General features: G+C 44.0%; 1 protein-coding gene across 1 annotated transcript; it reads left to right on the top strand.

The window, feature by feature from the left end:
* Positions 1 to 30,928: 30,928 nt before the first annotated feature.
* On the top strand, positions 30,929 to 138,091 carry ITGB2 (integrin subunit beta 2). Its single transcript, XM_040357419.1, has 16 exons — positions 30,929 to 31,304; positions 55,755 to 55,815; positions 72,776 to 72,864; positions 78,431 to 78,614; positions 81,380 to 81,550; positions 81,856 to 82,097; positions 85,240 to 85,395; positions 88,622 to 88,717; positions 88,882 to 88,971; positions 91,077 to 91,217; positions 97,853 to 98,037; positions 111,795 to 112,039; positions 116,335 to 116,548; positions 121,147 to 121,355; positions 125,539 to 125,705; positions 137,494 to 138,091. Exons 2-16 carry the CDS (start codon positions 55,758 to 55,760, stop codon positions 137,560 to 137,562), a joined length of 2,316 nt encoding a protein of 771 aa, XP_040213353.1. The 5' UTR covers positions 30,929 to 31,304; positions 55,755 to 55,757; the 3' UTR covers positions 137,563 to 138,091.
* The last annotated feature ends 6,088 nt before the right edge of the window (positions 138,092 to 144,179 follow it).

The following is a 144,179-nucleotide window of genomic DNA, read 5'->3' as shown; positions in this document are numbered from 1 at the left end:
GGACGTCCACCTGAGCAAAATCTCCTTTCTAGCATAAAAGAGGACATACGAAATAAGCATCCTGGTGTAACGAGGTCGCTGATCATCGTCCTGAATGCCCAACAGGGCCAGTTCAGGCGATATTGGAAGAGACAACTGCAAACGAACGTTGATACATTCGAAAACTGCAGCCCAGTACCCAGCCAAGGAGGGGCAAGACCAAAACATATGCAGGTAGGTGCCATCTGCGGAATGGCACCTGGGGCATTCCTGGGATCTCTGTGGGTAGATCCTGTGCAGCCGGAACGGCGTGTAATATACCCGGTGAATAAACTTAGTGTGTGTATGCTTGTCCCTAGAGGAAATCATCAGTCTAGAGCCAGTCTCGAAGCATTCCTCCCAGGCCTCCCTATCTAAACTAGGGATGTCAGTCTGCCACCTCCCCCACAGGGCCTCAATCCTAGGCGAATCCACCCCAAGGAGGGCAAAGTACAAAGTAGATAGGGTCTTTTTAAGGGACTCCTGCGCTAGAAGTGTCTCGATAGCGTCTGCTTTCAGTCTTATGGGGAGAGGGAACTGCGCCCTTGCGGCGTGCCTTAGCTGAAAGTATCTGTATTAAAACACCTTATGGTACATTTTGGGATGTACTACTCTTTCTGTTTGTTCTCCTTTCTTTATCTTTTATCTCTCTCTATCCTAATTTCTTGTTTTTTTCCCCCCACCCCTCTCTCTAGCTGTCTTACTTGTTCTCGTATTCTTTCTCTCCCTTTGTCTTTGTTCCTCCCCCTCTTTTCCTCTTCCTTCCATGTATTCTCTATTTTTCTTTCTCGTACATCACGGGACACAGAGCGGCATATTCATTACTAGTGGGTTATATGGAGTACCTTCAGGTGATGGACACTGGCAATCTCAAACAGGAAGTGCCCCTCCCTATATAACCCCCTCCCATAGGAGGAGTACCTCAGTTTTTTCGCCAGTGTCTTAGGTGTTGGTGCATGTTGAGGCTGTGCCTGTAGTAGTCCTTGGGACCAGGGCCAGCTGACCGGATCCGTCCAAGGTGCTTCATAGCCAAAGTGGACGGTACCCGGGCCCCAATTCGTGGATGGGGTTTTGCCTATAATGCCTCTCCTTGGAGGGCTGGACCCTGGGTTCCAGGTCTGGTTTCTAACCTAGAGAATACCTGTTGCCAGTGGTGCTGTATAGGTCCAGGTTGTGGTGTTCTTTTAAGACCCCAGTTCCTGAAGGTCTATGACCATACCCACGGTGAAGGGTGAAGATTGGGCTTCTTGCAGAGCAATACCCTGCGGCGTGGAAAGGTAAGCAGGGGGCCTACGGAACTTGGTTTGTCAGTAGGCTTCCTACAGGGGATTCTTGGGCAGCCTATTTATGCCTCTGTGCATGGGCAAAGGAGAACCACAAAGTTTTCAAACGGGATGGCTCAAAACACCCAGGTATAGTTCCCCTGGCTGGGCTAGTAGGCTGCTGCTGCTTCTGTCACAAGGAGGGCCTTTTTTTGGGCAGGGTGTTCCACAGAGAAGGAACCATACCATTAGGGAGACAGTTTAAAGCTTCCCTTTTACCTGTGTCTGCTGCTCCAGCGTCTAAGGTCCTGGTGTCTCCTCTCCACATGGCTTCCTGCTTCCCCTAGCGGCATTTGACGCGCGCGCGCGTGCGCGCGCTTTTACTTATCTGTGCGCGCGCTTGCGGCGACGCCGCGGGGAGGGGGCGGTTGACGCCGGACGGCTCCTCCCCCCTGCACACAGGGAGGATAAATCCTGGAGGGCTGTTCAGTCTGTAAAGGCTGTGAGGGGACACGGAGCAGCGATGCTGGCTACAGCATAGGAAGGTTTGACAGAGCTTTCTGGCACAGTGACACCCGGTGGCAGTTGTGGGAAGTACACCTTACTAAGGAGCCTCTGGCTTAAAAGTTTGCATTCAAGCCTGTGTACTAAGCAGCGCCTTTGAGCACTTAGGGTGCTCACCTAGCCCAGCATTAGGGGGTCAATACCAGACAAAAAAAAAAATAAGATTTTTTCTGGTTGAAGCCCTTGGGGCTCAGTATTGATTTTCCCTTTTTTATAGGTTATGGGAGGTTTGGAGTCCCTCTAACATTACCCTATCCTATTGTTTCACATTTATTTGATTATATGTGTATTTTCTCCAGCTATTACAGTCAGTTGTATACTAGCGGAGTGCCTCAGAATTTGTATATTATGGCTCCTAAGGGTGCAGGTAGCGCTAAGAACGCTAAAACGGTTAAAAAACCAAAAGTTTCTCCATCGGGCTCTGAGGATATCCTAAATCCAGCGGCCCCTACTACTCCGGAATGCCCGGAAGTTGTTGTCCTAGGTGAGCCATCAGGGTTGCTAGGTGCTATGGCTGGCCCTACTCAACCAGCTCCTTCCTATGTAACGGAAGAGATGTTAGCCTCCACCTTGGGTGGATTGGAAAGGAGGATGGCCGCTCTAATTACGGCATCTTTGGCAGGGAAGAAGCGGGTTAGATCCCCCGTCTCCCAGGTCTGAGTCTCTGGATGAGGATATCCTCTCCGTCTGACGAATTGGAGGATCAAGGAGACCAGACAGAGGGAGGTCAGGATCACCTTGACCATTTAGGTTCTGAGGATTCTACAATAGAGGAACCTTTTTTTCAGCTTCTCACGCAGAAAGACTGTGGGTTCAGTCCCTAACGGATATGGTGCGGTTGGCTTTTAAGATACCTGTGCCTCAGCCTCTGGCCTCCGCGGTATCCTCATTGGGCTCCCTGAAAGCGCCCCAAGCCAATTTGGTATTCCCGGTACATCCTTTGTTAAAGGACCTGATTTTTCAGGACTGGGCTAAGCCAGACAGGTAACCCTTAGAGGAAGAGTTTTCAAAGAGATGGGCTGTCCCTACTGTGGACGCAGCCATCTCATGTGTGAACAGATCTTTAACTTGTCCTGTAGAAAACTTGCAGGTGTTTAGGGATCCGGTTGATAAACGCTTGGAAACATTACTTAAGGCCTCCCTTACTTCAGCAGGGGCGATAGTTCAGCCCGCTGTGGCTGCTATTGGAGTGGCCCAAGCATTATCAGATAAGACTAGGCAAATGCTTAAACTTATCCCTGCCCAGCAGGCAGAGGAATTTGGATATACCCAGGGCTATACGCTTTACGGTGGATGCTATCAAGGACTCCATCCAGCAGGCGTCACGTTTATCCTTATTTCTAATCCATATGAGAAGGCTCTTATGGTTGAAGAATTGGGACGCTGAGCCCCCGTGCAAAAAACTCCTGGTAGGGTTCCCTTCCATGGAGGACGTCTCTTCGGAGAAGACTTGGATAGATATATTCAGACTATATCAAGCGGCAAAAGCACTCTCTTGCCAGTCAAGAAGAGGGCCCGCATTTAGGCGCCAGCCCTCCCCGGGGCAGGGGCCCTCTAATACCAAACAGTATCGACGGCCTCCTGCAAGATCAGGCATTAACAATAAGCCGCAGGGCCAAGCCACTGGAGGCAAGAAGCAGTGGTACCACAAGCCTGCGAAGCCAGCCCCCAAGTCGGCCCTATGAAGGGGCGCCCCCACCCACGATGGTGGGGGGAAGGCTGCGTCTCTTTGCAGAGGTTTGGGAGGCCACCATTCCCGACTGCTGGGTACGGTCTTCCGTGACCACGGGCTACAAGCTAGAATTTCTAAAATTCCCTCCTCCTCATTACCAGGAGTCAAGAGTACCAGGCGACCCTGTGAAAGGAGCCGCATTGATGGCGGCATTGAATCATCTGCTATGCCAGAAGGTGATAGTAGAAGTACCAGTCCGGGAACAGGGATTGGGGTTCTACTCCAACCTGTTTATCATCCCAAAGCCCAACGGCGATGTCAGGCCAATTTTGGACTTAAAGGGAGTAAATGCGTATCTAAAGGTCCGCTCATTCCGGATGGAAACTATTCGGTCAGCTGTCGCCGTGCTCCAGAAGGACGACTACATGGCGTCCATAGACATAAAGGATGCTTACCTTCATGTGCCAATTTTTCAGCCACATCAAGTATTTCTATGCTTCTCGGTGGCTCAGCGTCATTTCCAATTTGTGGCGCTCCCCTTCGGGTTGGCTACGGCCCCCCGGGTATTCACGAAGGTCCTAGCCCCAATCCTAGCCAATCTAAGGATCCAGGGGGTCACGGTCCTGGCTTACCTGGACGACCTCTTGGTCGTAGACCATTCGTCTCCTGGCCTGGAAAGAGCAGTGGCCCTCACGGTTCAGTACCTCGAGAGGTTCGGCTGGGTCCTAAATCGAGACAAGTCAGCATTCCTGCCCACAAGGCAGCTGGATTATCTCGGCATGAGATTGGATACAGAACAACAGAGGGTGTTTCTACCCCTATTAAAGGCCATCAAAGAGCTAATACAAATGGTTCTAAGCAAGAGAAGGCCAACTGTTCGCCTATGTATGCGGCTACTAGGCAAGATGGTGGCCACATTCGAGGCGGTTCCGTATGCTCAGAGCCACACTCGCATCCTGCAGGCAGCCATCCTGTCAGCCTGGAGCAAGAGGCCTCAGGCCTTAGAAATTCCTTGGCCACTCTCACCAAGAGTGCGGCAAAGTCTAGCTTGGTGGTTAAACCCTCAGAATATCCTGAAGGGAAAGACTTTCAGTCCTGTGACCTGGAAGATAGTAACCACAGACGCCAGCCTGATGGGCTGGGGAGAAATTTTGGATGGTTGCACTCGCCAGGGCTCTTGGGCAGCGGCAGAGAAGCAGTTGCCCATCAATATCTTGGAGCTCAGAGCTGCTCGACTAGCCCTCAGGGCTTGGACGTCCAAACTACAAGGGTTCCCGGTGAAAATACAATCGGACAATGCCACGGCGGTGGCATATATATAAATCACCAAGGGGGAACCAAGAGTCAAGCCGCTCAGAAAGAAGTGAGCTTGATTTTCTTGTGGGCAGAAGCCCATGTGCCCTGCATATCGGCTATATTCATTCCCGGAGTCGACAACCTACAGGCGGACTTCTTAAGTCGCCAGACTCTGTTGCCGGGGGAGTGGTCTCTGCATCCACAGGTCTTTCAGACACTCTGCCAGAAATGGGGAGTGCCGGACGTGGATATCATGGCATCAAGACTGAACAAGAAGCTAGACAGGTTCATGTCCCGCACAAGGGATCCCAGGGCCTGCGGAACCGATGCGTTAGTTTGCCCTTGGCATCAGTTCAAACTTCTTTATGCATTTTCCCCGCTCCAGTTACTACCCCGCCTGCTGCGCAGGATCAGGGTGGAGCACATACCAGTCTTCCTGGTAGCTCCAGCATGGCCCAGAAGGACATGGTATTCACTAATCCTAAGGATGGTAGTGGGAGATCCTTGGACTCTTCCTCTACGGCCAGTACTGCTATCGCAAGGTCCGATCCTCCACCCTGCCTTACGGCATCTAAATTTGACGGCCTGGAAGCTGAATCCCTGATTCTCAGGGGTAGAGGTCTGTCTCAGAAAGTAATCTCTACCCTAGTCAGAGCCAGGAAACCGGTCTCTAGGGTGATTTATTACAGGGTCTGGAAGGCCTATGTAGGCTGGTGTGAGTCCAAGTTATGGCTTTCTCGTAAGTTTACCATTGATAGAGTATTAAGTTTTCTCCAGCTAGGAGTGGGTAGAGGACTGGCATTAAGCACAATCAAAGGACAGATTTCAGCTTTGTCAGTATGGTTTCAGCGGCCGCTGGCCACCCACTCGCTGGTTAAGACCTTCATTCAAGGGGTCTTACGTATTAATCCTCCAGTTAAATCCCCGCTTTGTCCGTGGGATTTAAATCTTGTTCTGTCAGGTTTACAGAAACAACCTTTTGAGCCGTTGGCTGAAATTCCTTTGGTTTTACTGACAAGGAAGTTAGTATTTTTGGTCGCCATAGTTTCCGCCAGAAGAGTATCGGAACTGGCAGCCTTATCCTGTAAGGAACCATATCTTATTTTACATAAGGACAAGGTCGTTATCCGCCCTCATCCTTCCTTCCTACCAAAGGTTATATCCAGTTTTCATCTAAACCAGGATTTGGTATTACCATCCTTCTTTCCTAAACCTACTTCAAGAAAGGAAGGGTTGCTGCATACCTTGGATATTGTCAGGGCCATGAAGGCCTATCTTAAAGCTACAGAGAAGATCCGGAAAACAGATGTGTTGTTCATTTTACCGGATGGGCCCAAGAAGGGGCAGGCAACTGCAAAATCCACCATCTCGAGGTGAATTAAACAGTTAATCACTCAGGCCTACGGCTTGAAGGGGTTGCCTCCTCCGTTATCATTAAAGGCTCATTCTACTAGGGCCATGGGCGCCTCCTGGGCAGCACACCACCAGATCTCTATGGCTCAAGTTTGCAAGGCGGCAACCTGGTCTTCTGTCCACACGTTTACAAGGTTCTACCAGTTGGACGTAAGAAGGAATACTGATGCAGCCTTTGGGCAGGCAGTGCTGCGGGCTGCAGTTTAAGACCCTCGGATTCCGGGGGCTCCCTTTTGAGTAAAATTTAAAATTTAAATTTATTTTTCTCAACTAAGTTGGATTTATTATGATTTGAGTATATCTCTAAATTAAATCCTTTTGTCTTGGGAAGATGTCTCCCTCCCCTCATTGTAAGCATTGCTTTGGGACATCCCACTAGTAATGAATATGCCGCTCTGTGTCCCGTGATGTACGAGAAAGAAAAAGGGATTTTTAATACAGCTTACCTGTAAAATCATTTTCTTGGAGTACATCACGGGACACAGAGCTCCCACCCCTCTTATAGGGACCATTTTGGGAGGCATACTGCTTGCTACAAAACTGAGGTACTCCTCCTATGGGAGGGGGTTATATAGGGAGGGGCACTTCCTGTTTGAGATTGCCAGTGTCCATCACCTGAAGGTACTCCATATAACCCACTAGTAATGAATATGCCGCTCTGTGTCCCGTGATGTACTCCAAGAAAAGGATTTTACAGGTAAGCTGTATTAAAAATCCCTTTTTTTTCTTCTATCACTCCTTGGTTGGGGGGGTCGGGAGAGTTGGGATGAGTGGCAATGCTGGGGGGAGTTCTGATCAGCCAACTTAGGTGCTCTTGATCAAGGTCATCTGCTGATCTGCGAAATGTAGTTGCCATTAGAAGTCCCCACTGTAATAACAGGTAGTGTTACTCACTGTGTCTCCGACTTGGTGGTGACACCTATGCCGAAATCTGGAAATAGGTTCTCCTCCAGCCCCTCCCTCTTCACATTCCTCACCAGTCAGCTTACCTTTAGTCTCTGCCCCCCCCCAGCCATGCCGTGAACTGAATGGGTGGCTACGAAGAAGCTGAGTGGGCAGCCAAGGGGTCCAGGAACAGCCCAGATGGGTGGCCACAGGCTCCAGGGACAGCCCTGCTGGGCGGCTGCAAAAAGCCTGGGAGAGCAGTGTGGGCTTCAGGAACAGCCCAGGATTTGGTGACCCCTGGCAAATCATCATTCGACCCCCGAGGGGGTCCCGACCCCCAGGTTGAGAATCATTGCTCTATGCGTTTCGCTATTTGCGTCATCAGGAAGCTTCCTGATTTAATATCCATTGAGGGTATATTTGCACACTGTGCACATAGTTCCAATACATCACCGGATTTAATTTAATATATTTCACAGCATAAATATTTATTAATTTTTTTTTGAGTGAATCAGCGCAGTAAAAAATGTTGGTACATATTTTCTTACTTCCTTTTCGAGGTATACATAGTACGGCAGAAGATTGTTAATATCAACTCTTTCTTGCGCCAGTGACATTTATATTATAGTGCTTTTTTATAGCACTTTTCGCTGTGAATATGACAATGGTCCCAAGAATGTGTCAAAGTGTCCGATGTGTCCGCCATAATGTCGCAGTCACGAAAAAATCGCCGCCATTACTAGGAAAAAAAATATTATTAAGAAAAATGACATAAAACTATTCCCTATTTTGTAAACGCTATACATTTTGCGCAAACCAATCGATAAACGCTTATTGCGATTGTTTTTTTACCAAAAATAGATAGAAGAATACGTATCGGCCTAAACTGAGGAACATTTTTTTTTTTTTATATCTTTTTTTGGCGAAATTTATTATGGCAAAAAGTAAAAAATATTGAATTTTTTTCAAAATTGACGCTCTATTTTTGTTTATAGCGCAAAAAATAAAAACTGCAGAGGTGATCAAATACCACCAAAAGAAAGCTCTATTTGTGGGAAAAAAAGGATGCCAATTTTGTTTGGGAGCCACGTCGCACGACCGCGCAATTGTCAGTTAAAGCGACGCAGTGCCGAATCGCAAAAAAAGGGGCAAGGTCCTTAACCTGCATAATGGTCCGGGTCTTAAGTGGTTAATGTCTGAAGATTAATCCACATTCGGACCACTTTTTAGAGAGCATTTGGCTGGCGTTGAGGAGGTGTTGTATCGTCAAATCACTGCCTGCTTTAACCATTAGTGCCCCAGAACCATGACAGAGGGTATACTGTGAAGTTTAGGCTGTTGCGTATTCTTCTACATATTTTTGGTAAAACAAATCACAATAAGCTTTTATTGATTGGTTTAGCGTCTACAAAATAGGGGATAGTTTTATGGTATTTTTATTAATAATTTTTTTTAGTAATGTCGGCGATCAGTGATTTTTATCGTGAATGCAACATTATGGCAGACACATCTGACACTTTTGGCCCTATTTTGGGACCATTCACATTTATACAGTGATCAGTGATATATAAAATGCACTGATTACTGTGTAAATGTGACTGGCATTGAAGGTGTTAACCAGTAGGGGGTGGGGAAGGGGTTAAGTGTGTCCTAGTGATGTGTTCTAACTGTAGGGGGGATGGGCTACAAGTGACACGACATTGATCACCACTCCCGATCGCAGGGAGCAGAATGGGGGAAATGCTTGTTTACAATAGCATTTCCCCGTTCTTCCTCTCATTGAGACAATCGCGGGACTCCCGGCGGACATCGAGTCCACGGGACCCGCAGTCAGACTCATGGAGCTCGCAGCTCACTCACTGACTCCTGTCCTGAGTTCTTCTTGAAAGATTTACCCGGACCGTGTGGACCAACTGCTCCTCCAGCTCCTGTTCCAGGACACCTCTCCAGGACCGTGTAAGGCCGCGTACACACGGTCGGTCCATCCGATGAGAACGGTCCGAAGGACCGTTTTCATCGGTTAACTGATGAAGCGGACTGATGGTCTGATGTGCCTACACACCATCAGTTAAAAAAACGATCGAGTCCAACGCGTTGACGTAAAACACAACGACGTGCAGAGAAAAATTAAGTTCAATGCTTCCAAGCATGCGTCGACTTGATTCTGAGCATGCGCGGGTTTTGAACCGATGCTTTTGCGCACTAACCATCGGTTTTGACCTATCGGTTAGGCGTCCATCGGTTCAATTTTTAAGCAAGTTCTCTTTTTTTGGACCGAAGGACAACTGACCGATAGGGCCCACACACGGTCGGTTTGGACCGATAAAAAAGAACTTCAGTCCGTTTTCATCGGTTTTGTCCGATCGTGTGTACAGGGCCTAAGAAGAGGCACCCTCCCCGCTCCCGATCTCCTCCGCCGAATCCACACCCCTGCCAGATGGGGGTGTCTCTCCAGCACGCAGTCTAGCACTCCATCTTTCAACTCAACGAGCCGACAACTCCCCCCCAGCAGGCTGACTGTGATTATATGTAGGAGGCCTGCCCCCTGCCAATCCTAGTTGGGGATTGGTCAGGGCTCCTCACATGTACTCCATGCCACTCCAACTCTCTGCCCTGCCCCTCTTCCAGAACATTCTCACTGAAAGCAGGGGAGGCGCCCAAGAGCTGAAGCACATGTCAGCCACACCCACTACTACACTAACCATTCCCTGCCCCCAGATCAAAAACAAACAGGCCTAGCTCGCAGCATTAAGCCTGTTTAAATTTACCTGCACTGACAGAATCTTAAACACTACACACCTAGCACCTACCTGTGGTAGAGGGTGCTACATATTTTTTTTTTTTTGTATTGCTTAACCACTTGTTTAATGGGTCCTTTCACCTATTTCCTGCCCAGGCCTATTTTCAGCTTTCATCGCTGTCACTTTTTGAATGACAATTGCGCGGTCCTGCTACACTGTACCCAAATTAAAATGTTATCATTTTTTCACACAAATTGAGCTTTCTTTTGGTGGTATTTAATCACTACTTGGGGTTTCAATTTTTTTGCTAAACAAACAAAAAAAAAATGTTTTCATTGTTTGGTCTAAAATTTTGCACAGGTAAGTTTTCTCCTTCACTGATGTTCCTAGGCTGCACTGATAAGGCAGCGCTAAAGAGCACTGATGAGGTGGCACTGATGAGGCTTCACTGATGGGCACAGATAGGTGGTACTGATGGGCACTGATATTCAACACTAAAGGGCACCGATCGGTGGCACTGATGGCCACTAATAGGCACTAATAGGTGGCACTGATGATGGTGCTGATGATGAGGCACTAATTGGCAACACTGGTGGGCACTTATAGGTTGCACTGGTGGGCATTGATAGGTCGCACTGGTGGGCACTGCTTAGCAGCAGTGGGTGTGGAGCTAAGAATATGCTTCAGGGAAGACATTGCTGTACTCCGTGGGCTGGTAAGTACGTGTTTCTAAAAAGTCAGCAGCTACAGTATTTATAGCTGCTGACTTTTATTTTTTAGGGAAATTAGGAAAGTTCCTCTTTGACGTTCTAAATTTGCTGGAAAAAAACGAAACAAAAAACATTCATCATCAGTGCACGATAATAAGTCATCACAATTTTGAACAAATGTTGAAATATCTTACCATACATTTCAGGACTTCTGGACCAATGATTTGATGAGGCACAACTCACCTTGTATAACTCACCCTTTATACCGGTATATAAAAATAACATAAATATGTACAAGCATGCATACTGTTAAACTCCTAAACAGCAATAAGGTTCTTTAAACTCGCAGTCATGTGTTGACTTTGACAGCCGTTGGCTTACAGAAGATCTCGGCTTCAATCATGAATGGAAGTTCCTGCAGGATACAACGTGCATCAACACACTTCATATATCACACAGAAAGCAACTGTCTTTATCCACCAATGAGCACATCTGCACTGACACCCCGTGTCCTGCAGGGACGTCCGTTCATCACTGACACGAATAGAGAGCTCATGATGATTGTCAAAGTTGATTTAAAATCTTCAAGCAGCCTAAGGGATGGAACTTAGTGATTCCACAACTACATACCGTGTACTGACAGATGAATGAAAGTCTCATACAACTTTCTTTCATTACTTTCATTCTTTTGAAATACATAGCCAGATTCAGAAAGACTTAGGCTGGCGTATCAGTAGATACGCCAGCCTAAGTCTGAATCTGCGCCGACGCTAATTTAAGCGTATTCTGGTAACCAGATACGCTTAAATTAGGCTCAGATACGAGCGGCGTAAGTGTCTTACACCGTCGTATCCTAAAGTGTACTTTTTAGGCTGACGGCATGGTGGCGCTTCCATTGCGGTCGGCCTAGAATATGTAAATGAGTAGATACGCCGATTCACGAACGTACGCTTGCCCGACGCAGAAAAGATACGCCGTTTACGTAACGCACTTTCAGGCCTAAAGTTATTCCATCAAACAGCTGGAATAGTAATGTTAAGTATGGCCGTCGTTCCCGTGTCGAAATTTGAAAATTTTACGTCGTTTGCGTAAGTCGTCCGTGAATAGGGATTTACGTCATTTACGTCCACGTCGAAACCAATAGGACCGTGCGGCGTACTTTGCCGCAATGCACACTGGGATATGTACACGGACGGCGCATGCGCCGTTCGTAACATACGTCAATCACGTCAGGTCAACCTCCATTAACATAAAACACGCCCCCTCAGCTGAATTTGAATTAGCCGCCCTTACGCCTGCCCGATTTAAGCTACGCCGCCGTAACTTAGCAGGCAAGTACTTTGTGAATCATGTACTTGCCTCGCTAACTTACAGCGGCGTAGTGTAAACACGATACACTACGCCGCCGCAAAGTTAGGGCGGTCTTTGTGAATCTAGCTAACAGATTTTACAATTAGGCAATGGGCTCAGTTTACAAAAGCTCAGCAAGAGAATTTTCCCTTAGTTTACTGAATGTAGTTAAAGGGTCACTAAAGGAATTTTTTTTTTACCTTACTGCAGTCCTGGTTTCATGTCCTCATTGTTAATTTTTGCTTTGATGTTGCTGTAAATCCTCTATGTTCTGGACACTTCCTGGTAGTCTGTTTCCTGATCACCACAGTACTGGGAGATTTCTCACTGTGGTGAGGGTGACTAATCAAGGAGGTGTTATTACTGGCCCAGATTCAAAGAGATCTGCGCTATATTTGCGGAGGCGCAGGGCAACGATTTTGCCCTGCGCCCACGCAAATATTTTGCGCTGCCCTCGATTCATGGAGCAGTAGCTCCGTAAATTGCGAGGGCGCGCCGGCAAAATTGCCCGGCGTAAGCGCGCGCAATGTAAATGATCCCGCCGGGGGCGGGAATCATTTAAATTAGGCGCGCTTCCGCACCGAGCGTAGAGCGCATGCTCCGTCGGGAAACTTTCCCGACGTGCATTGCGGCAAATGACGTCGCAAGGATGTCATTTGCTTCAAAGTGAGCGTGAATGGCGTCCAGCGCCATTCACGAATCACTTACGCAAACGACGTGAAATTCAAATTTCACGTCGCGGGAACGGTGGCTATACTTTAGCATTGGCTGCCCCTACTATTAGAAGGGGCAGCCTTACGCTAAAGATGCCGTACGGAAACTCCGTACCTTGCGTACGCAGGGCCCGCGCAACATTGTGAATCGGCGTAAGTATGCAATTTGCATACTATACGCTGACCACAATGGGACCGCCCCCTAGCGGTCAACGCAAGAATGCAGCCTAAAATCTGCGTGGCATAAGAGCCTTATGCCACGCAGATTTTAGGCTGCAGTCGGCGTAACGAGTTCTCTGAATCAGGAGAACTCGTAACGCCGGTGCAAGTCAGCAATTGCGCTGCGTAACCTATGGTTACGCAGGCGCAATTGCTTACTGAATCTGGGCCACTGTGTGTAAAACTAAACTGGATTGGTGCTGAGGAGTTTTAGACAAAGTATCACTGCCCTCTATTGGCTCACTGCCCTCTATTGGCTCTCTGTACATCAGAGAACCAGGAAACAACAGCAAAAACTAAACTAAACTGCAGGCACATTATATGATAGAATTTAATCTATTTTTAATCATTTTTAAAAGGAATCAGTTAACTATTATGTCTCTATACCCTGTAAACAGTCATTTCAGCTAAAAAAAAAAAATCCTTTAGTGACCCTTTAAGCTCTGTTGACTTCAATGTATATTTTTTTATTTTTCTTGCATGTGATATGGTATTCTTTGTAAAATGAATTTTCACATTTACTAAGCTACGTGAACATTCCCTGGCAAAGTGAACAACCTACCTGCCTTTCGTAAATTAACCCCAGTGTGTGTTTAGCATGTTTTATTGCCAACAAAAAAATAATATTTTGTAGGAAGAAAAGTCAAAAAGTATTGGCTGAGTAAAAAAATCCATTGTATTACCCAATGATTAGCTCTTTCATAAGGTGAATTTTTCCCCCACCCCTCCCGCCTTTTAGTCTCTATTTGGCATTTACGTAGAAGGAGAAGCTTCTCTTTCATCATTACTGGCTTAATACTGATTTCCTCTTTTCTACGTTCCTCTTTTTTTTTTTTCTGCAGGACTGGAAGTTGGATAGAAAATTGGTCTAACGACTAGTTAAGTCCTCAAAGTGAATGTCTGAACTCAACTCTGCCATAAGGTATGTACTTTTTTTTTCTTAAAATAATAATTTTCCAAACTTACAATATGAACAATAACCGTGTTTTTGTGAAATCTGATATTGGTACATAATAGAGCAAACATGTCAGAATTCAGTATCAGCTTTAAAATTGTACAAATGTAATTGATGAAATTCTACTATGTTTATTATTATTTAGGTACTTATATAGCACTGTCAATTTACGCAGCGCTTTACATATGCAATGTACATTCACATCGGTCCCTACCCTCAAGAAGCTTACAATCTAAGGTCCCTAACTCACATTCATATACTAGGGCCAATTTTAGACAGAAGCCAATTAACCTACCAGCACGTCTTTGAAGTGTGGGAGGAAACCTGGGTACCTGGAGGAAACCCATGCAGGTACAGGGAGAACATGCAAACTCCAGGCAGGTAGTGTTGTGGTTGGGATTCGAACCAGCGATCCTTTTTTTACTGCTAAGTGAGAGTGCTATCCAACTACACCACTGTGCTTCCCGTATGTTGAAATATTGGGGCGGATTCAGATACATTGGTGTATCTTTTCGCGCGGCGTAACGTATCTCAGATACGTTACCTTGCCGTAATTTAGGGCGCAAGTTCCATATTCAGAAAGAACTTGCGCCCTATGTTACGGCGGCGTAACGTATGTGGTCCGGCGTAAGCCCGCGTAATTCAAATGTGGATGTTGTGGGCCTGTTTTATTCAAATTTACTGTGACTCCACGTATTTGATGTATTTTACGAACGGCGCATGAAAAAATCCCAGTGCGCATGCTCGAAATTCCGCCGCAAATCGTCATTGTATTTGACGTGAACGTAAATTACGTCCAGCCCTATTCCCGAACGACTTACGCAAACGATGTAAAATTTTCAAAACTCGACGCTGGAACGACGTCCATACTTAACATAGGATACGCCTCATATAGCAGGGGTAACTAACTATACGCCGGAAAAAGCCTAACGTAAACAACATAAAAAAATGTGCCGGGCAAACGTACGTTTCTAAATCGGCAGATCTACCTAATTTGCATATTCAACGCGTAAATATACGGAAGTGCCACCTAGCGGCCAGCCTAAAATTGCAACTAAGATACGACGGCGTAAGAGACTTACGCTGGTCGGATCTTAGTCAAATCTATGCGTAACTGATTCTATGAATCAGGCGCATAGATACGACGCCGCACACTGGAGATACGCCGTTGTATCTCTTACCTGAATCTACCCCATTTTTTTTTATTACAAATTAAAGGCTAGATCCATATAAACCTAATATTAACTTTGTTTTATGGAGATAAACACTTGGGGCCAGATTCTGAGAGAACTTACGCTGACGTATCTGTTGATACGCCGCATAAGTTCTAGGATGCGCCGTCGTATCTATGCGCCGTATTCTTGAAACCATATACGCCTGAATTCTGGCTCCATCCGACCGATGTAAGTCTCCTACGCCGTCGTATCTTGGGTGCATATTTACGCTGGCCGCTAGGGGCGCTTCTATTGATTTACGCGTTGAATATATAAATGACCTAGATACGCCGATTCACGAACATACTTGCGCCCATCGCAGTAAGCTACGCCGTTTACGTAAGACGTACGTCCGGCGTAAAGTTATCCCTCATAAAGCAGGGGTAAGTCATGTTAGGGTATGGACGTCAGAACAGCCGTCGGATTTTACGTTGTTTGCGTAAGTCGTACGTGAATGGGGCTGGGCGTAGGTTATGTTCAGGTCGAAAGCATTGAGTCAACGTATCTTAGGGAGTATATACAACGTGATTCTGAGCATGCGCGCACATGCACCGTTCGTTCGGGAATTCATTTACATGGGGTCACGGCTATTTTTAATACAACACGCCCACTACCTTCCTAATTTGAATTAGGCGGGCTTACGTTGGCCCATTTAAGCTACGCCGACGTAACTTAGGGAGCAAGTGCTTTGTGAATACTGCTCTTGCCTCTCTATGTTACGTCGGCGTAGCGCATATTAGATGCGCTACGCCCGCACAAAAATACGCTGCTGTCTCTGAATCTGGCCCTTGGTTTCTAGTATCTACCCAAAACTCTGGCAGTTGGATTTCTAGTAAGGCTGAATACAATTGCATGGGGCATGACTTGGAATATTAGGATGGAATTCTTGCCACTGGAATCCCAGTAGGTAGTAATTGAATCAGCTTAGTGGAGTACACTCTGCACGGAAATAACTGTTTTTGGTGGTGTAATGCCTCTCCATATTTTCCTCGCTCTATTATAGAGAGCGATTTTGACAATTGCGCGGTCGTGCGACGTGGCTCCCAAACAAAATTGACGTCATTTTTCTCCACAAATAGAGCTTTATTTTGGTGGTAATTGATTACCTCTGCGGTTTTTATTTTTGGTGCTATAAACAAAAAAAGAGCAACAATTTAAAAAATATATATATATTTTTTACTTTTTGCTTTTTATTTTTAATAAATATTCCCAAAAAAGATATAAAAAAAAATATATTTTTTCCTCAGTTTACACAGGCATCTCCCTATTCTGCAGCTCTGTAACACAATCGCGGGACACCGATGGACATGGAGTCTGCGCCCGCATTCTGCCGACGTACATGTACTGGCGGTGGTCAGCAAGTGGTTAAAGTGAATGTAAACGATCACCTTGTAAAGAACCCATTCAGTTTAAAATAAAAATGAAAGGCAAAACATTTGTGTATAGATATAAAAAAAAAGGTTAAATACCTTTTTCCACTTTTTTTATAAGTGATCGCATTCCCTCTGTTCCCTCTATTCTCAGCTGTATAAAAGCTGGGGGGAAGAAAAACAGCAGCACACTGAGCTTCCCAGTGAATGGCTGTGCAGCTGGGGCATGTCAGGACAAGTCTGCTCATTGGAGGAGAGCAGACGGATTTCTAGTTTATTCAAGGTCTGTACTGTTGACAGTCCCTGCCACGCCACTTCCCCTAATGCATTTCACCCAAGTAGGACTTGTAGAGATTATCGTGAAATGCGTTAGCGGGGCATGCATGGCAGGAAATGTCAGCGGTACAGACCTTGAATAAACCGGATCTTAAGGAAAGGTTTCATTAGTGTGCAGCCTTTTTTGTCAAAATCTGCTTTGGATAGATGCATAGTTCGAAGCGATACTATAAGCATAGGCGTGCACACAGGGTGTGCCAGGTGTGCCTGGGCACACCCTAATCACCCCATGTGAATTAGAATTATCCAGGGGTGGCACCAGGTGGGTGGTTGGGGATGCCGGTGGCCAGTGTAAATGCCCCGATTATATTAAAGGCTAGGTTCAACTGTAGGAACACATTAAACCTATACCTAGGATGTAAGGTAATATTCGCCCAATCAACTGTCTCCTACCATCAGAGTCTCCTCCCTGTGACAGCAGGTGGCATTCATGTGTGTTTGAGCTTTGGGGTGCACACCCTAATGCAATAGGCTGCGCACACCTATGACTATAAGTGTGTTTTTAAGTGATATATTAAAATTATTTTTGAAAGTTTATAAACTTGTATAGTGGTGTTTAATTTAATGATATAATTATATGTATATAATATTTATTTTACAAGTTAACATTAATTGCAACTATGATCTTTAACCACTTCCATACCAGGCACTTACGCCCCTTCCTGCCCAAGCCAATGTTCAGCTTTCTGCGCTGTCGCTGTTTAAATGACAATTGCGCGGTCATGCTACACTGTACCCAAACAGAATTTTTATCATTTTGTTCCCACAAATAGAGATTTATTTTGGTGGTATTTGATCGCCTCTGGGGTTTTTATGTTTTGCTGTACAAATGTAGCGCCCCCTTACTGTCAGTAATGGACGCTATTTAAATTTAGAGGGGGGATGAGAGAATTACATTGCTCTCATCCATGTTAATTGTATAAATTGTGTTTCGGGCTGGGCTGCCTGTGGTCCCATTTTTTTGTTCTGGGGATGTGTTGTCATCCTTGGGCGGCAGATGGCGCCAGAGGGGTTCCAGAACAGAGCCGCCTTTCCTCAGCAGCCAATCAGAGGAGTTTTTCCCTCGCTGGGCATGCTGGGAGAGGGTATATCTGGCACGGACGCCATTTGGTCCGGGTCTTCTACCCAGGTCTTCTACCCGAAGCGGGTTCCGGGTGCGGCACCCACCTTTAGGATGTGCGCACGTCACAGGCCCCACCACTATGGTCTACCAGGCCGGGGTCACGTGCTATGAGGAGTTCCTGACTCTGGGCTCGGATAGCCCGGAGCAACGTGTGCTGCAGAGGGGCCCCAGCGACTTACTGGGCCCCCACTTCTATTGAGAAGATCCCAAGCTGGGTGCTGTTCGGTGGGGGATCGGTCTGAGGAGAGCCCGGAGGCAGGTGATGCAACAGGGCTTGAACGAACCACCGGGGATCTGGGCACCGGATACTGAGAGGTCACATTCAAGCTGTCAGTCGGTGACCCAAAGACATACTGGGAGGATTCGCTCTACCGTTCTAACTTCCAAGCACTAGGCCTGTGGCAGAGGTCTCATCTGGACATCCAAATTTAAATTAGAGCCAAGTCTGTGGCAGAGACTTGTTTCTCCCAGAAGCTTTAAGAGGCGCTCTGGCTGCCAGGCCTGTGAGAGGGGTCTGTCCAGAGGCACTTCACCCACTCTGGCTGGAGTGGCGACGCATGCAACTACTATTGCTAAAAGGGCAGGACTGCCTTTATTATCCATAGTCTGATACTGTGAAGTTGCTCTACCTTCACCAACCTATCCTGTCTACTTCAAGTTACATGTTGGTCGTGTTTGACCGAGGAAAATAAAGCATTGAAAACGTCAACCAACGGTCCTGGACATTCTGTTATTGCTCTCAACACCACCATCACCCCTAGACACAGAACAGAGGTAACTTAAACACGTCGATCCCAAATCTAACCAGGGCTCCTCCGGGGGTAGTGCTACACAAATAAAAAAAAAGTTTCTTTTTTTTCTGTTATAAAATTTTGTAAAGTTTTCTCCTTCACTGATGGTCACTGATAAGGCGGCACTGACGATGGGCACTGATATGCGGCATTGATGGGCACTGGTAGGCAACACTGTTGGGTGGCACTGATGTGCAGCACTGATGGGCATTGATAGGCGGCACTGATGGGCACTCATAGGTGGGCACTATTTGGCACTGACAGGCGACACTGATGGGCACTGAAAGGCTGCAATGGTGGGTACTTATGGGTGGCATTGATAGGCACTGATGGGCGGCACTGATGGGCACTAATACGCATCAATACATGGCACTGATGGGCACTAATGGGCACTGACATACATGCGGCACTGATATTCAGCACTGATGGGTATCCCTGGTGCCACTGGCACTGGCAGGGATTTTAAATGGGCACTGGTTGGCAGCTGCCTGGGCATTGATTGGCAGCTGCCTTGGCACCGATTGGCATTCCCTGGTGGTCTAGGGGGCATACCTGGTGGTCCAGTGTGGATGCCCATCCCTGGTGGTCCTGGGCGGCATGCTGGTGGTCCTGTGCAGTGATCCGAGGGGGGGCTGCGCTGATAAACTATCAGCACAAACCCCCCCTGTCAGGAGAGCAGCCGATCGGCTCACCCCTACTCGCTTCTATCAGACACCTGTGAGGAAAAGTCGATCTGCGGCTTTTCCTGTTTACATTGTGAGCAGCCGGGATTGGACAAGGCTGTTCACGTGGTAAAGAGCCTCCGCCGGAGGCTCTTAACCGAGATCAGTGTAGCGGTGTGTCAGACTGATACACCACATCACCGATCGCCACGATGCGTGCCCCCCCAGACAAGCGGCGGCTGTTATCCTGCAGGACGTCAATAGAAGTCCAGTAAGGATAATGTAACCACTTCCCGGACGTCAATTCTATTGACCGGGCGGGAAGTGGTTAAGCTGACCATACACGCAAAGAAATTCAACCCTGTTGGCAACCCCCCACCCAACATCCTTGATTGAAAAATCTAAGGAGCTGGGCAGAAAATTGTAGGCCAATCAGATGCAGCCTCTGTTCAAGTACTGTATAGTGTGAATAGTGGAATCTGTTCCCTACAGGCTGAACAAAAAAAATCTTTCAGTGTATGGCCAGCTTTAGTTTGCAAACAAACAATCTCTGGCTTTCTGACAAGAAACACAAAAATGAAAAAGTCCATTAAAGCCTGGGATAAAGAGCCATAGGGACACTGGAGTTCACTTTAAAACAATTATTACATGCTTAACAGCATGGATAAAAAAGCCTGGGTATGAATGTTTAGTTAATTAGCATACCTCCAGTTGCTTGAAAAAAAAAACTGGGGGGGGCCATAGATTATGCTGGATCGACTTGGGTATAATCAGCCTGCTCATAGATGGATCGAATCTCGACCGGTCCCTGCGGAAAATTCGATTTATCTATGGCTGGCTGTACTGATACCTGCAACTTTGTCATGGTCTAATGCGGGGTCTCCAAACTTCCTAAACAAAGGGCCACTTTTCTGTTGTTCAGACCTCAGGGGGCCGGACTGTGGCCAGTGGGAGCAGAAAATGTCCTGGCTTCAATAGGAGGAATAGTGACCCATATTCAGTATTGGGGAAGGAGCAGTGTCCCATCATTGGTATCAGTAGGAGGAATAGTGTCCCATCATTGGTATCAGTAGGAGGAATAGTGTCCCATCATTGGTATCAGTAGGAGGAATAGTGTCCCATCATTGGTATCAGTAGGAGGAATAGAGTCCCATCATTGGTATCAGTAGGAGGAATAGTGTCCCATCATTGGTATCAGTAGGAGGAATAGTGTCCCATCAATGGTATCAGTAGGAGGAATAGTGTCCCATCATTGGTATCAGTAGGAGGAATAGTGCCCCAAGGGCCGGATAAAGGCACATTTTTTCTGCCACTGATACCAACAATGGAGCACTATTTCTCCTCCTACTGACCACAAGCGATATGTAATTTTTTTTTTTTGCTCTCGCTGACTACCAAGCTTGAGGTATCGTTTGCTTTCAATGATGCTGGGCTATTTTCTACTCCCACTGGCCACAATCCAGCCCACTGGAGGACAAAGTCTGAAGAACAGTGAACAGGCCATTTGATTAGAAAGTTTGGAGACTCCTGTTCTATTGAATCAGATGATGTACCCTATGAAAAAGTTATTTATAGTCGTTTCCATGATAATTTATTAACTCTGTATTTCTTCATTATTGGAAAATGTACAACAGAAGTAACCAAAGCATCCAACCAGGGCCTGTTTTTATTTTATCACTGGTCTGGAGCCTTTCTGTAAAGATGTTTATAGGAAACCACTCTAAACCTGCTTATTAGGGATAAAAATACATGTCCAATTACATGGCAGAGAAGTTCACCTCATTTCTCCTGCTTCCTATTTGCACAGTTCTACTTTTCCTAATGAGAATTACAGCCTTAAAGAGGAAGTAAACCCTGATGGGTTTTACTTCCTCTTTATTTCCCTGCAAATGTAAAGTATAGTTAATGGGCTACTTACCTGAAACCGAAGCCTGCGGGAGCGGCCAGTCAGGGCATGACCTCCTTTAGAAACATATAGCTAGATTCAGGTAGGGGCGCGCAACTATAAGGTGGCGTAGCCTAGCGTGTTTACACTACGCCGCCTTAAGTCAGAGAGGCAAGTACTTGCCTCCTAACTTAGGGCGGCGTAGCGTAAATACGGCGGGCGCAAGCGCGCCTAATTCAAATTCAGCTGAGGGGGCGTGTTTTATGTTAATATGCTTTGACCCGACGTGAGTGACGTTTTTCCTAAACTGCACATGCGCCGGGCGCCTACATTTCCCAGTGTGCATTGCGGCTACGTCCGCCGCACGGGCCTATTAATTTCAACGTGGACGTAAACGACGTAAATCCCTATTCACGGATGACTTACGCAAACAACGTAAAAATTTCGAATTTCGACGCGGGAACGGCGGCCATACTTAACATTACTATTCCATCTATTTGATGGAATAACTTTAGGCCTGTAATGTGTTACGTAAACAGCGTAAATGTACTGCGGCGGCCGGGCGTACGTTCGTGAATAGGCGTATCTACTGATTTACATATTCTACGCCGACCGTAATGGAAGCGCCACCTAGCGGCCAGCCTCAATATTGCAACCTAAGATAGGACGGCGCAAGTCGTCGTATCTTAGATATGTTTAAGCGTATCTCTGTTTGAGAATACACTTAAACATAGGTCGGCGCAGATTCTGAGTTAGGTCGGCGTATCTACTGATACGCCGACCTAACTCTGACTGAATCTGGCTAATAGACATCGGTGCATGTCTCTATTGTAAATATTTCCTAAACCGTGGAGGTTGAGGAGATTTTTCCAGAACCTACAGGTAAGCCTTAACCTAGGCTTACCTGTAGGTAAAAGTGGTTGTACAGGTTGTACAACCACTTTAACCCTATTATATTGCACCAGGTAAATTAAAGTAAGCAAGTTAAAAGTTTACCCAAAAGTTTACCCAAATGCTTGTTTACAAACGGATACCTGGTTTTGATTGCCACAGTGATCTGAGCCGGAAGTTTGGCCCCCCTTCTTCACCTGCAGACCTCTGGGATATATCACAGGTCCAAGAAGAGCTACAGAAACATTCACAAGGCGCAGCACATTTTTTTTTCTCAGTTTAGGCCGATATGTATTCTTCTTCATATTTTTGGTAATAAAAATCACCAAAAGCAATAAGCGTATATTGATTGGTTTGCGCAAAAGTTATAGGCCCGGATTCACAAAGCACTAAGGCCCCATACACACCATAGAATCTATCCGCAGATAAATCCCATCAAATGGGTTTCTGCGGATAGATTCTATGGTGTGTACACTCCGTGGGATATTTATCCGCAGAGAAATCTCCCCTGGGATGGATTTCCAGCAGATGGATATTTGCTGACATGCACAACAAATCCATCTGCTGGAATCCATTCCAACGGATGGATCCGCTCGTCTGTACAGACTTACCGGATCCATCCGTCTAAAGGGATTCCCCGCACGCGCCGTAATGATTTGACGCATGCGTGGAATTCCTTATATGACAGCGTCGCGCCCGTCGCCGCGTCATAATAGCGGCGACGGCGCGACACGTCATCGGCAGAGGATTTCAGCGCGGATTTCAATGCGATGGTGTGTACACGCCATCGCATAGAAATCCTCTGAAATCCTCGAGAGGATTTATCCGCGGATACGGTCCGCTGGACCGTATCTGCGGATAAATCCTCTCGTGTGTATGGGGCCTTACGCCGACGTATCTCGAGATACGCCGCGTAGGTGTAAATATGTGCCGTCGTATCTGTGCGCCTTGCCCACAAAACTAGATACGCCTGAAAATAGGCTTCCTAGGACTGACGTAACTTGCCTACGCCATCGTATCGTGGGCGCATATTTACGCTGGGCGCATTTGCCGCTCCCATTGATTTTCTATGCACATATGCAAATGAGGGAGATACGCTGATTCACGAACGTACTTGCGCCGGCGCATAATATACCCCTTCTGCGTAAGTCGTACGTCCGTCGTAAAGTTATTCCCCATATATGAGGCGCAACTCATGCTAAGGTATGGACCAGGGAACACAGCCGTCGTATTTTACGTCATTTACGTAGTACGTGAATAGGGCTGGGAGTAGGTTACGTTCACGTCGTAGGCAGTGATCCGTCAAATCTTAGGGAGTATTTCCGACGTGATTCTGAGCATGCGCACTGGGATGCGTCCATGAGACGGCGCATGCGCCGTTCGTTATTCGTATCTTTATGGCGCTCGGCCCATCATTTGCATTGTTCACGCCCACTTCCACTTACGACGACATACGCTTTCATAACCCAGTGTAGATTCAGAAGCAAGTGGGAGCAAGTGCTTTGTGAATACTGTGCTTGCCTCTCTGCGCTGCGTCGGCGTAGCGTATATTCGATACGCTACGCCGGCATAAATATGCACCGATGTATGTGAATCCGGGCCATAGCGTCTATAAACTATGGGGATTAATGGCATTTTTATGGCATTTTTATTATTATATATTTTTTTACTAGTAATGGCGGTGATCTGCAATTTCTATCAGGACTGCGACATTATGGCGGCATTGGCGGACAGATCAGACACTTTTGACAAATTTTTTGGACCATTGACATTATACAGCGATCAGTCCATTAAAAATGCACCGATTACTGTGTAAATGTCACTGGCAAGGAAGGTGTTAACACTAGGGGGCGATCAAGGGGTTAACTGTGTTCCCTCGTGTGTGTTACAACTGTAGGGGGATGGGAGTGACTAGAGGATATGACATATCATTGTTCCTGGCTAGTACTAGGAACACACGGGATTTTTATGTGGTTACACACACGCGTCTCTGTTCTGGCTCTCGTGCCCACGATCCTGGGAACAACCTGACCTGACGCAGTATAATGACAGCAGCTGGTCGGCAATCGGCTAAAAGCATTTGTTTTTCTGGGGGAGCCTGGAACTCCTCTTTAACTTGTTTCAATCTCTATAGTTATATTCTTATAAGGCCCCGTACACACGAGAGGATCCATCCGCTGGAATTGATCCGCGGACCGGCTCCAGCGGATAGATCCCCTGGTGTGTACAATCCGGCGGATCTGTTTCCGCGGATTTTTATCCCCTGGGATGGATTTCAAGCGGATAAAAATTTGAAGACATGCTTTAAAATCTATCCGCTTGAATCCATCCCAACGGATTGATCCGCTGGTCTGTACAGACTCACCGGATCAATCCGTCCGAATGAATCCCCCGCATGCGTCGTAATGATTTGACGCATGCGTGGAATTCCTTATATGACAGCGTCGCGCACGTCGCCGCGTCATCATCGCGGCGACAGCGCGACACGTCATCGCGATGGGATTTCGGCGCGGATTTAGATCCGATGGTGAGTACACTCCATCGGATCAAAATCCTCGCAAATCCTGGAGAGGATTTATCCGCGGAAACGGTCCAGTGGACCGTATCCGCGGATAAATCCTCTCGTGTGTACTAGGCCTTACATGTTCATAGTTTTATCTTAGTATAAAAAGAAAGCAGTGGTAGCTATTAGAATACTTGGATTCAAACTGATTGATATCCATAGTTAAAAATAGATAAATCTTAAAGCTGAACTCTTTGAACTTTTTTTTAAACTATCATTTATCCAGCCTGGTTGAATCTAATTCTTCAGATCTCACATCTGGAGGGCTGTTGGGGATGCAAAAATTCACTGTAGTCACCTGGGCTACATACAGTCAGCACTGTTTTTTTCTAAGTTCTACTCCAGTGACTTGCAGTCTGTATAATAAATACAGGGGGCTGCTCGCTCAGCTCATCTGTTATTCAGAGATATCTTCTTTTTTTTTTCAATTAATACAAGGTGTCCTTTGATTGGTCAAGGTGGAGATTGTGACATCATCTGTCCCTGATACCTGCTTGTACCGTCCTCATAGGCTTCCTATTTTTCTTATTAGTATTCTGTAATCCCCTGCGGAGGCGGACATTTAAGGGAACTAAAGCATTGTGAACCACTCAGGTCCTTCTTTTATTGTTAAGTGTATTTAAACTAACTCTGTACAGTAGCATTAAGTGACTGTCAAATTAAAAAAAAAAAAAATTTATTCGGTAAACAGCAGGCAAGCATGAAAAAATACCATCTGATCTGACAGCAATTGCTCTAAGGTCTGCTGTGAACTGTCAAAAGACAGCATTTTTTGTAGTGTTGTCAGACTCGTCCAATGTTTTTTGCTAAACTACTCAACCACTCCCACTCTCATATCTCTACAACATAAACATAAAGCAGTGGTTCTCAACCTTACTAGTGCCGTGACCTCTTGATAAAATTTCCCAAGTGGTGGGCACCCCTAAGGCCTCGTACACACGACCAAACATGTCTGCTGAAACTGGTCCGCGGACCAGTTTCCGCGGACATGTTCGGTCGTGTGTAGGGCCGACCGGACCGGATTCCCGGTCTAGCGGACAGGTTTCCAGCGGACAAATGTTTCTTAGCATGCTAAGAAACATGTCCGCTGGAACCATGTCCGTTGGACATGTCCGATGGTCAGTACGACTCATCGGACATGTCCGCTCGGCCGAAATCCCTCGCATGCGTCGAAGTGATTCGACGCATGCATGGAAGCATTGAACTTCCGGGGTCGCGTACGTCGCCGTATCATCGTCGCCGCCACGTCGCTGCAACGTCGCCGCCACGTCACTGCGTATTCTGTCCGCGGGGAATTTGGTCTGATGGTGTGTACAGCCATCAGACCAAATGATCCCAGCGGACATGTCCTATGAAAACGGACCGCGGACCGTTTTCATCGGACAGGTCCGGTCGTTTGTACGCGGCCTTACAGTAAAATTATTTTCGTAGCGTGGCGCTCCGTGAGTACCCTCCACTCGTAAAGTATTAAAACCTCATATGGTACATTTTTGGATGTTCCACTCTTTCTCTTTGTTCTCTTTTCTTTCCCTTGTATCACTCTCTATCTCTCAAACTGACATAAAGGATAATCATTCTGAAGTCCAAGATAAGAACTAGTAGGGCTTTTTGTAATAACACAACAGGTATGCAGAGGATACAGAATAGCTATGAATTTCTGACAAGATGAAAAGGTTGTTGTTTTTTTGCACTTCACACAGTGAAAAATCTGTAAATTAAAGGTTGTAAAGGTTTGTTTTTAATTTTCTAAATATGTTCCTGTGGTTGTAAACCCTCCAAACCAAGTTTTACTTACAGGTAAGCCTAGATTAAGCTTACCTGTAGGTGTTTGCAATATCTCCTAAACGTACACGGTTTAGGAGATATTTGCCAACAAGAATGCACCGTTGTCTACGGCGCATTTGCACCATAAATAACGGCGCAGGCGCACTGAGCATGCCGGATTTCTGAATGGGACCATGCCGTTCCCGAGCGCATGGCCAGTCACAGAGCCGGAGCAGCGATACCGGAAGGCACTCGTAGAAGAGATGGCGGCAGAGGGAAACGAGGAGCGCTTCGGGGGCTTCGATCTCAGGTAAGTCATTCATAATGAGCTAGTATGTTAGCCCAGAACATGGGGGCAAGCTTACTAAGGAGAAACAGTAAGTGAGAAATTTAGGCAAAGGAAAAAAAAACATTTAGAAGGGAAATCGAAGGAAAAGGTAAGTGAACCAACAATGCACTATCTTAAAGGAACCTATTTAGAAAGTAAAAAAACAAATCTTTACAACCCCTTTAATTGGAGGAAAAAGGAGAAAGTTAATTGTTGGGGTTTGCATACACTTTAAGGGTACGTTCACACTGAATGCAGATTTGAAATTGTGTTAGATCAGCTGAACTTGCATGGATTTCAAACCTTCATTTGAGGGCGAGCTTGGGGTAGATTTGAAAGACAACTGTGCGGGTTCATGCACAAATGTCTATACAAATTGCCCCCAAAGTTGCCAAAAGTAGTGCAGGAACTACTTTTGGAAATTGTTGAGGCACCGCAAAGTGGATGTCCCACCGATTGCCGGCAAAAGGATGCGATTTGGCATGCAATTTGACATGTCAAATTGCGTCGATGTGAACGGGGGCTTCAAGGTGGGGAGCATAAGGATCACTTCAGTGTGCAGTTCAACCAACTGATTGAATAATAATTAAAAAAAAAACACTAATGTTTGGGCTACTTTATACTGCCCGGAATAGGTGGCTAGATCACAAGGCTGGCTGAGCAAAATTTCAGGCTACTTTGGCAAGTAGCACAGTTAAAATCTTTATTTATTAGCTGTTTGTTTGCAGTTGTTGGGCAATTAGGCACTTTGTAATTAAACATCAGCTTGGTTGTTTACACCCCCCATCCCAGCTTGTGCACATCTCTATTGGCTTGTTAGCTTTCCATCAAATGGTTGGGCGAGTAGGAAGATAAAGTAGCTTGTTTTGCCCCAACTCAGGTATCCTAGTATTAGCACAATAATGAGTCCTGTTTTTTGAGGCTCTTCCCAGATAGCAAGGATAACTTGCCACAAATTTGTGGCGGTGTTGAATTGTAAATCTGTTATTTTGCTGCACATTTTGACTGGCAAGTTGTACACTGCAGAACACAAGTTCCAGTTGACACTTTTCCAATTTGTAACAAATTTGTTGGTAAGTCTCTAGCAAGAGCAAAGTTGTAGTGGTGTCAGGAAAGGTTCCCTCCGCTGGTGCTATTTATTACCTGGCTCGCAGTACTGCGTCTCACCAGCAGGCGTCTCCTGACAGTTCCAAACTGTCGGGAGAACTTCTTCCTGCTGGTGTTATATCACCCTTGGGATGCAGTACCAGTCTCCACCAGCGGATGGACCCTGACAGTATGGAGCATACGGCCCTTCCTGCCCTCAGGTGTGACCTAAACTTAATTGCCACACTTTTATATACCCAGTGAGTTCAAGCATACCTCGCCCTGGTATCTTTCTACTAAACCTGATCCTGAGCCTGCTATCCGGACCCTGAGCCTGCTATCCGGACCCTGAGCCTGCTATCCCGACCCTGAGCCTGCTATCTCTATCCTGGACTTGCCCTTCCTGTATTCCCCTTTGCCTTGGATCCCTGCTTTTCAGCACACCCATCCATCTTATGACCTCCCTGTGTATGACCTTGGCCTGGCTTGTTTACTATTACGATATCTCCCCTTGACTTGTATATACGGTTTGTTGTTATTTGTGCACTGGTTGTCTTCACCTTATAAATAAACACCCTTTTATTTCACTACATACATTGTTGGTCTCCTTTGTGTAGTCACACAGTACTGGTCTACCTGATTCCTTGACAAGTGGCGAGTCTACAGCAAGAACTCTGCAAGTCACAGTGACCTCTGTGGTGGGATGACTATTGCACAACATAACTAAACCAGAACTTGCAGCAGAATGTTTGCAAAGAAAGTTGATCTGGAGTCATGACTTTCTGCAATAGTGCACCAAACTTGTGAAGCCTGGCAAGACTAGCAATAGCTTAGTCATTAAGTCATTATTAAACTTGTAGCACAATTGCTTACTATCTGGTTTGAGGTATAGCATATTACAGAGGGCGGTGTCTCAAGTGCATGGATATGGAGGTCAGTCAACCCACATCCCTAAATACATATATAAAGACCCCCCCCCCCCCCCCGAAGAGTGTGATTCCTCAGGTGGTACTTTGATTTGAGTGACTGTTTAACCCCAGAAAAAGTTATGTATCAAAAGGTTCTTCTTAGACGTTTTATTTAAAAAAGTAAGAAACGGCTGCTACTAAATATACAAAACACATCCAAGTGAATGCAGGCACAAATGGGAAAGGAGACAAGCGCAAATAACAGATAACATATGATAAATAATAGTTGCAATATAGGACCCGACTCTGTCTGTAAGGTAAAACAGAAACCCAACGTTTTGAGGTTATCTGTATTGATGGAACCTCTTCTTCAGGGGTGGAATATTGCACTAAGACGACAACGGCATCTGTATTCAGTGGAAAGAGAGAGAAATAGGAGAGCAGACAACAGAAAACAAAGAACAAATATAAGAGCATGCCCACTGATCAATGTTAATAATGCGTAAATAATTATATATATATAGATCACTGTCCATGTTTGTACAATACTAACCGTCAGCGCATGTATGTGCGTATTCATTGGACGTAAGTAGCAAATTAATTAAAAAGGCATAAAGATTCTAGTTGAATTTGTGGACAAAGCTAACTTTTAGCCTGGGGTAGGACCAGCAGGGGGCGGCAACCCAAACCCAGATGGTGTATAGCCCAGTCAACACTGATTCACAAAGGGCGTGGGAAATGTCCAAAACCTCTGTGCACAATATAAATGCAGCCAAGTTGCATATATGGTATATATATGTGGATAACCCCCTGGCAGTAAGCGTGTCTAAATACAAAGAGAATAATATATAATAGGAATCTTTCCAGTTATTAGAAAGAGGGGGAACATTATCAAGGTAAATATCTGAGAGACCTACCTAGGATAGTATTACTGTCCCTCTTGAGCCACACTATAAAATAGCCGAAGTGGACCAGTTGGTATAGAGCTTCTAAGTTCCTAAGGGTTAAGATCCCAGGTGTATTCCTATAGAGAAAAGATTTAAGCCTTGTACACACGACCAAGAAACTCGACGGGTGAAACACATCGTTTTCCTCGTCGAGTTCCTTGTTAGGCTGTCGAGGAACTCGACAAGCCAATTTTCTCCATTCCCGTCAAGGAAATAGAGAACTTGCTCTCTTTTTGGCTCGTCGAGTTTCTCGACAGTTTCCTCAACGAAAATGTACACACGACTGGTTTCCTCGGCAAAATAATATCTCCCAGCAAGTTTCTTGCTGGTTTTTGCCGAGAAACTCGGTCGTGTGTACGAGGCTTAAGACCTTTCTTAGGGCATATCCATGGATCCACCAAAATGTATAGGAAGACAGGTAGTGGCTGAAAAGTCTGAAGAAAGTCCAGACTTGCTGCACTTCTAACAAGGTATAGCGTACAGCCTTATCTCCATGACATCATCCACTTTAATTGATTTTACCATTTTTGGCCAATTTATAGTAGTGAAAGGTTTCATATCAACTTGTCCTAAACTTGTCCTAATGTTTACTAAACTATTATTTTACATGCATTTTAAACTCTGTTTTAGGCAGGCCATACATAAATCAATTTTATTTCCTTCAACCTGAAGGGACGACAATTGCTTGATTCCCCCATCAACACAGTCAGTATTGATGGGGAAATCCCTCCTGCAGAGCTATTGTATTATGACAGCAGGACGTTTCCCAGCCATCAGAATACAATTATCATTGCTTGTGGCTATGGCGAGATTGCAAGAAAGAAAATCCGACAGACTGGTTGTACTGAAGTCAAATCGATAGATCGACTACAGTACAACCAGCCTGCATAGATGGATCAAAATTCAGCTGGTTCCTGCTGAACTGGCTGAATTTTGATCTGTCTATGGCCTGCTTTGGATACGCCTGCCATTTATGTGAATTGCGTATAGTGTCCTTTTCAAACGTAACAGTTTTTTTATGGGTTTACTGAAAAGTCAGCTGCGTGTGAGAAAGTTTTGCTTCCCATTATAACACTTCTAGTTCTAAATTTAGTTCTATGCTAACATTATATATGGATTTTTTTTTTTTCTAAGCAGAAAGAATTTAGCAAAATAGGCTGTTTTAAAGATTTTAGAACTGGTATTTAGGAGCTAACAACCACTTCCCTTTTAGAGCTGATAATAGAGCGTGTGTTCAGTTCTGTGGAATTAAGAGGTTTATCACATATCGACATTACACTCTGGTGACTTATTCTTCATTGTGGAATTTTACTTGTCTTCCTGTAAGTGTGCCAGAGAATTTCAGTATTTCTCTGAGAGTTGGGGGGTGGTTATGCGTCGTACTATGTAGTATTTTAAACACATTTTGAAACTGCCAAGTTTTTTTGTGGTGCTTTTTTTTTTTTTTTGACAAAAGAGGCACACCTCTGTCACCGCTCTGTCACCAGAGGAAATCAAAAAGAGGAAGATTTACATACGGCTCTGTCAGACATTTTTTTACAAGGACGTTTCTTTGTTTGCTGCAGAAAAAAGTTTAAATAATGTATTCAAAATGAATTAACAAGGACTTGCATCACATGGGATACTGACAAATCAAAGGTAAGATTAAATCATATGTAAACTAGTTTAGCAAGGATATATCACTGTTCATAAATGATGACAGGGTAGTTTTGGTTGCTTTGGGTTTCTGCGTGTATTAATTGTTTAGTTTTTTTTTTGTTTTTTTGGATATTCAGACCCCAAATAGACAGAATTACTTTCAAATTATGATTTCTTAATGATAGCCTTATTAATAATAATACATCTGTCAGTATGTCATGGTCATAATTGTTCTGTTTTCTTGCTTGAATGCTTTAAAAATATATTTTGAATTTAAAAAGGCATCAGAGTCTTTATCAAGTAACTACATATCAGTTAGTATAACTTGTATGTTGGTAAAAATACTAGAGAGTTTGATTAGAAAAAAAGAGCTCATAGAAGAGTTCCCGCTACAGTAAAACCTTGGATTGGGAGCATAATTCGTTCCGGAAGCATGCTTGTAATCCAATGCACTTGTATATCAAAGCGAATTTCCCCATAGGAAATAATGGAAACTCAAATGATTCATTCCACAACCATTTATTCATAGGTACTTCAGTTTATAGTTCATATAAAAAAAATGATAGCAATGTGACAGGTTGTGTAACCATAAAATGTCCATCCACAAATGGAATTCACCACAAGGGGATTAGACGCAAAATCCAGAGGGAGTTACAGAGTATATAAGAGAAGAGAGGCGCCTCTAAGTGTAGCAATATGGTCACATTTATTGAAGATACAACATGTAGCAACTCACATGGTTGATGGTTAAAAAAGGCACATGGCACAGGCATCTGGGGTAAAGCTGTCCACATATAAACCATCCCCTGTACCACCATTTTCAGTCTGCAATCGTGACTGCGAAGACTACCCTGCAGTAGAGCGATATGAAAATGAGGCTTGAACCGCTCGTGGAGAGCAGCGTGGAAGGGACATTGATTGCAGTGTGGAGGATGGTCTATGTGGATCCCTTTACCCCTGATGCCTGCAAACTTAGATGTGCCTGTTTTAATCATCAACCATGTGAGTTGGTAAATGTTGTACCTTCATTAAATGTAACCATATTGCTACACTTAGAGGTGCCTCTCTTCTATTTTATACTCAGTTGTGACGTGACACTGCTCTTATATCAAGACATCGCTTGTATATCAAGTCCATTTTTATTTAAAAAATAAGCTTGTCTTGCAAAACGCTCTAAAACCAAGTTACTTTCAAACCAAAGTGTTACTGTACAAAACAGTATTTTAAGCAATAGTCAACATGGATTCACGAAAGACAAAGATTGGCAAACAGATCTGATTTCTTTTTAGGAGGAAATAAGCAAAAACTTACGCCAATAACATACATTTTTCCATGCTACAATGTGCAAACGCCCCCTACAATCTAACTACAAATAAATCTCAAATGATTTAAATAGGTAAGTGTAAATAAATAAATAAAATAATATATTTAAAAATACACAAAAAAAATTATCAACAATTCATTTCATTAACCACTTAAGGACCGCCTAACGCCGATATACATCGGCAGAATGGCACGGCTGGGCACAGCCACGTACAGGTACGTCGCCTTTAGGAGCCCAGCCGTGGCACGCGCGTCATTAGTAGTAAAAAAAAAAAAAAATTATTAATAAAAATGCTATAAAACTATCCCCTATTTCGTAAATGCTATACATTTTGCACAAACCAATCGATAAACGCTTATTGTGATTTTTTTTTTACCAAAAATAGGTAGAAGAATACGTATCGGCCTAAACTGAGAACATTTTTTATTTTTTTATATCTTTTTTGGGGATATTTATTCGCTCTATTTGATTAGCGTAAAAAATAAAAACCGCAGAGGTGATCAAATACCACCAAAAGAAAGCTCTATTTGTGGGAAAAAAAGGACACCAATTTTGTTTGGGAGCCACGTCGCATGACCACGCAATTGTCAGTTAAAGCGACGCAGTGCCAAAACGTAAAAACTGGCCAAGTCCTTTACCTGCATAATGGTCCGGGTCTTAAGTAGTTAATTAGTTAATTCTTCTGGGTATTCACTTTTTGCATTTTGCAGATTTGCACTACAGTCCATTTAACATGGTTTCCTATGCAACACGTTCTGTAGTGCAAAACCTGCAAAATGCAAAAAGCACTAAAAATGCATAGATATGAATCAAGCCTAAGAAGAGGCCAATAGCGTTTTGCAGCAGTATAGTGGCACTGCTTCCGCTGACTAGATATTCAAAGTTCACAGCTCCCAGCAAAATGTCGGTCATATAAAAATAACTTATATGACTGACATCTCGCTGGAAGCTGTGGACTCGATGGGATCGTACAGTCACCAAGATCAGATTTTTATTAACTTTTTTTCATGGACTGATGTTTATGATTTTTTATGATATATATTATTATTATTATATTATTATACAGGATTTATATAGCGCCAACAGTTTGCGCAGCGCTTTACATCAGGGAAGACAGTACAGTCAGAATACAAATCAATACAGGAGGGATCAGAGGGCCCTGCTCGTTATAGCTTAGGCCTCATTTCCACTGGCGTTTTTACAGCCACGTTCCTTAGCGCTTTTTACAGCTTAAAAACGCCTGTCCATGTTATTCTATGGCTTCATTCCCACATAGGCGTTTTTGAGCTGCAAGTGGCATAGACGTTTTTGAGCTGTAAAAAAAACGTGGGACCAGGGCGTTCTGAAGCTCCAGAGTAGAGCTGTAAAAACGCCAGACGTTAAACGCTAAAAAATGCGCAAAAACGCTCAAAAACGCGACCGCGGCATTTTTTTTTTTTTTTTTTTTTTTACGAAATAAACATGGACAGGCGTTTTTAAGCTGTAAAAAAGGCTAACAACAGTGGCTGTAAAAACGCCAGTGGAAATGAAGCCTCACAATCTAGAAGGCATTTATTCACATTTTGTGCTGTGTGTTTTTTATCTGATGGTCATGCCTATATTGTTTTAAGCACTATAGTCAGATACAAACATATATATATATATATATATATATATATATATATATATATATATATATATATATATATATATATATATATAAATATATATATATTGTGAGATTGGGGGGATCAGACTCCAAGGGTAGATGCGTTTTTCAGTGAGACGCCAATCCAATACTGAGTTTTTAAGGGCTGGTAGCCCACTTTTATTTAAAAGTAAAGTTCAAAGGAAACAAAAGTAGCCCTTGCAGGGGGTTTTCATCATTCCTGTATCTTGGAAATACATCAACAATTCAGCCTCCCGGCTTTCACATTTGCCATCCGGCTGTTCAGGCCTTTAGCTTAGGCCCCAAGTTCTGCTCCTCAGAACTACCAGCTTCTTAGGCCCCGTACACACGACCGAGTTTCTCGGCAGAATTCAGCCAGAAACTCGTTCAGAGCTGAATTCTGCTGAGAAACCGACGAGTTCCTCGTCGAGCCAAATAGAGAACATGTTTTCTATTTCCTCGTTGTTCAATGAGGAAAGTTGGCTCGCCGAGATCCTCGGCGGCTTCACACAGAACTCGACGAGCAAAACGATGAGTTTTGCCCGTCGAGTTCCTCGGACGTGTGTACGGGGCCTAAGACATAAGCACACGTCTAGCTTACGTCCTGCTGCAGCTAAGCACACACCTAGCTTATCTCTTGCTGCTCCAACAGTAATCACCTCTGCCTCCTGCAGAGATGCATCCACTCTGTCTTCTCTCACAGAGCTTTTGGGAGTCACCTGACTCCTTAGCACAGACCTCCTGTCTGTGGGGTGGGGCCCTGAATGCTGCTCAGATCAGCCTTTAAAAACCCAAAACACAGCTGACCAATTAACATGTGTTTCTTTACAGAATCTGGCGTAAAGCAGCCATTTCTCCCACAGCACAGGGTCCCATCCTCACAATATATATATATATATATATATATATATATATATATAATTTTATAAAAATCCATATATATACAGCATCTCACAAAAGTGAGTACACCCCTCACATTTTTGTAAATATTTTATTATATCTTTTAATGTGACAAACACTGAAGAAATGACACATTGCTACAATTGTTATTATTTAGGTACTTATATAGCGCTGTCAAGTTACGCAGCACTTTACATGTACAATGTACATTCACATCAGTCCCTACCCTAAAGGAGCTTACGATCTAAGGTCCCTAACTCACATTCATATACTAGGGCCAATTTAGGCAGAAGCCAATTAACCTACCAGCATGTCTTTGGAGTGTAGGAGGAAACCGGAGCACCCAGAGGAAACCCACGCAGGCACAGGGAGAACATGCAAACTCCAGGCAGGTAGTGTCGTGGTCGGGATTCGAACCAGCAACCCTTTTTACTGCTAGGTGAAAGTGCTACCCACTACACTACTGTGCTACAATGTAAAGTAGTGAGTGTACATCTTGTATAACAGTGTAAATTTGCTGTCCCCTCAAAATAACTCAACACACAGCCTATAATGTCTAAACCGCTGGCAACAAAAGTGAGTACACCCCTAATGCCTTGTACACACGAGCGGAATTTCTGACGGAAAAAGTCAGACAGAAGTTTTTCATCGGATATTCCGTCCATGTGTATGCCCAGTCGGACTTTTTCCATCGTAAATTTAGACGGAATTAGATACAAAATGTTCTCAATTTTTCAGATGAAAAAAAAATTCTATCGGAATTTCCGTTCATCTGGATGCAATTCCGACAGACGAAAAACCATGCATGCTCAGAATAAAGTTGACGGAAGCATTGAACTTCATTTTTGTCGGCTCATTGTAGTGTTGTACGTCACCACGTTCTTGACGGTCGGAATTTGGTGTGACCGTGTGTATGCAAGACAGGTTGAGCGGAATTCCATCGGAAAAAACGTCTGAGTTTATTCAGATGGGAAAACGTGAAAATGTCCAAATTGGGCCCAAAGTGTCAATTTTTTGTGTGGCCACTATTATTTTCCAGCACTATCTTAACCTTCTTGGGCATGGAGTTCACCAGAGCTTCCTGGGTTTCCATTGGAGTCCTCTTTCACTCCTCCATGATGACATTACTGAGCTGGTGGATGTTAGAGACTTTATACTCCTTCACCTTCCGTTTGAGGATGCCTCACAGATGCTCTGGAGACACGCTTGATGGATCGAAATTCGTCCAGTGCCTGCTGAATCTATGGGCAGGCTGGTTGTACTGAAGTCAATCTATTACTGCCGCTGGCTATAGCAGTGGTCGTATTCTGACAGTGGGAAAACCTCCTGTCAAAATACAATAGCACAGCAGGAAAGGTTCCCTCATCAACAATTACACTGTGTTGATGGGGGAATATAGCAATTTTCTTTCCTTCAACACACAGTTGAAGGAAAGAAAATTGCATAATGTATGGCCAGCCTGAGACAAAGGAGTAGCTGTGGCTGTGGTATATTTGGGCTTTACAAAAGCATTTGACACAGTTCCCCACACATAGCTAATGTGCAACTTAGTCTACAGGCTTAGAAAATTATTTTAGATTATTAGATAGAAAATACCTAAAGGGAGGCTAAAATACCATATTTAGGGAGTAGTGGTTAATGATTCATATTCTGAATGGTCTAAGGTTATTTGTTGTGTACCCAAGGTTCAGCGTTGGGGACCCTTTTCTTTTAATTTCCCACCCCTATATGACGTCCTTGACTTTCAGGGGGATATCTGAATGATACCTGCAGCTACCTTGTTTTCATCCGGCGGTTCTGTGCACCATAAGGCCCCGTACACACGAGGGGATCTCTGCTGGAAACGGTCCGCCTGACCGTTTCCAGCGGAGATTCCTCCTCCGGATTTGGATCCGATGGCTTGTACTCGCCATCGGATCAAAATCCACGCCGAATTCATCCGCGGTGACGTGTCGCGCCGTCGCCGCGGTGATGACGCGGCGACGTGCGCGACGCTGGAATGTAAGTACTTCCACGCATGCGTCGAATCATTACGATGCATGCGAGGGAGGGGAGCGGACGGATTGATCCGGTGAGTCTGTACAGACCACCGGATCAATCCGCTGGACCCGATTCAAGCGGATACATTTCTTAGCATGCTAAGAAATTTATATCCACTTGAAATCGATCGGCCCGAGAAATCTCCGCGGATAAATATCCGCTAGGCCGTACAGACGACCGGATTTATCCGCTGGAACTGATCCGCGGATCAATCCCAGCGGATAGATCCGGTCGTGTGTACGGGGCCTAAGAATGATCATATCAGCAGTTCCGCCACTTGATCGTTCTTACGGGAGGGGACTCCCCCGCCGCCATCTGGTGCTTATCCGGGCTTTCCAGTGCCATCGGGGACCCGGAGAAAGAATCGGCCGCCACCGGATGATGACCATAGAGATTTACCAGTCATCTCTATGACTGTCGGAGGCCCAAGCGTGACGTTATGGCGTCATGTCCAGGCTGCGGATGTAAACAAAGCTGTGATGGCGGCTTTCAGCATGAGATCGGTGAGTTTTTTTTCCGATCTCATGCTTTCCGGCCTGGAAGAGAGATGTGGGGTCTTATTGACGCCGCAAATCTCCAAAAGAGGACCTGTCACGATAGATTCCTATTGCAAGGGATGTTTACATTCCTTGTAATAGGAATAAAAGGGATAAAAATGTAAAAATAAAAAAATAAAGTTTTTTTTTTCCATATAGCGTATGGCCAGCATTAGTCGCTGTTTGATCTGCAACTGCCATATTGCTGCACGCCAGCCATTTATTTGATGGTTTGACCGTTTGGTTCAGAGCATCCTTGCATGCCTTAAAGAAAAGTAGAGGTTTACAAAAAAAAGTACATACTTACCTAGATGGCTGCAGCATCGATCCAATGGTGCAGCTGTCCCCTGCCGACTCTATACCGAGAACTGAGTGATCAAAGACCACTGATCGCTCAGTTCTCGGTCTTTGGTGACTGTTATTCATTGGCCCTTGCACTGCCCCTCCAGTGCTCACTTGAGAGCTGAGCTGTGGAGGGGGTGGGACTTGCTCAGACTCTCAGTGACATGTTGAGAGGCTGAGCCAGCTGTCGGTTAGGCATCTGGGTGGATCCCGACATTATTGTATCCCTGCAGAGCCTGGACCATCTCTGTGATGCCAGCAGGCAGCGGGGCCATAGCCTGCTGTCCTGTGAATCTGGGAAACAGAAGTGCAAAACCAGATGCACTCTTGTAATCCCCAGTGGGAGTAGGGCCAAAAAAGCTTTGCCCATACTTCTTTAAACATAATTTTTTTAAAACAATTAAATCTTTGGGTTTAGTTCCGCTTTAACTGTTTCGGGAAACAGTTCATTTGATAGGTTTAGTTCCGCTACAAACAGTTTATGCATGGCTAATGTCCACCCTGTGTGGTTCCAGGTTTGAACTCAGAAATCTTTAGAAATTTGTCTAGGGTTCAACTTTGCTATAAGGTAAAGATTTATGTTTATACAAGTAAAGATACTGTATCTTTTAAAATCAACAGAATATCTTCTTGTAGTACAAGATAAGAGTAGATTCTCTGTGGTGTGTACTTGGATACAGTCAACAGATAATGTAGTTAATCTACCCATGTGATGATCTGATTCAGAGTGAAATTAGCTGAACAGTATTTTAGTACATTTCACAAAGTGATTTTAAGAGGCACAATAATAATTGGTTAGTTCCTAGTCTATGGGAAAATCCATTCCTCCAAAAATATGCCCTCAGCAGCTGCAGGTGGGACAGGAGAGGAGGGAAAAGGGCAGCACTGCAGGGAAAAGGGGCACAAAGGGGTCCCAGACAGCAGGGGGAAGGGGGTGCAGATACTAGAACCGATCAGCCTGCAGTGCAGCCAGAGGAAGTAAAGAAAAGTAGAAGTGCAGTACTTCACAAAAGTCACAAGTGTCAGCAATAAGGCAGTACTGCTGGCCCTGGACCCCCCTTTTGAACTGATGAGGCCTGGGCCCAGTACAGTAGGGCTGGCTGTACTGCCTTATCAGTGGCCCTGGGGAGGAGATTGTCTCCCCTTTTCATCATGAAGCCACCATTTTTGGATCTTGGAGTAGTAAGATACAGCCCAACCAACTATGAGGATCAGACACCATTATCTTCCCAATAGAATAAATCTGGCATCTAAATCTGCCTATACTTCTCTTCCTGATCTTTCATAGGTTTTCCCATTTCTTGTCATTACTTGTGCATGCTGCATATCTGTGTTACTGAACGTCCCTCTCCAACTGTGCTGTTGTGCAAGGATTACCAGAGGCATTTATGAATCAAATTTGGCCTTATGTACAGTTTTTGCAACCCTACAGGGCACTATTAACCACTTACTTACTGGGTACTGGGCACATATACCCCCTTCCTGCCCAGGCGAAATTTCAGCTTTCGGCACCGTCACGCTTTAAATGAAAATTGCGTGGTCGTGCGACGTGGCTCCCAAACAAAATTGACGTCCTTTTTTCCCACAAATAGAGCTTTCTTTTAGTGGAATTTGATCACCTCTGTGGTTTTTATTTTTTGCGCTATAAACAAAAAAAGAGCGACAATTTCGAAAAAAAAACAATATTTTTTACTTTTTGCTATAATAAATATCCAAATTTTTAAAAAAAAAAATGTTTTCTCAGTTTAGACCGATACGCATTCTTCTACATATTTTGGGGGGAAAAAATCGCAATAAGCGTATAGTGATTGGTTTGCGCAAAAGTTATAGCGTCTACAAAATAGGGGATAGAATTCTGACATTTTTTTTATTTTTATTTTTTTACTAGTAATGGCAGCAATCTGCGATTTTTGTCAGGACTGCGATATTATGGCAGACACATCGGACACTTTTGACACATTTTTAGGACCATTCACCTTTATACAGCGAACAGTGCTATAACTGAACACTGATTACTGTATAAATGTGACTGGCAAGGAAGGGGTCAACACTATGGGGCGAGTAAGGGGTTAAATGTGTTCCCTACTAACTGTGGGGGGAGGGGTCTGACTGGGGGAGGTGACCGATCTGTGTCCCTATGTACAAGGGACACAGCATCGGTCTCCTCTCCCTGACAGGACGTGGATCTCTGTGTTTACACACAGAGATTCACCTCCCTGCTCTGTCACTGCCGATCGCGGGTACCTGGTGGACATTGCGGCCACCAGGCATGCGCATCGGTATCTCAGTGATGCACGCGCGCACCCCCCTGTGGCCGGAGGGGGGTGCGAAGAGGTTGAATAGTCTACTGTGGTGTTGGTAACTGGTCAGAATTATAAACAGGTATAATAAAACTTTTTAGTTATTGGCTACTTTTGAATAAAGATAGGGTTCGTTGGGACCCCAGAAGCCCAAGGAAGCCAGGGGGGGTAAATGGGGGCTGGTGGACTATATCGGTACTAGGTAAATCAATTATGCAGAAGAATATAGTAAAGGTAAAAAAGTTTCAATTTATTAAAAGTAACATAAGGGAATTGAGGAGTACACAGTATTTTAAAATTACAACAGTAGTAATGTAAAACAGTTAGATTATACGACCAGCCAACACATCATAGAGGTGGTATACAGCCCTAGTTTGCGGGCAGCGATGAAGCGGAGGGGGTCATATAGATCCCGATCGTGATCAGATGTCCATTTCTCCCCCTTGCTGTGAGTGACAGGTGATTTTCTTATGTCATGCAGGAGTGTGAGAGAGACATTCTGTGTACTTCACATCTCCCCTCCTTTCTTCTCCAGCTCTCCCTGGATTGGCTGCTCCACACCTCAGCATGATTGGGCATGCTGAAGGCATGTGCTGACTTTCCTGGGTTTTGACTGGATGTTTGGAATCATGGGGCATAATCCACAAAACCAGCAGATATTTAATGTAAGAAATATCGATACCTGGCCAAGGGGAGTGTAAAGGTGGGTGGGGAGTATACTGACATCAAGACTCCACCCACGAGCTCCAGACAACAGACCTGCCCATAGAATCTGCAGTTTTCCAGGTCTCATAACAGACAGAGAGGAGACATTTGACAGGTAAGGATATATGCAGGAGGCATGTATATCCTTATATAAAACCACTATGGTAGTAGTTTAGAAAGGATGAGAGTGGGTTTACATCCACTTTTATGCTAAAAAACCTTCTGGGTGCAGCTTCCCCCTTACCTGAGCCCCATCTTGGTCCAGCGATGTGCATGTGAACAGCGGTTTAATCAAAGCCAGTGAGCCAATGAGGAGAAAGGCGGGGGGTGGGGCAAAGCCACAATCTGTGTGTGAGTGGACAATGTGAATTCACAGGCGTGTGGCACTGTAGCTTAAGAGGCTTGCTATTGGGGGCACTTGGCAGGGGGGAAGAGTCAGGGCCGCTGCCAGGGGGACCCAAAAAGAAAAGGATCAGGGCTGTTCTATGCAAAATCTTTGCACAGAGCAGGTAAGTATGCCATGTTTGTTATTCGGGGGAAAAAAATACAACCTATAAGATGCAGGTTTATAACAAATATGTAGGTAGCGCCCCCTTACTTTCAGTATGGGCACTACGCTAAAGTTAGTGGGGAATGGGAGAGTTATTTTGCTCCCATTCACAATTTGTTAAATTATGGGCTGCTGTCATGCCTGAACTATCCTGTAGGTCAGTCTGCGCTCCAGGGGTGTTGTTTCCACCCCTGGGCGACAGGTGGCGCTAGAGGGGTTCTGGCAGAGCCACTTCTCCCCAGCAGCCAATTGGAGGAGTTTTTCCCTCGTGGGGCATGCTGGGGAGGGGTATATCTGTGGCAGACGCCATTTTTGTTGGTTCTTCCCGCGGGTTTCAGGTGCGGCATCCACCTTTAGGGTGTGCGCATCCAACGGACCCCGGCGATGGCCTTCCAGGCCGGGGTCGCATGCTACGCGGAGCTCCATATGGCAGAGAGGGGCCCCAGTGACTTACTGGGTCCCCCGCTTTACTGAGAAGATCCCAGGCTGGGTGCCGCTCGATTGGGGGGTCGGCTTGAGGAGAACCCGGAGGCAGGTTGTCCAACAGAGCTTGAACGAACCATCGGGGATCTGGTGACCAGAATGCCGACAGGTACTCTTTGCTGTCATCCGGTGACCTATGTTCAATCTACTGGGAGGATTCGCTCAATTCGTTCATTTAGCTCGTTTAAGTAATTGGCCTGTGGCAGAGGCCCTAGAGCCAGGTCTGTGGCAGAGGCCTGTTCCTCCCAGCAATTTAAAGTGACGCTTTGGCTGCCAGGCTTGTGGCAGGAGTCTGTCCGGGGGCACTTCACCCACTATGGCTAGAGTGCCGACGAACTGTGACTTCTATTATTGCGTTGCTGAGAGCAGGATTGCTCTGTTCAAATCCAGGCCTGATACCGCAAGTTCTCTATCGCTTCATCAACCTTTTCCTTCCTACTGCATGTTGTTGTTGGCTATTTTGGGCCTGAAATAAAGCATTTGAAAACCTTTCTTCATGTACTGGACATTCGCTCACTACTTTATTCATCAGCTACACCCCTAGACAACATTGAGGTAACTTAATATGCCGATCCCAACAACAAACCAGCGGCTCCTGCGGGGGTAGCGCTACATGTAATATAATATGTATATAAAGATGATGGGGTAGATTCACATAGACTTACGACGGGCGTATCAGTAGATACGCTGTCGTAAGTCCGAATCCCCGCCGTCGCAACTTTAAGCGTATGCTCAAACTGATATACGCTTAAATGTTGCTAAGATACGACCGGCGTAAGTCTCCTACACCATCGTATCTTAACTGCATATTTACGCTGGCCGCTAGGGGCGTGTACGCCGTAATTTACGTTCACATCGAAAGCATGATGATTTGCCAACGTCATTTGGAGCATGCGCACTGGGATAGGTCCACTGACGGCGCATGCGCCGTTCATTAAAAACGTCAAATACGTGGGGTCACTAGTATTTTACATAGAACACGCCCCAACCAGCCTATTTTGAATTAGGCGGGCTTACGCCGGCCCAGTTTCAGCGCACGTTCTTTGTGAATACAGGACTTGCTGCTCAAACTTACGGCGGCGTAGTGTATCTGAGATACGCTACGCTGGCCTAATTCTACCTGAATCTAGCCCGATGTGCTGTTCTGATCCCTTTGAGTGCTCAATTATAATCCAGCTCAATTATAATCCATGTACCCTCCTTTTTTTTAATGGTGCAAAGGTTCTACTCTTATGCCCCGTACACACGATCAGAAATTCCGACAGCAAAAGTCCGATGTGAGCTTTTGAACGCAAATTCCAACCGTGTGTATGCTCCATCAGACTTTTCCTGTCGGAAAAAAAGATTGAGAGCTGGTTCTCAAATTTCTCGAAGGAGAAAATTCCTATCGGAAAATCCAATCGTCTGTAGCAATTCCGACACGCAAAATTCCAACGCATGCTTGCAAACAATTCGACGCATGCTCAGAAGCATTGAACTTAATTTTATTGGCTCGTCGTAGTGTTGTATGTCACCGCGTTCTTGATAGACGAAAGTTCAGAGAACTTTTGTGTGACCGTGTGTATGCAAGCCATGCTTGAGCAGAATTCCATCGGAAAAACCTTGGTGAAAATCCAATCGTGTATACGTGGAAATAGAGTTCTTGTGGCTTGAAACACATAAAACTAATTGTGTATCAATGGAGTGAGACATTGGTGAGGTTTGCTTGGCAACCCTCCTGTCTTAACAGAGCACTTAGCTGGTAGTAGTAGGGTGATGTGACTGAGTGCCCATTAAAGGGTTAATTTAATGAGTATTAGGCTGACAGACATAAACCTGTGGTAAAAAATCCATGTATGAATCAACTACCATCATGCACCAGGATGAAGCAAAGGGTCCATTAGTAGAAATGTCCTGCAGAGCCAAATGCTCCTATTCATGTGAATACAGAGAGAAAAAGAGATGATAGACATTGACAGATACTGGCGGCACAGCCTCTCCCAGGAGGATAAAGAGTGATCAAGGAAAGTTTTATAACCTGCTCAATTAATTTGTTTCCACCAATATTTACTGGAAGAGTCCTTCCATAGACATGAGACCTGAGGCATACATGAAAAGAGTAGCATTACCCAAGTCATTCAAAAACAGGCCCAACATATGTTTTACTTTTACTTTTTTTTCAATCTTTAAACAAAAATTATATTATTATGAGGATCACATTATGTTTTCTAAGTTCCCCATAAACAATAATCATTTATCACTTAAAAAATATTTAAACAAATCCATATGTCAGGTTTAAAGTTCTCTGTGGATTGGGATGTTTTGGAGATGGCAGTTATCTTTGCATAAATTCAGGACTACCAGATGACTGAGAGATGTGTTTTTTTCTGGTTTCGGAGGATGAGGTCCCTCTCTGCTTTGCACTTTATGATTGATCCGCCACACTTTCTTCCTCCAAACTCATGCAGCGCAAAAGCACCAGCGCCAGTAGCAGCAGCAATAGCCATATACAATTTAATGAACACAACGAACATTGTTTTTCAGACAAATTGATAAATTAAGACTTGGGCACTGAACTTAAGACATAGATGGTAAGTGCATATCATGGATTCTCTCTGGTCACAGGACTGTGTCATTACTCCACTGATTACAAGGTCTACAAACGTAACCATTGTCCTGAACTCTCCCTTTGCCTTCCAGGTACTTGCTACCCTGCGCTGAATTATCCTGTCTATAAGAGCTATCAATCCATAAAGTAGCATTGACACTACTAAACATACAAAGAAATGTAGAGTTAAAAAAGATCAGTCCAGAAAATGTAAATTTGTTATCAACCTTTCACAAATTAGACTGTATACCACCACCCCTGCCTTGTACTGCATATATACTTTTTTTTATTGTAGATGTTGAACAACCTCCTAGCTCTGCTATTTTGATTAAAGGGTCACTTTTTTTTTAGCTAAAATGGCTTCCTTTACCTTACTGCAGTACTGGTTTCATGTCCTCATTGTTCGTTTTTGCTTTGAAGTAGCTGTAATTCTGCTGTGATCTCCACACTTCCTGGTTGCCTGTTTCCTTATAACCATGGTACTGGGAGCTTTCTCACGGTGGTCTAAGCTGTCATTACTGTGTGTCTAAAACTCCTCAGAACCAATCAGATTCATTTTAAAAACAAAACACTGCCCTGGATTTGTTTGTTTTTGTTCTGTGAGTCTTCCCGACTCAACTCTCACCCGGAACTTCATGTATGTACCTTTAAAGCCGAAAGTGAAACTAGAGGCACATTATATGATAGATTAAATTCAATTTTTAATCATTTTTAAAAGGAATCAGTTAACTTTTATGTCTTGATACCCAATAAACAGTCATTTCAGCAAAAAACATTTTTTCCTTTAGTGACCCTTTAATTAATGCTGATTCACTTAAATAATAAGAATAACATTGGTTTTGCGTTATTTATCATAATTTTTTATGTCCAAAAGCTACTGCTAGTGTTACCCCTATGCTGCAGCTACCCTAGCCTCACTTCTGGGTCTTTACTTACAGTGGTATTCAGTAAAATAAATACCATGAATGCCTTAGTTGGTCCCTCCCCTAAGAAAGGAAATTGACAAGAAAGTTGTCATTTCAGAGAACATAATTTCTGTGAATTATTCTTAGGCATGACATATGTGTGAATTCAGTACTCATTTCTGGTTTACAAGAGTGAAAAAATAACTGATAAAAGCCCAAGATAAAGTACCATAGTTTGTGAATGCAAAGGAAAGGGTGTCAGTCTAACCAGAAAAACTGTTTTTGTTAGATGCTGGAGTTACACCACCTGACAATTTTATATACCACTAGAGATATTAGGTATTGGAACCAAAATTGCTTTTTTATCAGCCATGTCCATTTAAATAGAAGAACAAAGAAAGAGCAGAAGACAGTGGTCAGTAATAGAACAACATTTTAATTGAAAAAAAAAAAAAAAAAAGGTTATTTTTCTGACCACCATCCTGCACTCATTTTATTGTTCTTTCATTACCTGTGCAAGTTGGATCGTCTCTTAAGATCCATTTCCTGTGATGCTGTGGATGGTGTCATGTGTGCTGTTAGCAAATTCTTTATTTCCAGTATCTGACTTTATAAAGAAATATGGAACATGCAGTAGAAAGCCAAGTTTACATAATAACATAGTAACATTCTACACTTTGTAAAAAAAAAAAACGCATACAATGTATGCATCAAAAGGTGTAGAGAGAACCAATCAAGTAGATCCAACTACAGTATGGGAAATCTAAAAGACATCCAGCAACATAGGCATATTGGCAAACCATTACCACTCTAGATCATACTGAACAATATGAATGCTGAGGATACAAAAAGTTTTACCCCCCCCCCCCCCATACCAAGTAAGAAGAGGAAATGGACTAGAAGCGGAGAGAGAGGGGTTAGAAAGATGTGTTTGGGGGGGGGGCTAGGTAGGGATGTGGGAAGGGGGTGGAAGGGAAGAAGAAAATGTACACTAGAGGAGGAGCGGAGAGGCTTATTACCTCACTGGGCGCAGGAGCTAAGAAGGTCCTTACCCTCACCGGAGAAGAGGAACATGTTCCAATGGATCCAAGTACTAGAGTATGCCTCATGTTTATTTTGAGTGGATAGTACCATGTTATCCATATTGTTCAGCTCCTCGACTTTTGTAAGCCATTGTGAAATGGAAGGAAGGTGGGAGACCCTCCAATGCTGCGCAGTGCTCAATTTAGAGGCGTAGAATCAATTTTTTTGTATGTTTTCTTGGGAATGTCTGAGACATGTAAAAGATAGATCACAGGATCTTCCTGGGAGTTTGTAATCAGTAAATTATTGTGAGATACCACGCACATTTTTCTAGAAGTGTTCCAATTTTGGGCAGGACCAGAAGATGTGCAATAAAATCCCCCTCCCCTCCTGACATCTCCAGCAGCAATCTGACACAGTGGGGTAGTATTTGTGGAGTACAGTCGGTGTACGATACCACCTAGTGAGGATTTTAAAGTTGTTTTCTTGAATCCTCATACAGATGGACGATTTTAATGCAAAGCTAAAAATTCACTTATGTTGGGCTGAAGAAAAAGTTCTAGGATAATTTCCCATTTCCAAATGAAGGGTTGAACATACTGTAGTCATCAGGTGGGGCTATCAGCAGGGAGTACATCTGAGAGAGGGTATGTGGGAGAGGACCTGTCTTGACACAGAGTTTCTCAAAGGCCGCCAACGAACACTGGAAGTTATCTGGAGATGAGACATGTGCACTTTTTGACTGAAGACTTTCCTTCTCTTATTGTATGTATATACAGTCCTGGTCACTAACTGATAAACTAGTCCCTTTTTGGAACTTTTTGCAGAGACTCTTTTTTATGGACTCTTTTACCTTAACCTCGTACACACGATCAGTCCATCCGATGAAAACGGTCTGAAGGACCGTTGTCATCGGTTAACCGATGAAGCTGACTGATGGTCCGTCGCGCCTACACACCATCGGTTAAAAAAACGATCGTGTCAGAACGCGGTGATGTAAAACACAACGACGTGCTGAAAAAAACTAAGTTCAATGCTTCCAAGCATGCGTCGACTTGATTCTGAGCGTGGATTTTTAACCGATGGTTGTGCCTACTAACGATCGGTTTTGACCTATCGGTTAGGAATCCATCGGTTAAACTTAAAGCAAGTTGGCTTTTTTTTAACCGACGATTAAATAACCTATGGGGCCCACACACGATCGGTTTTGACTGATGAAAACGGTCCATCAGACCGTTGTCCTCTGGTTAACCTATCGTGTGTACGAGGCCGTAATATATACAGTATAGATACAACTGTGGTTTTTACACACATATATATCATCACTTCCTTTTTTCCATATGAGCTTATTGGGGTATGATTACTGGTTAATTTTTAGCGCTACAATTTTATACATGTTTTTTAATGTCCATTTAAATAACACTCTCGCTCTTGTTGTTTTTAAATATAATATACAAAATGCAATAGAAGATGCTGTAACAGTGGACAGAATGCTGAAAAACTTCCAGGTAGACAAGGCAGATAGTTGGGAATTATGGCAAGGCTTTTGGACCACTCTATACATATTGCATAAGGAGCCACAGTCTGAATCAGCCCCCACCTATAACTAAAATACTAGTTTAGGGTGAACCGATTTTTGCTAATTTCTATGCAAACCTCAGGCAAAATGAAGTACAGTAAAATATGGCTAAAAGAACATCTGTGATCAATCGGGCCATTACCAAATCTATCTAAATAATGCTTGGATTTTGGTGAGGTCTTTCCCTTGCTGAATCTGATGGCTCCTGTTAAATAGGCAAAGTAGTTCCCTGTTGTTTTTTAAAAATGGGTCAGTGCTATTGTGGACACAAATCTGTTCACTCTATGTAACAGAAAAAAGAAAAATACCGCGCTTTAACATTTAAATTGACTAGCTAAGCTGCAACATAACAGTGTCATACAAACACAAATCACATAAGAAACAGGGAGAATGTTGCGCTATTAATAAAAACTAAACTAGACAAACAGTTGATAATAAAAAGATATTGAGAATGTTGTGGATGCAAAGAAAACCCCTAAATGAAAGAGGAATAAAAACAATGACTGGCAAAAAGAGTCTTTGTATCAATCAACGATCGTTACAAGCAAGTTCTTCAGTAATGAATAGACTGTTGAAAACATAGACGATAACCAACACCACTAGGTAAAAAAGTGGAGGCTTACCAAATGGCAAGCAATAACCAGCTTGCGGCTGCAAACCCCAGCCAGGGCCTTTTGATGATCCTCGTAGGGGGATGACAAGGGGGTAGATGTTGAAGCTTCCCACTCCAAGAGCCACAAGATCACGGCGTGTCACACACAAAAAGAAGGAATTCAATGGTGAAGTACAGCAGGACCAGTGTGTACAAGTTATTCGTGACTCAAGGGACCACCACCACCAGAACACCCTAATTTTAAAAGGCTTACCAGAACGTAGGCAATATAAACATGTGGCTAAACCCCTAGCCAGGGCCTTTAGGATCCTCTCGCAGTGATATATCCTACAGGTCCTCCGGTATGTAAAGGTCAGTGGGTGCATGGAAAAAACGATAATGCCCACATAGTGAAGTATGCAAGTTGAGGGGTTTATTTAAAAAAATAGTACACTTACAGGTTTAAAAGCAGGATAATAGATAGAAGCCGGCCGGCTCTAACAATCGCCCGTCCACACGGAACGAAGAAAACGTCTTGCGTCAGCACGCTACCTTCCCGACGCACGTTTCGTCACAAGTTGACGTCATCAAGGGGCACGGGAAGGTAGCGTGCTGACGCAAGACGTTTTCTTCGTTCCGTGTGGACGGGCGATTGTTAGAGCCGGCCGGCTTCTATCTATTATCCTGCTTTTAAACCTGTAAGTGTACTATTTTTTTAAATAAACCCCTCAACTTGCATACTTCACTATGTGGGCATTATCGTTTTTTCCATGCACCCACTGACCTTTACATACCGGAGGACCTGTAGGATATATCACTGCGAGAGGATCCTAAAGGCCCTGGCTAGGGGTTTAGCCACATGTTTATATTGCCTACGTTCTGGTAAGCCTTTTAAAATTAGGGTGTTCTGGTGGTGGTGGTCCCTTGAGTCACGAATAACTTGTACACACTGGTCCTGCTGTACTTCACCATTGAATTCCTTCTTTTTGTGTGTGACACGCCGTGATCTTGTGGCTCTTGGAGTGGGAAGCTTCAACATCTACCCCCTTGTCATCCCCCTACGAGGATCATCAAAAGGCCCTGGCTGGGGTTTGCAGCCGCAAGCTGGTTATTGCTTGCCATTTGGTAAGCCTCCACTTTTTTACCTAGTGGTGTTGGTTATCGTCTATGTTTTCAACAGTCTATTCATTACTGAAGAACTTGCTTGTAACGATCGTTGATTGATACAAAGACTCTTTTTGCCAGTCATTGTTTTTATTCCTCTTTCATTTAGGGGTTTTCTTTGCATCCACAACATTCTCAATATCTTTTTATTATCAACTGTTTGTCTAGTTTAGTTTTTATTAATAGCGCAACATTCTCCCTGTTCACTCTATGGTTTGGTCAATACAACAGAACACAGAGAAGAGAGATAACGGACATGAAAATCAGATAACTTAGAGGAAAAATGTTGTGATGCGTAATCATATCAGATCAGATTTTCATCATACAAACTATGGTGTTTCCCTACAAGAGCAGAAAACAACGCAGTATCTTTTTTTACAGGGATCTGTACTAAGCCAAGATAAAGCATATGCCAAGATATTTAGGCAATCCAAGATTTTTACTTCAAAATAAAAATAACTGAAGTGTACAAATCAAGTAAAAACAGCTTAGGAAAAAATACAATATCATTCCCATATATTACCGTAATGAATGAATTGTACTCACACATCCTTTGAATTTCGTCAATTTGGCCTTGAATGGCTTCTAAAATGGAAATAATCTTAACTATTTCACAAGCAGCACACATTTTCTCAACTGGGGTCCTTTGAGCAAAGAAAATTGAAAATTTTACACCAACATAGCAATCACTTCTACACTGTCTGCCAATGGCATGGGCCACCACAATTTTTACTTTCTGCATTTCTTTTTTGTTATTTATATTGATTTTTTTTCTAGATTTTTAGTAAAATAAATTTCATTTTATAAAGGGGGAAAGGGGGGGGGGGGGGTTAATATTCATAAGAAGAAAGAGAGGGTGCCCCAGCCTAGTACATTATCCCAATAACCATTTATTTGTAAAATAAAGCATGTATCTACCTACAATAGATAAACGAGACAAAGCTCATTAAAGTGGAGGTTCATCCTATAAAAAAATTCTAACATTGCATCCAGCATCGTGCTGCATATAAAATGTCACTGACCTTTATTTTTTTTTCCCCCTGTAGATATCGTTTAGTCGTGGAATTCACCGCGGCTTCCGGGTAGGGAAATCCCGCGGGAGTGGGCGTTCCTATTGAGATGCCAATCAATTGGCATGCTAAACGACGGCACACACAGCGCGTCACGACTTCCCAAAAGAAGCTTGGCTCTATTCGGCGCCTGCGCACCAGCACCGAATAGAGCCGAGCTGACCCGAGCTTCTTTCGGGAAGTCGTGACGCGCTGTGTGCGCCGTCGTTTAGCATGCCAATTGATTGGCATGTCAATAGGAACGCCCACTCCCGCGGGATTCCCTACCCGGAAGCCGCGGTGAATTCCAAGGCTAAACGATATCTACGGGGAAAAAAAAATAAAGGTCAGTGACATTTTATATGCAGCACGGTGCTGGATACAGTGTTAGAAATTTTTTATAGGGTGAACCTCCACTTTAAGGTTATATAGAGTGGTTCTGTCCGCTCTGCATGCTCTTAGGGCTTGGGAGGACATTCATTAAATCCAAGTGGCTTATATGTTTTAAGGGTAATACCCTCTTCCTCAGAGCCTTGAAACACATAGGCCGGTTGGATCTAGGCGATGTCCCAAGCCCTGGGAGCATGCAGAGTGGACAGAAAAACTCTATTACCTTGATGAGCTTTGTCTGTTTTATCTTCTGTAAGTAGATACATGCTTATTTTTATTTTTTTACAAATAAATGGTTATTGGGATAATACGCTAGGCTGGTGCTCCCTCCCTTTCTTGTTTTTTCCAGTATGTGTTTGGGACCACCCCCCAGTCCTGAGAGGGCAGCAAGGCATTATGCCATTATGCCCTTACATTTACATCCAAGACATGGATGTGTAGGAAGATTTGGTGTTAGACCACCAAGACTTACAAGTTATTGATCATACTAATAGGCTGTAAGTATACAAAAATTGATTAGGGGTTCATAGAGACCTGAAAATTATTTCAAGGGTTCCTCTGGGGTAAAAAGGTTATGAGAGGCTGGTTTAAACTAACTTGTGTATTGCTGTAATTATAACATCTTCAAAAGAATGTGGCTGGCCTGGAACCCGGTATTATAGTTAAAAGAGCCTGGTTGATCACACAATGTGCATGTAGGCTTGATCCATCCTGTAATTAAAAAAACACACAGGTTTTAAAACTTGCTCCTCACAGCATAATTCTGTCACAAAAGGAAGAGATGTTGAAGACTGAAAAAAGTTATGAAATGTTTCTGAAAATGTGTGCCTCTGTTTAAACTCCAGGGTGACAGCTAAGGATTTGCAGACATCTTGCACCCTAGCATCAGTGTTAAGGTTTCTACAATATTAATATGTAGTGACAATACAACAATAGCGTATTGTAATATTACTTTGAAAAAAGAAAGTAATGGTTGGTGGGTGTGTTCTGCTAGATCTTATGCCACATCCAGTGATAGATTGCAAAAAGGAAATTCCCCTACGTGGACTTGAAAGCATAGATCTAGAAAATGTGTTTGACACACTGATGCCGCGTACACACAACCATTTTTTATGATGTGAAAAATTCCTTTTTTTTTTTTAATGTCATTAAAAACGATTGTGTGTGGGCTCCATAGCATTTTTCATGACGTGAAAAATGGGCATTAAAAATTTAGAACGTGCTCTATTTCTTCGTGTCGTTTTTTATGTCTTGAAAAACGGTCGTGTATAGGCTTTAACTACGTGAAAAAAAAAAACACAAACCAGGAAGCAACTGAAGAAATCTAAAAAAAAAAAAAAAAAAAGTTTAAAGTAGAACTATAGGAACAGGACAAATAGAGAGGCTACAGCCTTGTACACACGATCGGATATCTGATGGAATCTAATCCGAAGGATTTTTTCGTTGGCTATCCGATGAAGCTAACTTTCATCAGTCTTGCCTACACACCATCTGTCAAAAATCCGACCGTGCCAAAATGCGTTGACGTAAAACACTACGATGTGCTGAGAAAAATTAAGTTCAATGCTTCCGAGCGTCGACTTGATTCTGAGCATGCGTGGATTTTTGACCGATGGATTTCCACACAGACGAACGTTTTTTTCTATAGTTTTCTATTTTTTTTCACAGATGGAAAACAAACCAATGGGGCCCACGCACGATCAGTTTGTCCGATGAAAACAGTCCATCAGTCTGTTTTCATCAGACAAACCCATCGTGTGTACAGGGCTTGAGTCTCCTGCACAGACCGCGATAAAAAACTTACAGGGTTCTAATCCCTCTCCACTTTATCCAAAACTAAAAAAAATAAAATGTTTGCCTTTAGTTATACTTTAAAACAAGTAACTATAATATACCTTCCTATCTATTTACTAGTGCTAGCAGTATACGGATTACAATAGTTAATGCTGATTTAGAGAGATTAGTTCTACTACGTACAGTCACCAGAACGCAATTTTTTGCAATAGTTGGCACCATCAGCCCTATCCACCATACAATAATAAATGTTAATTGCAACATTTACCTATATTCATTGCCTCTTAAGCCTCATACACACGATAGGTTAACCAGAGGACAATGGTCTGAAGGACCGTTGTCCTAGGTTAACCGATGAAGCTGACTGATGGTCCATCACGCCTACACACCATAGGTTAAATAACCGATCGTGTCAGAACGCGGTGACGTAAAACACAACGACGTGCTGAAAAAAACGAAAGTTCATTGCTTCCAAGCATGCGTCGACTTGATTCTGAGCATGCGTGGATTTTTTTAGGAATCCATAGGTTAATTTTAAAGCAAGTTGTCTTTTTTTTAACCTATGGGGCCCACACACGATCGGTTTTGTTAATTGCTAGCTGCTGACAACACCACCAGTTTCTATCTATGAAGGTTCTCATTTATATGGTAAAGTAATTAGACTCACTTAGCTAATCTAGTTCTGTAATGTTGGAAAAAAAAAAACAGAACAAATACAGTTGAATATGACCAACTACTTCTAGCTATGCCACTAGTTTTTATTTTGCTTTGCCTTAGTTAAAAATGCAATATACAGTACAGTTGTACAACTGCACAGCCTGGTGGACATATGGGGGAACTGTGATGCTAGTAGGATTTCCTAATTTATTCTGATAATTGTTTTTAGAAAACTATAACCTTTCTAGGCACAGCTGCAGTGCCTTAAAAAAAATATTCATACCCCCTTAAAAATTTCCTACATTATGTCATGTTACAACCAAAAACGTAAATGTATTTTATTGGGATTTTATGTGATAGACCAACACAAAGAGACACATAATTGTGAAGTGGAAGGAAAATGATAAATGGATTTCAACATTTTTTACAAATAAATATGTGAAAAGTGTGGTGTGCATTTGTATTCAGCCCCCCCATTACTCAGATACCCCTAATTACATTCTAGTGGAACCAATTGCCTTCAGAAGTCACCTAATTAGTAATTAGAGTCCACTTGTGTGTAATTTAATCTCAGTATAAATACAGCTAATCTCTGAAGCCCTCAGAGGTGTGTTAGAGAACCTTAGGGAACAAACAGCATCATAAAGGCCAAGGAACATGCCAGACAAGTCAGGGATAAAGTTGTGGATTTAGGTTATAAAAAACATCCCAACCTTTGAACATCTCACAGAGCACTGTTCAATCCATCATCCGAAAATGGAAAGCGTATGGCACAACTGCAAACCTACCAAGACATGGCCGTCCACCTAAACCCATAATAACCCAGGAGGAGCTGCAGAGATCCACAGCTCAGGTGGGGGAATCTGTCCACAGGACAACTATTAGTGGTGCACTCCACAAATTTGAACTTTATGGAAGAGTGGCAAGAAGAAAGCCATTGTTTAAAGAAAGCCATAAGAAGTCCCTTTTTCAGTTTGCCATGTGGGGGACACAGCAAAGATGTGTAAGAAGGTGCTCTGGTCAGATGAGACCAAAATTTAACTTTTTGGCCTAAAAGCAAAACGCTATGTGTGGTGGAAAACTAACACTGCACATCACACTGAACACACCATCCCCACCGTGAAACATGGTGGTGGCAGCATCATGTTGTGGGGATGCTTTTCTTCAGTAGGGACAGGGAAGATGGTCAAAGTTTATGGGAAGATGAGTGGAGCCAAATACAGGGAAATCTTAGAAGAAAACCTGTTAGAGTCTGCAAAAGACTTGAGACTGGGGCAGAGGTTCACCTTCCAGCAGGACAACGAACCTAAACTTACAGCCAGAGCTACAATGGAATGGTTTAGATCAAAGCATATTCATTTGTTAGAATGGTCCAGTCAAAGTCTAGACCTAAATCCAATTGAGAATCCGTGGCAAGACTTGAAAATTTCTGTTCACAGACGCTTTCCATCCAATCTGACAGAGCTTGAGCTATTTTGCAAAGAAGAATGGGCGAAAATGTCACTCTCTAGATGTGCAAAGCTGGTAGAGACCTCCCAAAAAAGACTTGCAGCTGTAATTGCAGTGAAAGGTGGTTCTATAAAGTATTGACTTCAGATATTGATTTGTAAAAAATGTTGAAAACTATTAATCATTTTCCTTCCACTTTTATGTGCCACTTTGTCTTGGTCTATCACATAAAATCCCAATAAAATACATTTACGTTTTTGGATGTAACATGAAACAATTTGGAAAATATCAAGGGGGTATGAATACTTTTTCAAAGAACTGTATCTCTGTACCTACACACCAGTTCTGCCTTAGGCAGCTCTCTAACGCTTGTTTTCTTTTCAGTGTCAATGCATGGCAATCATTTGCATAATCCATGTATTTCTTTTTTTAGGAAATGTCTTTGCCCTTGATTTTTCTGTTGTTGCACTTCCAACTTATCTTTTCTGGTGTTGGTGAGTAAATATTGTATTCTTTTTATTTATTTTTTGTGTCGTCCACATTTTTTCAGCTGAATGTTACACTTCAGGGCCAGTTCACACCATGCCCACACATGAATCACTCAGGAATGTGCTGTGCTTTCCTGTGTGACTCACACTGCATGCAAAATGCACTCCAATTTTGATCTGCAGTGGGTGTCAATACAAAGTAAACGAGACCCCAAATGCGGGTTGCAAATTTTTTGATTGCAGTGTATTTAAAAAAATAGTGCATACAGTGCAGTGCGATTTTAGCCCATTCAAAATGAATGGACTGAAATTGAACTGAACAGAACTGCATTGCACAGGAATGTACAGCATGTTCTTGTGCGATTCACATGCGGCATGGTGTGAACTAGCCCTTATAGAAGACCACTATATCTGTATGGTAACATTTAGGGTGCACTCACACTGGGCATAGTTAAACAGAACTGTGCCCAAGTTTTATTGTCTCCCTTACCCACCTCAACGTTTCTGCACTCACACTGGGCTATGAGCAAGTGTTCCCAAGAACACTTACTGTACATCATCACCTCTGCCATCCAGACCATGGCGATCCCTGCTTCTGTGCTTAGTGATTTATGGAGAGTTCTGGAACACCTCTTCCGCCCTGGTTCACACTGGGCTGCGGGAGTGAAGCCGTGCGAGTTCAGCTGAACTCGCACGATTTCACTCCCGCTGGCAGTCCCGATTTCGGCCGCGATTTAAGAGACATCTGTGCAGGTTTCTGCACAGATGTCAATGTAAATCGCGGCCCGAAATCGCAAAAAGTAGTACAGGACCTACTTTTTGAAATCGGTGCAGCGCCGCAGATGCGGCGTCGCACCAATTAGGACAGTGTCATTGCCGACAATTGGCGGCATTTGAGATGCGATTTCACATGTGAAATCGCATCTCAAATCGAAAGAAATCGTACCCAGTGTGAACCTGGGCTCCAAGTGGTTCTGGGCATGGTACATCTAAAGTGGTTGTAAACCCTTACATATACCCACTGAAGTGTTTAGCCTCAGGTAATACACAGAGATGAAACAGATCATTCTATATAAGTTGTACCTGTTTATCTGCAACACTGTCTCCTCTACAGCCTTTAAAGTACAGAATTTACACAGAATTTTTTAGCTCCAGGAAGTAGGAGGTGGAGATCTAATTTCACGCATAGCACAGCATAGGGCAGGGAGCAGAGTGTAATCTAAGACCTGAGTGGAGGGAATAGACACCCCCCCCCCTTCTACACAGTCTCATAGCGAAGCATGCATAGCTGAGGCTGTCAATCACCTGTTGTGTGCTGGAGGAGGTGCGGGGACAACTCCTAGGATTGCCCGGTGTTGACTGTCAGAAGTGGCTTATGCAAATAACAGAATAATGAGACAGCAGACATAAACTATACTGTACTAAGGGCCGGATTCACAGCTGAGATACGACGGAGTATCTCAGATACTCCGTCGTATCTCTCAGAGTATCTATGCGACTGATTCATAGAATCAGTTACGCATAGATATCCCTAAGATCCGACAGGTGTAATTGTTTTACACTGTCGGATCTTAGGATGCAATACCGCGGCCGCCGCTGGGGGGAGTTTGCGTCGTAAACCAGCGTCGGGTATGCAAATTAGCAGTTACGGCGATCCACAACGGTTTTTCGCGTTCGCTACGTCGCCGCTACTCTAGTTTCCCGTCGCAATTTTAGTCGTCGTTTGACCTGCCCTAACTTTACACAGCAATCGTATTGCTGTATAAAGTATGGCCGTCGTTCCCGCGTCGAAATGTAAAAATTAACGTCGTTTGCGTAACACGTCCGGGAATACGGAAGTACGTTACGCGCGTCGCCGCTCTAAAAAATGACGTCACTTCGCGCAAAGCACGGCGGGACTTACGAAACGGAGCATGCGCATTAGGTCCGGCGCGGGAGCGCGCCTAATTTAAATGGCACACGCCCATTTAAATTACGCGGGCTTACGCCGGAGGCCGCCGGCGTAGTTTTCATCCCAAGTGCTTTGTGAATCAGGCACTTGCGATGAAAACTTGCGGCGGAGTAACTTATCTACGATACGTTACGCCGCCGCTAGTCTACGTGAATCTGGCCCTAGGTTCTTAGGTTCAAGTCAAGTACACACTTTGGAAGGATATGCTGTGTTCATCTTTCATTCCAGAGGTTTACAACCACTTCATTTGTTCACTGGCATGGTTTGGAGTACTCGCACTATACAATTTACCAAAGCAAGACATTTAACTATTAAAATGAATGTTCTGTAATGAATGTAAAGCTGAATTGGCTATATGGCATCTCAAAGTGTTCCCCATGTGAATGATGGGTCATATAATGTTAATTTAGACTGACACGGAAAAAATGTGGCTTAAAATGGTTGTAAACCCTAGCAAAAAAAAAAAAAACCTGCAAGACAAAGGCGTAGTATGCTCATTATGAATTACTTACCTTACATCGCCCTCCCAGCGGTCCTCGTACCCCCTTTTATCCGGCGACATCTCTGCCGGGGGTTACTTCTGGATATCGCGGCTCTGGCGCTGTAATTGGCCGGAGCCGCGATGATGTCACTCCCGTGCATGCATGCGGGAGCCGCCGATAACGGCACACTCACGGAAGCAACGGCACATGCCGTTGCTTCAGTTTGCTTTAGTGCGCATGTGCTGATGACATTGGCACATGCAGGGGACCGGGGATATCGCCTAAACCAGGGGTACCCAACCATTGGCCTGCGGAGCCCTCTGATGTGGCCCACGACCTCCTGCTCTGGGATAGAATAGAATAAAATACTGTTATTAAAGGTCAGTTTATTACTAAAATCACAGGGGGTAATCCACAAAAGGGATACGCCGGCGTATCTACTGATACGCCGTCGTATCCCTGTTTCTATCTATGGAACTGATCCACAGAATCCGTTTACCATAGATAGGCAGAAGATCCGACATGTGTAATTGAATTACACTGTCGGATCTTAAGGATGCAATTCTAGGCCGGCCGCTAGGTGGCGAGGCCATTGCGGCCGGCCTAGAATATGCAAATGAACACTTACGGCGATCCACGAACGTTCCGACGGGCCCGTCGCGCTAAATCTACGTCGTTTACGTCGAGTTACGCCGCGTAAAACTAGGGCTGAGCCCTAGTTCTCTTAAGCCATGTTAAGTATGGCCGTCGTTCCCGCGTCGAAATTTAAATTCTACGTAGTTTGCGTAAGACGTTCGTGAATGGCGCTGGACACCATTTACGTCTAAGCAAATGACGTCGGAGCGACGTCAGTTAGCGCAATGCACGTCGGGTAAGTTACCCGACGGAGCATGCGCAGTACGTCCGGCGCAGGAGCGCGCCTAATTTAACTGGGACTCGCCCCATTAGATTCGGCACGCCTTGCGCCGGACACATTTAAGTTACACCGCCGCAAATTTCAAGGTAAGTGCTTTGTGGATCGGGCACTTAGGGAGAAATTTTGCGGCGGTGTAACTTAAATCGGAAGTTGCGCCCGATATTTGTGGATTTGGCCCACAGTGTATATATGGGTATATCTGTTCTGCAGTGGTTACTGGACTGCTTTCAAATTAATCCACAGATGCAGAGCAGCGCACCTGCGGGTTACCTGCACTGAGCCATAGACTTCTGTTATTACCTGCAGGTAAGGTGAGCTTTCTGAAAGTGCACCACACCTGCAGAATATAATAGAAGTCTATTGCAAAGTGCAGAAAAGCCAAAGGTACATTGCATTGCACCTGCTGTGCGGGTAAACCACAGCCCATCAGTGTGAAAGCAGCCCGACCCAATTGGACCCTCCATTCACCTCTAAGGAGTGGCAGATGTAAATCGACTTGTCTTTCTACCTCCAATCTGATCCGGCTGTGTCCATGTCTGCTCTGCATATGCAGCGGGGCCATGGACCTGCCATCCGCCCGCTCCGCTGATTGTGGCCCGTGACCGGTTACCAAGTCGCTTAAGTGGCCCTCGCACTTCAAAAGGTTGGGCACCCCTGGCCTTAACCATTCAGGTTTAGGAGATATCTAGGGTAGCTACAGGTAAGCCTTATTTTTTAAGGCTTGCCACCTGACAGGGAAATGCTTAGTTGAAGCAAAGAATTTGGACCCTGTGTCCAGCTTTTATACATTAGGATTTTGAGAATTTTGGTTGCTGGGGATGTTCCTTTTTTTAGAATCAGCTTTCAAGCTGTCATCAGGAAGATATGGGACCACTGAGAGCAATAGAAAATGTCTGCATTTTAAATTATAATCGTTTTCTGCTGTTAGGGGCAGGAATATGGTTCTTCTAAAATGTAAAGTTTTGCTGTGTGCAATAGCATTTAAATTAAAAGGAGTCACACTTTGAAGTGCTGTTGGAACTTGGTTGTTTTGTATTACCGTAAAGTATTTAGCCATTGGCAGATCTGGCTTTCAGCCTATTCTTGTGTCTTCTACTTGTCTTTCTCTGCCAATACCTGCTTTTCTGTTTGAAAAATGGGATATCTAAATTTGTGGCAAATTAGACTCAAACTGCCAAACACTTAATGAATGTCAACAAATTATTCATAGCATAAAATAAGCTCCTGAGTTTTATGTTGGTTCATAGAAGGAAGCAGGGCCGTCTTTACCGCAGGGCAAATGGGGTAGGTGCCCTGGGCCCTGTCACTGTTGGGGGCCCAAAGCAACCCCCTCAAAAAAAAAAAAATGGCAACCCCCCTTTTTTTTATTTTTTTTTAAATAAAAAAAAAAATTATATATTTTTATTAAAGGGACAATTTTTTAATATATTTTTATTTTATTTTTTATTAAAGGTCTGGGGGTCCCCAGGGGCCCATAGTTCCCCAGGGCCCCGGATGACAACCCCCCTTTTTTTATAAAAAAATATCTTTATATATATATATATATATATATATATATATATATATATATATATATATATATATATATATATATATATATATAAATGTTTATTATTATTATTATAGGACCCAGATGTCCCCAGGGCCCCGGATGGCAACCCCCCTTTTTTTTTATAAAAAACAATTGTTTTATATATTTTATTTCTTTTTTTTCTTATATATATATATATATATATATATATATATATATATATATATATATATATATATATATATATTATTAAAGGGCTCAGAGGTCCCCATGTGGCAAACACCCTTTATCTTTTTTATAAATGTTTATTTTTTTATTTTTGTTTATATATTTTTTTTATTTTTTTTTTATTTAAGGGCCCAGAGGTCCCCATGGCCCTGATGGCAACCCACCCCTTTTTTTTTTATAAATGTTTCTTTATATATATTTTTTATTAAAGGGCCCAGAGGTCCCGGATGGCAACCCCCTTTTTTTTGTAATTTATTTTTATTAAAAAAAAAATATTAAAGGGCCCAGAGGTCCCCAGGGCCCCAGATGGCAACCCCCTTTTTAAAATATATTTTTTATATATATTTTTTATTTATTTTTTTCTTTTTATTAAAGGGCCCAGAGGTTCCCAGGGCCCCGGATGGCTACACCCCTTTTTTATATATATTTTTCTTTATTTCTTTCTTTATTTCTTTTTTTGTAAAGGGCCCCCCCCGCTTCTAAATTTGCGGCAGCCCCCCCCTGCTTCTCAATTTCAGGCAGCAGCACCCCCCATCCCGGTTCTCTGCTCCAGGGGGCCCATGCCTGAAGCTGTGTAAGTGGCCCCATAATTCCTGATGGCGGCCCTGCCTCCCGTTAAGCCCCTGTGCTGCCCACAAATCAGGCTGAAAATCATCAGCGGCACGCAGCCAGTGACAGTACTGCTTCCCTTCCCAGTGTTTTAAAATGTACAGCACTGGCTTCCCTTTAGACGCACACTTCTCCCTTCCTGCCACTGGGTGCTGCTTGTATATAAAAGTGAATTAGAATGTGATTTTATAACATCCCCAGTTTGCTCTTCCTGAGGCTGACTTCTTCATGTCCTGCTCCTCAAGGTATGTCACTGTTTGCTAATCTATATTGTAAATTGAAGTTTTCTGTAGAGTGTGCCCAAAGTCTTTATAATATTTGATGATTCACTGCAGGTCTGGTCAGTGTTTTAAAAAGTTCCTCTATTTTACACATGGCATGGCATGGGGTCACAGCACCGTCTGTCCATTCTGCTTTAGCACCATGGGACCCCATGCCATGCCATGTGTAAAATAGAGGAACTCTTTAAATCACAGACCAGACCTGCAGTCCAGGCTGAGTAAAGCCTCAGAGTACATGACATTACTGTCTGTATTTAACTGCTTGATGGGCTTATTTTGGGCCTGGCTGGTTCACATGTATGTGTTTTGGCGGCCCACATTTGCGCAGGCACAGCAGCCCATTCATTTGAATGGGCCGCCATGCCTGCGTTTCCTGCAAAGAAAAGCGCATGCCTCATGTAATAGGCTGCGCACACGGCACGCCTATGCCCATCAAGCACTGAAATACAGCACTGTCTGTCCATTCTGCTGTCTGCTGTGACTTATCTGCAGTTCCCGCACTGTCAAACTTGCTGCATTTTTAGATGTTTAGGTCACGCTTTTAAAAACACAGTGCGTTTGTGTGTGCAAGAACTGCAGGTAAGTAGCATGGTGCAAAAGCAGAATGGATTTCAAGGCAACTGTATTTTTAAAATGCTGAATGCACCTTTTTTCTGCAGGAAACAAAGGCATGGCAGCCCATTCAAATCAATGGGCTGCTGTACCTGCACAAATGAGGACCGCCAAAACATACATGTGAACCAGACAGGCCCAAAATAAGCTGGAGGGGGGCCCAAAAAAAATGTTTGCCCTGGGCCCAAACCATATTAAAGACGGCCCTGGAAGGAAGGCAATATAAGTTTATGACAAAAGCAGGCGTGCCTTGCCAAGCCAGTACAAGCTTAGAAGTACAGTAAATTTTACAGTGAATTTTGTCTAGCGCTGGTTAGGTAATGCATATGTAATCATCTCTGCATAGTGCTACACCTCCAGTATTCTTAGAGACATTCTTTATGACAGATTTTGCTGTAGTGCCCTATTATATGAATTTTTAATTTATTACCTAGCTATGTAATTAAGTTTGGATAACGTGAAGCTATACACTGTGATTCCTTTAGTTAGGGTATAAATATAGCTGCTGCTATTTCACAACAGCTGCAGAAACTACCTACTATATCTGAAATACTATTTTTTTTATATTTAATTGTGGATTTAATTGTGGATGTAATGCCGCGTACACACGATAATTTTTCGGCATGAAAAAAAACAACGTTTTTAAAAACGTCATTTAAAATGATCGTGTGTGGGCTGCACATCGTTTTTCGGCTTCTGAAAAACGAAAACATTTTTTTTGAACATGCTGCATTTTTTAACGTCGTTTTAAAAAATGTCGTTTTTCGGGTTGTAAAAGATGATCGTGTGTGGGCTAAAACAACGTTTTAAACCCGCGCATGCTCAGTAGCAAGTTATGAGACGGGAGTGCTCGTTCAGGTAAAACTACCATTCATAATGGAGTAAGCACATTCATCACGCTGTAACAGACAGAAAAGCGCGAATCGTCTTTTACTAACACGGAATCAGCTAAAGCAGCCCAAAGGCGAATAGAACTTCCCCTTTAGAGTGCCGTCGTACGTGTTGTACGTTACCACACTTTTTTCATCATTTTTTAAAAACGATGGTGTGTGGGCAACGTAGTTTTTAATGATGAAGTTGGAAAAACTTAGTTTTTTGGACATGCTGAAAAACAAAGTTTTTTTTCATGCCGAAAAATGATCGTGTGTACGCGGCATTATGCCGCGTACAGACGGTCGTTTTTTGTGATGAAAAAAACGACGTTTTAAAAAACGTCATTTAAAATGATCGTGTGTGGGCAAAACGTCGTTTTATGTCTTCAAAAAAACGACCAAAAAAAAATTCGAACATGCTCGAATTTTTTGTGTCGTTTTTCAAAACGTCGTTTTTGTTTCACAGAAATTGACCGTGTGTAGCAAAAAACGACGTATAAAACGACGTTTTTAAACCCGCGCATGCCCAGAAGTTAGTTATGAAGTGAGCTTCAATGGAAAAAAGTGGTGAAACGTAACCTCGCTTTGCTAGAGCATTGTGAAAAAACGATGGTGTGTAGGCAACATCGTTTTTGAAAATGATGTTTCAAAAACGTCGTTTTATTTCATGATTTAAAACGTCGTTTTTTATCATCACAAAAAACGACCGTCTGTATGCGGCATTAGGCTTGTAAATGCTACAACTTTTTAAAATCAACTTAACAAACATGTTATCCTTACAGCCTTGATCCACCTCTTCTAGGGTTCTCCACTGGCGCTCCTGTCACCCACACCGAGTGGTGCCCCCTCCTTCTTAACTGGCTGTAATTGCCAGTAGCAGGAGATGTTGTCTCTGAGCCATTAAAGACGGAGGAAGCCAAAAGAGCTGCTGCTCTTGTGCACATCACTGGATGGACATTGAAGGGGGGGGGAGCTTGGAGGGAAGTTGCATGCAGAAGGCTTTTAACCTTAATCCAGAGAATGCTTTTACTCAGCACCTTCCCAACAGAGTTGCCAATCCCTCACAAAAGAACATGTTAAAATTATCAATGCCTATAATAGGCATTGATATAATGCCTATAAAGTAATCTGCTTGGCTTTATAAGGAAAAAGTCAAAACAGTGTGACAAAATAGTGTTGCTCACGAATATTCGCATTGCGAATATTCGTTACGAATATGGCATATTCGAATATTCGCGAATAACTCGAATTTCGCGGCCAATATTCGCTATTCCGAATATTCGAATTTTTTCAAATTTATTTTTAAAACAGATCACATCCTATCGACGTCTAAAAGCATTGCTGGTATGATTAGAGACCCTGGGCCGAGTAGCTAAGCTGAGGCGATCCTTTTATGTTGCCGAATATTCGCAATCGCGAATATTCGATTTCCGAATATTCGCGAATACTTTCTCCGCCCTTCTTTTGCATCAGAGCCAATCAGAGTTCTCCTACCACAGTTGTCAAAATCTCGCAATCAATTTCGCATTCGCATTAGCGAAATTTCGATAAAATATCACCAATATTCGATTTCCGAATATTCGCGAATACCTTCTCCGCCCTTCTTTTGCATCAGAGCCAATCAGAGTTGTCAAAATCTCGCAATCAATTTCGCATTCGCATTAGCGAAATTTCGATAAAATATCACCAATATTCGATTTCCGAATATTCGCGAATACTTTCTCCGCCCTTCTTTTGCATCAGAGCCAATCAGAGTTGTCAAAATCTCGCAATCAATTTCGCATTCGCATTAGCGAAATTTCGATAAAATATCACCAATATTCGATTTCCGAATATTCGCGAATACTTTCTCCGCCCTTCTTTTGCATCAGAGCCAATCAGAGTTCTCCTACCACAGTTGTCAAAATTTCGCAATCAATTTCGCATTCGCATTAGCGAAATTTCGCAAAAATTTTTTTTTTATAAAATATCACGAATATTCGATTTTAGCGAATATTTCACGAATATTCGGCTATATATTCGTGATATATCGCGAAATCGAATATGGCGTATTCCGCTCAACACTATGACAAAATGTGAGCATGAAGAGGATTATGAAAGACTTGAGGAACCCTAGGACTGAGAAAAAAACAAGTCCAATGGCGCATGTAATAGTGGTCATGGTCAGGTTGCACAGTGGTAGTGACTTAAACGGGAATGATTAAACAGAATCTGAGCTTAGTCCCCGTATATACTCTACACATATTCCACAGTGCTTGTACCAACAAAGTACTCCTTATTACTTTATCACAACTGAGGCCGCGTACACACGACCGGTCCATCCGATGAGAATGGTCCGACGGACCGTTTTCATCGGTTCACCGCTGAAGCAGACTGATGGTCTGATGTGAGTACACACCATCAGTTCAAAAACCGATCGGGTCAGAATGCGGTGACGTAAAACACACAACGTGCTGAAAAAAAGAAGTTCAATGCTTCCAAGCATGCGTCCACTTGATTCTGAGCATGCGCGGGTTTTGAACCGATGCTTTTGTGTACTAACAATCGGTTTTGACCGATGGTCAGCTGTCCATCGGTTCGATTTTAAAGCAAGTTCTAAAACTTTGGTCTGAAGGACAAAAGTCTGATGGGCCGTACACACGGTCGGTTTGGACCGATGAAACTGGACTTCGGTCCGTTTTCATCGGTTTGGTCGTGTGTGCGCGGCCTGACAGTCTCATAGACACACATAAACATCAGGACAAAGGATCATTTAATACAAAAATTACATATATAAAGTGAAGGAGTTAGGATTTTACATTTGTTTATCAAAACAAATATTTTTTACTAAAAATACACAAAAATTATTGTAAGCAGACACAAACACAAAATTGTGTCTAAATTCCTAGTAAACATAAAATCTAAACATATATTGAGTTAATAATTAACAAATAGTTGTAAGTTTTAAATTGCACCTTTTTTGTACAACGGTGAAAAACTAAGGCGTATATAAATAAGTAATGTAGTATAACAATCTGAAGGTTATAATTTTTTACTTACAGCTTTACTTACAGCTTTTCAGAAAGACCAACCCACACACACACACACACACAAACCATATGTTTTTTGAAAATACATGACCCGTAGAACAAAAAAAGGTGCTCCTGATATTTAAGGCCCGTAGTAGTTGCCCAGATGTTTATCAAATCAGCTTGGGTTTGCTCTGGGTACTCCGGTTTCCTCCCACACGCCAAAGACACGCTGCTAGGTTAATTGACCCTAGTATCTATGAATGTAAATTAAGGACCTTAGAATGTAAGCTCCTTGAGGGCAAGACTGATGTACATGTACAATGTATGCATACTGTAGCGCTGCAGAAAGTGTATCATGATGGCCACACAAAATAGTGACACTTTGGGCCAAATTTTGACATTTTCAGTTATGGGTGTACTCGCTTTTGTTGCCAGTGGTTTAGACATTAATGGCTGTGTGTTGAGTTATTTTGAGGGGACAGCAAATTTACACTGTTATACAAGCTGTACACTCATTACTTTACATTGTAGCAAAGTGTAATTTCTTCAGTGTTGTCACATGAAAAGATATAATAAAATATTTACAAAAATGTGAGGGGTGTACTCACTGTAAGCTTACTAAAAAAAATACTTTGAATTTCTAAGGACTGCATATCCCATAGTACCTTAGTGTATGCAAGCAGTAATTCCTGTACTGACTCCACCTTCTGAAACTCCTCTCAGCACCTCTGTAGTTTAGAAGGCAGGCTCTGTAAAATGTGTGACACAGCTCTACCTACACACAGGACATAGTAAATAGGTATCACAGATTTAAAATGGTTGTAAAGGCTTATTTTATTTTTTTACCTTTGTGTATACTACGCATGAAGGTAAAAAACCTTCTGTGTTCAGCAGCACCCCCTAATACCTTCCTGAGCCCATCTTGATCCAGTGATGTGCACGAGAACAGTGGTTCTACCGAGTCTCTTCTTTCTCAGTGGCTGAGACAGCAGCAGGAGCCATTGGCTCTGCCTACTGTCAATCACAGCCAGTGAGCCAATGAGGAGTAAGTGGAGGCGGGGCTGACCCGCGCTCCATGTGTGAATGGACACAGCTTGGGAGCGAGCCTGCTCAGGTGCCCCCATAGCAAGCTGCTTGCTATGGGGGCACTCGGCAAGAGGGAGGGTCCAGGATGTTATGTACAACGTACCTGGTAGCCAGAGCCTAGGCGCAGGAGAAGGCCTCTCTTACAACTCCGGCTCGCGAGCCGCTGGGATTGGAACAGCGGGCTCAGGAGCGCAGCGGGGTAGGAGTGCCGGAGTAGCGTGGTGGTAGATGCAGGATGCTGATCCCTTCTGGATTGGTGAACTGGAGACCACTGGAGCGGAGGAAGTGGGTCAGCGACCCCAGCTGAAGGTGCAGGTACAGCGGCAGCAGGCTGATAAGGTAAGCCGGTTAGCAGATAACAGGGAATAACAGAGTCAGACAAGCCGGGTGGCAACGGGTAATCAGGTAACAGGTTCAGAAGGCTGGAGCGTAGTCACAGGTACAGGCAGGAGGGTCTGGCAACGGTGGAGCAACCAGAGGAGCAGGGTCAATGGTAAGCCAAAGATCAGGGGTGGGAGAGATACGGATGGTCAGACAAGCAGGGTCAGAAGGATAACAGGCAATCAGGTTCAGATACAGGTTATAACTCATAAGCTACAGATCAGACAGCAATGTGCTGGAGGAGCTAGTGGGCTTTTAAAGGTGATTTTTTCGCCAAGCCGCATTAGCGTGCACGCTCGCTCTCCCGACGCACACATACCCGTTGTGCACGCACCGTTGGCGCATGCGCGCGCACAATTACAGGCAAGCTCTGTTGTCTTAACCGAATGGTGGCACTCCGGGATTGAGAGGTAATTCCCTGACACAGGAGATCTGATGGGGGACCTGAGAGAAAGAAGTGCGGGGCTGTTCTGTGCAAAACTACTGCACAGAGCAGGTAAGTAAAACATGTTTGTTATTTAAAAAAAAAATCTGTTACATATTGGTATAGGAAATTTACCACCCAGCTCCAAATCCGTAAATTATCCACCTACTGTTAGCTGCTAAGCTGAACATCACAAGATTATGGTGTACATTCTCACCTCCTACTATTGCTAATACCATCCTAGACCTGATTCTTCAATGTGACATGGAGCAACTAATCGCTCGCAAGAATTTACAATTGAAACACTTTTCGCCTATATGGTCTTCATTACTTTCCCACCCTATGTGTACTGTAACCGAATGTTGTTTATATGTCTCATCTCTCCCTCCATGATGTTATGCTTCCTAATGACAGTGCCTTATTTTCTCACGGCTCTCTTCCTACCTTCTTCTTTCCTTTGTTCTTTCCCTTTTTTTTATTTTTTTTATTTATAAACAGGGAAAAGGGGGGTCCACGGGAACCTCCGCGGCATTACAGTCATCTGCAAGATAAGTAGGATAAAACAAAACAACAAAAGGCAGAACACAGAATTAAAGACGGGGCAGTGTATACATTACAGAGCAACATTATCCTTCACAACAACGGGATCATTTAGCCAACCATCTGTATAGGGACATAATTGCTCGCCTCATGGCGTCAAGGTCACCTCTTCCAGTTTTTCCCTTCGTCTGCTCGTGGTTCTCAACACGCACCTCCAATGTCTTACCAACCGCCAGGGTCCCATGGTCCCGTCTCCCTTACTTTCCATATTTGCGTAGGAAATAGGAGTATAAAGAGAAAGGTGTAGACAAAGATAGAGAGCGAGCACTCTCTCAGAGTGTATAGATAGAGAGAGAGAGGAGGAAAAGAGGAGTAAAGGTAAACGGGGGAGCGGGAGGGGGTGGGGGGGTTAGGTATTGTGGGGGGGGTCGTGAACATGGACAGCGCGTCTCGTTCGCTATCATCAGGGCCATCACTAATGCGCCTCCGCCTAAGGCTCCTGTGGAGAACCTGTTACAGACGAAATCAAAAGAGTTCAGGTCGAGGCGTTCTCACCTCTTAGGGCAATACCTTCCTCGGAGTAGGAGAAGATATTCCAGATACGCCAGGTGTTTGTGTAGGCTTCTTGCCTATCCTGACTCGTAAGGATAAGATCCTCCATCTTATTGATCTCGTCTATTCTCCGCAGCCACATGGCTATAGTCGGCGGGAGAGGCGATTTCCAGCGGACTGGAATGCAGGCCTTGGCAGCGTCTAACAGATGACGAACAATTGATTTCTTGTACACCCGCGTTGGGGCGTCAGTCGCGTGGAGAAGGAAGAATGCTGGATCATTCGGGATCTCACGGTCTGAGAACTGCTGCGTAATCCGTCGCACCTCGCTCCAGAAGTGTTGGAGGCGTGGGCAGGACCAAAAGACGTGCAACAGTGTGCCCTTTTCTTCCATGCAACGCCAACATCTGTCCGATGTCGCAGGGAAGATTTTGTGTAGCAGGTCTGGGGTTCTATACCACCCGGTTAAGATCTTGTAATTAGTCTCATGTACTCTGGTGCATATAGAAGACTTATGTGTATGAGACAGAATTTTTTCTCTTTTCTTTTCGGAGAATGTACAGTTAAGCGCACGTTCCCAATCCGCAAAGCATGGGAGGCGGTAATCTTCTTTCGGCAAAATCACCTGTTCGTGTGCAAGGGACAGTGCATGTGGCAGGATCCCCGTCTCAGTGCACCACTCCTCTAGTATCGTGAGAGGTTGATCCGTCGCGGGGTGGGGGGGTGTCAGGGTCCCCAGGAAGTGGCATAGCTGCTCAGCCCGTTCCCTTTTATTTCATTCCTTTCTCCTGGTTTCCTTCTTCTACCCCATCCCAGCCCAGCTCAATAACTCCATCCTCTAACTCGCCCCCTACCCCACACCTCCTATACCCCCCCCCACACTCTATCTGCTCCCTCCTATCCCAAATATTGATCTTGATGTTTTTACAATTTGGTCCCAATGCGTTTCAGCAAGACCTATGTTGTACTTACGTAATCTAGCCTTGCAATCCAGTTACTATGTTATATTATTGTTACTTTTGGTCTGCATGGGACCCAACTACCTCTTGCTTACTCTCTGTTCATACTTTAAAATTTAACAAAGACCTATTGAACATTAAAAAATAAATACAAAAATCTTGTTTGATTATTAGGAGTAGACTAGAAATATCTGAAATACAATGTGGAAAGGAGTACATGATTTTACATTTTGACCACAGATACGCTTAAAGTGGGATATAAAAAATTTGAGTTGGTCAAAGGCAAAATAACCGATCTCACACTATAGGAGGACATTGTTAGGATTAAGTTCACCTGCTGGTGGCACTATCCTGCTCTGGGCTGTTTGCTGCAGTTCCAGTGTCCACCAGCAGGTGTCTCCCAGGACCCAGCAGGCTATTGTAATCGGGCTAATTAGTGTTCAGCTGCCTGGGGGCTACTTAAGGCTTCTCCTCCCTTCCCCCGGTGTATCACAATTTTAGTCCCTGCCTTGCTGCATATCCTGTCCAGTCTGCACCCCTGTGCCTTGCTCCTGTCTTCCTCTGTTCTGTCCCCAGCCGTTACCCCCCCCCCCCCAATCCTTGCAACCCTTGTCCCTAGCTTGGTTTGTATATGTATGTATTTAGTCATACCTCCCAACTTTCTGAGATGGGAATGAGGGACACCTATCAGCAAAAGTATGTAGGCATAGGACACACTCCTTGCCACACCCCCTTAACCAGTTAAGCCCCGGACCAATATGCAGCCTAAAGACCCAAGGTGTTTTTTACAGTTCGGGACTGCGTCGCTTTAACAGACAATTGCGCGGTCGTGCGACGTGGCTCCCAAACAAAATTGGCGTCCTTTTTCCCCCACAAATAGAGCTTTCTTTTGGTGGTATTTGATCACATCTGCGGTTTTTAGTTTTTGCGCTATAAACAAAAATAGAGCGACAATTTTGAAAAAAATGCAATATTTTTACTTTTTGCTGTAATAAATATCCCCCAAAAACATATATAAAAACATTTTTTTTCCTCAGTTTAGGCCGATACGTATTCTTCTACCTATTTTTAGTAAAAAAAATCGCAATAAGCGTTTATCGATTGGTTTGCGCAAAATTTATAGCGTTTACAAAATAGGGGATAGTTTTATTGCATTTTTATTAATTTTTTTTTTTTTTACTACTAATGGCGGCGATCAGCAATTTTTTTCGTGACTGCGACATTATGGCGGACACTTAGGACAATTTTGACACATTTTTGGGACCATTGTCATTTTCACAGCAAAAAATGCATTTAAATTGCATTCTTTATTGTGAAAATGACAGTTGCAGTTTGGGAGTTAACCACAGGTGGCGCTGTAGGAGTTAGGGTGCACCTAGTATGTGTTTACAACTGTAGGGGGGTGTGGCTGTAGGAATGACGTCATCGATCGTGTCTTCCCTATAAAGGGAATGACGCGATCGATGCGCCGACACAGTGAAGCACGGGGAAGCCGTGTTTACACACGGCTCTCCCCGTTCTTCAGCTCCGGGGAGCGATCGCGACGGAGCGGCTATAAACAAATAGCCGCGCCGTGGTCCCGGATCGCTCCCCGAGCGGACCCGACCTCCGCATGTAGCAGGGGGGGGGTCCCGATCGGACCCCCCACCCGCTAATAGGCGAGGACGTACATGTACGCCCATGTGCCTGTACGTGCCATATTGTGGACGTATATGTACATGCGGGGGTCGGGAACTGGTTAAAAGAGAATTGTACAAAAAAAATAAGATTGGTTAAACCCACAAGTGCTTTTTTTTACCACTACTATTCCTTTATATTGGCTTTTGGAATTTACAAATGCAACCATTTAGAAACCAGATGAAAGGTTTAGCTCTGGGAAACACTTTTTGATAGATAAAAAGTGAATTTTATATACATCTATATAGATCAGACAAAAATGAAGGACAAATGAGGAGAATGAGGGACAGAGGGACATTTCTTCAAATCAGGGACAGTCACTCGAAATCACGGACAGTCCCTCAACATCAGGGACAGTTGGGAGGTATGATTTAGTTGTTCAGGTTTAACAGCTCTTGTTAGCAGGGTTTTTGGTTCTCTTTGGGGTAGTTCATGTTTACCGGGTGCTGTGTTTGCTGTGTTCATTGTTTGCTATTTCTCACTGTAAATACATTTCACTTTAATATATATATATATATATATATATATATATATATATATATATATATATATATATATATATATATATATATATATATATATATATATATATATATATATCCTTTGTTTGGTCTCAGTTCCCTTGTGTAGCTATGTGTCTGGTCACCTTAGACGCTGATTCTGACAAACATCTAGATTCATGTTAAAGGAAAAAATACATTTGGAAAGTGTATGGTTTTTAGAAAGCAAAGTACCACCAGATCTTGTATTTTTTATTGAATTACATTATTCTCTCAAGTCTCCATATATAGAAAGTGTATACCCGTTAATGAGTCTATAAAAACTAATGCTTATGCATTGACTTTGTGTTCTAGCCCATGCACAAGTATGCACTAAGACTAGAGCAAACAACTGCCAGGAATGTATCCAATCTGGTGCGCACTGCGCTTGGTGTAAGAAGCTGGTGAGTAAACATTTCAAATGACTCTCTTTTAGTTAATAGATGCCTCTTTTTAAAGCAGGATTCAGTAAATGGAGTTCCTTGTTATGATAATGTGTTGATTATCTATATGCAGGGGCGGACTGACCATTGAGTCAATCGGGCACTGCCCGAGGGCCCCATGCCACTAGGGGGCCCCATCAGGGTTGCCAGGCTCAGTAAAACCAGGGACAGTATGTAAAAATCTGTGTTTTTTTTAGATCTGTCCCTGATATGTCCGAAACTGACATGCTTTTAATGTGAAGATCCCAAGATTTTAGCTGCCCTGCCTCTGCACTACCTCCTGGCGTGGTGGCCATCTGTAAGCCAGAGGGGCCCCATAATCTTCTATTGCCCAGGGGCCCCATAATCTTCTATTGCCCGGGGGCCCCATAATCTTCTATTGCCGGGGGGCCCCATGAGTTGTCAGTCCGCCCCTGTCTATATGCGAATTAAAATGCTAATATTCCTATGGTAAGGGGAACTAATAACCGGAATTATGCAAAAATTGGCTAAAATTGTTATTATGCAGAAATGATTTATGAACAATTATTTGCCCTTTTATTTAGCGTGATTTATCTTTACAGACCCCTGCCCCCTCACACCAGCTTGAGTTTCAGGGGTCAAAAGTAACCTGAAAGTGTTCTGTTAATAACCTGACCATCCACTGTGTTTCCCAGCCCCTAAAATGCACAACACCATCAAATAACAAAACAATTACAGGACTTTTTAATTTGACATTGTTATACACTGGAGCTAGAAGACAGTGTGAAGTTGGTCAGTTGAAAGGTCAGCAGCAGGCAGACTTCAGATGACCCACTTTGAGCACAAAAAAACCCCCCAACTATAAATAACCATACAGTAAATAACTTAAAAGTGAAGTATGGGATTAGAAAAAAATAAACAATCGCACTTACATAGATGGCTAAAGCATTAATCCCAGCTGTAGCTGCCCCCTGCCGCCTCTAAGACCGAGTACTGAGCGATCAAACACCGCTGATTGCTTAGCTCTTGGTCTTCAGCCTGCAGAGAGCCAGTAAAAATCAATCACAGGTTCTCTGCTCTGGCCCTCCAGCACTCATTGGAGTTCTGGGCTGTGAAGGGGGCAGGAGTAGCTGGCTCGGGCTCTCAGTGGTTCGTTGAGAGGCTGAGCCAGCTGCCTATGGTTGGGATCTTTTCAGAGCATGGACTGGCCTGTGACATCAACCTAACTGCACTCCTGTGAGCCATAGAGGTATAGCCAAAAAGTATACCTTTCACTACACATCTCCTGATGGGTTTTACTTCCTCTTTTTCTCGCAGCAAAGCCTGCAAATGAAAAGCATAATGGGCTAGTATGCATCACATACTAGCCCATTATGTGCCACTTACCTGCAAAAGAATCCAGCGATGTCCCCAGTGTAGGCAGCGTCCATCTTCTGGCCCCTTTTCCTTCCGGGCCACGGACTCCAGATCTCTGATTCCCCCGGAGCCGCATGACGTCAGTCCCGCGCATGCGCATGGGAGCTGTGATTAACAGCACAGGCTAGGGAAAAAACAGCACTTAGTTTAGTTTCTTCCCCGCGCATGCACCGTTGGGATTTTTGGCGGACTACAAGTGAAATATCTCCTAAACAGCGCACGTTTAGGAGATATTTCCACTACCAATAGGTAAGCCTTATTCTAAGCTTACCTATAGGTAGAAGTCCAAAAAGTGTGCTTACAACCACTATAAGGAAGCTTAAGGCTGGGTTCACACTACGGTTTTCCCGTCCGTCAGCCGCATACGATTTATATGAAAAACCGTATGCGGCTGAAACGGACGGGAACGTATGGAACCGCACACATGTGCGTTTTCCATTGACATTAATGTTAAAGGAAAACGTATGCGTTTGCCATACTGTTTTAAAAACGACCTCAAAACCGTGGTTCAACATGGTTTTGCGTACGTTTAAAAAACGTTTTGCTAGCAAATCGTACGCACCCAGAAGCATCTGAGTGCATACGATTTGCAATGCATTCTCTATCTATACGTTTTCCCGTCCGGGCCCGTACGTTTTCAATACTGAAATCGTATGCGGCTGACGGACGGGAAAACCGTAGTGTGAACCCAGCCTTACACAGTACCATTGATTTAAACATATTTTCATATTTATACCCCCAAAACAGAACATTTTTCAATAGCATATTTAATGTGATTGTTACAAAAGCTATACATTTTATTAACAGTCTGCGATTAAGGCTATTAACCACTTTAGCCCCGAAAGAATTTACACCCTTCCTGACCAGAGCATTTTTTGTGATTCGGCACTGCGTCGCTTTAGTTGACATTTGCGCAGTCGTGCGACGTTATATCCAAACAAAATTGACGTCCTTTGGCATAGTGTATCTTTGGCGGCGTGATGGCGCGCCATTCAAATCTCTGTGATGGGGGCGTGTTTTATGTAAATACGTTGTGACCCGACGTAAACAACGTTTTTTTTTAACGGCGCATGCACTGGTATCCCAGTGCGCATGTTCGAAATTAACCCGGAACAAGCCAATGCTTCCGACGGTGACGTCATTCTACGCAAATCCCTATTCGCGAACGACTTACGCAAACGACGTAAAAATTTCAAATTTCTACGCGTGAACGAAAAAAGCCGGACGCAAACGACGTAAAAAAATGCGCCGGCCGGACGTACGTTCGTGGATCGCCGTAACTAGCTAATTTGCATACTCAACGCGGAATTCGACGGAAACGCCACCTAGCGGCCGTCGAAAAATTGCAGCTTAGATCCGACGGCGTACTAAGACATACGCCTGTCGGATCTAGCCGAGATGCCGTTGTATCTTGTTTTGAAGATGCAAAACAAAGATACGACGCGCAAAATTTGAAATTATGCGGCATATCAAGAGATACGCCGGCGTAATACTTTTGTGGATCTGCCCCTATATGTTTTTTCTTTTTTGCGCCAATAAATATCCCCAAAAAATATATATAAAAAAATGTTTTTCCTCAGTTTAGGCCGATATATATTCTTCTACATATTTTTGGAAAATGAAAAATCGCAATAAGCGTATATTGATTGGTTTACACAAAAGTTAAAGCTTCTACAGAATAGGGGATTGATTTATGGCATTTTTATTAATATTATTTTTTTACTAGTAATGGTGGCGATCTGTGATATTTATCGTGACTGCGACATTATGGCGGGCACATCTGACACTTTTGACACTATTTTGGGACCATATCAATCAATGCTATAAATAGCCACTGATAACTGTATAAATAACACTGGCAGGGAAGGGTTTTTTTTATGATGTCACAATGTATAGTATAAGATTTCCTATCATCTGTGCCCAGTCTTGCCACAAAGAGTTAATCCAGCTCTGAGCAATCCTCTTATTTTTTCAGAGAGATAAATGGACAAAGAGGAGAAAACTTTTGTCCGTTCTTCCCACTTGCTGTGAATGACAGGTTATTTACATATGTCATGCACTAGCCTGAGACAGGCATTATTTTTTAATTCCCACCCCCACACCTTTTCTGAAGTCATGTGGTTACTTTCCTAGATTTTGACAGGATGTTAGTGATCATAGCAGAATTCAGTGTAAGGAATACACAGGAAAAAATGCATGTTGCCAAAGGGAGTGTAGAGGTGGGCAGGGAGTCTACTGACATCACGACTCTTCCCACCAAGCTCCAGACAACAGACAGAATCTGCAGTTTTTCAGGTCTCATAACAGACAGAGGGGAGACATTTGACAGGTAAGGATACATGCAGGAGGCATTTATATCCCTATTGATCACCACTATGGCAGTAGTTTCAAAAGGATGAGAGTGAGTTTGCATCCACTTTTAGTGTGTCCTAGGGAGTGATTCTAACTGTGGGGGGGATGGGCTACTACTGACATGACAGTGATCACTGCTCCCAATGACAGGGAGCAGTAGATCCCTGTCATGTCACTAGGTAGAACAGGGAAATGCCTTGTTTACATAGGCATCACGCTGTTCTGCATCTGTCTCATGATCGCAGGCCGCCAGCCTTGAGTTTGAGTGACCCGCTGTTGCACAGTGAAAGAACAAGTAGGGAAAGAAAATGTGGCTGTGGTGTAAAGGCTAGAAGAATGTGGCTGTGGTGGGAGATGTGGCTGTAGTAGGAGGGGAAGAAGATGTGGCTGTGGTGAAAGGAGGGGAGAACAATATGGCTGTGATGGGATGGGGGGCAATAATGTAGACGTGGTGGGGGAGGTGAGAAGATGTGACTGGTGAAAGAGGGATGAAGAATGTGGCTGTGCGTGTGGGGAGACAATGTGGCTGTGGTGGGAGAAGGAAAATAATATTGCTGTGGTGGGAGAGGGTAGAAGACTGTGGTGGAAGAGGGGAGAAAATGTGGCTGTGGTGGGAGAGAAAATGTGGCTGTTTGAGAGGCGGAGTTATGTGGCTTTTTTTGGCAGAGGGGAAAAAAATGTGCTTGTGGTGGGGAGAAGGGGAAGAAAGAAGATTTGGCTATGGTGGGAAAGAGGTAGTAATGTGTGTTTTTCTGGAAGAGGGGAGAGGAATGTAGCTTTGGTGGGAGGGGGGCTAGAAGAATGTGACTGGGGGGTGGAGAATGTGACAGGGGTGGGAGGGGGATAGAAGAATGTGACTGGGGGTGAAGAGTTTGGCAGGGGTTGGGGGGGGTAGAAGAACGTGACTGGGGGTGAAGAGTTTGGCAGGGGTTGGGGAGGGGGGCTAGAAGAATGTGACTGGGGGGTGGAGAATGTGACAGGGGTGGGAGGGGGATAGAAGAATGTGACTGGGGGTGAAGAGTTTGGCAGGGGTTGGGGGGGTAGAAGAACGTGACTGGGGGTGAAGAGTTTGGCAGGGGTTGGGGAGGGGGGCTAGAAGAATGTGACTGGGGGGTGGAGAATGTGACAGGGGTGGGAGGGGGATAGAAGAATGTGATTGGGGGTGGAGAATGTGACAGGGGTGGGAGGGGGATAGAAGAATGTGACTGGGGGTGAAGAGTTTGGCAGGGGTTGGGGGAGGGGGGCTAGAAGAATGTGACTGGGGGGTGGAGAATGTGACAGGGGTGGGAGGGGGATAGAAGAATGTGATTGGGGGTGGAGAATGTGACAGGGGTGGGAGGGGGATAGAAGAATGTGATTGGGGGTGGAGAATGTGACAGGGGTGGGAGGGGGATAGAAGAATGTGACTGGGGGTGAAGAGTTTGGCAGGGGTTGGGGAGGGGGGCTAGAAGAACGTGGCTGGGAATGAAGAATGTTGCTGGTGGGGTTGGAGAAAAATGTGGCTGTGGTGAGGAGAATAATGAGGGAAGGGGGGAGAGAGGAATGTGGTTGGGGGAAAATTGTAAATTGCCTTTCAATACAGATTTTCATTAAAATGCAACACTTTCAGAGAAACACGTGTGTGTGTGTATATATATATATATATATATATATATATATATATATATATATATATATATATATATATATATATATATATATATATATATATATATGTGTGTTTTAGTGGAAAATAGTTGCTGTAAGAATTAACTTTTATTACTAAGTTATATTTTACCTGTATTATTTTTATGTTTAGAATTTCACCACTGCAGGCGAGCCAGACTCTGCCCGATGCGACACCGTAAATGTACTAGTTGGGCGGGGCTGTAATGAGACAGATATCACCAATCCTCAAAGTACAGTATTACCTGAACGCTCCCAACCAAAAGATGATAGCGTGCAGCTGACACCAGGGCGGATCAGGCTGCAGTTGCGACCAGGTAAGACTGCATCACACAAAGTAGAGCACAATTTTAATGTGCCTTGGGTAAAACTGTCCTTTCCTATGCTGGGGACTACTTAGCCATGAGCATATTTTTAGGGTTCAGCTGGAGCTGCCTGATTTTCTATTTAGTGTCGGGAATGACACTTTTCAAATGTGAGTGTGGATTTGTGTATGTTAATGTCTTTTTTTTTTTTATAAATAGTTTTATGCAATTAGGATTGTTCTTTTTTGTTTCCACTTGCATTTGGGGAGAATCGCTCTTCGAAGTAATACCATAGTGGTGAACTAATTGAGAAAGACTTGACCCAGTGATTAGGAGGGTCAGCATTTCTGGTGAGTCATCTAGTTTGCATGGTGGAGGGTCACGTCACGTGTGGAGTTTTTTTCACTCTGAATATGCACCAAGAAAATTTTAGTGATATAAGGAAATTTCATCTTTGATTTTTGTGGCAGTTTATTGCACATGACACTTTAAAAGCACTGGGCACCTTGGTTAACAGCTGAACATTATTTGGATGAATACATTTTTTTGTATTTTTTCGTAGCCTTCATCCACGGCCTACACCGCAGCTCCTCCGGTCCTAATGGAGCAACCTGCTCCTCTTCAGACAGCCACTCCTCCCTGCCCGCGCTCTTCACCCGCTCCATGAAGCTCTGGATGAGTGACTGCATGACTGAAGCTCTTGTGCACGCTGAGAGGCCAGCTGACACCCTTTTATAGCCTCTCAGCAGCCTTCCTGGAATGTTCCTCGGGATCCAATTGTACTATCCATGTTCCCCTATTACCATATTTAAAGGGCCAGAACACTGACTACCACCAAACCTATTACCCTAATAAAACCCTGAGTACCATCCCAGCCTGGGGAAGGGGGGTGGCCACAATCCCAAGGAAGTGGGCCCAAAGTTTTGTGCCCACTTTGGCCATGGGATTTTCTTTTACTTTCATTTTAGGATATAATGATAAACGGGATTAATAGAGCAGTTGAATCTCCCTAACGGGGGCACAGGCAGAATTCAAAACTGTTGTAATCTCTCTCCACTCTACCCAAAACTATAAAAGGTTTTGCCTTTAGTTGTACTTTCATCCCGCAACAACATGGACGCCCCCGCCCATTCTGGGTTAATCCATCACCCTCAGCACCAAAGTCAAAAGTCTCGGAGTCATCTTCGACACCTACATGACAATGGATGCACAATTAGGGTCAGTAGTCAGCGGATCGCACCATCTGCTGCGCCTTCTATGCAGACTCACTCCCTTTATCCCAAAACAAGACATAGCAGTCGTGGTGGGGACACTTATCAACTCCAGACTTGACTATGCAAATGCCTTCTATCTTGGACTCCCAAAATACCAAATCACTTGTCTGCAAGTCGTTCAAAATATGGCCGCTCGACTTGTGACTGGGAAAAAAACATGGGAATCAATCTCACCTTCGTTGAGATCCCTTCATTGGTTGCCCGTAAAAGACAGAATCACTTTCAAAGCACTCTGTCTAATACATAAGTGTATTCTGGGAAATGCCCCCCAATATCTATGCGAGAAACTAAAAGCTCACAACACCAATCGCATTCTGCGATCCACTAACCAAAATCTACTCCAGATACCCAAAGCCAGATACAAGTCCAAAGGAGAACGAAGATTTGCGGTCCAAGGACCCAGACTATTGAACGCTCTACCAACCACCATTCGATTGGAGGTAAACCACCTGGCCTTCAGGAGAAAGATCAAGACCCATCTCTTCTGAGGTCCCAGGGAATGGATACCAAGCGCCCAGAGGCGATTCAGTTTGCATGTGTTGCGCTATATAAGTTTCTCACTCACTCAAAGTAGACCTGTCACTGAAAAAGTGAAAAGCTGACAGCACTGAGCAGAATACCTTGTTATAGTCCTAGGCAGGTCTGCTGCGCCCCCTAGTCTAGGTTATCTCTCTGGTGGAGAAAGACTCACAATGCAGAAAGTTGACCTCATAACCCTCAGGTTTTAAAGATTGGATCTTATTGGCACACATAATGGCATGTAAAATTCCTTTGCGACCTCTAGGGATTTTTCATTTACTTTTGCTGGCAGAACTGTTTTATATTGGCTTGCACAGGAAGAAACTAGGAACTTGCACCTCCAGGAACCTTACTGCTAGCCTTGAGGAGGCAGAAGTGCAAACCAGAAATATGTGTACATTGCATCTGGTAACATTCCCTGTTCTCTCTGCAAACCTGGAAGTAGGTGGACTGGCTCCTCCCATATTTCTTAGGCCCTACTTTTTCCATGTTTGGGCCTCCTTAGCCTATCACCTTCAAGTTTTGCTTGGTGGCTCATTCCCTGTGCTTTCAGGAAGACAAGTTTCTTAAACAAAAATGTACAGTGTTTTTTAGATCAACGTGAAAAAGAGATTATGTGCATACTGAATCTTAACATTATAAGGTCATATTTTAAAATGTTTTTTTTTTGTCAAACTTGGCCATTGGGGTCAATAGGAAGCAAAATGCTTGGCTCGCAGTTGCAGTGTTGAATTTAAATACAAAAACCCCTTGGCATTAAAAAAGAAGAAAGCACACATCTAGGAGGTGGCAGGCTTGCCTCCTGAACCCATTGTAGCTGCTGCTATATCCACATGTGAAAGAGCCCTTAAAGTGTACTATATTATTATTGACTGCTTTATGAGAAGAAGTATCTGATCAACATGCACACAGTGTAAAGCCACTGAATTGGGCAAACCCCGTGATTTTTTTTATATCTAAATCGTTTTTTTCTATTATTATCAGGCAAAACTGGTGAATTTGAAGTGAAATTTAGACGGGCAGAAGGCTATCCTGTGGATTTATACTATCTTATGGACCTTTCCTTTTCCATGATTGATGACCTTATAAATGTAAAATCACTTGGAGATAATCTGCTTAATGCCTTAAATAAAATAACAAAGTCTGCCCGAATAGGTAAGAGTTGTGTATGTATTGATTTTTTCTTCTGCATATACTGTATATCAGGTCTCCTAACAGTCACGCTTTAACTGTGGCAGCCCCAATATTAAGGTTTATCAATGGCTTGCTAAAATAGGGCTAAATGTGGGTTGGGGCTTATATAAGCGGGTATTGTGGTATATGACCTTGTTTATGATTGGAAAATATGCTATATGTGACCACTTTAGAGTCAAATGATGTAGCCTTGCTGTATTTATAAGTCTGACCTTTTAATATGTTTTTTCCATTACTTCTGCATATAACTTACTGTTCTTCCTCAGGTTTTGGTTCCTTTGTGGATAAAACTGTACTGCCATTTGTGAGCACACATCCAGAACAGCTAAAGAACCCTTGCCCAGATAAAACTATAGCTTGCCAACCTCCCTTTTCCTTCAAACATATCCTCACTCTTACCCCTGATGGAGATAAGTTTAAAAAGCAGGTTGGAGAGCAGTCCATTTCTGGAAATCTGGATTCACCAGAAGGAGGTCTAGACGCCATGATGCAAGTGGCAGTTTGTGGGGTGAGTAAAATCTGCTATCACAGTTCAGTCAAACATAAAAGCCTGCAAAAATTCAAACTCAATCATGGGTTGTAGCTTTCTTAATATGTAATATATTTAAATGTGGTCGCTAGCGCTACCAAGTGAATAGGATATATGAATGAATACAATAAAAACAAAATAAAATAGAATAATGTTAACCACTTGCTTACTGGGCACATATACCCCCTTCCTTCCCAAGCGAAATTTCATCTTTCGGCATTGTCACGATTTGAATGACAATTGCATGGTCGTGCGACGTGGCTCCCAAACAAAATTGACATCCTTTTTTTTCCCCACAAATAGAGCTTTCTTTTGGTGGTATTTGATCACCTGTGCGGTTTTTATTTTTTGCGCTATAAACAAAAGTATAGCGACAATTTTGAAATAATAAATATCCCATTTAGGCCGATACGTATTCTTCTACATATTTTGGTTAAAAAAAAAAAATCGCAATAAGCGTATAGTGATTGGTTTTGAGCAAACGTTCTAACACCTACAAAATAGGGGATAGAATTATTACTTTTTTTTAATAATTTTTTATTTTTTTACTAGTAATGGCGGCGATCTGCGATTTTTGTCAACGACTGCAATATTACGGCGGACACATCGGACACTTTTGACACATTTTTGGGACCATTAAAATTTATACAGCGAACGGTGCTATAAAAATGCACTGATTACTATATAAATGTGACTGGCAGGGAAGGGGTTAACACTAGGGGCATCAAGGGGTTAAATATGTAGCCTGGGAGTGATTCTAACTGTGGGGGGAGGGGATTGACTGGGGGAGGTGACCGATGGTTGTCCCTATGTACAAGGGACACACCATTGGTCTTCTCTCCCTAACAGGACGTGGAGCTCTGTGTTTACACACAGAGCTCCACGTCCCTGGCTCTGTGACTGCCGATCGCGGGTGCCTGGCGGACATCGCGGCTGCCAGGCACGCGCATCGACACCTGTGTGACGTGGTGGGCGCGCGCGCCCCCCCAGTGGAGCGCTGTCGGAGGCTGTATATTGACGGCCTCCCGACCGATCAGAGCCACCTTGCGGCCGTAAATAGTCGGCTGCAGGATGGGAAGTGGTTAAATAAGGCGGAAAACGCTGCTATATCTAAAAGTGCATATGTGCACAAAAAAAATTGTAAAAACAAATGATAAGCGCGACTTCCTAAGTGAAAGTGAAAGTCTGGCAAAAATACCAGACAAATTAAAATGATAGGGTATGTTTCCAAACAATTCCAAGTCCAAAAGAAAACACAAATAGTCCTTCTAAATGATGTGAAATAAGTGTCACAGTTCTGTAATGTATCAAGACAATTCTTCTCTAGATGACCCTCCTAATGGTTAATGCTCACAGAGCGCTCACCTCACACCAGAGTACACTGAGCCTCTGAAATCTCCCAAACATCCAAGGGAACCACGGCTAGCCGTCTCCCATCCATCCGCAGCTCGAATGTGGCTCCCCAATGGCGATGGTAGTGTCCAAGATAACAGACGTGGGCAAGTCTCCCAATTTGTGAATTAGAGAATAAACAAAAGGCCTGTCACATACCTGAACAGACAGGAACCGTTCAGCAGACTGGACTGGAACTAGATACAGACAGGAAACGTTCAGCAGACTGGACTGGAACTAGGAACAAACAGGAACTGATCAGCAGACTGGATGGTCAGACAGACCGGGTCGGTTATCAGGTGAATAGCGAGGTACAGAGGTGCAGACAGGAGAATAGTCAGAACAGGCCAAGGATCAGGTGCAGGCGGATGGCTGGAAAAGTCACAGGTAAGCCGGGGTCTTTCACAGGTTAAGTCACAGATCAGGTTTCAGGTACACAAACGCTGTAGAGCAGACAGCGGGGATGGTATGTGACAGGCCGGCTTAAATAACAGAGGTGTGCATGCACGGTTGCAGCCACGATCGGGAACCCCAGAGTCTGAGGCTCCTGTTTCTGGCGGGATCTTTATGACAAGGCCTCTCATAGTGTAAAAACGTTAAATAATAAAGATTTATTTAAAGACCAATTTGGCTCGCGTGTTGTAGACACTTCCAGTGTCACTTCCGGTTTTACGATAGAACATCCGGCCCTTATGCGTTACGTCACACCAGGTGACGAAGTTTCAGTACTGTGACACTTATTTCACATCATTTAGAAGGACTATTTCTGTTTTCTTTTGGACTTGGAATTGTTTGGACACATACCTTATCACGTTAGTTTCACTTTCACGTAGGAGGTCACGCTTATCATTATTTGTTTTTACCTTGTTAATATGTAGCTTGAATTTCCATGAATGGAGGCCATACAGCCAGCATCATGTAGCAAGAGGAAGCACAGTGCAGTGTCTTTAATATCTGGCTGCTAGAGGCTTTATAAGATTCAGTTTAATGGTAAATTATATGGATTTTTATGCTTTCAGCACTTAAATATTTCCTAAACTGCGTTTTACTGAACAGACAGAACTTTTAAACAATATTACAGTAGACCAGTAAATAGAGAAGGACACCACTCTCCTTGCCAGCCAGTGTGACACAGAAGTGTGGAGCGACCTCAGCCTACATGTCTCCACCAAGAAACCATGCCCCCCCCAACGTGATTAACGCTTGCCACTGGGGTTTAGTTATAGGGAGGGCGAGTATATCGGCACACCAGGACCCCTTTACTTTTGTGGATCACAAGAGCAGAGTGTCTAGCTTTGAGAGACACTCCAAGTTCATATTGAGGTTGCATTAAACTAGACCAATATCATTTCATGGAAGTTACAAGCAGGCAATTGTGGTTGATATTGTAGGGCTAACTGTTAAAGACCTGAAAGAGGGCTTTCACCAAAAACAATCATGTATTTGTTGATGAAAGTCAGCGAGACAGAATGCATTTAAAATCATACTTACCTTAATTTATTGCTATTAGATCCATTAATCTCACGGTCCTTTGGTGAACTCCTTTGCATTGCTACCCCTATTTTCCTGTTATTTATGAATATCAGGGTTTTATTCCCTTTTGCAGTCTGCAGAACTGACTTTAAATTTTAGCAGCAAGATGAGGAAATCACTCATTAGACAAGATGTTAACTTTGGGACAATCTCAAAATAGCATTTGTAAATGAATGTCCCAATTGTATTTTCACAGGATAAGATTGGGTGGAGGAATGTCACCAGGCTACTGGTGTATGCTACAGATGATGGATTTCATATTGCTGGAGATGGTAAACTTGCAGCTATTCTAACCCCAAATGATGGAACATGTCACCTGGATAACAATAGTTATGAGAAGAGTACTGAGTTTGTAAGTTTTTATTTTATTCTTTAGATATATTCAGTGGCCAAAAATAACTGATACAGGTTATAACCCACCCTTACTCAATCAAAAATGGGGGAAAAAAACAAATTGTTTGCCTTTATTTACATTTTAACCTCCCTGGCGGTATGATTCTTTCAGATTTTTGGTGCTGAAAGTGATACCATTATTTTGCATGGAAATTTGGCGTTTTATATTGTAGCCCTGTAATTCTTAGGAATAACTCACTTAAATCTGTCCAAACAAGAGTCTAGTAGACACCCCGGGTATGATAAAGATTGAAACACAAAATCATAATATAATAAAGAACTATAAATAATTATAACAAATAATAATGTAATTATAATAAAAATTATCCAATAATGTAATCAAATAAAAAACACTGATTTTTATAATATAAAACTGCATGCAGGGCACTGGACAGACCACTAGGGACAAAGGGGATGTGTCATTATTTTATACAGTACTGTAATCTGTAAGATTACAGTATACTGTATCTATACTGTGTTTTTCATTTTTTGAATTTGGCGCCAAACTCCGTCCCCGTGCGTCACGGTGCTCCGCAAATGGCAGCCACCAGGTAAGTAACTTCCCCTGTATCCTGCAATGCGATCCTGAGATTGGCTCTGGGTTACCGCCTTTGGTATGAAAAATTCAACCCCAAGCCAGACTCGGGAATACCGCCAAGGAGGTTAAAGTGATTTAAAAGGCAATTTTTTTATTAAAACAAAAAATAAGTTATACTTACAGTAACTGCCCTGGTATTGCACAGAGCAGACCCTTACCTCCTCTTCTAGAGTCCCACGCTGCCGCTCTCCATTCCTTCTTATGCCCCCATAAAAAGACATATGCTATAGGGACACCCATGTATAGTGCTCCTGAGCCGAGCTGTGTGCAGCCATAGACACACAGTGTGACTTGGTCATGCCCCCTACCCCCCAGCTCCCTCCTCGCAGGATCTGGCTGACAGCAGTGGGAGCTGTAGGTTGTTGTGACACCAGGAAATTAAGGGAGATGAGCTGAAGACGGGACAGTTTTTTATTACTAGTAATGGAGGCACTGCGACATTGCAGGGGACAGATTGGACACTTTTTTGAGACCATTGACATTTATACAGCGATCAGAGCAAAAAATTGCCACTGATGACTGAACAAATGTCACTGACAGGGAAGGGGTTAACACTAGGGTCTGATCAAGGGGTTAAGTGTTCTCCAGGGAAGTGTGCAGCTATAGACACACAGTGTGGCTTGGCCATGCTCCCTCCTCACATGATCTGGCTGACAGCAGACACCTCTGGCAACGCACATGCCCCCTAGAGCTTTTAAAGGGGCTAGCATACACTTACGGCAATTCGCGCTGCTGTGCCCACCTGCCGCAGTATAATGACGGCGGCTGGTCAGCAAACGGTTAAAGTGGTTGTAAACCTCAGATATGAAATATGAGCAAAGCATATCCCTCTATAGTGTGTGCTTGTCTCAATTAGGAGCACTAGATGTCACTTTTGTCTGCTACTTCGTTCCTCTGCTATCAGCATGAATAATATCTGACAAGTTTTCCTGACACCAAGAGAAAAATGGTGACATGAGAGGGACCTCCAGCTGATTGACAGCCTCAGCTCTGTTCCTGTGTGCTGTGTGGAGGCTGGTGTGTGTCTTCCCTCCAATCGGCTCTTAGAGATCTCCTTACTAAGCTCTGCAAAGTGTAACTTCAGCTCTCTGACCCCTTTTTTTGTGACAACGCTGACAAGCTTTCAAATTCAGCACTTTGAACGGATTTAGAGAAGACTGCAGATAGACAGATGCAACTTCTGTAGGAGGATTTGTTTCATCTCTGTGCATCACCCGAGGCCACATCACTGGGTATATGTAACGGTTTACTTAATGTGTTCTTTAACCACTTCCCTACTGCACGCCGTCATATGACATTGTTGATTTTGTGCAGGGATATCTGAATGATGCCTGCAGCTACAGGCATCATTCAGATATCATTCTTTCCAGCCGGCGATTCTGAGCACCATAAGAATGATCATAGTGGCAGTTCCACTGCTTGATTGTTCTTATAGGCGACAGGAGGGGACACCCCCCTCCCGCCGCCATCAGGTGCTTCTCCGGGCTCTTCCGTGCCATTGGGGACCCAGAGAAAGAATCGTCCAGCGCCGGATGACAATCATAGACACCTCTGGTGACCAGATGGGCACCAGTCATCTCTATGACCGTCGGAGGCCCAGGCGCAATATTATGACTGAGGTAAACAGTGCTGACCCCCAAAAGAAAATATACTGTGATCATACAATAGTTACCTGATGATACACTGTGATCATACAATAGTTACATGATGATACATGTAGTAGTAGTGTCAGGCAGCCTGCGGCTGGGGGGATGGTAGTAGTGCCATGCCGCCGGAGGGTGGTTGTTTGCCGCCCCCTAAGGCTGCATTCACATCTGAGCGACAGCCGCGTTCGCGTGTAGCGGCGTATTTTGCCGCGAGTACAAAACTTTCACTTTTTTTTTTTTTTTTCTCAAAGTCTTCCCATTGCTGTCAATGGGAAAACGCCTATGTCGCCTGAAAAAAAGGGTCCGGGACTTTTTTTCAGGCGACAGGCGTTCGGTGTCTATGAGATGTGAACCATCTCCATAGACAGCAATGGGAATTCTCCCCTCGAGCGACAGAAGCGTCCGGCGTCGGGCGTTTTGTCGCTCAGGTGTGAATGGGGTCTAAAAGAAAAACTCACCAGCTGCCACTTGATCACACATGCTTTACTTTATGTGTGATGTGTGTTAACGCACTCACAACAATGCGTGCTATATGTGCAACTGCCCATGTGGTGTACTGCAGGCTGATAATAGTGCAAGTATTTTTTGCTGTGCACTGAGGCAGTGTATGGAATTGTATGCATACGTGTTAGGAGGCCCTTAAGGATGTACAGTATGTGATAATATTTTTCTAATCAGAACTCGGTTGTATTCCTTGTGAAAATTGTCCCATCCATGGGCAACCATGGTTTCCATGGGGAACCATCTTAATTAGTAATGTGGGCACCAGTTCATTTGCCACCAGTATATTTTTGCACTGTGTTAGCACCTGGTAGAAACATGTAAACACTGGTATTTAAATTGTTTTAAAGCAAATACATTTAGCTGACTGTGTGATTTACTTAATTTTTGTTAACATATTTAATAAACGTATTTTAAACTGTTTTTGTACTTTGTAACAGGATTACCCTTCAGTTGGACAGCTAGCCCAGATGCTTTCGAGGAATAACATACAGGTTGTGTTTGCAGTCACTTCCAATATGGTTAAAACATATGAGGTAAGGGACATGTGATAAATGAACATGGCTAAACTGAACATAGCTGCACAACTTCAGCTGCCACAATTGTGGGTCACAGAGGCTGTGCAAATGCATTTGCCTGCATCATAATACGCAGCGCAGACATCTTTTTTTTACTCCTATTTCCCTGTGTTTTTTTATAGGCTCTCAGTAGGCTAATTCCCAAATCGGTGGTTGGTATACTATCTCCTGATTCAAGTAATGTTATCCAGCTAATTACAGAGGCTTACCAGGTAAAATGCCTATTTCTATAAATGAGACGTGCATGTGAAGTCTGCAGGGCTTTAATTTGCTCAGCTTCAGATATGTATTCCAAAATATATATGCAAAGTTTACCTTTGCTTGGCAGATCTATTCAGTTGTGGATGGTAAATCACGACACACACTGATAAACTTATTTGATCAGATTGTTAGTATAACATATTTTTCATGTTTTTTTTGTGGCCAGAAATTAAGATGACAGCAACATTTTTACTGGTCTGCAATCATTAAAAATACATTTTGACATTGCACTTGCTTATATTACTGTTGATGTTCTTGCTGTAAAACCAAATGTCACCCTGCATCCAGCATTGTTATTAGAACAATGATGAAAAGCTGAATTAGAGACGATATTAATTAATAAAATCATGAGCAAGCCTCTTGATATAGTTTTTTTTTCTGAAGTGGTTTTAAAAAAAAAAAAAAGAACCTGGAGAGAGGGCAATTTAAACAATTTAAACATAAAAAATAAATAACAGGAGCTGTGACTGTCCACCACAGTTCACATGTATCCAGCAGTTAACTATGGTTAGGGACAGATGAGTCCTGGATGCAATCTGTATCAATGTCTGGTCATTTGTCCTCTAACCACAGGTAACCACTTGATGTGCGGACACATGAGAACAGTGGCGGACAGCCATGACTCCTGTGAGCCTGCCTTTGCTTTGAACAGGCAACAGCTGTTTGCGCACACCCATAGCTCCCAAATGTCCTGATTTTGAGGGACTGTCCCTGATTTGGAGCAATGTCCCTCTATCCGTCTTTCCCCCTCATTTGTCCCTCATTTTGGTCTGATATATAAAGTTGTATATAAAATTCACTTTTTAGCTATCAAAAAGTGTTTTTCAGTGCTAAACATTTCCTCCAAATTATAAATCGCTGCATTTGTAAATGGTAAAAGGCAATATAAAGGAATAGTAGTGTTTAAAAAAAAGTCCCTTGTGGATTTAATTAACCTTTTTTTTGGTTAATTATTCTTTAAGGGGGTGTGGCAGGGGGTGTGTCCTATGCCTACATACATTTGCTAGTAGGTGTCCCTCATTCCCATTTCAAAATGTTGGGAGGTATGCACACCTGTGATTCCCGCTGCAGGTATCTGCTGTTTGGCTTATTTGCTAATGTGAATGAGGCCTTAGAAGTTTGATTAAAAATAACAACAGTAATCTAACTTTCTGTAAAAAATAAAATAAAGTAATCTAAAATCATAAAAAAAAAAACTGTACTGTATATACAGGGCTAGATTCAGGTAGATTTGCGTATTGTTATGGCGGCGCAGCGTATCGTATTTACGCTACGCCGCCGTAAGTCAGAGAGGCAAGTGCTGTATTCACAAAGCACTTGCCTCCTAAGTTACGGCGGCGTAGCGTAAATGGGGCCGGCGTAAGCACGCCTAATTCAAATGAGGATGAGGGGGCGTGTTTTATATTAATTATTGGTGACCCGACGTGATTGACGTTTTTCCCTGAACGACCCATGCACCGCAAGGACGTTATTGGTTTCGACGTGAACATAAATTACGTCCAGCCCCATTCACGGACGAGTTACGCAAACGACGTAAAATTTTCAAATTTCGATGCGGGAACGACGGCCATACTTAACATTGCGTACGCCTCCTAATAGCAGGAGTAACCTTACGCCAGAAAAGCCTAATGTAAACGACATAAAAAAATTGGGCCGGGCGTACGTACGCTTGGGAATCGGCGTATCTACCTAATTGGCATATTCCTCGCGTAAATCGACGGAAGCGCCACCTAGCGGCCAGCGTAAAATTGCAACTAAGATACGACGGCGTAAGAGACTTACGCCAGTCGGATCTTAGTCAAATCTATGCGTAACTGCATAATTCTAAGAATCAGGCGCATAGATATGATGGCACAAATCAGAGATACGACGGCGTATCTGGAGATACGCCGTCGTATCTCCTTACTGAATCTAGCCCATAGGGTTTGCCTATAGGTGTTAGCAGCAGAACAATAACAAGATAATAAAAACATGAAGCGCAGTTAGGGCCAAGTATATTAGTGTAGATTTTATATAGTAATTCTTTAATGAATAACCTGTGTTCAATTTAATGCAGAATTTGTCATCTGAAGTTATTCTGGATCATGGAGTCACACCTGACTCCTTGGATATTTTGTATGATTCACATTGCTCCAATGGTGTCACCAATAAAGACCAATTGAAAGGAGAATGCAGCAATGTCAAGATCAATGAGGAGGTAAGCAATAAGCAATAGATCCTATCGAAAACAAGGTAAAGAATTTGTAAATATACACTTGTTTTCAACATTTCTTTAAAGGGGTTGTAAAGGTTTGTCTTTTATTTTCTAAATTGGTTCCTTTAAGCTTGTGCATTGTTGGTTCACTTACCTTTTCCTTCCATTTCCCTTCTAAATGTTTTTCTTTGTTTGAATTTCTCACTTCCTGTTTCTCCTCAGTAAGCTTTCCACCATCATCCGAGTGGTGGAAAGTCATTTAGAACAGCTTACTGAACACCTTACTGAGGAGGAACAGGAAGTGAGAGATTCAGAAAAAGAAAACAAAGAAAAAAAACATTTAGAAGGGAAATCGAAGGAAAGGGTAAGTGAACCAACAATGCACTAGCTTAAAGTAACCTATTTATAAAAATTTTTTTTTTTAAAGTCAATAGCTACAAACACTGTAGCTGCTGACTTTTAATAAGCACACTTACCTGTCCAGGGTGCCCGCAATGTCGGCCTGTCCGAGGACGATCCGTCCATCGGATCTCGGTGCCGCCATTCGAAGTAAGGGAAACAGGCAGTGGAGCCTTGCGTTTCCTACTGCGCATGCGCGAGTCGTGCAACGCTTTGTGAATGGACACACACAGGTCCCAGAAGCTAATGCAAGAGGAGAAGAATGAAGACTACCGCGGAATAGGAAGTGGCAGATTAGGACGATCTGCCTAGCAACAGCCATTTCTGGTAAGTATTTTTTGTAGCCTTTTTGTCAATTTTTTTTTTTAGGGTAGACCTCCGCTTTAATAACGACATCAAACTTTACTTGTACTATTTTGTTCCACTATATGTTAGGCTGGCCATACATTATACAATTTTCTTATTCGATTTCCTTTAGATTTACCTTCAGTTATGTTTTTAAAAGCAGGCTACACATTATACAATTTCCTTTAAATCTACTTCATGTATGTAATTCAGGGGCCTGCCTGTTTGCATACAATTTGAAAGTGTTTAGGTTTGACCTCATATTATATGGTTTTGGCAGTGGAGGCTGGTGCTCCATTTTTTTTTTGGGGGAGGGGTGGTGGGTTTCACCGAACAACCGACCGATGGAATGGGGGGGTGGGGTGGCGGGTGTTTGCCACCCCCCCTCACTCGCTCGTTCATCCACCCACCAGCCCCACACTTACTCTATCTAGGTCACAGGCAGCTTTGGCTCCTTCCTGCGTCTCCTCCTCTTCTGCGGCTTCACCCTGCGTCTCCTCCTCCTTGACAACCAATGTGATCGCTTCTCCTATCGGCACAAAGATCTGCGCCCCGAGCCCACACTTTTTTTTTTAAGCCAATTAGAGCATTACACTTATTGCGATTTTTTTTACCAAAAACATGTAGAAGAATACATATCGGCGTAAACTGCGAAAGAAATTAGTTTTTTATATATTTTTGGGGATATTTATTATAGCAAATAGTAAAAAATATTGCTTTTTTTTTCAAAATTGTCGCTCTCTTTTTGTTTATTGAGCAAAAAATAAAAACCGTAGAGGTGATCAAATACCACCAAAAGAAAGCCGTATTTGTGGGAAAAAAAGGACATCAATTTTGTTTGGATACCACGTCGCACGAACGCGCAATTGTGAGTTAAACCAATGCAGTGCCGAATCGCAAAAAGTGCTCTGGTCAGGAAGGGGGTAAATTCTTCCGTGGTTAAAGTGATACTAAACACACAGGGGCAGATTCACAGACAAATGGACAGGCGCAGCGTATCAGAGATACGCTACGCCGCCGTACCTTACCTGGCGTGCCTTCAAATCCACAAAGATTTCGCGCCGTAAGTTACGGCGGCGTAGTGTATTTCTGGCGGGGGAATTCAAATTGGCGGGTAGGGGGCGGGCGTCCCCGCGCCGAATGAACTGCGCATGCGTTGTCCAGAAATTTCCCGCCGTGCTTTGCGCGAAATGACGTTGCGACAACGTCATTTTTTGAACTTAGACGTGAGTTACGTCCATCCCTATTCACAGACGACTTACGCAAAAAAAAAAAATTAAAATTTAGACGTGGGAATGACGGCCATACTTTAACATGGCAAGTCTATCTATACGCCGCAAAATACCAGCTTTAACTATACGCCGGAAAAAGCCGAATACAGACGACGTTAGAAAATGCGACGGCCGCGCGTACGTTCGTGGATCGTCGTAAATCCCTAATTTGCATACCTGATGCGGAAAATGACGCAAACTCCACCCAGCGGGCGCCGAAGTATTGCACCTGCGATCCGAAGGCGTACGAAGCCGTACGCCTGTCGGATCGAACCCAGAAGCCGTCGTATCTTGGTTTGAGGATTCAAACTAAAGATACGACGTGGGAAATTTGAAAGTACGCCGGCGTATCAGTAGATACGCCGGCGTACTTGCTCTGTGAATCTGGCCCACACTGTTTAATTTACTTTGTCCCTTTCTATTTCTTTGTGGATGATGGCACTGTAATAATTTTAATGGAAAAAAAAAAACCCTAGTACCTTTTTTCCAATTAATATACAGCTGTCACATGACCCAGCTCATTCCTAGCCTATCTGCAGGAAGACATAAGCAGTAGGTGCTTCTAGTCCTCTGCTACTCATCACATGTTCAAAATAAAAAATACAAATAAAACAGCCTTTGGCCTTACAGAGCAAAAATAAATAGTTAATATCAGTAAACTGTTTTTAATTGTCAGACAAATATATATTTGAAATCAAATCTTTATTATTTTTGTCTATTGATGTATAAGGGGATTTCTGCCAGTAACAGTGTCACACTCCTCCAGTCTGTGTCTTAGAATAAGACAGAGGTGAAGCCTCCGTCAATCTACATATAATATCCCCCCCCCTCCCTATTGTGTTTAGCTCGTTAGTGGGCATGGAGGAGGAGGGAAGATGTTTATATGCCACATGTGTTACTTTATAGTCACATGGGCTGCTCAGATGTGAAAGGGAGGAAATGCTCAGCATAGAAACTCACTGAAAACTGAGCAGTGCTGCCAGCACTGCTCTGAAAAATCCCTAGCTGAATTGGGGACATGGAAAGAAGGGGGAGATAGAGAACAGTTGGAACAAACTGTTTTTTTTTTGCAGAATACAGTGAGTGAGTATAAAAAGCATGTAAAATAATGTTAATTAAGTCAACAAAATTAAAGTGTAAGTCCTCCCTAACACTAAAATTAATGCATCTACAGACATCAATCATCTAACACTAACCTATCTAAACCCTGTAAAGAAGAAATCAGTATAAATACCTTTTTTGAAGCCGTTCTGATGTGGTCTCCAGCGGCAGAAGCTCTGCAGAAGACACAGCCAACAATGGCTGTGAAATGAATGGGGAGTGACGTCACCCATAGAGTTACGATAGGGCTTCCGTTGTCGACTGTGTTCTCTGCACCCACCCCGAAAACAAAGCCGCCGCTGACAGCTAAGCGTGGGATCGTGTTGGATCGGCTTCAAAAAAAATATGTATACTGATTTCTTCTTTACAGGGCTAGATAGGTTTGTGTTAGATTGTGGATGCAGGGATTTTAGTGTTAAGATGGACTTCTACTTTAACATTATTCATATGACTTTTTTTGTTGTTTATTTTTTACAGTTTATTTATTACAACTCAAATAATTAAAAAATGTCTGTTAACCTTAAAGCCAGAAAAAAAAGCTATGGAAAAGTGCTGTAAAAATCTGGTGTTCTGCACCTCTTAGGCCTCGTACACACGAGGGGATCTCCGCTGAGATTCCTCCTCCGGATTTGGATCCGATGGCTTGTACTGAGTACAAGCCATCGGATCAAAATCCGCGCGGAAGTCATCCGCGGTGACGTGTCGCGCCGTCGCCGCGATGATGACGCCGCGACGTGCTCGACGCTGGAAGGTAAGTACTTCCACGCATGCGTCGAATCATTACGACGCATGCGAGGGAGGGGAGCGGACGGATTGATCCGGTGAGTCTGTACAGACCACCGGATCAATCCGCTGGACCCGATTCAAGCGGATAAATTTATTAGCATGCTAAGAAATTTATATCTGCTTGAAATCGATCCGGCCGAGAAATCTCCGCGGATAAATATCCGCTAGGCCGTACAGACGACCGGATTTATCCGCTGGAACTGATCCGCGGATCAATTCCAGCGGATAGATCCGGTGGTGTGTACGAGGCGTAAGCTATCTTCACATTATATGTATTCACATGTCTCTCTTCAGTTGATCATTGTGTCCAAACACCATGTAATTACAAATTTTAATACATTTGTAAAAAAATTCAAATTAAAACTATTTTTAATTGTGAATCCCAAACCCCTTTATTTCAGCAGAGACTAGATTGATGTAAACAAATGTATTAATCAGTGTATGGGTCCATGAACACGCTAAGCATTCCTAAACATCTGTACAAAAATGTTCCATGTGGGTGTTTTTTTCTGACAAAAGAACTGGCGTTTTTTAAGACCGTTAATGTTTACAGACCTTAGATTCATGTATAATTTGTACTTTTTATATGTAACCATATTTGCTCATTTATTGAGGTAACGTTTTTGGGTTTGATATTTTTTTCTGAACAGGTGTTAAACTGTCTCTGTTATTTTACCTACTCAGGAGTAATTGCAGTGAAATACAGAGGCCCTTCTAGTGGTTAATCTACAAATCTCAGTTTTATACAATAACAGAAATATGGAACAGCAAGCATGTAAGTGTGAATGCCACATACAGTGCCTTGCGAAAGTATTCGGCCCCCTTGAACTTTGCGAACTTTTGCCACATTTCAGGCTTCAAACATAAAGATATAAAACTGTAATTTTTTTTGAAGAATCAACAACAAGTGGGACACAATCATGAAGTGGAAAGAAATGTATTGGATATTTCAAACTTAAAAAAAAATGAAAAATTGGGCGTGCAAAATGATTCAGCCCCTTTACTTTCAGTGCAGCAAACTCTCTCCAGAAGTTCAGTGAGGATCTCTGAATGATCCAATGTTGACCGAAATGACTAATGATGATAAATAAAATCCACCTGTGAGTAATCAAGTCTCCGTATAAATGCACCTGCACTGTGATAGTCTCAGAGGTCCGTTTAAAGCGCAGAGAGCATCATGAAGAACAAGGAACACACCAGGCAGGTCCGAGATACTGTTGTGGAGAAGTTTAAAGCCGGATTTGGATACAAAAAGATTTCCCAAGCTTTAAACATCCCAAGGAGCACTGTGCAAGCGATAATATTGAAATGGAAGGCGTATCAGACCACTGCAAATCTACGAAGACCTGGCCGTCCCTCTAAACTTTCAGCTCATACAAGGAGAAGACTGATCAGAGATGCAGCCAAGAGGCCCATGATCACTCTGGATGAACTGCAGAGATCTACAGCTGAGGTGGGAGACTCTGTCCATAGGACAACAATCAGTCGTATACTGCACAAATCTGGCCTTTATGGAAGAGTGGCAAGAAGAAAGACATTTCTTAAAGATATCCATAAAAAGTGTCGTTTAAAGTTTGCCACCTGGGAGACGAAGGTGCTCTGGTCAGATGAAACCAAAATCGAACTTTTTGGTAACAATGCAAAACGTTATGTTTGGTGTAAAAGCAACACAGCTCATCACCCTGAACACACCAACCCCACTGTCAAACATGGTGGTGGCAGCATCATGGTTTGGGCCTGCTTTTCTTCAGCAGGGACAGGGAAGATGGTTAAAATTGATGGGAAGATGGATGGAGCCAAATACAGGACCATTCTGGAAGAAAACCTGATGGAGTCTGCAAAAGACCTGAGACTGGGACGGAGATTTGTCTTCCAACAAGACAATGATCCAAAACATAAAGAAAAATCTACAATGGAATGGTTCACAAATAAACATATCCAGGTGTTAGAATGGCCAAGTCAAAGTCCAGACCTGAATCCAATCGCGAATCTGTGGAAAGAACTGAAAACTGCTGTTCACAAACTCTCTCCATCCAACCTCACTGAGCTCGAGCGGTTTTGCAAGGAGGAATGGGCAAAAATTTCAGTCTCTCGATGTGCAAAATTGATAGAGACATACCCCAAGCGACTTACAGCTGTAATTGCAGAAAAAGGTGGCGCTACAAAGTATTAACTTAAGGGGGCTGAAAAATGTTGCACGCCCAATTTTTCCGTTTTTTCTTTTTTTTTAAAGTTTGAAATATCCAATAAATTTCGTTCCACTTCATGATTGTGTCCTACTTGTTGTTGATTCTTCAAAAAAAAAATTACAGTTTTATATTTTTATGTTTGAAGCCTGAAATGTGGCAAAAGGTCGCAAAGTTCAAGGGGGCCGAATACTTTCGCAAGGCACTGTAAACGGTACTTGAGGGTAACTTCTGCATTAGCAACAGAAAAACTATTGTCAGGTATAAGAACTAGAGGTGCCTGCAGGTTCTTTAAGTTGCCCCCCTCCTCCACTAGGCCCCAGTACTGGGCTGTTATGACAAACATAGCTCTGACACTTCCTGATAGCGTTTAAGCTTTCCGCCTCCTTTCTATCCTCGTAACATTTCTGTGGGCCCATCACTACGATGAGCTAGTTTACCAGCCAAGAAAAATTGCAGGAGGGAGGCCACATTTTAGGTGCCAAGCAGGATCAAATATAGGTAATTTTTCTACAACTGTGTAATAAGATTTTGTTTTTGTTTTATTTAGATCACATTCAAAGTTAAAGTCACAGCAAAAAAGTGCCTTCCAAATCAAACTCTCTCAATTCGCGCGCTGGGATTTACAGACAAAGTGGAAGTTGCTATCATGACTGCATGTGACTGTATATGCAAAGATGAAGTAGAGAGTGAGGCCTGCAACTCTAATGGGCATATTGAATGTGGAATCTGCAGGTAAATAAATGTTACATAATGGGGCTAATTTCTGAAAACGAAAGGAAAGTAGCATGGACATTTCAGCAGCATTAGTTAGTGACAGCCATGCTGTGTCTTTGAGCAACTGTTGGTAAACTGTTAGCCCCCTATTTTAAGGATACGTAAACAAGATTTCAATCCTAACTTATTCCACAGTCCCTACTTAAAGCGGATGTGCCACGGGGAAAAAATATTAAAAGCCAGCAGCTACAAATACTGCAGCTGCTGACTTTTAATATTAGGACACTTACCTGTCCTGGAGTCCAGCGCTGATCGCAGCAGAGCACGAGCGATCGCTCGTCTCTCTGCTGCTCCCCCCTCCATCCACGCTGAGGGAACCAGGAAGTGAAGCGCTGCGGCTTCACTGCCCGGTTCCCTACGGCGCATGCGCGAGTCGCGCTGCGGCTGCCGATTGGCTCACACGCTGTGTGCTGGGAGCCGAGTGTTCCCAGCACACAACGGGCGACAGACGGGAAGTCAGAAAAACCCGTCTTTCGCCCGTAGCGTGTGGCCGGAAGTGGGTGCAAATACCTGTCTTTAGACAGGTGTCTGCACCCCCCTCCCCCCTGAAAGGTGTCAAATGTGACACCGGAGGGGGGGAGGGTTCCGAACAGCGGGACTCCACTTTAGGGTGGAGAACCGCTTTAATCTGATAGGGAAACCCCAGAACTCAAGAGGTTTCAGTAACATGTTGACTGCTGAAGCCACATTTAACAAAGATGTATTTAACCACTTCAATACTATGCACTTTCACCCCTTCCTGTCCAGGACAGTTTTCAGCTTTTTGAGCTTTCAGCGTTGTCGCAATTTGAATGACAATGTCTTGCAACATTGTACCCAAACTAAATTTTTATCATTTTCTTCCCACAAATAGAGCTTTCTTTTGCTGGTATTTGATCACCTCTGCGGTTTTAATTTTTTGCTAAACAAACTAAAAAATTCCAACATTTTTGAAAAAAAAAAAAGTTTTTCTTTGTTTTTGTTATTAAATGTTGCTTTCTCCTTCACTGACAATCACGGATAAGTCAGCACTAATGGACACTGATGAGTTGGCACTGATGAGTTGGCACTGATATGTAGAATTGATTGGCACTGATATGTAGCACTGATAGGTGGCACTGATATGCAGCAATAATGGGCACTGACAGGCGGCACTGATGGGCACTGATAGGCGGCACTGATAAGCGGCACTGATTGGCACTGACAGAAGGCATTGATGCACACTAATAGATGGAACCGATGGGTAGCACTGATTGGGCAGGTACTGGACAGGTGTTAATGCTGGGCACTGAATGGCACTGTGATGGACACTGATTGGCACTATGGTGGGCACTGATTTGCACTGTGGTGGGCACTGATTGGCACTTTATTGGGCACTGAGAGGGGGTTATGATGGGGCACAGACTGGGCACCGATTGGCAGCTGATTGGTACAATTGATGGGGGCTGTGCTGATGATCAGAACAGACCCCCCTCTCTGACAGGGAGAGCCGATTGGCCATTTACGCGCACTTCCTGGTTCACGCTGTGATCAGCTATGATTGATCACAGCCGATCACGTGGTGAGAAGCCTCTGTCAGAGGCTTCTTACCATGATCGGAGGTGCGGTGTGTCAGACTGACACGCCGCACTCACGATCACCGCGCTGCACGCCCCCACGGGCCCACGCCGGCATGTTATACAGGAGAAAAATATAAATCGCGCTACTTCGACCACCCTTCTTGGTCAACACAAACGTATGCAAGTGGGTGATCTATAATAATATGGGTGAAAGGCTGGCTGTTATGTCAAAAATGACCGTGATGGCCACTAGGGTGCAACATGCAGCCACCTTAAAATCCCTCAACAGTCATGTGATGGTAATTTGCAAAAAGACAAAAACAAGGAGCAAAAAACAAAAACAAAAAGCACTTGGGTCACAAAACATCAGCTAGATATGGGTTTTGGCTCTGAATGCGTTAATAAACAGTCCAAAATGTTGACAATGAATAGTCCATTAGATAGCAAGTAATGAGTCAAACACCCGTGCATTTGTGCCACAGTACGAATTGGTTATAAACGTGTCCAAAAGAAAAAGAGTGACATCTCCTCCACCACACTTATAGGTTGGCCTCTTAACGAATTCCCACGATCCCTTATGACAGGGGATCAGAAACAGCATATAATAGGTCCAAATCTCGCAGTTTCGGATGTGTAGTCCTGATGGATCTCGTTTTTCCAAAAAATTCCAACAGCATCAATGCCCACCATGTAAAAAATAGTAGTATAACAGAACCACTTCCCGGCCGTCATTCTGCATACGGAGGGCGGGAAGTGGTTAATATACGAGCCTATATTTTTAGACGTAAGCATGGAAAACAGCACAATACATAGGGTTGATTTTAAAAATCATTGCTCCACTACCTAGCACGGCATTGCTCCACTGCCTTTTGCCAGCGCACGGCTTTCAGACTGTGTGAGAGAAGAGGCTCTTTCAGGGCACTTTGCAGGCGCTATTTTTAGCGATATAGCACCTGCAAAGCGCCTTAGTGTGAAAGTAGCCTAACATATACCCAGTGAAGTGGCCTCAGGTGATGCACAAATATGAAGCAAATCCTCCTACATAAGTTTTACCTGGCTATCTGCAGTCTTCTCTTCTCTACATCTGTTCAAAGTCCAGTTTTTTAAAGCTTGTCTGAAAGTTCCGAAAAAAGGGTGGAAAGAGCTGAAATTACACTCTGCAAAGCTCAGTGAGGAGAGCTCTGAGAGCTGATTGGATGGGAAGGGGCACACCCCCCTTCACACAGCACACAGAAACAGAGCTGAGGCTGTCAATCAGATGGAGATCCCTCCCCTGTCACCATTTTTCTCTTAGTGTCATCATAGCATGCTGATAGTAGAGGAACGAAGCAGCAGACAGAAATTACACTTAGTGCTCTTAATTGGGACAAGTACACACTATAGAGGGATATGCTTTGTTCATAATTAATTTTGAAGGTTTATAACCACTTTAAGTACATCTTTAACACTGAGGCCCCGTACAGACGAGCGGACAGTCCGATGAAAACGGTCCGCCGGACCGTTTTCATCGGACATGTCCGCTCAGAGATTTCGGTCTGATGGTTGTACACACCATCAAACCGAAATCCGCACGGACAGACAGCGCGGTGACGTGTGCGACCCTGGAAGGTCAATGCTTCCACGCATGCGTCGAATCACTTTGACGCATGTGAGGGATGGCGGCCCAGCGGACATGTCCGGTAATTCGTACAGACGACAGAACATGTCCGACGGACAGGCTTCCAGCGGACATGTTTCTTAGCATGCTAAGAAACATTTGTCCGCTGGAAACCTGTCCGGTCGGCCATACACACGACCGAACATGTCTGCTGAAACTGGTCAGCGGCAGGGGCGGACTGACAACTCATGGGGCCCCCGGGCAATAGAAGATTATGGGGCCCCTCTGGCTTACAGATGGCCACCACGCCAGGAGGCAGTGCAGCTAAAATCTTGGTATATTCACATTAAAAGCATGTCAGTTTCGGACATATCAGGGACAGATCTAAAAAAAAACTGATTTTTACATACTGTGCCTGGTTTTAATGAGCCTGGCAACCCTGATGGGGCCCCCTAGTGGCATGGGGCCCTCGGGCAGTGCCCGAGTGACTCAATGGTCAGTCCGCCCCTGGTCAGCGGACCAGTTTCAGCAGACATGTTCGGTCGTGTGTACGAGGCCTTAGAGATATGTTTCAATTAAGTTTCTGGGGCACAATAACTAATTTGAAGTCTAGCTCTTAATCCGTAAATCTCTTCATTTAAAGCATAGCTTTCCCTTGCAAAGTAACAGGCTTAGTTTATAGGAAGCGCCACCAGCAGCCTGTACTTATCTTGTACTACACCTCGCTGCCTAATTTCCCACTGGAGAACCCTGCAATTTCTGTGCAAGTTTAAACTTCCCAAAGCTTGAAACCTGTAAAGGACTCCAAAAATGTCCTTCCTGCCGTATGTGACAGTGCTCTGTTGTGGCAATTGGCATCTCACATTATAAAAACTGCAGATTTTCTCCCATACTCAGAGGTACCAGGTATTCTCTTGGTCTTTCCTGTGCATTGAGAAAGGGGGAGACACAAGGGGATGGTTCAAAAAAACTGCATATGGTGCCTTGTAAAACAAGAACAATTTACTTTTCCTAGAATGAACACAATACATGAACACAAGCTCTGTTCTTTACATCATAAAGGCCACCAGTCTAGTCCCCTGTGTGTCCTTGGGACTTGAATTTAGTCTTATCCGTTCTTCAAATACAACCTTTTGAACCAATGTCCTGTGTGCCCTTGCCTCTCTTGACAAGAAAATCTGTCTTTTTAGTGGCTATATCCTCTGCTAGGAGGGTATCGGAATTGGCAGCTTTTTCCTGTAAAAAGCCTTAGGCCGCGTACACATGATCGGTCAAAACCGATGAAAACGGAGTGAAGGACCGTTTCATCGGTCCAAACCGATCGTGTGTGGGCCCCATTGGTCAGTTATCCTTCGATCAAAAAAAAGAGAACTTGCTTTAAAATTGAACCGATGGACGCCTAACCGATAGGTCAAAACCAATCATTAGTATGCTAAAGCATCGGTTAAAAACCCGCGCATGCTCAGAATCAAGTCGACACATGTTTGGAAGCATTGAACTTCATTTTTTTCAGCATGTCGTTGTGTTTTACGTCACCGCGTTTTGACACAATGGTTCATTAACCGATGGTGTGTAGGATGGACTGGCCATTGGGACTACAGGGAGTTTCCCGGTGGGCCGATGGCTCAGTGGGCCGGCTTCAGTGACAGGGGACCGCCGCCCCCCTCCGCTCCTCTGTCTCTCCCTCCCCGCAGAGCTCACCTCCTCTCCCTCCCCGCAGCGCTCAACTGGAGGGAACAGAGAATCAGGGGGAGGACCAGACGACAGAGGAGCATGGGGGAGGGGACAGACAGCTGACTCAACAGCTATGGCCTGGAAGTTTCTCACTTCTGCCTAAACTTGTCCCATAAGGGGAAGCACCGAACTGATTCTTTGCCCCGGGTGAAATAATGTCTAGCTTCCCCACTGCTATTGCCTATAAGAGTACCAGTACCAACCGTTCTACTCTAATAAAGTAGAACGGCTAGTGGCTAGTGAAGGGGGAGAGGGGGCCGGGGGGGGGAGTTGTCCGGCCGCCATAGGAAAGACATGTCAAAGTGGGCCAGTCTGGATGAAGTCCAGGGCCAAATTTTTGTCCCAGTCCAGCCCTGTGCACATCAGACCATCAGTCAGCTTCATCGGTTAACCGATGACAACGGTCCTTCGAACCGTTGTCATCGGATGGACTGATCGTGTGTACGCGGCCTTATTTGATTCTTCACAGGGACAAAGTGGTATTGAGACTTCATCCAACTTTTTTGCCTAAGGTTATCTCAGGTTTTCATTTGAATGAAGATGTTATCCTAACATCTTTTTTTTCCAGATCCGTATTCTGCAGAAGAAGTTTTATTGCATTCTCTGGATGTAGTAAGAGCAGTCAGATTCTATCTGGATGCTACTGCTCAGATACGGAAAACTGATGTTTTGTTTGTACTGCCAGAAGGCCCTAGGAAGGGGCAGGCAGCATCGAAATCTACTATTGCTAAGTGGATTCGACAAGTTATTATTCAGGCCTACGCTTTGAAAAAGAAAGATCCTCCTTTTCATGTGAGGGCGCACTCCACCAGAGCGGTCAGTGCTTTTTGGGCAGTGCATCACCAGGCCTCCATGGCTCAGATCTGCAAGGCTGCAACCTGGTCTTCAGTCATACATTCACAAAATTCTATCAAGGGGATGTTAGGTGGCAGTGATGGAAACATCAGCTGCGGATGCCGGCATCGCTGGACTCCAGAACAGGTAAGTGTCCATCAGGGGCGGACTGACAATTTAATGGGGCCCCCGGGCAATAGAAGATTATGGGGCCCCTGGACTTACAGATGGCCACCATGCCAGGAGGCAGTGCAGAGGCGGGGCAGCTAAAATCTCGGGATTTTCACATCAAAAGCATGTCGGTTTCGGACATATCAGGGACAGATGTAAAAAAAAAAAACATAGATTTTTACATACTGTCCCTGGTTTTACTGAGCCTGGCAACCCTGATGGGGCCTCCTAGTGGCATGGGGCCCTCGGGCAGTGACTCAATGGTCAGTCCGCCCCTGGTGTCCATTTATTAAAAGCCAGCAGCTGCAGTATGTGTAGCTGCTGGCTTTTAATTTATTTTTGGACGGAACACTGCTTTAAGGCCAGTTCACACCATAGAAACGCAATCCGGATGCGTTCCAGGTGCTTTTTTTTGCATGTGCCTTTTTGATGCGTTCCAGTGCGTTTTTAGTTACGTTTTTAATGCAGTCCAAGTACTTTTTTTCACCCCTCTTTTTTATTAACCTTCGATAAGGCCAAGTGTGTTCCAGTGGATTTTTGGTGTGTTCCGGTGCGTTTTTGATGCATTTTACAGCGTTCCAGTACAGTCCAGTGCAGTTAAAATGCAGCATGTTCTACTTTTTTTCTGGAACTGGAACTGCAAGCACTGGTGTGAACTATGCCATTGAAAACCATATAACCTACTTTCCATGCGTTTTTGGTGGAGAAAAAGACGCACTGGACTGCATGTGGTGTAAACTGGCCCTTAAACAACATTCATAGCCAGATTCAGAGAGAGTTACGCCGGCGTATCAATAGATACGCTGACGTAACTCGGAATCTGCGCCGTCGTAAGTGTAAGTGTATGCTCAAACTGAGATACACTTAAACCTAGCTAAGATACGACAGCCTGCGCCGATCGTATCTTAGGGTGCAATTTTTCCGCTGGCCGCTAGGTGGTGCTTCTGTTGAGTTCGGCGTAGAATATGTAAGGCGTTTTCCGGCGTAAAGTTATTCCAACAAATAGCTGGCCTAGCCAATGTTAAGTATGGCCGTCGTTCCCGCGTCGAAATTTAAAAAATTTACGTCGTTTGCGTAAGTCGTCCATGAATGGGGCTGGACGTAATTTACGTTCACGTCGAAACAATACGTTCTTGCGGCGTACATTGAAGCAATGCACACTGGGATATGTACATAGACGGCGCATGTGCCGTTCGTAAAAACGTCAATCACGTCGGGTCACCAAACATTTACATAAAACACGCCCCGAGACAGGAAGTGCTAATACATAAATATAAATTACACTGTGATATTAGCAGCTAACATTAGAGGAAAACAGATCCCTACAAAAGCTTCAACTTTTTTTTATTTAAAGTGGTCATAAACCCGTACATATACCCAATGAAGTAACTAGCCTCAGGTAATGCGCAGAGATAAAAAAAAAATCCTCCTTTATAAGTTGTACCTGTTTATCTGCAGTCACCCCTTTCCATAGCCATTCAAAGTACAGAATGTATACAGCTTGTCTGAGCTTTCAGAAAGTAGGGGGCAGGGAGCTGAAGTTACACCTTGCAGAGCTCTGTCAGAGCTGACTGGAGGGAAGGGACACACCCGCCTTCAAACAGCACACAGGAACAGAGCTGAGGCTGTCATTCACAGGCTGTGTGCTGGAGCTCCTTTTCCTGTCACCTTTTAACCTCTTGTCAAGAAAACTTGTCAGAAGTGACAGTTGGCAGAGGAACGTGGCAGCATATAGAAAAAAAAACTTTCCCAGTACATTGTTAGCATTCTTACCTCAGCACTTGCAGTGTACATTCAATGGTGCTGATTTCCTAAACTTTTTTTTTTACAGTTTTTTACATTTTTAACACTGCAGTCTTTAGCCAGCCTGTTAGCTTGGATGGAGCAACAGGGGAGTGCCTTGCCATCCTAGACTATGAGGCTGTGTGTTTCTTGTTTGTGCGAGGGGAAAAAAAGGTCCTGTGCGTGTTGACTGTCGGTGCGATGCAAATTCCTATGGTGCAGTGCGAATTTTATCTTTATAGGCTTCAATTGAACTTGAAGTAAACTTTAGCCACACAGTTTAGGCCTCTGCGGGTTGTTCACTGTCTGCCTCATGAAATTCGTGGTAAATTCATGGTAAATTTGCAGTACAATCGTGGTAAATTCGTACCTCACACAGGACAAAAAAACGGATCAAATTCGCAGTACATCGCATCGCAGTAGTGTGAACCTAGGCTAAAGGTTGTTTCCAGCATACATTTCTAAGCAGTTACAGCAGCAGTTCCTATGATTGAAATCATAGGAATAACAGTTGACCGTTGTAAGCATGTCTGTGTTTTCCCAACTCCAGTCACTATCACTTTTGCTGGACAGCTTGATCTGCATGTAAATATGAAGAAAATATAAATAAAGACTTGTGAAATAAAAAAGCAATACAGAATACTATTTTTACAGGTATTAATTGCATACAGTTATTAGACTATATTTTTCACTATTATGGGCCTTTAAAGAGTTACTAAACCCAGAATCCTGCATTCACTATATCTGGTCTCCCACAGTACACAGAACATGGAAAATCAATTTTAGTAAATATAAACTGCTAAAAAAAAAACTTTCTCTTTAACTGCTTGCCGACCAGCCGCCATCATTCTACGGCGGCAGGTCGGCTCTCCTGGGCGAGAGCCCGTACATTGACGTCCGCTCTCTGAGCGGCCACTAGGGGCGCGCGCGCCCCCCGCCCGTCCGTGAACCCCGTGCGGGTGCCCGGCGGGCGCGATCGCCGCCGGGCACCCGCGATTGCTCGTTACAGAGCGGGGACCGGGAGCTGTGTGTGTAAACACACAGTTCTCGGTCCTGTCAGCGGGGGAAATGCTGATCTTTTGTTCATACAATGTATGAACAGAGGATCAGTGTTTCCCCTAGTGAGGCCACCCCCCCCCCCACAGTAAGAACACACCCAGGCATACTTAACCCCTTCCCCGCCCCCTAGTATTAACCCCTTCACTGCCAGTGGCATTTTTATAGTAATCCAATGCATTTTTATAGCACTGATCGCTATAAAAATGCCAATGGTCCCAAAAATGTGTCAAAAGTGTCCGAAGTGTCCGCCATAATGTCGCAGTACCGAAAAAAATCACTGATCGCCGCCATTACTAGTAAAGAAAAAATATTAATAAAAATACCCCCTATTTTGTAAACGCTATAACTTTTGCGCAAACCAATCAATAAACGCTTATTGCAATTTTTTTTTACGAAAAATATGTAGAAGAATACGTATCGGCCTAAACTGAGGGAAAAAAAAGTTTTTTTATATATTTTTGGGGGATATTTATTACAGCAAAAAGTAAAAAATATTCATTTTTTTTTCAAAATAGTCGCTCTATTTTTGTTTATAGCGCAAAAAATAAAAAATGCAGAGGTGATCAAATACCACCAAAAGAAAGCTCTATTTGTGGGGAAAAAAGGACGCCAATTTTGTTTGGGAGCTACGTCGCACGACCGCGCAATTGTCAGTTAAAGCAACGCAGTCCCGAATCGCAAAAAGTGCTCTGGTCTTTGGGCAGCAATATGGTCCGGGGGTTAAGTGGTTAACAGAGCAGTCTTGTGACTTCTATCAGTGTCCAGAAGAGCACTGGGTAAAGCTTGTAGGAGGAGTTTTCATTCTCCTTTGACAGCAGGACCCCTGACCCTCTGTCTGGACAGTGCTGATTGGCCCTATGCTGATCACATGCACCCTCCAAACGAAAACAAAAACTCTCTAGCAATACACACCAAACTGAGCATATGCAGCTTGCCCCCAAGGCTCTGTTCTTTAAGAAGATGTGTTGGACACAAGTAGAAGGAGGGAAAGATCAGAGAAGACAGGATCAAACAGCTTTTTTAAACAATGCAGAGAATTAAGCCAACTGCATATACAGACTGATTTTACTGTTGTGGGTTTAGTAACACGTTAAGAAAAGAAGTAAAGTCATACCTCTACTTTGGTCTTTTTAGCTACAAGGTGGTGGGGTTCCCCAATTGACTCAGCATACAAAACAGGAACCTGACAAGCACACTGACTTCAGCAATTTGACACGCTGCTACTGTAAGAGACTGATATGTAAGCAGAGACGGTAGCTGACTGTACTGCTGTTATTGAAAAGTGCGTAGAAGAAGATATAATTGCTTTCTTTTACCTCCAGTATTAAAGGACCCCCCTATAGTAAATGTAGCGCTACACCCGTAGGAGCCGCTTAATATTTGTTTGGTTCTGCACTCTGCTGCTCAACCCCAAGAAAACTGTCTCAACCCCTCTGGCACACCTGCTTAGCAATGTTAGTGTAGAACCCAGCAACAGAAAGTAATAATAATGAAAGAGCATATAGTATATTTACCGAGCAGTGTTGCTCATCTTACTTTAAAAAAGTAATTAGTTACAGTTACAAATTACTTCTCCGAAAAAGTAATTGCGTTAGTGACTCAGTTACTACATTGAAAAAGTAATTAGTTACTCAGCAAAGTAACTGACTTTTTTTTTTTAATATTCTACAATGCAATTATCATCACCTATTCACCTCCACATGCCCAGCAATACTGACTGTACATTACAATATCATCACCTTTTCACCACCTCCACATGCCCAGCAATACTGTACATTACAATATCATCACCTATTCACCTCCACATGCCCAGCAATACTGTACATTACAATATCATCACCTATTCACCTCCACATGCCCAGCAATACTGTACATTACAATATCATCACCTATTCACCTCCACATGCCCAGCAGCAAATGCAATACTGTACAATATTATCAGATTCCACCTCCACACCACATGCCCAGCCCGGCCCCAGTCCCAGCCCTAGAATAGTCCGCTCTCCCCCCCCCCCCCAGCAGTCCCAGACACTTCCAATCCACACATGCCGGTCCTCACCTGTGCTGCTCTTACTGTCTGTGAGTGTCTCAGTCTCTCTCTCTTCAGGGCCACGGTCGGTGCTGAGCTGAGCTGAGTCTTTGATCCAGGCTGGCGGAGCGGAGCCTCCGCGGGGGAGATGTCGGCAGATGAGCTGAGCTGAGAGCTCTCATGAGGTGACAGGTGGGCGGGAAACTCCAGGCGCGTGCATGCGTCAGCGCCACCCGGCTGCGATCACAGACAGGCCAGCTCTGTGGCCACATGACGCGCGGTGACCGAATCACAGGCCAGCTCAGGCCTGTGGCCACATGACCCCCTCTGCCCCCCCGCACGCGGTAGATGTAATTGCGGTAACGCCGCCCAAGTAATGGGAACGGCATTACCGCGAGGGGAAGAGTAATCAGGTAGATTACTCGTTACCCTCAAAAGGGGCATCGTTGGGTAACAGCGTTTATTTTAATGCCGTTACTTACAACACTGTTACCGAGACCCTGGGTTCCGTCACTTCATCGGTTGTGGTAGTAAATATAGACTCACACAAGATATCAATGAACAACTTGTAAAAGTTTACTATGATGAAAAATGGTGAAGAATAACATAAATAAATGGTGTGAATAACAGATAAATAACACAAGTATTGATTGGCAGAGATATTTGTTCAAAGCAATAACGTCACACCACTGTATCCAATAGCAACCTGATAAAGGGTATATGTGAACAGGTGCACCGTGGAATAGATCCTCAATACTTTAATACCTGTATTAAAGCACCTCCCCACTAAGGCCTCAGCACACAGACCACTACACGCAGAATACTCAGCTATGGACTAAGCACTAGTTTCAGTGTGAAACGCGTCAGCAGTCAGGTTTTATTTTATTTTGCTGTGACTTGTAGTGCTGTCCTTTTAATAAAAGGCTACAATTTGTTCAGAGTGCGGCTGTCCAGAGACAATCTTTGTTCCTGCTTTGCTAAGTGCATTGCCTGCACCTGAGTTGTCTGCAACGGAGGATATTCATCTGGGTTCCCACCTGGAGCGGCTATTCCCTTTCCCATAGAATACTCAGGTGCAATAGATCCACAGCCATGTGACTACAGGTCTCAGCGGCAGTCTGTAAAGCAGGCAATGACTTAACAATAGTACAGCACTACATGGATAGGCAAATGCCTTCTCACCACCCTGAATCCCAGCTGGCTGGGGACTCCGTCTTTATAGATTGCCCCTCTGCACCATGCTGCTCCTCCCGGTATGCTGGAAGGCAGGTGACTTCAAAAGCTCTGAAGCGCTGGCTGGTTCTCCTGCCCTATCGGCAGGGCTGCTCACAAGGATCTCTCTGAGGCAGGCGATCCTCTCTCTCTGTTGTAGGCCACAGGCTCTCCCAGCCCTGGGCACATTCACAGGCCTCTTGCTGGTTGTTGGATGGTGTCCAGAGAGAGAGAGAGAGAGAAAGCAGGCCACGCCTGTCCTTTTATCTGCTTACCCAGCAGGCTGTGCTAAGGTTTGTAGTTCCCAGCCTGATTTAACAACACGAGTGCTTCCTCATTGTCCTATATCCCACAATGCATAACTGTTTTTCTTAAAGCGGGAGTTCACCCATAAAACTGTTTTTTCAAACAATCCCCTTAGCTTCATGCTCGTTTTGTCTAGGGGAATCGGCTATTTGTTTTAAAAAATGAGCCGTACTTACCGTTTTCGAGATGCATCTTCTCCGTCGCTTCCGGGTATGGGTCTTCGGGAGCGGGCGTTCCTTCTTGATTGACAGTCTTCCGAGAGGCTTCCGACGGTCGCATCCATCGCGTCACTAGTAGCCGAAAGAAGCCGAACGTCGGTGCGGCTCTATACTGCGCCTGCGCACCGACGTTCGGCTTCTTTCGGAAAATCGTGACGCGATGGATGCGACCGTCGGAAGCCTCTCGGAAGACTGTCAATCAAAATAGGAACGCCCAGTCCCACAGCCCATACCCGGAAGCGGTGGAGAAGATGCATCTCGTAAACGGTAAGTACAGCGCATATTTTAAAACAACTAGCCGATTCCCCTAGACAAAACGAGCATGCATCTAAGGGGAAAATGTGTCATGTGCGGGTGAACCCCCGCTTTAACCAGAAGAAAATATCCTGATAAAGTTTCAATGGCCACTAGAGGGAGCCAAACCATTTTCTAAAGAAACAATACATTTCTTAAATGATAACTTTTGGTAGCAGAAGCGAACGCATACTTGAGCAGCGCCCGCATATGAAAACGGTGTTCAAACCACACATGTGAGGTATTGCCACAATCGTTGGCGCAAGAGCAACAAATTCTAGACCTAGACCTTCTCTGTAACTCAAAACATGCAACCTGTAAAAAAATGTAAACTTTGCCCATGGAGATTTTTAAGGGTAAAAGTTTGTCGCCATTCCACGAGCGGGCGCAACTTTGAAGCGTGACATGTTGGGTATCAATTTACTCGGCGTAACATTATCTTTCATAGTATAAAGAAAAATTGGGCTAACTTTACTGTTGTCTTATTTTTTAATTAAAAAAAGTTTTTATTTTCCAAAAAAAGTGTACTTGTAAGACCGCTATATAAATACAGTGTGACAAAAAGTATTGCAACGACCGCCATTGTATTCTCTAGGGTGTTAGAAAAAAAGATATAATGTTTGGGGGTTCTAAGTAATTTTCTAGCAAAAAACTATTTTTAACTTGTAAACACCAAATCTCAGAAAGAGGTTCGGTCCTTAAGTGGTTAAGGATTAAGCATTAGTCAGATTTTAATTGTAAACTTTAGAGGGTATTTTAATGAGGGTCATCCTAGGGATTTAGTCAAGGTAGGGGGTCAGAAAATATGAGACTTTTTTTTTTCTTCAACACCAAAAACTGCTTTGAAAACTAGAATTGTGATTCTCGGTATCAAAACCTACCGTGATAACCATCATACATATTTTATTGTCTGAACTAACACATACAATTTTAATTTCCAGATGCAAGAAGGGTCATGTCGGGAAGAACTGTGAGTGTGTAACTGGTGGTAAAACAAATCAGGAATTGGAACAGAGCTGTAGAAAGGACAACAGCTCAGCTGTGTGCTCTGGAGCTGGAGAGTGCATATGTGGTCAATGTACCTGCAATCCAAATGAGGACCCTACAAAAAGAATCTATGGACAATATTGTCAGTGCGACAACTTTAACTGTGAAATGTTTAATAGTAAGGTGTGCGGTGGACAAGGTAGGTGCTGTCTAATGACTATTTTTCTTATTGTCGCTGTGTCATGAGTGTTACTCTACTGCCCCCTAGAGAGGTAACAAGAAACTGCTGTATTTTACACATAACTTCTAAACTGATGCTCTACAATGCAATATGTCATTTATTTTAAAATGCTTCTGCTCAGTGAAAGATTATCACACATAGTGGACAGTTTTAGCACATGCATTATTCAATTTGTTAGTGTACGGTGTGCTAAAAGTCACAAATAATAAACATGGGAAACCCCTCTTCCATTGTACTTTTAAATGTTTTTTACTTAGGCCTAGTACACACGAGAGGATTTATCCGCGGATACGGTCCAACGGATTTGGATCCGATGGAGTGTACTCACCATAGGATCGAAATCCGCGCCGAAATCCCATCGCGATGACGTGTCGCGCCGTCGCCGCGATGATGACGCGGCGACGTGCGCGACGCTGTCATATAAGGAATTCCACGCATGCGTCGAATCATTACGACGCATGCGGGGGATCCATTCGGACGGATTGATCCGGTGAGTCTGTACAGACCAGCGGATCAATCCGTTGGGATGGATTCAAGCGGATAGATTTTAAAGCATGTCTTCAAATTTTTATCCGCTTGAAATCCATCCCAGGGGATAAAAATCCACGGAAACAGATCCGCTGGATTGTACACACCAGGGGATCTATCCGCTGGAGCCGGTCCGCGGATCAATTCCAGCGGATGGATCCTCTCGTGTGTACGGGGCCTCATACATAAAAGCATAGGAAATAGAACGTTTAAAATATATTTAGAGGAGGACCGATTTGGGAGGCTGTGGAGGCTTACATTTAGAAAATCTGTGCACAAATAAAGATAATTTAGATCCACTACTCTATCATTAATCCGGAGCTCCGCTGTATCTGAGCACCACAAACCAAAAAATGCTATTTATTAAATTTTTAATATTCTAAGCAAATTCAATCAACCATCTATGTCTCATGCTTTATTTTGCTGAGCAACCACTTTGAACGCCCCTAATAGATTCAGGTAGCATTTACTTCCTGGAAAACATTCGCCCTTCGCCGTTTCGGTTAGCAGGCAGGAGGGTGTGCTTAGCTGAGAAAACCCCTCCTCCCCTCCTGAAGACTCCTGGGATGTATGACAACATTTGCCTAGGTATGGTAATCAGTTAACAACTTCCGTTGATATACGTCGGTCTTTTGACATTAAATACCATTGTTATGGCAGCAGATAGCTGCCATAACCCTGGTGTTTCCTTCAACGTTGGGCGGTCTGCTTTTAGATAAAAGTGGTCTCTGTAGCAGATTGGCCGTGAGATCACTTTTATTGACACTAGGAGAGGTGCCCGCCTCCCTCCCGTCGCGGACCTGTCGGTAGCGGCAGAGATAATCCAAAGCTTTCCCCTGCTTGCCACTAAGTCGAGTGAGGGAATGATGGCCCCCACTCGACTCTATGCCATTGGACGATGGCAGTGACGCCAAACATCACTTCCGCCCAATGGTTTTATTGAAAACAAATAAATGTATTTTATTTTGTTGCTTTTAAGTGTAAATGTGAGATCCGAGGTCTTTTTAAACCCAGATCTTACATTAGGGGTCCTGTCCTGCTTTTTTCTATTACAAGGGATGTTTAAATTCCTTGTAATAGGAATAAAAGTGATCCAATTTTTTTTTTTTTTAAAAGGACAATGTAAAAATAAAAAATAAGAAGTAAAATAAATAAGAAATACATTTTTTTCATTTAAAACGCCCCGTCCCTCCGAGCTCATGCGCAGAAGCGAACACATACGTAAGTCATCTTTCACAATATAGAAAAGAATTGGGCAAACTTTACTGTGTTCTTATTTTTTAATTCATAAAAGTGTATTTTTTTTTAAATTGCGTTTGTAAGACCGCTGCGCAAATACGGTGTGGCATAAAGTATTGCAATGACCGCCATTTTATTCTCTAGGGTGCCTGAAAATATATATTTATAATTTTTGGGGTTCTGAGTAATTTTCTAGCAAAAAAAAATGATTTTAACTTTTAAACAACAGGTGTCAAAAATAGGCCTGGTCCTTAAAGCGGGGGTTCACCCAAAAAACACATTTTTAACATTAGATTCAGGCGAGTTGTTAGAAGCACAATCGGGTGTTTTTTTTTTAAATCATTGCCGTACATACCGTTTTAGAGATAGATGTTCTCCGCGGCTTCCGGGTATAATCTGCGGGACTGGGCGTTCCTAATTGATTGACAGGCTTCCGACCGTCGCATACAGCGCGTCACGAGTTGCCGAAAGAAGCCGAACGTTGGTGCGCAGGCGCCTTATAGAGCCGACTCTCAGTCCGGCTTCTTTCGGCAACTCGTGACGCGCTGTATGCGACGGTCAGAAGCCTGTCAATCAATTAGGAACGCCCAGTCCCGCAGATTATACCCGGAAGCCACGGAGAACATCTATCTCTAAAACGGTATGTACGGCAATGATTTAAAAAAAAAAACACTCGATTGTGCTTCTAACAACTCATCTGAATCTAATGTTAATTTTTTTTTTTTTAGGGTGAACCCCCGCTTTAAGTGGTTAATACATGTAAAACAAGGTTTAAAACAAGTAAATATGATATACTTTCCTATCTATTTACTAATGCTATTTTGTATTAGGATTATTAGCACAAAAATGTTAAGCGGTATTAAACCAAAACCAAAAATTTATTATATTGAAGCTTACCAAACATTAGATATGGTGGCTGCATTCGTTTTCTTTTTTAACATTTTTTTCCCTCTGTTTTTACCTGGTGATCTAGCCAGTAACACACCTCCTGTATTATACAGAACCGGTACAGAACCAGCTGGCTTTGAATACATCCTTGAATACGCTGATAATTATGTATTTATTTGTTATATTGGCATGGTGTTCCTCTATTCTATGCTTTCTTTTGTGCCTTATATTTTAAGCTTATGTGTTGTATAAACGGCGATATGCTTACTTGGATATAATTCACATTGGCCTCTGTAATACTTGCAAACTTTTGATAAATAAATGTAAACATTAATGTTTGCTTTTGGGTGATGCAAAGGCTTAGGATTTATACTCAGGCCTTTAGGCCCCATTCAACAGGACGTAATCCGTCCAAGCGGATCCGCCTGCTCAGTGGGAGATCTCCCCACTGATCCCCATTGAGCAGGCAGATGACAGAGTGGACACAGACACAGCCCACTGTTCCAAATCGATCCGCCAGACAGATGGCAAACATATCCCCATCCGCAGTAGTGTATTTAGGTTTTGTGCTGCCCTAGGCCTGACTAAACTCGTGCACCCCCTAATTTAAGTATGACCCACCCCTTCCTGTCAAGGTCACACCCTTTTGTGTTTAAGACCCACCCTGAAATTGGGGACACTAGTTATTAGGCCCTTGGGAGGGAATTGGATTCCCTTAATTTGCATAAATTTCCTCTCACTTCCTGTTTGGCTAAGGGGCAGGGAGTAAAGGGAAATCTCTGCAATGGGACAGGGGTGGTAAAAAATAAACTAACATGGGCTATATCCCCCATTACTCTATCCAAAATGAAAAAAAAAGTGTTGCCTATAGTTCTACTTTAAGAACAAATTTCTGATAATTTATGGAGAGGACTAAGAAGATATAACCATGCCAATGGTGCAGCAGATAACATATAGCACAGTGAGGAAGGTTTGTGGTCCAGGATGATAGGACAGTCAAAATTAGAAGCAGCTTGCTTTACACTAACAGTGAAGCCAGTGGCGTATCTAGGGTATGGCAGCCATGGCAAGTGCCATGGGCGTCATGGGGAGGGGGGGCGGCAAAAAGCCAACCACCTGCATGAAAAAAAAACACCCGTCCTCCCGCGGCAGCCTCCCGCACTAATGTAGCTCCCGATGCCGCGCCCGGCCTGCTGAAACAAGTCGGCGGCACAGCAATTGCTAATATTTCTCCTTCTTCCTGGGGAGGGGAGTGACCGGTGCAACCAAGACGGCCAATGACTGGACAGACCGGACACCAAGGAAAGTGCTCATACCTATAGAATACAGTCTAAAAATATCACCCAATGATATTGTGACAACATATGCCACGTCTATACCTTTTAGTTTGAACCTCTTGGCGAGGGATTGTTCGATTTTAAGTAAGGTCACAGGGCAAATCATGCCTTCTGCAGGAAAAACGTAATAAAAATGTGCAAGCATGCAACAAGACAACAGAACATATAGTTAAGATGGCCAAATATATTACGAATATACCATGGCAAACATATTTAATAAATCTGTGTCTAATCTGTAATCTAATACTGTTTGATTCACAGGGACATGCGACTGTGGCAGCTGCATATGTAATGTAGACTATGAAGGAAGTGCTTGTCAATGTCTAAAATCTACTAAGAACTGTAAGAACACCAGAGGAAGCATATGCAGTGGTCGAGGGAAGTGTGAGTGTAACAAATGCACCTGTAAAGATGGTTATATCCCACCATTCTGTGAGACCTGTCCAGGCTGCCCTTCTCAGTGTCCACGTTTTGGGTAGGTGCCAATGATTATTGCCTTACAATGTCAGTTGAATCTGTAAAGCCTTGTACACACGATCGGACTTTCATCCAACTTTTCCATGGATTTTGGTCCAAAGGAGCGTTGGCCGTGAACTTTTTCTGCACAACATTTTCAGCCAACATTCACCAAATCACATGGTTTTTCAGCTCTTTACCGCCACCCTTTGGGCAACTTTTGCTATTGTTGTGTGATGTTTAGCATTGGTTCTGAGAATGCGTGTTTGTACTTTGGGTTTTAGTTGGACGTAATTGTGTACACACAATTGGATAAACCGACGTAACAGATTTATTGCCCAACAATTGGTGAGCATGAACAGCCAACTTTTGTTGTCGTTAATTCAGCCAGTAATTGTCTGATGGAGTGTACACACGGTCGGATTATCCGACACAACGCGTCCATCAGACAATTATGGCCATAAAGTTGGATTGTGTGTACGAGGCTTAAAACTAACAAACAGTGTCAGTTCTGAAAATAAAATATACATTTTTTTGTAAGCAGCCAAATTTGACCTTTTTCTAGTTCAGAGAGACAATTTATCTGGAAGCAGTAGAGAAATGAAGCTGGTTAGTGTGAACTTTAGTTTGTAAAGTGGGGCAGCCAGGTATTGACCATAATTTAAACTGAGAATGTTTTGGCCAATCCAGTTGGGGCCAATCCCTCAAAACTCCTAGGCCCCTTTCACACGGACGGACAGAATGGTGCTTTTAGCTGCGGATTTTACCGCAGATAGAAGCACACAATGCTTTCCTATGACACCCTTCACACACTACGGTTACCTGCGGTTTTGTTACCCGCGGTTTTGTGCGGATAGAAAAAATAGAACTGAATGCGTCCAGCTGCGATGTACCGCAGCTATCAGCACATAACCGCAGTGCACTGTGTCAGCTGCGTTTGGTATGAATCTTGAGGGGGAACTCCACACCAAATTTCAAATAAAAAACCAGCATGGGTTCCCCCTCCAAGAGCATACCAGGCGCTCGGGTCTGCTATGGGTTTTAAGGGGAACCCCCGTACACCGAAAAAACGCGGCCCCCCCACCCCAAAGCACCCTGTCCCCATGTTAATGAGGACAGGGCCTCTTCCCGACAACCCTGGCCGTTGGTTTTCGTGGGTCTGCGGGCGCGGAGCTTATAGGAATCCGGGAGCCCCCAACCCTAGGTGAATGAGTATGGGGTACATCGTACCCCTACCCATTCACCTGGCGGGAAAAAAATGTAAAAAAAGCACACTACAGAGGGTTTTTAAAGTAATTTATTAGTCAGCTCCGGAGGACGCTTAAAAGAAAGCGGGGGGGGCGCTTTCTCCTTTTAAGCTCTTTTACGAGCTGGGGCCCCGGGCTTTTCCGGCATCTTCTCTGTTGTCTTCTGCCGGGGGGGGGGGGGGTCCCTGTCTTCACCGCCGTCTGGTTCTCTCCTGCCAGGGGCCCCCGCTCTCTTCTTTAGCTCTTATACGAGCGGGGGGCCCCGGGCTTCTGTCGCCTTCTGCCTTCTTCTTCTCTTCTTCGATGTTGACACGTCGCTTCCTCCCGTGCTCGCACCGATTTATATAGGCCTCTTATGACGTCACAGTACCATCATGCTCTGGGTGGTGACGATTTAAGGGGGCGGGGTCACCGGGTGATATTCGCCCCCTTATGTCGTCACCACCCGGAGCATGATGGGACTGTGACGTCATAAGAGGCCTATATAAATCGGTGCGAGCCGCTCACACGGCATTACAGCGGGAGGAAGCGACGTGTCAACATCGAAGAAGAGAAGAAGAAGGCAGAAGGTGAGAGAAGCCCGGGCCCCCCCGCTCGTAAAAGAACTAAAGAAGATAGGGGTGCCCCCGGTGGAGGAAAACCAGACGGCGGTAAAGACCGGGACCCCCCACGGCAGAAGACGTCGAAGAGGCCCGGGGCCCCCCTCGTAAAACAGCTTAAGAAGAGAGGGGGGCCCCCGGTGGAAGAGAACCAAACGGCGGTGAAGACCGGGACCCCCCCCAGCAGAAGACAACAGAGAAGACGCCGGAAAAGCCCAGGGCTACCGCTCGTAAAAGAGCTTAAAAGAAGAGAGATAGACTATGCCGCCGTAACTTACGGCGTAAATTCGTTGTGGATTCGAACCAAATCAAATAAGTTACCGCGGCATAGCGTATCTCAGATACTCTGCGTCGTGGCAGATCTTTGTGGATCTGCCCCCCTAGTGTGAAATTTTGCACATTCTTCTCTGCAAAATAGCTCAAGCTCTGTCATGTTGGATGGAGAGCATCTGAACAGCAATTTTCAAGTCTTGCCACAGATTCTCAATTGGATTTAGGTCTGGACTTTGACTGGGTCATTCTAACACATTAATATGCTTTGATCTAAATAATTCCATTGTAGCTCTGGCTGTATGTTTAGGGTCCTTGTCCTGCTGAAAAGTGAACCTCCGCCCCAGTCTCAAATCTTTTGCAGACTGTAATGCCGCGTACACACGATCGGTTCTTCTGATGAAAACGGTCCGATGGACCGTTTTCATCGGACAAACCGATCGTGTGTGGGCCCCATCGTTTTTTTTCCCATCAGTGAAAAAACTTAGAACCTGTTTTAAAATTATCTGATTGTTAAAAAACCGATAGAAAAAAAACGATCGTCTGTGGGTAAGTCCATCGGTTAAAAAATCCACGCATGCTCAGAATCAAGTCGACGCATGTTCGGAAGCATTGAACTTCATTTTTCTCAGGACGTCGTAGTGTTTTACATCACCGAGTTCTGACACGAACGGATTTTTAACTGATGGTGTGTAGGCAAGACTGATGAAAGTCAGCCTCATCGAATATCTGATGAAAAAATCCATCAGACCGTTTTCAATCAGATGAACCGATCGTGTGTACGTGGCATAACAGGTTTTCTTCTAAGATTGCCCTGTATTTTGCTCCATCCATCTTCCCACCAACGCTGACCAGCTTCCTTGTCCCTGCTGAAGAAAAGCATCTTCACAACATGATACTGCCACCACCATGTTTCCACCACACATAGCATTTTGCTTTTAGGTCAAAAAGTAACATTTTGGTCTCATCTGACCAGAGCACCTTCTTCCACATGTTTGCGGTGTCCCTCACATGGCTTCTCGCAAACTGAAAAAGGGACTTCTTATGGCTTTCTTTTAACAATGGTCTTCTTTCCACTCTTTCATGAATACAAAATTTGTGGAGTGCATGACTAATAGTTGTCCTGTGGACAGATTCTCCCACCTGAGCTATGGATCTCTGCCGCTCCTCCAGAGTTACCATGGGCCTCTTGGCTGCTTCTCTGATTAACGGTCTCATTGCTCGGCCTGCAGTCAGTGTACTAATGACATTGGGCTAGGATGGGGTTAAACATCTAGGGCAGGGGTCTCCAAACTTTCTAAAGAAAGGGCCAGTTTACTGTCCTTCAGACTTCAGGGGGGGCGAACTGTGCCCAGTGGGAGTAAACAATGTCCAATCTGGTGTGGTTGGGAGGAATAGTGCCCCTTTTTTATTTCAGTAGAAGGAATAGTGCCCCATCAATGGTGTCAGTGGAAGGAATAGTGCCCCATCATTGGTGTCAGTGGGAGGAATAGTGCCCCATCATTGGTGTGAGTGGGAGGAATAGTGCCCCATCGGGGACGAATAGTGCCCCATCATTGGTGTCAGTGGGACGAATAGTGCCCCATCATTGGTGTCAGTGGGACGAATAGTGCCCCATCATTGGTGTCAGTGGGACGAATAGTGCCCCATCATTGGAGTCATTGGCAGGAAAATTGCCTCAAGGGCTGGATAAAAACAAGCAAAGAGCCACATCCAGCCCCAGGGCCGCAGTTTGGAGACCACTGATCTAGGGTAATTAAAGGATTAAATGTGCGTCTAACCAGTTTTTTTGTGTACTATGTGTGCTGCTTTTACTAAGGGATCTGACAGATTTTATTCCCATTTCAGGGAAATAAAATTCATCACATACCTGCTGATAGAACACAGCTCTTCCTTGTTTACATAGGTAAAGCTCTGTTCTATGTCTCTCCTCACCGATCAGCGGGTGGCGGCGGACATCTGTGCTGTGCTGTGTCTAATCACAGCACAGCCACGGCGCTGGCCTCCCCTTCCCTACAAGGTACATGATCCGGTGCAGGAGAGCCACTCTGCAGCCATATAACTAAGTTATACAGTTGGCAAGTGGATATATTTAGCACTGTTTGACTTATGCTCCGAGAGTCACATTGTTTCTGGTAAGCTCATAGTATATATAACATGACAGAGTGAGCATGTGGTGAAACACATATGAAGATTTTGAGCACCAATTATCGTAGCTGCAAAATTGATTTACGTCACTGTAATGTAGTGTGGCATGATTTCATTAATAAGACCTAGTGGTATTACCTAACTGCAGTCGAGTAACCAAGCTGGTTGTGTGCTCTGGCTGGGATGTGTAGTCAGGAATGAATGAACAAATACAAATCCTTTAGCAGATAATATAGCACCCATATACAGTATGTATATGGGTGTTAGCTGTTTGAATACTAAAAACATGAATTCTGAGCAAAGGATTTAAAAAAATGAGTATTTGTCTTTTTTTTTTTTTTTTTGTAAACCAGACCTTGTGTTGAATGCTATATAAAGCAAGGGGAACAGAGCTCCAAGAACTGTACAAATGCTTGCCCTGGTGTAACAGCCGAAAAAGTGGAACAGCTAACAGAAGAGACATTCTGCAGGGAGAAGGATTCAGAAAACTGCTGGATGCAGTATGTATTACATGAAAAAGATGGGGAAGAGCAATACACCATAAAGTATACCTTAAAAAGAGGTAAGCAGCAGCAGAAGATATTTGACTGAGTGCAGAATCATACAAGTGGGGATTGCATCATTTACAGTAGGTCTTTGTCCACTTGCATCTCGCCTACATTTTTCTCCAGCCCCTAGGTACTTTAACTACTTCAGCCCCGAAAGGATTTACCCCCTTCTGACCAGGCCATTTTTTGTGATACGGCACTGCGTTGCTTTAACTGACAATTGCGCGGTCGTTCGACGTTGTAACCAAACAAAATGTGTGTCCTTTTTTCCCCACAAATAGAGCTTTCTTTTGGTGGCATTTGATCACCTCTGCGGTTTTACTTTTTTGCGCTATAAACAATAAAAGACCGACAATTTTGAAAAAAAAAAATATATATATATTTAGTACTTTTTGCTATAATAAATATACCCAAAAAAACTTTTCTTCATTAATTTAGGCCGATATGTATTCTTCTACATATGTTTGGTAAAAAAAAATCACGATAAGCATATATTGATTGGTTTGCGCAAAAGTTATAAAGGATAGATTTATGGCATTTTTATTATTATTATTCTTTTTTTCACTAGTAATGGTGGTGATCTGCAATTTTTATCGGGACTGAGACATTGCGGCGGACAGATCGGACACTTTTGACACTTTTTTGGGACCATTGACAGTTATACAGCAATCAGTGCTATAAATAGCCATTGATTACTGTATGAATTTCACTGGCAGGGAAGGGGTTAACACTAGAGGGCGATCAAGGAGTTAAATGTGTTCCCTATGTGTGTTCTAACTCTGGGGGGAATGTGGCTGACTAGCAGAGGAGAGAGATCGTTGTTCCTACTTGGTATCTCTCTCCTCTCCCCTCACAGGATCAGGATTTGTGTGTTTACATGCACAGATCCCGTTTCTCACTCTGTCACAAGCGATCGCGGGTGCCCGGCGGTCATCGTGCCTGCCGGGCACGCGCATCGGCCCCTGGAGCCACGCTGTGAGCGTGCGCCTGCTACAGCTTTTTAAAGAGCCGACGTACAGCTACGATAGTTTTGTGTCGGCTGGTCGGGAAGGGGTTAATAATTGTAAGGTATACACTGTGAGCAGGGGACAATTATTTTTGCCTGTTGTGAACTGATCTCACTTCAAATGAAAATATAACACAAATGAAAACTTTTTTTGTTTGTTTTGGGAAGGGTGAGTATGATTCTGTTTCTTTTGCTGTCTTCCCATTGGGAGTTAGCCTCGCTGTATATGTCTTGGTGACAAGTGTAACAAGGAGAGAAAATAGGAATCCATTCGGAATTTCTGCCAGCAAAAGATTAAGAGCTGGTTCTCAAATTTTCAGACAGAAAAAATTCCTAACGGAAAATCTGATCGTGTGTAACAATTCCGACGCACACAATTCCGACGCACACAATTCCGACACACGCTCGGAAGCAATGAACTTAATTTTCTCGGCCCGTCGTAGTGATGTACGTCATTGCGTTCTTGACGAACGAAAGTTCAGAGAACTTTTGAGTGACCGTGTGTATGCAAGCCAAGCTTGAGCAGAATTGAGCATCCAAGGTTTTTCCGACGGAAAATCCGATCGTGTGTACGGGGCATGAGAGGCTGTAGGCACAGGATTGCTTAGGCATACTCTTATGGAAGAAAGTGCACTGCTGTTTTTCAAGAGGAATTGAAGACAAAAAAATGGAAAATTTATCAAATACTTACCGTAATTTTCCTTTCCTGATGCCAAGACATGGCAGCATTACATATGATATAGCCCCGCCCCTATATCCACCCACAGGACTCGTTTAACCACTTGCCGTCGCTGCACCGCCGAAATACGTCCACAAGGTGGCTCTCCTAGGCGAGACCACGTAAATGGACGTCCTGCCTATTAGCCGCCACTAGGGGCGCACGCGCGCCGCCGGAGGCGCGCGCGCGCGCCCCCCGCTCGCCCCCGACTCCCGTGCGTGTGCCCGGCGGGCGCGATCGCCGCCGGGCACACGCGATCGCTCGGTACAGAGCGGGGAACGGGAGCTGTGTGTGTAAACACACAGCTCTCGTTCCTGTCAGCAGGGGAAATGCTGATTTTCTGTTCATACAATGTATGAACAGAAAATCAGTGTTTCCCCTAGTGAGGCCACCCCCCCCCCCCCACAGTAAGAACACACTCAGGCATACTTAACCCCTTCCCCGCCCCCTAGTGTTAACCCCTTCACTGCCAGTGGCATTTTTATAGTAATCTAATGCATTTTTATAGCACTGATCGCTATAAAAATGCCAATGGTCCCAAAAATGTGTCAAAAATGTCCGAAGTGTCCGCCATAATGTCGCAATACCGAAAAAAAAATCGCTGATCGCCGCCATTACTAGTAAAAAAAATATTAATAAAAATGCCATAAAAATACCCCCTATTTTGTAAACGCTATAACTTTTGCGCAAACCAATCAATAAACGCTTATTGCGATTTTTTTTTACGAAAAATATGTAGAAGAATACGTATCGGCCTAAACTGAGGGAAAAAAATGTTTTTCTATATATTTTTGGGGGATATTTATTACAGCAAAAAGTAAAAAATATTCATTTTTTTCAAAATTGTCGTTCTATTTTTGTTTATAGCGCAAAAAATAAAAAACGCAGAGGTGATCAAATACCACCAAAAGAAAGCTCTATTTGTCGGAAAAAAAGGACGCCAATTTTGTTTGGGAGCCACGTCGCACGACCGCGCAATTGTCTGTTAAAGCGACGCAGTCCCGAATCGCAAAAAGTACTCTGGTCTTTGGGCAGCAATATGGTCCGGGGGGTAAGTGGTTAACTCTCCATAAAAGTCTGACTGAGAGCTACCTCCCCCATTCTCTGTATAAAGCACAACGATCAGAGGGAGGGTTCTTATGCTGCCATGTCTTGGCATCAGGAAAGGAAAATTACGGAAAGTATTTGATACAATTTTCCATTTTCCTGACGCCAGACATGGCAGCATTACATATCATAAATGATGAGCTTTTGAGAGGGAGGGTTTAATGCTGTAAACTTAATTCAACAAAAAGACATAGAAGCTTGGATAGACTTCCTCCCAAACTCTACTGTAGTAAGAGCTACTGGATCCACCCTGTAGTGTTTTAAGAACATATAATGTGATGACCGGCTAGCCTCTTTGCAGACTGTGCCATCCAAGAAGATGACATCACCCTGGTTGAGTGATGAACTCTAACCACCTCTGGAGGATCCTTCCCGGCTCTACATGCCTAGTGAAACATTTTCACTATTCAGGATGGTTCTGGCCGAAGCCCCTTGCTCTTTAAATCTTCATGATTCTGAATGTAGAATGGGGGAGGTAGCTTTCAGTCAGACTTTTATGGAGAGTTAAACGAGTCCTGTGGGTGGATATAGGGGCAGGGCTATATCATATGTAAATAAACCCTGAGAGCACTATGCATTTGCTCACTCGTGGGGACTAAACACGTTGGGAAGGGAAAAGCTCTATGATCACCACACATGCAACGGTGGCCACACTCATGAATACAGGAATAAGGAAGTTATGTGGTGGCCTTATTGAGTATATTGTTTTATTCTTTGGGGTTTTAAATAAAGATATGGTTTTACGGTATGAGTTTCTGTGTTTTCTCTGAGTGTGATATTTTGGGTAATTAAAGGACCCGAAAAGCTCTGTGTACTGGGGATTAATATGTCAGTGCTGTTGGACCACTTTTATACAAGACGTCAGACAAATCTGGTGAGTGATTTGATTCACAAAAAGTGGTAACTGACAGATTATATGGACTGAAATGAACTACATGAATTTGCATGTTTTGTTTTTATATCGGCACTTCGCATTTAATGTGTTGTTCATAAGAACTGGAAGGTTATTTGATGATTGATATGAAACTATACAATTCGTTTTTTGCACTTTGATTCATTTGTTGTTTAAAGTCAGTGGATACATTTTTTGTACTAATTTATTTGTTGAATTGTTTAGTGCTGTTATTATGAAGATATACTTATCTGTATTGCCTAACTCAAGCAGAAACGTCAGGTAACCAGGTTGGCTGTGCTGTCTTGCAGCTCTGTGTAAAGCTTTGAACTGGATGGACAGGGATACAAATCCTTTGGCTTTGAAACAGCAACTATAAATACGTATTTTATTATTTGCCTTGTCTTTAGCGTTTTTTACAACATCCTGCCTTTTCATGAGACTATGTGCTTTAAACTTTACTTTTCTCCACAGAGTGTCCTGAAGCCCCCAACGTTATTGCCATTGTGGGAGGAACCATTGCAGGTGTGCTTCTTATTGGTGTAATCTGTCTTCTTATCTGGAAATTTTTTACTGAATTAAACGATAGAAGAGAGTACCGGCGATTTGAGATGGAACAACAAAAGGCCAAATGGAACAAGGTAAGATCTTTTTTATTTTCCTGAATCTTTTAAATGGTTTTATGCCCTTACAATTTTTATTTTTATAGTCTTAACCCCTTCTCACCCACAATTTCTTTAATAATGTGCCCAGACTATGGACCTGTCAGGTCACCTGAGTCCAGGTGACAGATGCACACCGTTGGAGTCAGGAGTGCACAGTTAAGGTAGTGAACCTACGGCTACCTGCTGTGGGTGGAACTCTGGGTGGTTCAGGAAGGCAGGTTCACTGGAGCACCAACACGGAGCTAGAGCATTCCCTAGGGCGCGGAGTCTAAGGGCCAGCAGGTGTTCACCAGAGACTCTAGTGGTGAGGATGGGCTGCGCTGCAACTAGCTCCAGGTCGCGGCCCACAGGATCATCCAGCTCACGCTCACAGTAGGCTTCATGAGGATAGAGAGGAAGCAGCAGCCCAGGACAACAAGGTATATTAACCACTTAAGACCCAGACCATTATGCAGGTAAAGGACCTGGCCAGTTTTTGTGATTCGGCACTGCGACGCTTTAACTGACAATTGTGCGATGTGGCTCCCAAACAGAATTGGCGTCCTTTTTTCCCACAAATAGAGCTTTCTTTTGGTGTTATTTGATCACCTCTGCGGTTTTTATTTATTGCGCTATAAACAAAAATAGAGCGACAATTTTGAAAAAAAAAACAATATTTATTACTTTTTGCTATAATAAATACCCCAAAAAAAGATATTAAAAAAAAAAAAAAATTCTCAGTTTAGGCCGATACGTATTCTTGTACATTTTCTTGGTAAAAAAAATCGCAATAAGCGTTTAACGATTGGTTTGCGCAAAATTTATAGCGTTTACAAAATAGGGGATAGTTTTATGGCATTTTTATTAATATTTTTTTTTTACTACTAATGGCGATGATCAGCGATTTTTATCGTGACTGCGGCATTATGGCGGACACATCGGACAATTTTGACACATTTTTTGGACCATTGTCATTCATCACAATACTTATAGATACAGAGATGAATTGTTTTACAGTGTTTTTACTGCTTACTTAGAATATGTGGATAAAGATGTTATAGTTGCGCTAAATAAACCTGACTAAGTGTATGAATAGAAATATTGAGAATACCTATAAGTAAAGCAGAATACAATGTACCACTAGTGACAAATTACTCTGTTAATATAGGTAAAATTCACCATACATATGTGCAAAACTGCAGAGATAAATGTGAAATATGTAATGTGAAGCATATGCTTCAGTGTAATTCTCCCTGCTTGTTTTAGTTATATTGTGTGTATTAGAGGTAAAAAGGGTTCATGTGTTACAGGCTGATTGAGATGTTAATGACCCTTCTTCAGCCAGCTCCCTAGTTCAAATGGTAATTGATTTATTGTGTGTGTGTGAAGGAGACCGGCCTTACTGTTTACAATGATTAGATAAGTGGCTCATGTTAATTATTCTGATTGCTTCATTGTGGTCAGGCTGTTACAACTAGTATTTAACTCCACTGATGTCATTATCTAAAGGAAATGTGTTTTCAGCATCGGCTCCGTCGTGTCTGCCTAATCATCTGTATGGAAGCCCCAGTGTGAGGGGGGGCGGAGATTTGTCATTGTAACAGTTTTGGAAATTACATATAAGCTGTGTGTTATAACATTAAAGTCTGTCTTGTTCTAGCAGTAAGCCTGGACTAATGTGTGGCTTAATGGGCGATCTCAGGAATATTCCTCCTAGTGGAATATTGGGTGACGTTCTTATGGAAGAAGGGAATCTTTGACGGGGATATCATACCAATACCGTCACATGTAAATACATCAAAAATTGCTGAGAAAAATTTGACTTATATCCCAAACAAGTTTGGAGAACCGTAATAAGTGTCCGTGTTTAAAACAAACAGTGTCCAAAAGAAGAAAAAATGACCATAAGTAAAAAGGACAAAATCTTCTATGTCCAAAGAGAAATAGTCCAATTCCACACGAATGGCAAATTAGGAGTGCAAGAACAGCAAAGTGAGACTGCTGTACACCACCACCACACTGAATTCTTCCTCAAGTGTCACACAAAATAATAAGGGGGGCCCTTACCAGATATGTTGGACCTCAGATGGCAAGGTCATATGCGCTTGTGCAGATATTAACCTCTGCAAGGGTTAGAATGGTGAACCGTCCAAACCACCGAGCTCCTCAGGGTCTCCTCCTCTGGAGTTAGCAAAGGGGGTCCCGTAGTGTCGCTCTCTCCGAAATGGACAAATCTGCAGACTGTAGTTTCTAGTTTCGTTTTTGCATGTTGTTTCCTGCCTCTCTGCTGTACAGAGCATACAGAGCCACAGAGCAGTGATGGTTTGGAAAACTAAACTGATCCAAAGGGGAGGTGCTGTGGGGTTTTAGACACACAGTAATCACACCTCCTTGATTAGTGACCACGGAGAGAAAGCTCCCAGCACTGTGGTTATCAGGAAACAGACAACCAGGAAGTGTGGAGATCAGAGAAGAATTACAGCAACTGTTGCAGCCTTTTGGTATCATGGGCAACAAAAGGAATGACGAACAGAAAGTCATGGCCCCAACGGCCAATGGCTTTCTCAATGCGAAATAACATCACAGGAAATGACAACACAGGAAATGACAACACAGGAAATGACAACAAAGGGGAGGGCATCCACAGGAGTGGATAATAACATTTCCACAACAGGATCATGGCTGCAGCTGGTATAACCACTTCCACCTGAGGCTGTATATATATGGCCTAAGGGCTGGAAGTGGTTAATTGAACTGCATTTTTAGCAAAGCCTTTTTTTTTTTTTTTTAGTGCATCACTTTGGGTAAGATAAGAACATCTGTAAGTATTTTATGCTGTTTGTGTCCTTTTAGAGAGGTTTTCCTTCACTTTCTCTCATTAAGACACATATTGAAGTAGGAGCGAATATCCATTGCAAAACTTCCCCTCGCTCTTTGTTGTGATGACTACAAAACTAAAAAAGTTTGGATTTCCCATGACTCTCTGTCTCTATAAAAAAAAATATTTGGATACAGATATACTTTAGTTGGTTTCTACCCAAACTGAAATTAATTCTTGCATCTGGAGGACACAGTTTCTAATCTCCCTGCGGGCACAGACAAATGTGAATGGTTCTATATATTCTTCAAAGCTCAGTGTAGTATACACTATGGGCCTGATTCCCAAAAGAGATACGCAGACTTAACTGCTGTTCAGTCTGTGCCTAACTTTGGAAACGATTCTCAAAAGGCTTTTTCCAAAGTTAGGCAGAAAATCTGACATGTGTAAGACACTTACACGGTCAGATCTTAGGATGCAGTACCGCATCCGCCGCTGGGGGCATTTCTCATGGAGTATGCAAATGAGGACTTAAGCAGATTCTCAAAGCATTTCAGCATTGTGATTTCTGCGTAAGTTCCGATTTTGCTTGCGCAAAACTAGGGCTGGTTTTACAATGTGTAAAGTTAGTCACACCTTGTAAAGGCCCATTCAAGCGACGGCATTTGGTATGCATTCCTGAGGGGGAACTCCACGGCAATTTTTAAATTCAAAACCGGCATGGGTTCCCCCCCAGGAGCATACCAGGCCCTTAGGTCTGGTATGGGTTGTAAGGAGACCCCCCCCTACGCCAAAAAATCGACGTAGGGGGTCCCCCTACAATCCATACCAGACCCGTATCCAAAGCACGCTACCCGGCCGGTCAGGAAGGGAGTGGGGACGAGCGAGCGCCCCCCCCCCTCCTGAGCCGTGCCAGGCCGCATGCCCTCAACATGGGGGGGTTGGGTGCTCTGGGGCAGGGGGGCGCACTGCGGGCCCCCCACCCCAGAGCACCCTGTCCCCATGTTGATGAGGACAGGACCTCTTCCCGACAACCCTTGCCGTTGGTTGTCGGGGTCTGCGGGCGGGGGCTTATCGGAATCTGGGAGTCCCCTCAAATAAGGGGGCCCCCAGATACCGGCCCCCCACCCTAAGTGAATGGATATGGGGTACATCGTATCCCTATCCATTCACCTGGAGGCAAAAAGTAAAAGTTAGTAAACACACAACACAAGGGTTTTTAAAATAATTTATTATTCTGCTCCGGAGCTCTAATACCAGGGGGGGCTTCTTCTTCCGCTCTCCGGGGGTCTTCTTCCACTCTCCGGGGGGGTTTCTTCTTCCGCTCTCCGGGGGGGCTTCTCCGCTCTCCGGGGGTCTTCTTCTATCCTCGCCGCTCTCCGCTGTTGACTCGGCGAACCCCGGTTCTTCTGCAGCTCTCCGGTGCCTTCTTCTTCAGCGCTGGCTGCCTGCTATCTTTGTGTGTTAGCTCAATTAGTAACAGCGCGGTCTTCTGTGATGTCAGGTTCTTCTTCTCCCCTCTTCCGATGCTGACTCGTCGCCTCTTGTCGATGTAATGATGGAAGCGCGCCTTGCATCCCATTTATATAGGCATCACTGTCCCATAATGCTCCGGCAGGTACCCACGTGGTGGGTGCCTACCCACGTGCACCCACCACGTGGGTACCTACCGGAGCATGATGGGACGGTGATGCCTATATAAATGGGATGCAAGGCGCGCTTCCATCATTGCAGTGACAAGATGCGACGAGTCAACATCGGAAGAGGGGAGAAGAACAGAAGAGAAGAACCTGACGTCACAGAAGACCGCGATGGCTGCCTGCTCGTAATTGAGCTAACACACAAAGATAGCAGGCAGCCAGCGCTGAAGAAGAAGGCACCGGACATCTGCAGAAGAACCGGGGTTCGCCGAGTCAACAGCGGAGAGCGGCGAAGATAGAAGAAGACCCCCGGAGAGCGGAGAAGCCCCCCCCGGTGAGCGGAAGAAGAAACCCCCCCCGGAGAGTGGAAGAAGACCCCCGGAGAGTGGAAGAAGACCCCCGGAGAGTGGAAGAAGAAGCCCCCCCTGGTAATAGAGCTAATAAAGAAGACAGGGGGGGCCTCCGGAGCAAAATAATAAATTATTTTAAAAACCCTTGTGTTGTGTGTTTACTAACTTTTACTTTTTGCCTCCAGGTGAATGGGTAGGGGTACGATGTACCCCATATCCATTCACTTAGGGTGGGGGGCCGGTATCTGGGGGCCCCCTTATTTGAGGGGACTCCCAGATTCCGATAAGCCCCCGCCCGCAGACCCCGACAACCAACGGCAAGGGTTGTCGGGAAGAGGTCCTGTCCTCATCAACATGGGGACAGGGTGCTCTGGGGTGGGGGGGCCCGCAGTGCGCCCCCTGCCCCAGAGCACCCAACCCCCCCATGTTGAGGGCATGCGGCCTGGCACGGCTCAGGAGGGGGGGGGCGCTCGCTCGTCCCCACTCCCTTTCCTGACCGGCCGGGTAGCGTGCTTTGGATACGGGTCTGGTATGGATTGTAGGGGGACCCCCTACGTCGATTTTTCGGCGTAGGGGGGTCTCCTTACAACCCATACCAGACCTAAGGGCCTAGTATGCTCCTGGGGGGGGGACCCATGCCGGTTTTTTCTTTGAAAATTGGCATGGAGTTCTCCCTCTCAGGAATGCATGCTGAGCGACGCTGTCATTTTTTTTTATAATTATTTGTTTTCCCGGCGCGTATATTTTTTTTCACCCGTCGCAACTTTAGTGTCTCGTCGCAATCTTCAAAGCCGCCCGGCGTCAATTACGTTCGCGCGCTGCACGTCAGGAAAATTACGTCACACGCATGCGCAGTACGGCCGGCGCGGGAGCGCGTCTCATTTAAATTTTAAACGCCCCCCGGAGAGGAGGACCGCCTTGCGACGGCGGCACTTAAGTTACACGGCCTGAAATTTCTAGGTAAGTGCTTTGAAGATCGGGCACTTAGATAGAGATTTTAAGTCAGTGTAACTTAACTGCTGAAAGTTAAGTTAGGCAGCTTTTTTGGGAATCAGGCCCCATATTACCAAAAGTATTGGGACACCTGCCTTTACACACATGGGCCCAGATTCACAAAGACTTACGACGGCGTATCTCCAGATACACCGGCGGCCATTCGGACTTACGACGGCGTATCTATGAGCCTGATTCATAGAATCAGTTACGCATAGATTTGGCCAAGATACGAGTGGTGTAAGTCTCCTACGCCGTCGTATCTTGGGGTGCATATTTACGCTGGCTGCTAGGTGGCGCTTCCGTTGATTTCCGCGTTGAATATGTAAATGAGCAAGATACGCCGATTCACGAACGTACGTACATACGTACGCCCGTTGCAATTAGTTACGCCGTTTACGTAAGACATACGCCTGCGTAAAGATAAAGCAGGTCTCTAGGTGGCGCAGCCCATGCAAAGTATGGACGTCGGAACAAGCGTATCTTTTTACGTTGTTTGCGTAAGTCGTACGCCAATAGGGATGTGCGTAAGTTACGTTCACGTCGTAGGCAGTGTTTGACGTATCTTAGGCATTCTATCCGACGCATGCGCACTGGGATACGTCCACGGACGGCGCATGCGCCGTTCGTTCAAAACGTCATTTACGTGGGGTCATGCTTTATTTACATAAAACACGCCCACCTCTTCACAATTTGAATTAGGCGCGCTTACGCCGGCACATTTACGCTACGCCGCTGTAACTTGAATACAGCACTTGCCTCTCTAACTTACGGCGGCGTAGCGTATATGAGATGCGCTACGCCCGCCTAAAGTTAGGCACATCTACGTGAATCCAGCTAATGAATTTAATGGCATCTAAGTCTTAGTCCATAGGGTTCAATATTGAGTTGGCCCACCCTTTGCAGCTTTAAGAGCTTCACTCTTCTGGGAAGACTGTCCACAAGGTTTAGGAGTGTGTATATGGGAATATTTGACCATTCTTCCAGAAGCACATTTGTGAGGTCAGACATTGATGTTGGACAAGAAGACCTGACTCGCATTTTCCATTCTAATTCATCCCAAAGGTGTTCTATCGGTTTAAGGTGAGGACTCTGTGCAGGCCAGCAAAGTTCCTCCACCCCAAACTCGCTCATCCATGTCTTTATGGACCTTGCTTTGTGCACTGGTGTTGGAACAAGAAGGGGCCATTCCCAAACTGTTCCCACAAAGTTGGGAGCATAAAATTCAAAAAATTCTGTCTAAAATGTCTTAGTATGATGAGGCCTTAAGAGTTCCCTTCACTGGAACTAAAGGGCCAAGCCCAACCCCTGAAAAACAACCCACACCATTATCCTCCCTCCACCAAATGATTTGGACCAGTGCACAATGCAAGGCCCATAAAGACATGGATGAATGCGTTTGGGGTGGAGGAACTTGACTGGCCTGCACACAACCCAACTTGAGTCCTGACCTAAACCCAATGTCCTTGTGGACAGTAGGGATGAGCTTCGAGTTCGAGTCGAACTCATGTTCGACTCGAACATTGCCTGTTCGCCTGTTCGGCGAACAACGAACAATTTGGGGTGTTCGCGGCAAATTCGAAAAGCTGCGGAACACCCTGTTAAAGTCTATTGGAGAAATATAAAGTGCTAATTTTAAATGCTAATATTTTTTTCGGGAGCAGTGAATTTAATAATGCTTAAAGTGAAAAAATAAAAGTGACATATTCCTTTAAATTTCGTACCTAGGGGGGGTAAAGTTAGCATGTGAAATAGTGCGTGTTTCCCATACTTAGAACTGTCTCTGCACAAAGTGTAATTTCTGAAGAAAAAAAAGTAATTTAAACCGACTCGTGGCTATAATGAATTGTCGGCTCCCGGCAATTCAGAGAGAATTCATTCATAAAAAAGCATGGGGGTCCCCCCAAATTCAATTGCCAGGCCCTTCAGGTCTAGTATGGATATTAAGGGGAACCTCGCCGTCAATTTAAAAAATAAATGGGGTGGAGTTCCCCCAAAAATCCACACCAGACCCCTTATCTGAGCACATAACCTGGCCGGCCACAGAAAAGAGGGGGGACAGAGAGCCCCCCCCTCCTGAACCATACCAGGCCACATGCCCTCAACATGGGGAGGATGTCCCCATGTTGATGGGGACAAGGGCCTCATCCCCACAACCCTTGCCCGGTGGTTGTGGGGGTCTGCGGACAGGGGGCTTATCAGAACCTGGAAGACCCCTTTGACAAAGGGGACCCCCAGATCCTGCCCCCCCATGTGAATTGGTAATGGGGTACATTGTACACCTACCATTTCACGAAGGAACTGTAAATAGTTGTAAAAAACACACACACACATCGTGGAAAAAAGTCCTTTATTAAAAAAAAAAAAGAAGAAAAATCCAGCGGTGGTAATCCACTCTCGATCCCGCTCCAACGTTGTCAGTATCCAGCGACGGGTGATCTCATATCCAGTCCAGCGATGAGAAGATCGTCTGGGATCCAGAGCGCAGCATCGCCGGCCGCCTGTCTCCAAGCTAGTGACATTTCTTATATAGGTGAGGCGGGGCCACCCATCACGTGACCCCATCCCCCTCTGATGCACCCTCTGCAACGTCACTGGGGAAGCCCAGGCTTCCCCCTTACGTCAGAGGGGGCGGGGTCACGTGACGGGTGGCCCCGCCTCACCAATATAAGAAATGTCACTAGCTTCAGCAGCGTCATTCGCCGGGCTGCTTCCAGTGGAGACAGGCGGCCGGCGATGCTGCGCTCTGAATCCCAGACGATCTTCTCATCGCTGGACCGGAGAGGAGATCACCCGTCGCTGGATACCGTCAATGTTGGAGCGGGGAGCCGGGATCGAGAGTGTATTACCACCGCTGGATTTTTATTTTTTTAATAAAGGACTTTTTTCCATGGTGTGTGTGTGTGTGTGTGTTTTTTTACAACTATTTACACTTCCTTTGTGAAATGGTAGGGGTACAATGTACCCCATTACCAATTCACATAGGGGCGGGGCAGGATCTGGGGGTCCCCTTTGTTAAAGGGGTCTTCCAGATTCTGACCTGAAGGGTCTGGAATGGATATTTGGGGGGAACCCCACGTCACTTTAAGCATGATCAAATTCACTGCTCCCGAAAAAACTGCAGTTTTTAAAACTTTTTTTTGCATTGATACATGTCCCCTGGGGCAGGACCCGGTCCCCAAACACTTTTTAGGACAATAACTTGCATATTAGCCTTTAAAAATAGCACTTTAGATTTTAAACGTTCGAGTCCAATAGACTTTAATGGGGTTCGAAGTTCACACGAACGTTTGGTGTGTTTGCAGGTTCTGGTGCAAACCGAACAGGGGGGTGTTCGGCTCATCCCTAGTGGACAGCCTTCCCAGAAGAGTTAAAGCTGTTATAGCTGCAAAGGTGGGCCGACTCCATATTGAACCCTACGGACTAAGACTAGGATGCTATTAAAGTTCATGTGGGTGTAAAGACAGGTGTCCCATATATTTTGGTAATATAGGCCCGGATTCACAAAGCACTTGCGTCGACGTATCTCGAGATATGCCGCGTAAGTGCAAATATGCGCCGTCGTATCTGTGCGCCGTGCCCACAAAACTAAGATACTCCTGAAAATAGGCTTCATCCGACCGACGTAACTTGCCTACGCCGGCGTAGAGTGGGCGCATATTTACGATGGACGTATTTGGCGCTCCCATTGAATTTCTATTCATATATGTAAATGAGGGAGATACTCCGATTCACGAACGTACGTCCGTCCGACGCAGTGCGCGTAAAGTCATACATCCGGCGTAAAGTTATGCCCCATAAAGGAGGTGTAACTCAGCAGCATCCATGCAATGGGCTAGACCAGGAAACACAAGCCGACGTATTTTACGGAGTTTACGTAGGACGTGAATATGACTAGGCGTAGGTTACGGTCACGCTGTAGGCAGTGATCCGACGTATCTTAGGCAGTTGTTCCAACGTGATTGTGAGCATGCGCACTGAAATGTGCCCACGGGACGGCGCATGCGCAGTTGGCGATACGTATCTGTCTGGTGCTCGGCCCATCATTTGCATGGGGTCACGCCTCATTAGCATGGCTCATGCCCACTTCCAATTACGCCGACTTACGCCTTGGAAACCCAGCGCAGATTTGGAAGCACTGGCTTTGTGAATTCAGTGCTTGCCTCTCTGCGCTACGTCGGCGTAGCGTAAAGGAGATACGCTATGGCGGCATAAATATGCGCCAGTGTCTGTGAATCTGGGCCATAGTGTATTTGTGGTGTAAAAAATGGAATTCAGTACAGAAAGGTGTCTACGATTTCACTAACTCGGTATAAAAAAATTAAAACTGTTTGAATTGTGTTTCAGGTTTTTGAAAATTGTATTTATCAACTATTTTGCTGCTGTGATTATTATTATTTTTTTTATCAGATTTTATCTTTATTTTTATTTTTTTTATACTACAACAACATATACACAAACATAACACTGAAATCAAAACGCAAAAAACATTCACAAAGCCAAAAAAAAAAAAGTTTAACCCACCCCTTTTCCCACTACTTCCACTGTCAAGTCAATACACAATCCTTTTAGCCTATAAATAAGAACTGTTTTTCTTTTTCCATACATCTATATTCTGGCAAAAGTAACTCCTAACTCCTAAGTCCCGTATCCTTTTTTTTTTTTTTTTCCTTTCAATACTTTTTTTATTGTTGTTTGCATACAAAAATATACAAAGAATCTTACATCCTCGTGCACAGTATAAAAAATACACAACCATACATTTTTCCCCGTTTTCCCCCCATCTTATCCTCTCCTCTTACTTTGTACCATTTTAAATAAGTGAAAGATCTCTTTATTCTAAACTATCTTACCTCGCCCCCCCCCCCCCCCCCCACACAACCTCACCCTCCCACCCACCCTCCCATCACACCATAAGCCAATTTTGGAGATTAATATACTTTATTGAGTGAATCTAAGTCCCGTATCTATATGGTCAAGCCACGGCTTCCATATAGTATCAAACCTCTTAGATAAATTCCTCATAAAGAAAACATGCCTCTCATAGGAGATGGATCTATTAAGATCAAATATCAAATCAGATATAGTAGGAGGGTGAGGGAAGGTTCACCTAATGGCAATTTGTCTCCTAACCACAAAGAGCGCTTGTGCAACAGTAAAACACCTTGGTGGTTTAAGCACTGAGCTATCAAGATAGCCCAGTAGACATATTAAAGGATCCACTGAAAGATTTAAATCTAAGAGCCCATTAGTAATCATTAAAAGGCTAAAGCAGATTAGTAAAGAGTCAGAAGCAACCATATATAAAGCGCTAATGTGGGCAGATTCTAGTGCGGACTAAATGAACAAACAGGCATAAATAAATAAATAAATAAATAAATACATAAGTCTCAATTTAATGATGCCATGAATATTTAAAAACAAATACAATCCTCCATTGCATGATGTCAAAAGTAAACTTGCTTGTCAATATGGGTACCTTTTCTAAGGTACCCATATTGACAAGCAAGTTTACTTTTGACATCATGCAATGGAGGATTGTATTTGTTTTTAAATATTCATGGCATCAATAAATTGAGACTTATTTATGTATTTATGCCTGTTTGTTCATTTAGTTCGCACTAGAATCAGCCCACATTAGTGCTTTATATATGATTGCTTCTGACTCTTTACATTTATCACACCTCTCCTGGTGTGTTTTTTCCATATAGCAGCTGTTTTTGGTCTTATGCAGGACGCACATTTTCCCATTCCCATCAATATTTCGGTCGTTTGGCGCCAGACCTGTTTTTGCTGTTTCTAAAGCAGATTAGTAATTGCTCACCCTTGCCAACATAGGAAAAATTAAAGGTAAACCTTAATGATTAAAAATTATGAATGAATGCCTCAGGTAAAATAATAGCTAGTTTGTTTTTAATTTTGGAAAATCTTATGTTAAAGTGAAGTCCTACCTAAACCATTTGTGTTTTATATTGTTTTTTTAGAATATCAACCCGATATTTACTAATGCAACCACCACTGTGAAGAATCCACACTTTGATGGTGACGAATAAATTAAGAGCCAATAGCAAGCACTGGAGAGACAACTAGCCACCTCTTTCTTCCTTGACATTCACGATTACAATTTATAACATCGAAGAATGGTAAAATGCATTTTACTCAACTTTACTTTGGAGGACATGAAAATCTCAAAAGGAAATTGTTCGTAATCTGAAAAACAAGAACAAGTATCACTGCAGTCTGTTACTCAAGTGCAATATCAATACCTTCTTACTTCTCTGAAAACAGTTCTAGAAGACTATAAGCCTGTGTATGTTCTTGCCTGCATTAGCGACAAGCTTTATTGTTGTTTTTTCTCCCCAAAAGTGCTAGAACAAAAAAAAAAGGACAAGAAAGATGCAGTCAGGTGTAAAGACTTTGGGTAGGTCAGATGTACTAAAATGTTTAATGCTAAGTTTGCATAACCATCAAGACATCTGAAAGCAAGATTTTAATTAAATCATCTAGGTCTGAAATATTTGCACATTTTACATTATCCCTTCTATTTCTTTATATGGATGATGGCAAGGTAATTATTTTTATTAAAAAAAAAACATCCAAGTACCTTTTTCCTCATCAATAGCTGTCACATGGCCCAGATCTTTCCCAGCCTGTCTGCAGGGAAAACAATGAGCTTCTAGTTCTCTGCTGCTGGTCACATGCTCACATAAAAGAAAAAAAACAGCCTTTGGAATACAGAGTAAAAATAAATGATTAATATCAATAAACTTTTTTAAATTGTCTTACAAATTTATATTTGAAATCAAATCTTTATTATTTTTGACAATACCATGGTGTGGGTGGATTTCTGCCAGTCACAGGCTGTGCCACACCCCTACAGCCTGTTTCTTAGAATAAGAGGGAGACAAAGCCTCCATTAATCTACATGTAATATCCTGCCCTCATTGTGTTTAGCTGGTTAATGGGCATGAAGGAGGAGGGATGGAGTGGGCTGTCATTTACCATCATTGTGTATATGCCCACATGTGTGACGCTATAGTAACATGGGCAGCTCAGATTTGATAGGGAGAAAATGCTTAGATAGAAACTTACTGAAAAAATGAGCATGTGCAGAGTTGCCACCACAGCTGCAAATCCCTAGGTGAATTAAGGACATGGACAGAAGGTGGAGATAGAAAGCAACAGGATCAACCAGTTTTTTGGTCTGAGGAGCACTGTGAACAACAAGCGTGTATAAAGGTTTTAGCAAGCTTGAAACTGTTTTCAGCAAGCCTTAAAAGAGAAGTATGGGAATGTTTTTTTTCTTTTGGAATCATACTTCCTGTACTTAGGTGGATGCAGCTTCGATCTGGCTCTAACACTGAAAACCGAGAGCTCAAACACTGTCGATCGCTTGGTTCCCAGGGCTCCATGAGTAGAGAGTCTGTGACTTTCAGTCACTGCTTTCTGCTCTGCCCCCCCCCCACCCACTCACTGGAGTGCTGGGCTGTGGAGGGGGCAGAAGCGGCCAGCTCTGGCTGTCAGTGACAGACCGAACCGGTTGCCGGTCCAAGCATATGGGCAGATCCCGCCCATTTGGATGTGATCTTTCCCCAGCCTGCACCAGCTCTGTGGCCTCAGCCAATAGCAGGCTTTTGCCCACTATCTGCTGAAAACGAGTCACAGGAGTGCACTCCTGTCATCCTCAGGAGACATACAGCCAAACAAAATTTAGCTGTACTTCTCCTTTTTAAGCAGCATTCTTGAATCCCTTGCAGCTCATCTGATTCAATATTTACCTTCCTCTTCATTCTAACACCACTAAGTTCTAGCCTGATCCAGGTAAAAAAAAAAATGCTGCCTGTCACTTTAAACAAGCTATAAGCAAAGCCTAATTCAGCTTAGCCATACCTCTGTCTCTGTGTCCTTCAGCGCAAGGCTTAAACTGAATAGTGCTTCAGTGTCGGTTCACACTAGTGCGATGCCAGACATTGCATGTGATTCGCACCACATTGCAGTGCAGATTACATGCAATGTCTGTGCGATGCAATTTTAACCATACAAACTGTATGGCTGAAATAGTATCGCAATTGCCCCAAAAGGGTGCAGGACCCTTTTTTGCTCTACACTGGAATCAGATCGTATCAGTGTTCACACCTTTGCAATCCGATTCCTGAACCATTTAACAGTTCGCACTGTGATCTGCAAACCGATGTGGGGGTGTCATTAAATTTAAATTGACACCCCCAGCGGTTTGCAGATCTCAGTGTGAAACACTGGGATTCAGGCGCGATGCGGGAACCTGCACTGGATTCCAAGGGTTTCCACATTGCACCAGTTTGAACTGAGCCTAAAGGGTTCGGCCCCGTACACACGGCCGAGGAACTCGACGTGCCAAACACATCGAGTTCCTCGGCCAGTTCAGCACTGAAGCCGCCGAGGAGCTCGGCGGGGCGAGAGCTCCCATAGAACAACGAGGAAATAGAGAACATGTTCTCTATTTCCTCGCCGAGCTCCTCGTCGGCTTCCTCGGCCGAAAGTGTACACACGACCAGTTTCCTCGGCAGAATTCAGCCAGAAACTCGGTCGGAAGCTGAATTCTGCCGAGGAAACTGGTCGTGTGTACGGGGCCTTCTAGAAAGCTGAAATCTTTCCAAATGCCGATTTACATATTGCTCTAAAACCTGTGTGGACTAAGCTCCTGGAAAGCCAGGTTTTTTTTACACCCTTGTGAAGAAATCAGAGTTCAATGAATATGAGAAATATGTGTGGTGCTAAATCTTAAAGAGAGGTTGTCCAAAAATGCAGCAGCCTGTTGCAGTTTCTTTGTGTATGCTTATCACTATCTATGAAAATGCCTCCCCAAACCATGTCTTGAAGACTTTGAACACTGCCTGTGACGGGAGGGCCCGTGGAACCCATAATCCCTTGGAAAGTATGGGATTCCCTTGTTTCAGCTCCCCATGCACCACTTAGGCCTCGTACACACGATATGTTAACCAGAGGACAACAGTCTGATGGACCGTTTTCATTGGTCCAAACCGATCGTGTGTAGCACCCATAGGTTATTTAACCATAGGTTAAAAAAAAGCCAACTTGCTTTAAAAATTTAACCTATGGATTCTTAACCGATGGGAAAAAAACGATCGTTAGTACGCACAACCATCGGTTAAAAATCCATGCATGCTCAGAATCAAGTCGACGCATGCTTGGAAGCATTGAACTTCGTTTTTTTAAGCACGTCATTGGGTTTTACGTCACCGCGTTCTGACACGATCATTTTTTTAACCGACGGTGTGTAGGCACGACGGACCATCAGTCAGCTTCATAGGTTAACCTATGACAACTGTCCTTCAGACCATTCACATCGGATGGACTGATCGTGTGTACGAGGCTTAATGTCTAAGTCACTCTGTGTCTATTAGGGGCACAGGGTGAGTAAGAAAATAATGTACATTAAGAATATGAATATTATTATTATTATTATTATTTCAAATGGGAGAGTAATATTCATGAACAATATCTCTTAAGAAATATGAAGATTTTATCCCCTGATACACTGTGAGGGCTATGCCCAGGAAGTATAATTTCTAATATGGGCATTCCAGGAAGTTTAATGTAAGAGTCATTAGATCCCTATTTGTTGTTTGTGTTAATTAACTCTGCTATTGTGTGAAGGAGTTCTGTGTTGATTTGTGATAATGTTGATTGTGTCTTCTGAGCTACCAGACGGCAAGTCTAGCCTAAAGGTCATGTCTCTGAGTCATTTAGGCTGTCAAAAGGGATTAGTTAATGAGCTCATGTTAATTAGGTTTCTGGTCACAGGTGTATTTCCAGGGTAATATGAGCATGTTATAGGAACCTCCTCTTTTTCTGTGTATAAAACTTGTATTGCTTTCAATAAAGATATATTCCTACTTGACCCTCAAGACAAAGCTTTGTCTCGTATTTGGGGGGAGAATTATTCGTATGGGTTTCTTGTTCGGCTGATTGGAGTGTCTGGTAGCTGCCTTGTGTTCAGGAATGGAATATCCTAAACGACTTGTTACACTGCCTAATTCTATGCTCATGGTCACTGTGCTAGCAGCGGGCCCATCGTAGCAGAACCATCATTCTTTTGACACTCTGTGCCAATACTGTACATGTAGAGTGAGGTGCTGAATGCACACAGTAGCTCTCTCAACAGTGTCATTTAGCCACTGCTGTTACTGGATGTGTGCATGCTTGTTCCCAACCACAGCTTATGCATTGCAATTTGAGATTGCACACTTCCTATGCAGATCCCAGCAACAGTCGCTTCAGGTCTACAGCACTCCTTAAACTTTTGGAGGTGGCAATAAATAGCAGACCTGCTTACTCAGACAACTGGAGTGCAAATTGAATGCACAAATGGAGCTGCAGTAAGTGCTCATTGCTTATATTTACATGATGTGGTGTTCCTGCTTTGTGCATAGTGGTAAAAGGGTCACTTTAAACTAATGTGGCCAGATTTTTTAAATGAAATGCGGGGACATATTTTTTTTTTACTAGCCAGTTGCCGCCGACGCCGCCTCACAGCCTGTCAAGTCTAACTCTCTGGGCCCCGGCTACTACTGGGTGGGGAATGGAGGAAGATCACTCCACCAGGGAAGGCAAGGAGATAGGCAGGCAGGCAGCTGGCCGGGACTTGAGCCAAGGCAGAAGAACATGCGAGTGTGAACGGAATGGACATGCACCCGAAACTGAAGAAATATTCCCTCCGCTCTGACCAGCACACGATCATCAGAAAGGGGCGCAGATAATGAAAAAAGTACACCAAGCTAGTAGGAGTGGCAGAGCGGGGGTGTTTGTAGTTCAGATTCAGTTTTTTAATTCCTCACTTTCTGTGCAATCCGGGGACAAAACCGGGGACAGACTTGGTCCGGGGACAGTGTCCTCAATCCGGGGACTGTCCCTGGAAACCGGGGATGTCTGGTCACCCTACTTTAAACTGAACCTGTGTTTGCCTGTACAGGAAAAAACAACAGGATAACTTTTTTTAACTAGTAGCCGACCAGCCGCCGTCATTCTACGGCGGCAGGTCGGCTCTCCTGGGCGAGAGCCCGTAGTATAACGTCGGCTCTTAGAGCGGCCACTAGGGGCGCGTGCGCGCCGCTGGAGGCGCGCGCCCCCCGCTCGCCCCCGACTCCCGTGCGTGTGCCCGGCGGGCGCGATCGCCGCCGGGCACCCGTGATTGCTCGTTACAGAGCGGGGAACGGGAGCTGTGTGTGTAAACACACAGCTCTCGGTCCTGACAGGGGGGGAAATGCTGATCTTCTGTTCATACAATGTATGAACAGAGGATCAGTGTTTCCCCTAGTGAGGCCACCCCCCCCCCCCCACAGTAAGAACACACCCAGGGACATACTTAAATCCTTCCCTGCCCCCTAGTGTTAACCCCTTCACTGCCAGTGGCATTTTTATAGTAATCCAATGCATTTTTATAGCACTGATCGCTATAAAAATGCCAATGGTCCCAAAAATGTGTCAAAAGTGTCCGAAGTGTCCGCCATAATGTCGCAGTACCGAAAAAAAATCGCTGATCGCCGCCATTACTAGTAAAAAAAATATATTAATAAAAATGCCATAAAAATACCCCCTATTTTGTAAACGCTATAACTTTTGTGCAAACCAATCAATAAACGCTTATTGCGATTTTTACGTATACGTATCGGCCTAAACTGAGGGAAAATTTTTTTTTTTATATATTTTTGGGGGATATTTATTATAGCAAAAAGTAAAAAATATTATTTTTTTTCAAAATTGTCACTCTATTTTTGTTTATAGCGCAAAAAATAAAAACCGCAGAGGTGATCAAATACCACCAAAAGAAAGCTCTATTTGTGGGGAAAAAAGGACGCCAATTTTGTTTGGGAGCCACGTCGCACGACCGCGCAATTGTCAGTTAAAGCGACGCAGTCCCGAATCGCAAAAAGTGCTCTGGTCTTTGGGCAGCAATATGGTCCGGGGGTTAAGTGGTTAACAATAGAGAACACTATATATATTTTTTTATTTACCAATAGACAACAGGTTAAATGTAATTCCCCTTTCTCCAGCAGCATATTCTTGCCTTCCTATCCCCAACCCAAACCCCTATACTTGCTTTCATCTGCTACTTGTAAAACAACAACAAAAGAGACAGCTAAGTAAGCTCCAAGCACAAAAATACAATAGGAGCACCAAGCAAAAGATGCTTACATTTGTAAGTTCTTTAGCAACAAGTTTCAGGAGCCACAAGTCTCCCCCTCAAAAGATTTAAAAGCTTATATCCACTCAAAAGGAAACTCTGTAGTAAACAGAATCTGTATTCAAATGTTTTCTAATTGTTTAAAACAGTGGGAAGTTTTGCCAGTGTTAACAGCTGTTTGCAAAAGGTCCCTAAAATGCATTGCCTGTTTTTTTATGTCATTAAAGAACTACAGTATTAACCACTTAACCACCAGCCGCCGTCATATAACGGCGGCAAGGTGGTTGCTTAACTGGGGGTCGCCGTTATTTAACGGCGCCCACCAGAAGCAGTAATGCGCGCCGCCTCGGGCGCGCACACTGAAAATTCTGTGCGCGCCGGGTCTATGAGACCCGGCGCTACACAGATCTCGGTAATTGACCGACAACCGCGGTCTTTTACCATGTGATCGCGCCGTCCAATGACGGCGCGATCACAGGTAAACAA

Source organism: Rana temporaria, chromosome 6 (assembly GCF_905171775.1).
Source record: "Rana temporaria chromosome 6, aRanTem1.1, whole genome shotgun sequence".
Classification (NCBI taxonomy): Eukaryota; Metazoa; Chordata; class Amphibia; order Anura; family Ranidae; genus Rana; species Rana temporaria.
This window is presented reverse-complemented; position numbering and strand designations above follow the sequence as displayed.

Coding starts and splice junctions, on each gene's coding strand:
- ITGB2 (XM_040357419.1), top strand. CDS start 55,758: ATGTCTTTGCCCTTGATTTTTCTGTTGTTGCACTTCCAACTTATCTTT. Junction 82,098..85,239: donor TGCAAGTGGCAGTTTGTGGG/GTGAGTAAAATC, acceptor GTATTTTCACAG/GATAAGATTGGGTGGAGGAA. Junction 116,549..121,146: donor TCTCAGTGTCCACGTTTTGG/GTAGGTGCCAAT, acceptor TTTGTAAACCAG/ACCTTGTGTTGAATGCTATA.